Source organism: Leptodactylus fuscus, chromosome 11, assembly GCF_031893055.1.
Source record: "Leptodactylus fuscus isolate aLepFus1 chromosome 11, aLepFus1.hap2, whole genome shotgun sequence".
Classification (NCBI taxonomy): Eukaryota; Metazoa; Chordata; class Amphibia; order Anura; family Leptodactylidae; genus Leptodactylus; species Leptodactylus fuscus.
In genome coordinates, this window is record NC_134275.1 from 84,483,336 (window position 1) to 84,618,296 (window position 134,961).

Here is a 134,961-nt window from a genome sequence, read left to right on the forward strand (position 1 = left end):
CTATGGGACATAATACTGTGTGCAGGGGCCACTATGGGGGATAATACTGTGTGCAGGGGCCACTATGGGGGATAATACTGTGTGCAGGGGCCACTATGGGGTATAATACTGTGTGCAGGGGCCACTATGGGACATAATACTGTGTGCAGGGGCCACTATGGGGTATAATACTGTGTGCAGGGGCCACTATGGGACATAATACTGTGTGCAGGGGCCACTACGGGATGTTATACTGTGTGCAGGGGCCACTATGGGGCATAATACTGTGTGCAGGGGCCACTATGGGGCATAATACTGTGTGCAGGGGCCACTATGGGGCATAATACTGTGTGCAGGGGCCACTATGGGACATAATACTGTGTGCAGGGGCCACTATGGGGGATAATACTGTGTGCAGGGGCCACTATGGGGGATAATACTGTGTGCAGGAGCCACTATGGGGAATAATACTGTGTGCAGGGGCCACTATGGGACATAATACTGTGTGCAGGGGCCACTATGGGGGATAATACTGTGTGCAGGGGCCACTATGGGACATAATACTGTGTGCAGGGGCCACTATGGGGGATAATACTGTGTGCAGGGGCCACTATGGGGGATAATACTGTGTGCAGGAGCCACTATGGGGAATAATACTGTGTGCAGGAGCCACTATGGGACATAATACTGTGTGCAGGGGCCACTATGGGACATAATACTGTGTGCAGGGGCCACTATGGGGAATAATACTGTGTGCAGGAGCCACTATGGGACATAATACTGTGTGCAGGGGCCACTATGGGACATAATACTGTGTGCAGGGGCCACTATGGGGCATAATACTGTGTGCAGGGGCCACTATGGGGCATAATACTGTGTGCAGGGGCCACTATGGATCTTAATTTATGCCCCATATTATGGCCCCCTATTATGGCCATAGTGGCCCCTGCACACAGTATTATACCCCATAGTGACCCCTGCACACAGTATTATCCCCCATAGTGGCCCCTGCACACAGTATTATGTCCCATAGTGGCCCTTGCACACAGTATTATGGCCATAGTGGCCCCTGCACACAGTATTATGTCCCATAGTGGTCCCTGCACACAGTATTATGCCCCATAGTGGCCCCTGCACACAGTATTATCCCCATAGTGGCCCCTGCACACAGTATTATGCCCCATAGTGGCCCCTGCACACAGTATTATCCCCATAGTGTCCCCTGCACACAGTATTATACCCCATAGTGGCCCCTGCACACAGTATTATCCCCCATAGTGGCCCCTGCACACAGTATTATCCCCATAGTGGCCCCTGCACACAGTATTATGTCCCTTAGTGGCCCCTGCACACAGTATTATCCCCATAGTGGCCCCTGCACACAGTATTATGTCCCATAGTGACCCCTGCACACAGTATTATCCCCCATAGTGGCCCCTACACACAGTATTATATCCCATAGTGGCCCCTGCACACAGTATTATCCCCCATAGTGGCCCCTGCACACAGTATTATCCCCCATAGTGGCCCCTGCACACAGTATTATGCCCCATAGTGGCCCCTGCACACAGTATTATGCCCCATAGTGGCCCCTGCACACAGTATTACGTCCCATAGTGGCCCCTGCACACAGTATTACCCCCCATAGTGGCCCCTGCACATAGTATTATACCGCATAGTGGCCCCTGCACACAGTATTATGTCCCTTAGTGGCCCCTGCACACAGTATTATCCCCCATAGTGGCCCCTGCACACAGTATTATCCCCATAGTGGCCCCTGCACACAGTATTATCCCCCATAGTGGCCCCTGCACACAGTATTATGTCCCATAGTGGCCCCTTCACACAGTATTATGCCCCATAGTGGCCCCTGCACACAGTATTATGTCCCATAGTGGCCCCTGCACACAGTATTATGCCCCATAGTGGCCCCTGCACACAGTATTATGCCCCATAGTGGCCCCTGCACACAGTATTATGTCCCATAGTGGCCCCTTCACACAGTATTATGCCCCAGCCATTGAGGACACCCCAATGAACAATTATTATACTCTGGTATCTTTTCAGACCCCAGAGTATAATAATCGGAGACCCTGGGTCCGGGGGTGATCCAAAACCACTGTTACTTATGGTACTTACCTCTCTCTGGCCCCAGCGCAATCCCTACTGGTGTCGGCCATCTCACGGGACATACATGAGCAGGGGCTTGCGTCGTGAGGCATAAGGACACAAACCCGGGCCCACGTGACGTATGAGATGCCACCCAAGTAGGCCAGAAGCCTTCCGGAGCCAGGAGAGGTAAGTAACAGCGTTTAATATGTTCCGCATTCTGGGTCAGACAATTTCTTAGTTTATACTGTATTAATTATAGGGCATAAACTAAGATATTATACCGGAACGCTGGCAGGGATTTTTTAATTATGCCGGAATGGAATTCCGGACCAATTTAAGCACTGGATATAGACACACATGAGTATACAGGTTACAGCTCCTCGTTCTGCAAGAGAACAAGTGGGCCAAGAGACATCCACTATATGACTGCCCTTAGACACAATGTTCTAAAAAATTAGGGTTGAGGGTGATATGACAGCAGGTATGTATGGTGAGGATACTATATGGGTCATGGACCAGGAGGCCCAGGCCTTACAGGACTCCGCTCTCCATGAATTCTGCAATGAGGGGTAAGTACCACCAGAAAAGAGACAGAGTTTGGCCTGGTGGGGCCTCCTGTCCTGAGACCTGGTGATAGGACTGTCTAGCTCTGACACCATATTCAGGGTCTCCCTCACATACAAGTCGCCGCCGTATACAACACTTCATACCTTCTGGGTTTGGGCTTTTCAGGAAGTTCCTTCCGAAAGGCTTCTTCTTGTAGATGTCCCTCCAGTTGGCATTGTCTGGCAGGACAATTGCCCTCTTCTCGAGACCCCACTCCTTTTCACACAATTCCAACCAGCCCTGAGCAGTCTCTGGTTCCTTCTCCACCGGTGGAACTAGATCTACAATGTTCAGCGCGGTGTCCTTCTGTGGCTCCTGGACTGTAGGTTTAAATTTGGGAGGTATCGTCGTCTCTTTCACTTGGGGATTCTCTTGTTCCTGGAATGGTGTTGTAGGTGTCTCTAATTCTTGAGTTGTTTGTTTGGTCTTCTCTTGTTCCTGAGATGTAATTTTGGATTTCTCCAATTCCAGAGCAGTCACATTAGGCTTCTGTTGTTCCTGAGATGTCACTATAGGCTTCTCTTGATCCTGAGCAGTCACTCCGGCCTTCTCTTGTACCTGGGCTGTCACTTGAGGCTTGTTCTGTTCCTGAGCAGTCTCTGTGGGCTTCTGTTGTACCTGGGCTGTTAGTTTAGGCCTCTCTGTTTCCTGAACAGTCACTTTGGGTGAATCTTGTACTTGTGTTGTCACTTTAGACTTCTCCTGTTCCTGGGCTGTCACTTTGGATGTGTCCTGTGCCTCAGCTGCCAGTTTATGTTTCTCTTCTTCCTGAGCAGTCACTTTGGGTACCTCATGTGCTTGGGCTGTCACTTTAGGCTTTGTCTGTTCCTGAGCAGTCACTTTGGAATCTTTGGGTGTCTCCTGAACCTGGACTGTCACTATAGGCTTCTCCTGTTCCTGAGCACTTACTTTGGGTGTCTCTTGAATCTGGACTGTCCCTGAAGTCTTCTCTTGCTTCTGAGCTGTCACTTGAGGTGTCTCTTGTATCTGGAATGTCACTTTAGGCTTCGTCTGTTCCTGAGCACTCACTTTGGGTGTCTCTTGAATCTGGACTGTCCCTGAAGGCTTCTCTTGCTTCTGAGCAGTCACTTTAGGTTTCTCATGTACCTGAACTGTCACTGTAGGCTTCGTCTGTTCTTGAGCAGTCCCTTTAGGCGTCTCTTGTACCTGTGCTGTCCCTGAAGACGTCTCTTGATTCTGAGCTGTCCCTTTAGGTGTCTCTTGCATCTGGACTGTCCCTGAAGATGTCTCTTGCTTCTGAGCAGTGACTTTAGGTTTCCCTTGTGCCTGGACTGTCACTGTAGGCTTCGTCTGTTCCTGAGCAGTCACTTTGGAATCTCTGGGTGTCTCCTGAACCTGGACTGTCACTATAGGCTTCTCCTGTTCCTGAGCACTTACTTTGGGTGTCTCTTGAATCTGGACTGTCCCTGAAGGCTTCTCTTGCTTCTGAGCTGTCACTTGAGGTGTATCTTGTATCTGGAATGTCACTTTAGGCTTCGTCTGTTCCTGAGCAGTCACTTTGGGTGTCTCTTGTATCTGTGCTGTCCCTGAAGACTTCTCTTGCGTCTGAGCAGTCACTTTGGTTGTCTCTTGTACCTGGACTGCCGCTGTAGGCTTCGTCTGTTCTTCAGCAGTCACTTTGGGTGTCTCTTGTATCTGTGCTGTCCCTGAAGACTTCTCTAGCGTCTGAGCAGTCACTTTAGGTTTCTCTTGTACCTGAACTGTCACTGTAGGCTTTGTCTGTTCCTGAGCAGTCACTTTGGGTGTCTCTTGTACCTGGACTGCCGCTGTAGGCTTGGTTTGTTCCTGAGCAGTCACTTTGGGTGTCACTTGAGCCTTTCCTTCCTCGGCAGTCTCATTGCGGTCCTGTTTCTCAGCTGCTTTGGTATCTATTTGCACTTGTCTCGCCGCTCCTTGCTCCTCGGGTGTCTCTTTGTGTTTGTCCGGTTTTGCTTTGTCCTCTTCTTTCTTTTTGTGTTCTTTCTGAGTCTTTTTGTTTCTTCCCTGGTCCCGGGTCTCCTTCTGAGATGATACTTTGTGCCTGTTCTCTTTCTGGTCCACTGTCTTCAGTGTCTCTGGAGCTTCTTCTTTCGATTCTCCTCCTGCCGTGATAAGGGCCTCTGTCTTGGAATCTGCCCCCCGGCCATCTTTATTTGGGCTTCCCGCGCCCCCCTCTTGCTGCGAGCAGTCACTCATTGCTCCGGTCTCCTCTCTCTCTTCTTCCAGGTGTTTTTAAGACGCTGCTCCTCCTTCCAAGAGGGGAGACTAAGAGTGTAGGTGTGTGACACGATGAGTATGGAGAGGAGGGAGTGGCGGCACGGAAGGCAGGGCCCTTGTCAGACAAGCGTGTTATTGTTTATGGAGTCACTCCTGCGCTCCGACAACTCACGGTGACAGCTGTGACTACTCTCCGGGCTCTGGACTAGTCAATCTGGGCTCTAAGGGTATGTTCACAATATCGGCCGTCACGGGGCTGCGTTTCATGGTAGAGGATTGAGGGCTAGTCACATGACCCATAATCTGACGGTCCGTTTTCACGTTTCATCAAAATAAACACCACGTCCTATTTTTGTCCATTTTCACGGATCCCCCCCGTACACTAAAATGTAGAAGTGATCCATGAAAACGGTCGCAATGCGTAGATTTTTCATGCCCGTTATACTGAGGGAAGAACTGGGATGCGTGACCATGTGCGGCCTTAGCCCTAAGGTGGAAACCGCGTGAAGAACGCGCAGGACGCTTCTTTTATCTCTCGGCTGATAAGATCCTTCTCCGTCCCCCGTGGAGACCACAGATGAGATTTCAGGTGTTTTTGGAGCAGATTTTGAGGCAGATCTGTGACCCCTAAACAACAAGGCGGCAGATTATCAGGTCTCTGCTGTCCATGGCAACCAATCACAGCGCAGCTTTCATAGTTGTATACGGTGAGGTGTGAGCGGTATATAGTTGTATACGGTGAGGTGTGAGCGGTATATAGTTGTATACGGTGAGGTGTGAGCGGTATATAGATGTATACGGTGAGGTGTGAGCGGTATATAGCTGTATACGGTGAGGTGTGAGCGGTATATAGCTGTATACGGTGAGGTGTGAGCGGTATATAGATGTATACGGTGAGGTGTGAGCGGTATATAGATGTATACGGTGAGGTGTGAGCGGTATATAGCTGTATACGGTGAGGTGTGAGCGGTATATAGCTGTATACGGTGAGGTGTGAGCGGTATATAGCTGTATACGGTGAGGTGTGAGCGGTATATAGCTGTATACGGTGAGGTGTGAGCGGTATATAGCTGTATACGGTGAGGTGTGAGCGGTATATAGCTGTATACGGTGAGGTGTGAGCGGTATATAGCTGTATACGGTGAGGTGTGAGCGGTATATAGCTGTATACGGTGAGGTGTGAGCGGTATATAGATGTATACGGTGAGGTGTGAGCGGTATATAGCTGTATACGGTGAGGTGTGAGCGGTATATAGCTGTATACGGTGAGGTGTGAGCGGTATATAGCTGTATACGGTGAGGTGTGAGCGGTATATAGCTGTATACGGTGAGGTGTGAGCGGTATATAGATGTATACGGTGAGGTGTGAGCGGTATATAGCTGTATACGGTGAGGTGTGAGCGGTATATAGCTGTATACGGTGAGGTGTGAGCGGTATATAGCTGTATACGGTGAGGTGTGAGCGGTATATAGCTGTATACGGTGAGGTGTGAGCGGTATATAGCTGTATACGGTGAGGTGTGAGCGGTATATAGCTGTATACGGTGAGGTGTGAGCGGTATATAGCTGTATACGGTGAGGTGTGAGCGGTATATAGCTGTATACGGTGAGGTGTGAGCGGTATATAGCTGTATACAGTGAGGTGTGAGCGGTATATAGTTGTATACGGTGAGGTGTGAGCGGTATATAGATGTATACAGTGAGGTGTGAGCGGTATATAGTTGTATACGGTGAGGTGTGAGCGGTATATAGTTGTATACGGTGAGGTGTGAGCGGTATATAGTTGTATACAGTGAGGTGTGAGCGGTATATAGATGTATACAGTGAGGTGTGAGCGGTATATAGTTGTATACGGTGAGGTGTGAGCGGTATATAGTTGTATACGGTGAGGTGTGAGCGGTATATAGTTGTATACAGTGAGGTGTGAGCGGTATATAGATGTATACAGTGAGGTGTGAGCGGTATATAGTTGTATACGGTGAGGTGTGAGCGGTATATAGTTGTATACGGTGAGGTGTGAGCGGTATATAGTTGTATACGGTGAGGTGTGAGCGGTATATAGTTGTATACAGTGAGGTGTGAGCGGTATATAGTTGTATACAGTGAGGTGTGAGCGGTATATAGTTGTATACAGTGAGGTGTGAGCGGTATATAGTTGTATACAGTGAGGTGTGAGCGGTATATAGTTGTATACAGTGAGGTGTGAGCGGTATATAGTTGTATACAGTGAGGTGTGAGCGGTATATAGATGTATACAGTGAGGTGTGAGCGGTATATAGTTGTATACGGTGAGGTGTGAGCGGTATATAGTTGTATACGGTGAGGTGTGAGCGGTATATAGATGTATACAGTGAGGTGTGAGCTGTGTTTGTGTAACTGCTGTCCCCTCCCTGGTGACTCACTGACATTGTGCACTCACTGGCCGCCATCTCCCCTCCTTCCCATTGTAGTCTCTTTGGTCTCTTAGCCCTTTTAGGACACGGTGCACACACCCAGGAATCTGTATAACACAAATGATCTAGAATTATTTCCAAATTGTGAAATGTCCCTCCTGGGACTTATAGTGCTGTTCAGTAAAGACTGATAATGTATCTTAAAGGGGAACGCACCTGATTTTGTTAAAGAAGACCAGTTGCCTCTCCTGACAATTCTGGAGCACCTTTTCTTATTCTTACAGTGTTGGCCAAAAGTATCGCCCCCTGCAGTCCTGTCAGATAATCCTCGCTGTCCCCAGATAATGATTACACAGCACAGACTCTTATATAGTATATAAGTGACACAGGGTATATACAGTATAAGTATCGCCCCCTGCAGTTCTGTCAGATAATCCTCGCTGTCCCCAGATAATGATTACACAGCACAGACTCTTATATAGTATATAAGTGACACAGGGTATATACAGTATAAGTATCGCCCCCTGCAGTTCTGTCAGATAATCCTCGGTGTCCCCCAGATAATGATTACACAGCACAGACTCTTATATAGTATATAAGTGACACAGGGTATATACAGTATAAGTATCGCCCCCTGCAGTCCTGTCAGATAATCCTCGGTGTCCCCAGATAATGATTACACAGCACAGACTCTTATATAGTATATAAGTAACACAGGGTATATACAGTATAAGTATCGCCCCCTGCAGTTCTGTCAGATAATCCTCGCTGTCCCCAGATAATGATTACACAGCACAGACTCTTATATAGTATATAAGTGACACAGGGTATATACAGTATAAGTATCGCCCCCTGCAGTCCTGTCAGATAATCCTCGCTGTCCCCAGATAATGATTACACAGCACAGACTCTTATATAGTATATAAGTGACACAGGGTATATACAGTATAAGTATCGCCCCCTGCAGTCCTGTCAGATAATCCTCGCTGTCCCCCAGCTAATGATTACACAGCACAAACTCTTTGGTAATATCTTCATTTATTTTGCTTGCAGTAAAAAACACAAAAGAGAATGAAAAAAAAGTCACATCATTGATCATTTTACACAAAACTCCAGAACTGGTGCGGACAGAAGTATTGGCGCCCTCAGCCTAATACCTGGTAGCACAACCTTTAGACACAATAACTGCGCACAACCGCTTCCGCTAACCAGCAATGAGTTTCTTACAAGGCTCTGCTGGAATCTTAGACCCTTCTTCTTTGGCAAACTCCAGCCTGGCTTCTGTCTGTGGGTAAGAAGTGGGGTCTTCCTGGGTCTCCTACCATACAGTCCCTTCTCATTCAGACGCTGACGCTGGATAGTACGGGGTGACACTGTTGTACCCTCGGACTGCAGGGCAGCTTGGACTTGTTTGGATGTTAGTCGCGGTTCTTTATCCGCCATCCGCACAATCTTGCGGTGAAATCTCTCGTCAATGTTTCTTTTGCGTCCACATCTCGGGAGGTTAGCCACAGGGCCATGGGCTTTACACTTCTTACTGACACTGCGCACGGTAGACACAGGAACATTCAGGGCTTTGGAGATGGACTTGTAGCCTTGAGATTGCTCAGGCTTCCTCACAATTTTGCTTCTCAAGTCCTCAGACAGTTCTTTGGTGTTCTTTCTTTTCTCCAGGCTCAATGTGGTCACACAAGGACACAGGACAGAGGTGGAGTCAACTTTAATCCATTTCCACTGGCTGCAAGTGTGATTTAGTTATTGCCACCACCTGTTAGGTGCCTCAGGTAAGTAACAGGTGCTGCTAATTACACAAATTAGAGAAGCATCACATGATTTTTCAAACAGTGCCAATACTTTTGTCCACCCCCTTTTTATGTTTGCTGTGGAATTATATCCAATTTGGCTTTGCCAATTCTATTTGTGGTTTTCCATCGAAGACAAATTAAATGAGGAAAATACCAAAGAATCTGTGATTGCAATCATTATCTGGAAGAACACTAGGATTATCTGACAGAACTGCAGGGGCGCCAATACTTTTGGCCAACACTGTATAACTTTGTGTTGTGCCGCCCCTCTGTTATTCCTCCTGGAAATGTAATAGATTGCCAATAGAGTGTTATCACGCCCCTTGTTATACTGGGGTCTCCCTACACACTGTGGCACAATCAACACTGAAGGGAGAGAATAGAAGTGGGAAGAGATCCCCAAGTTGGTAATATATTTGTCAATTTCCAGGAGGTATAACAGAAGGATGTCATAATACTCCAGAATTGTTTTATTATGGGGAATACAAGGATTCAGTAAAAGAGGAGCGTTAAGCCGTCCATCTATCCAGTTCTAAATTTCACTCCCTTTATGTATTTGCATTCTTAAAGGGGTTTTCAAGAATTTATATATTGATGATAATGTATCCGTAGACTAGGTCATCATATGTGATTGGTGGAGGTCGGACACCTTTGAAGAAGCTGCAACGCTTCCAAGCTCCATGGTCTCTTTCCTGTTCTGATTAGGTCACGATCATCGGTCACATGGTGCAGCAGCAGCTCAGTCCCATTCAAGCGAACTGGGCTGAGCTGCAATACTGATCGCAACCACTATACAATGTAAGGCGCTATGCTTGGTATTCAGCACTCACATGAATGCTGAGGCCTCCTCAACCAGCTGGTCAGTAGGGGGGCCCAGAGAACCCCTTTAAATTCACCTTTTCCTGGGAGTTTTCTCAGCATCGCCATCTGCTGACAACAACTGGAACGTACTGAACTTAGGCAGATCCCAGAAGAGATCCTTCCCTTTTCTTACATGGGAAGTGACGAGTTCTCTGCAGACTTTGTCATCTCTGAATGGAGCCCTTTAACAATTCATCAGAATCAGGAGGCGCAGCGGCTGCAGCACGTGTCCTGGCCAGCACCGTCTCCGACCAGTCAGAACAGCCTCCCGTTTATGGCCTGTACTTTACTGCTGGAGACTCTACACCTCGTAAACTTCACATTTATGGCAGGGAATTCAGAGCGAATAATCAGTGAAGAGGAGGAGGGAAAAGAGCCGCAGATGTGGGGAAAGGAGTATTTTTACACCCACTTGTATTATTGATTTATACTATTGTACAAGTGACCATTTAAAGGGATTTCCAGATTATTGACGGCCCAGCCTTAGTATAGGGCATTAATGGCCGATCAGTGGGTGTCGGTCTATCAGCACCCCTGCTGATCAGTTCATCACAGTCGGTCTATATGCACAATGTCTGCTTTATAGCAGTTCACATTATCAGTTTCTTCCGATTCCGTTTATTTTAGTAGTGAAGATGGCTGCCGTACTGCGCCCATCTGTCTCTCGCGGTCCCCTTGAATTTAATGGATGTTTCTCTCCACCACTTTATTCACAGCAGGGGTCCCAATGGTCCAACCCCTCTGATCTGCAACCTATTCCCTAATCCCTTTAATATTTATTTAATGTCTGAGGACATGAACTGAAATTTAAAGGGGATGTCCTGTACAGGACAGGGGAAGTGTCAGATTGTTGGGGCCCGATCACCGCGTCCCCCTGGTGCCCAGGTAGTGACCAAAAGGATAAGAATCATACGAAATGTAGCAATGGCTCCTGATCCTGGGTGTCGTGTAATATGGGGGGGGGGGGCACTTTCTAAATTTGCGCATTAGTTTATGGACCCGTATTGGACTCCATTCAGACCTATTAGAGCGGAGACCTTGATGATAATCGCCCCTATTTGTTCTCTCCAGAAGTCTATGGATTGTTCCGCTCTCATCTGTGAATCACAGGGAAGATATTTTGTTATCTATTATTCTCCTTATGATAATTCTATGACACACGCCCGCGGTAAGACAGGCTGATCCGGTATGATACCGCCATCTCCTGCACGCATTCTGCCGGGCCTTTTGTCATCTCTGCCCATTATGTGATAGACGACGCTCTCTATTGATCCCTCATTCTTCGCCAGGTTCATTGTTGCAGCTTTTCTGTCTTTTGTGTCACTTTCTTGTTTCAGCGCTCTGTTACATTTAAAGGGAAAGTCCACCTTATATTACCTGGTGGGAGAGGGTAATGGAGGCAGGGGGGGCTTAAACAGGGATAACCCTGAAGCCATGATAAGGTCCCGCCTTCACATGACACCCTTTGGCACCTTGACACTACCAGACCCCCCCCCCCTCTCAGCACAGGGTCCTGGGGTGTGACAGCTGTAGGAACCACATCCAGGTACATTAAATTGGGATGAGACCCCCAGAGGCCACAGGAGCCACCTCTATGGTTTGTGTCCCCTTGTGCACCCAGAACTACAAAGCCCAGCATGCCCCTCTAGTATATAAGCAGTTACACTGGTGGCAGGAGTGACCTGTCCTGTCCTGTCCTCCTATCACTATCTAATCTTCATTGATCAGGAGCATCAGGGAGATCATCTGCTAATCCCCGGTAAATTATATTGTTTAGCCCCTGTACACACCGGAGCGTCAGGTCAGATCAGACGGATAAACCTGAAGAGTCATTGCTGCAGCTTTTCAAGAACAGATTTACTTTGCCAGGGTCAAAAATCGATTTGTCCATCCAATATTAAAGAGACCAAGTCGATAGGATATCCATGTTCTCTGTCATCAGCCAGACTGTAGAGCCGCTCACTGTAACACTCCTCAACGGGACAGGGACAATGATGGGGGTCATTCACTGTATGAGCTCTTGTGATGTCATCAGATACACCCACATGCTGGGCGTTTAACTATGGCGGCCGCCTGCTATAGCCGCCAGGTGTTTACTGTTTTACACAGTAGACAACCAGCACTAATGCCTCTGCTCGGTGCACCGCCATTTTGCCAGTGATCGCTGGTGCCTGGAGTATGTTCCAGGGCCGACGTCACGTTGGCATGACAGCCGGGAGCCTTGTAAAGGCTCCCTGGCCTGTCTGCAGTGATTTTCTCTTGCAGGCTGCTCTATGCAGCCTGCAAAAGAAATGCCGATTTTTTTTTGCAATGCATTAGCATTGTAATGTATTGCATTAGTGATCAGACCCCTAGGGGGTCTAATATATGCAGAAATTTATTTTTTTAAAAAAAGTAAAAATATATATATATATATATATATATATATATATATATATATATATATATATAAAAATTTGAATCCCCCCCACTTTCCCTAGAACACATATAAAAGTTGTTAAATACTGTGACACACATACACATTAGGTCTCCCCATGTCTGAAATCGCCGGCTCTACAAATCTATACAAATATTTTTCCTGTACAGTAAACGCCGTAGCGGGGAAAAAAAAGTCAAAAGTGCCAAAATGACATATTTTTACTGTTTTGGCTCTGATAAAAATTTGAATAAAAAGTGATCAAAGCAAAAGCAATTCCCACAAATGGTAGAACTAGAAAGTACACCCGGCCCTGCAAAAAAAGACGCCCTATGCATCCCCGTACACAGAAGTATAAAAAAGTTACGGCTGTCAGAATATGGCGACTTTTAGAAAAAAAAAAAAAATTGGCACAGTTTGGATTTTTGTTAAGGGGTTAAAATGGAAATAAAACCATAGAAATTAGGAATCCCCGGAATCGCACTGAAGCACAGAATACAGGGGACAGGTCATTGTGGCTGCACAGTGAACGTCGGAAAAATGAATCCCATAAGAAAACTGCACAAATGCTGTTTTTCTACAAATCCCCCCCCCATTCTGAATTGTTTTCCAGCTTTCCAGGACATTGTACAGAATAATTAATGGCGGCATCAGGAAGAACAATTTGTCCCGCAAAGATTAAGACCTCAATGGGCTCTGGGAGCGGAGAAATAAAAAAAAAAAAAAAGTTATGGGGTTTAGAAGGAGGGGAGTCAAAAATGAAAATAAAAAAATGCCATCGGCGGGAGGAAGGGGTTAAAAGATGAATTCTTTTATCGAGCTCTGATATGTGATATACACGTTCCCTTATACATAGGTATTATCTACGCAGTGTACATACTGTACTCATGGTATAGCCGGTGCAGGCAGCAGGTGTATTCCAGGACTATAGAGATCTGATATGTATACGGGAACATGTATATCAGATCTCCATATACTCCGTATACGTCTGCTGCCTGCACAGGACATACCATGAGTACAGTATGTACACTGCATAGATAAGACCTATGTATAAGGGAACATGTATATCACATATCAGATCTCTATATACTCCGTATACACCTGCTGCCTGCACAGGACATACCATGAGTACAGCCTGAGGTATGGCAGGTCCTGATAAGTACTGTATAGATAAGACCTAGGTATAAGGGAACATGTATATCACATATCAGATCTCTATATACCCCGTATACACCTGCTGCCTGCACAGGACATACCATGAGTACAGCCTGCGGTATGGCAGGTCCTGATAAGTACTGTATAGATAAGACCTATGTATAAGGGAACATGTATATCAGATCTCTATATACTCCGTATACACCTGCTGCCTGCACAGGACATACCATGAGTACAGCCTGAGGTATGGCAGGTCCTGATAAGTACTGTATAGATAAGACCTATGTATAAGGGAACATGTATATCAGATCTCTATATACTCCGTATACACCTGCTGCCTGCACAGGACATACCATGAGTACAGCCTGAGGTATGGCAGGTCCTGATAAGTACTGTATAGATAAGACCTATGTATAAGGGAACATGTATATCACATATCAGATCTCTATATACTCCGTATACACCTGCTGCCTGCACAGGACATACCATGAGTACAGCCTGAGGTATGGCAGGTCCTGATAAGTACTGTATAGATAAGACCTATGTATAAGGGAACATGTATATCAGATCTCTATATACTCCGTATACACCTGCTGCCTGCACAGGACATACCATGAGTACAGCCTGAGGTATGGCAGGTCCTGATAAGTACTGTATAGATAAGACCTATGTATAAGGGAACATGTATATCACATATCAGATCTCTATATACTCCGTATACACCTGCTGCCTGCACAGGACATACCATGAGTACAGCCTGCGGTATGGCAGGTCCTGATAAGTACTGTATAGATAAGACCTAGGTATAAGGGAACATGTATATCACATATCAGATCTCTATATACTCCGTATACACCTGCTGCCTGCACAGGACATACCATGAGTACAGCCTGCGGTATGGCAGGTCCTGATAAGTACTGTATAGATAAGACCTATGTATAAGGGAACATGTATATCACATAGGTCTTATCTATGCTCTGTATATATCAGACTCTGGCGTGCCACAGGTATATAGAGATCGGACATGTGATATACATAGGTCTTATCTATACTCTATATACATTGTACACTGACATACCTAGGCGGTGCTCGCGCTATATCCTGTACAGGTGGCAGGTGTATAATTAACATTACAATCCAATTAGCACAGACATTCCACAAGACGGATTTACAAGGCGCTCGTTTCCTCGGCTTCCAAGGCAATGAGTGTGCCGCACCGATCTGAACTCCTCGTCCACCGACATCCTCAGAGCCGTCACAGCCTAAGACAGGACCTTGCAGGAAACCTCCTCAAGACGTCACTCTCAAAGGCAACCGCATAGAGCGACGCCAGCAAACCGGGTTTTTGATTTGGCAAGAGGATGAAGAAGCTTGAGGATCCTTTGCTTGGGCTTCTGAGGATGCGCAGTATATAGCCCAGTATATAGTGCAGGATATTGTCACGTCAGCAGAAACTCCTAAATGGGGTAACAGGAAGATGGTGTATCCATGGCAGCCAGAGATCTGCCCCATTACACTGTTATAATTGGCTATAGGTAGATATCACTGTGGGATACGTTATACCGCAACCTCACGACATGTGCAAGAGGATGGGCTTACAGGGCGCACGGCTTTCAGAGGACGCCTGAACATATATCGTATGACACGGTCACCGTACCGCCAGTGATAACATAAAACTAGTGCTGTTATATGGCGGCAGAGGCTGCTGTGATCACAGGACCATCCTTCTACAGACAGCCTGGATTACCAGTATCAGTAATAGAGTCACCTTATTCCAGCTCCATCTTTCTCCAGTTGTGTCTGCAGCAGGGAGGGAGTAAAGCTCTTCAGTAATGGAGGTCTTCAGTAATGGAGGTCTTCAGTAATGGAGGTCTTCAGTAATGGAGGTCTTCAGTAATGGAGGTCTTCAGTAATGGAGGTCTTCAGTAATGGAGGTCTTCAGTAATGGAGGTCTTCAGTAATGGAGGTCTTCAGTAATGGAGGTCTTCAGTAATGGAGGTCTTCAGTAATGGAGGTCTTCAGTAATGGAGGTCTTCAGTAATGGAGCTCTTCAGTAATGGAGCTCTTCAGTAATGGAGCTCTTCAGTAATGGAGCTCTTCAGTAATGGAGCTCTTCAGTAATGGAGCTCTTCAGTAATGGAGCTCTTCAGTAATGGAGGTCTTCTGCTAAATCCGGCTCAGGCTGTGGTTCGTAGAAGTCACCATAAGACTAAGGCCGAGGACCCACGTAGTGTTGCAGATTTTGCCGATGCTGGAACCTGCAGCCACCACTGGAGGGAGATTACATAGAACTCAATGGGAAAAGGGTTGTAGAAATTCCTATGCTGCCTCTAGTGGAGACTGCAGGTGGTGCACGCTATACGTTACACGTTACAGCCAGGCAGGGGATTTGGAGAGCAAATAAAAATCAGCACAGACATTAGCACCTTAAACGTACGGGATACAAGTATTATAACACGTTCTGCAACCTTCTACTTTCCAAGATCCCCGCTTGCTGTCAGTGAATGGACAGATACAGTTTGCAGTATATGTAGAGGTTAAAGGGATATGTGGTCGGCGTGGATCTGACACCTGGGACCCCTGGCCGATCAGTTCAGTTCAATGCTGCAACCTCCCATCCTGTAATAATGAAGTCATGTTCATTAGTCACAGGCTACGGCAGCTGCTCAGTCCCATTCAAGTGAATGGGGCTGAGCCGCAATACCACACACAGTCCCAGCACTATGTATTGTGTTGTGTATGGTATTCAGTAACAAGGCAGTAACGCTGCGCCCTCTTCAACCAAATGATTGGTCAGATCCCCCCCATCACAACTATAGAAGGTCCACAAAACCCCTTTAGGCCGGGGCCCCACGGACCGTAAACACTGCGATTTGCCAACAGTGCAGGCAAAGTGCATGCGAATCCCATCCCCACTTTGCAGAAAAGATCGCAGTGCGGACACGCTGCGATTTGCAAAGCCATTGCGGCCTTGCAAATCGCAGCATGTCAATTATATCTACGGAAATGCAGGCGGCTTTCCCATAGATATAATGGGAAGAGAAAGTCCGCGGAGGAAAACGCTGTGAGCTTTCTCTTAAAAGCGCTGCGGAAAGAACCACAATGCATTCACGCAGCGCTTTAGTGCTGTGGATACGGCTCATGGGGCCTTAGCCTGGTCCAATCTTGTCCCGCTGCCCATTCTATTTTCAGCATATTATGCCACAAGAATCGTTCCATTCACTGACAGCAAGCAGACATGATGCAAGTTCTGCAGCACGGACACAAACGCTCTCAGGACGGCACCACAAACAAACGACACATACAAGTACCGGAGTCCGGGCACCTCCTCCGCTCCGTGACGCGATGAATGAACGCAGACCGGCCATTGTTTTCTTCCAAAAACTGTATTTGTAAAACTAGTCTTTAATCTATTCCGCTCTGTCCAAACCAAAAAGATGCAAAATACAGTTGAATTTATTTTGTACAAATTAATTGAAAAGCAGAAATCCTCTTTTTTTTTTTTTAGGTTTTTCAAGTCCCTCAATGTCACAGCATATTTCTGTCTCCAGGTCCAAAAAAAAATTGCAGGAATACTGCAAAAAAGACATACACTTTATAAATATATATTTATATATAAAACTATAACCAGTAGTCACTCATGTAAGGGTGGGGGAGGGGAGGTCCGCGGTCTGCTCTCCCGGCAGGGGGGCTACAAGTATTGCTTGCTCAGTCGGTGGCGGATTCGGATGGTCCTTGATTGTCGCATGGAGACGATGGGAATCTATGGAGTAAGGCACTATAGTAATGGACACGTCTAATGACCCCGAAAATACCAGGACACTATATAGGGGATTCTAGAGGTCGCCTATATAATCCCACCCCTCACTACACTCACAATACACAGGATCGGTTTTTCTATTGCAGCTTCTACCGCCCTTGAGTTTCCAGCTCCTATGCACATCAATGGGTCGCTGCGGTTAAAGACTACAACGTCCTCCCGTGTAGTCAGATCCTGCGGTCTCGTGACTCTCGTCATTCTGTTACCGGTTATAAAGGAGGGGTTGAGGGAAGGGGATGTGCACGAGCCCGCTGGGGAGCTGTCTACGCTAAACGGAAGGATTGTATTTCTACGTGAAGACTTTGCAAGTCATTAGGTTTTAGACGCGTTGCAAAAAAAAAAAAGTGCACAAAGCCTTTAAAGTGGGCGGGGGTGTCAGGAACCTGTCAGCAGATCCCGCACGATCCAGTATATAGGAAGAACGCGGCGGATTTGTTCTGGTCTGATGCTATTGCGTCCCCCTGATTTGTGTTAGGGCGTATTCTCACTGCTCCTGGCCTGTACAATCACATCCATAGGCTCCTCCTATTTGCCGTTTTGGTAAGCACTGGTATACATATAGTGCATTCTGCTGTGCTATTGTATACAGAAGCATCCTTGTATGTATACTGCCTATGGGTGATGTACGCAATGACACCCTACACATCATAGACTTCTGCCTATCTCCTGATATATACCCCTAACTGAGGGTAACGTGACCCGCCCCGCAGCCTGTGATGCCAATAGGGAGGTCGGCCATGTTGGCCATAGCATTTTGCACTTTTATGAAGGGCTACGGCCACACAATCTCTCCAGTATCAGGATCCCCATCATGTACATGTATCTGCTACAACCGTACGGGCCTTCACAGTCTCCATTTGCCGTCGCGCCCTGTAGTGATATCACATTGTGCATAGTGTTCTTAGGTGTCGTCTCATGGACTTCATTCCACAAAGAGGAGGAAGATGCTGAAAATCAGGATACAGATCTACAGCAGAAAAAAGGTGCTCTGTATACGTCCTATGGATGCTAAGGAGCAACTGCAACGTCATACGGTGCAACGCTGTAGATAGCTAAAGCCGGCCATACACATCAGATTAATCTTGGCTTGCCATTTCGGCAGGACCAGTCCATTATCTGATGTGTATGCTCGTGGAAAGAAGCGACGGGCATGTTGGATTTCAATAGGCCTTATCCTATTATTCACAGGGAAGATATGTGATTGCCCGAGGCACCTTCAAGACACATGCATGCTCAGTCAAGCTCAGCATGCATGTGTATGTGGGAGTCAAGAGGAATACTTAGCACTGAATGACACATTCATCAATCTAAGTGTATGGCCGACCTAGTAGGTATCAGTAAATCATGGACGTGGCTGGATGCTGGTATGTCTGGGGGCGATTAGGATACATTAGGGTGCAATTTCAGATACTTCATAGGACAGGAGCTCAAGTCTTGTAAGAATCCACCTCGACCTACTGAAGATGTCCACTGTCATGGTGTCCTACAGTCCCAAGCACATAGAAGTGAGGCAGGTTGTCACGTTCTCGGACCCCGACCTTCCTCTGCCCCTTCAGCAAAAATGCAAATGCTTAGAAATAAGTAAGTATGACCATGTGATGGGGTGAGGACATGTTCTGCTTGTAAACGCTCCCAAGTATGAGAGTCAGGGCCGTCCTACATGATTCCAGTTGTCCCCGAGCACAGTGTAGATACGTCATATTCCAGTGTTATGTCCCAGGTAATGAGTAATGGGCAGGTCCAAGTGCTTATTGGTCGTCCCAGCAGAGGACCAGATCCCCCCACGTGTTGTTCGGGATCGCTCTCCGTTTCTCACGTTCCTGTATTGTGCACGCTTACAATAAATTACCTGAGCGCTCTAAGGCTGGCGAGATGATTGGAGAGTTACCACGGACTGAGAGAAGCTGTCATGGCCTCTCAGGGAACAGAAGAGTGCAGAGAGGGGACGACGACCTTCAGGGGTGTCCGGGAGAGGCGAACGTCAGTAGTTTTTATCCAGGGACCCTGATACAATACTGAAGCGATGGCAGAGCTGCCACCATAGTGTTTTTGCTCCCTCAGATTCGGTCAGTCTTTGGTGGGCTTGGTGAAGGGACACGTGTTCCCTATGTCTGTCGCTCATCTCATGCGGTTCTGCCTCATGAGCGGTACGATGCAGGACGGAGGTCCGGCCTTGGTCAGTAAGGGATGTTTCAGCAGCTCGATAGCGGTGGCTCGTTGGCTTGGGTCTCTCACCAGAAGTCTGTCGATGAATCCTTTCAGTAAGGGAGAAATCTAAAAAAGGAGATGCCAAAAATAAAAATCACATCTATGTTTGTGAACACCGCTCATGTTATCCATCCAAAGCAATCCCAAAAAAAAGTGTTGTGACAGAGTGTTGTGGGCATGCTCTGCAACCTGTACAGGGAAGGGGAGAAAGAACAGAGCTGTTCGCAACACCCATAATCTATACTTGGCATACATCTGTGCTATGGGCCTCTAGCCTCAGACTATGACAACAGGGTGACTACGACTACAGGGTCTCCAGATCTGAAGGGTATTGGATACTGAGGACCCCCCTACAGGACAGGTCATTGATACCCGATTGGATATACCATAGAGGACCCAGTAAGAAATACCCCTTCCCCATCATCAGTGGCGCTCGAAGTCTCAGGCCTTGTACAGACGTGTATGAAGCCAAATGACAAAGTCAGCTCTGCTACATCTAAACATAATGTTGCCTAACAAGTTCTTGTTGGACCAGTTGCTGAATTTTGCAGAGTCAGCTGAGTAAATGGATTACTATGTCTGTGCGGATGTAAACATCATGTTAGTCACAGACGTGACGTCCCTGTAGCATCATGTGATCACGTGTGCAGGCACCCCGCTTCACGCCTGTAAACTGGACAGCACCTAAAGAATCATCTTACTCATGTCCTGCATAGTCTGACAAGGTATCAGCTCAATAGATAAGTGACAAGTATTTATACACATGCTGACAACAGAAGAGGAGGAGGGGTGTGAGCCATACAAAAGGATTGGGCATGTTGAAATCTATTAAAGGGATCCTATTTTTTTTAAAACACAATTTTGTCTCCCTAACATGTCGGAATAGCCTTAAGAAAGGCTATTCATCTCCTACCTTTCCTTTTCTTCTCCGTGTCGCCGTTCGCCTGCAATCCCGGTTTTTCTCGGTATGTAAATGAGTTCTCTCACAGCACTGGGGGCGGGCCCCAGCGCACAAACAGCACGGGGGCGTCCCCAATGCTGCCAGAGAGCTCTCCAGCGCCATCTCCATCTACTTCTGCAATCAGGTCTTCACCGCGTCTTCTTCCGGGGGCTTCTCCTTACTTCTAGGCCTCGGGCAAGCTGACTGCGCATGCCCGCTGTCCACAAGAAAATGTCCGCTTACAATACTGTGGAAGCGGCCATTTTTCTTGTGGCCATGGGCATGCACAGTCGGCTTGCCCGAGGCCTAGAAGTAAGAAGGCGCCACCGGAAGAAGACGCGGTGAAGACCTTGTTGCAGAAGAAGATGGAGGCGGCGCTGGAGAGCTCTCTGGCGGCATTGGGGACGCCCCCCAGTGCTGTGAGAGAGCTCACTTACATACCGAGAAAATCCGGGATTGCAAGCAAACATTGGCACGGAGAAGAAAAGGAAAGGTAGGAGATGAATAGCCTTTCTTAAGGCTATTCCGACATGTTAGGGAGAAAAAATTGTGTTTAAAAGATAGGATCCCTTTAATGCCTGATCCTGGAATTCACCCACATCTGCCAGTCAGGAGGCCTCCATGTATATCAGGCCCTGCAGGAATCGGCAGATTTGACCACGGGGGGGTTCAGACGGCCACGTAACTTTAAGCTAAATGAGTAGATATGGTATTTGTCAGTCAGGACAGAAGATAAGTGTCAGATTGCCGGGTCCGCCAAAGATCTGGAGGACGGGGGGCTGAAAATCCCTCTAAAGCCTCCCTGCGAAGGAAGTACCAGTGTGTCTGCATAAGCGGCGCTCCATTCACTTCTATGGGGCTGCCGGGACTGTAGTCTTCAGCAGCACCTGTAACGGCATAGAAGTGAATGGAGTGCCGGGCATGGAAGTGCTCTAGTCGCAAGGAGGCAGAATTTTTTGGTGCTGATTTTGACGCTGAATCCACCTCAAAATCAGCCTCCAAAAAAAAAAAAAAAAGCTTCCCAATTTGGAAATCTGATTTTGAGGTGGATTCAGCATCAAAAAACTCCATGTGCACTGACCCTCAACAGATTTTCGGCCCCCCGTCGAGTGCTGTACATCAGCCATCTCCAGCAGAACTACTGAAGATACTCGTGATGGGTTGGGGTTCCAGCAGTCACCCCCTCGCTGAATCTCCTGCTCTTACCTTTTGCACATTTTTCAGTTTGGGTGGCAGATTGTCCCTAATCATCTTCATAGCCTTTAGCGGAGGCTCATTAAAATAGGGAGGTTCTCCGTCCACCATCTCGATCACCATGATACCCAAAGACCAGATGTCCACCTGAGATAGGGAGACAAAAGACAAGGATCATAGCAGGAGGTTGCAGGAATGAACGCTCCTAACCACCGAGCCAAGAACAGCGCCTCACCTCTGGACCATAGGGTAACCTCGAGATGAGTTCTGGAGCCATCCAGTAAGGGGTTCCTACCAGGGACTTACGACGAGGGACTTCTTTGTTCACCTGGGCGCAGAAGCCGAAGTCTGAAAGCTTCACCTGCAAACAGAAGACACATTACCAGGAATGGCCGGTTTAGCGGATCTAATATGCCTGGCCAGCTCTAGACAGACGTTTGTGACATAGGTAACTTGCACTTCATGTATTAGTACAGATGATTACCCGTCCGTCGTGGGTCAGAAGGATGGAGTCGCTCTTTATATCCCGGTGGATGACTCCCTGGGCGTGCAGCACAGACAACGCCTTCAGCACAGACATACAGACGGCCGCGATCTGCTCCTCATTCATCCTGAACGCAAACGACACACAAGTCATCAGTGACAAGTCTGGAGAGAAGACTAAATGGGAACCGTCAGAGACGGCCTGATAAATGTGACCAATAATGGAGAGACAAGAAAGACGACTAGAGAATAAAAGACGGCAATGGAGGTGATGAAAAACCCGCTGAAGACGCCCAATCTGCAACGTGGGGACCGCGCGGGGTCAGCTAGGCCTTGCAAAAGGTCAACGTAGACTAAATTATATGCCATGATATGTCTTAGAACAGCACAATGGTAGAGAATCCAATGCAGAGTTTTAACCCCTTAAAAGGGGTTTTCTGGGCCCTAATGCATGTTTTATACTGATAACAAGTCATCAGAATCAGATCTGTGGGGTCTGACACCTGGACCCCACACAGATCAGCCTCTAGGCACCGGAAGGGGAGCGTGTACAGGTTGAAAGTCAAGTAATAGGGGCGAAGCTGAGGATACATCGCTCATTTCAGAATCGGGGAATGCTCAGACCTTCATTGATCTGCAAGTTTATCTGCAGAAAACCCTTCAAAATCAGGAAGGATTATTCCTTAAAGAGACTTCCCACAAGCTGTGGAAATGTTGTTGTGGAAAATGCAAAAAACCGCACTTTTTCCAATTCAACGGATTTTTGTTGTGTTTTTGCATCACCCTGTATAACACTATTCACTAAAATGAACACGGAAGTTTCTGTTTTCTGACGCTGAGAGGCGCTTCAGTGTGTATAAAACCTGCATTACCTACCTGGTGTGTGTCACAATGTCCGTCAAGGCCCCTCCTTCCAGAAACTCCATTACTACCCAGAGCTCATCGCCCACCAGGTAACTGTTGTACATCTCCACCACATTCTCGTGCTGGTAATCTCGCATGATCACCACCTGCAGGGAACAGAAAGCAAAAAGCAACCGTTTCTATCTAGCCGAGACGACACTAGAGCCGCCGATAGAGGGTACAAGGACTGGGTGCACGTAGGAAGACGACACGACGGTGCACAAGGAAGTATTTATCAGGAAGAAATCTGCACAAGATGAAGAGACTGGATGGAAAGCGATGAACGAAGTAACTGATGCAGTGACGTATATGGACCACAATGACTGTAGTGCCGTATTCCAGCACTAGAGGTCACTAGAAACTGGTTTGTCCTACACACGGGCGAACCGCAAATGATTGGTTTTGGGTTTGGGCGGCCTCATGTCCCAGATTGGTTTTTGGTACCCACTGGATTTAATTCCATATAAACAGGAAGTGACATTGTTAGATTTCTACACGCACATTGTACAAACATCAGACGGCAAACTAAAACCGCCTCGCTTTGCGTAGAACATACCACCATCTAGTAACTATTAGTGGGAGGGATAAGGAGCCGCCTGGCGACTACCGAAATGAGATCTTCAGAGCACAGATGTGATCTCCGCTCCCCCATAGGCTTCATTCTCACGTCTCTGTGGGCGCCAAAACTAGTATAGGATTGAGAAATACGAAAACACTAAATCCTTACTCAAAAGCGATAACCCTGCGCTCTCCTGATGGGAGAATCCTGAGCTAGAGACTATGGCGGAAATTTAGTAAGACTGGCGCACGGCACGGCTGAATTATCAACCCGGTCAGGAAGTGGCGCACATGTCCTATAACATTTGCACCATTTTTTTTGGCATGAATTATACAAACACCCGGGGAACACGGCAGGACACGGCGCCCGGGGAACACGGCAGGACACGGCGCCCGGGGAACACGGCAGGACACGGCGCCCGGGGAACACGGCAGGACACCTGCAAACAACCATCAAGGGTCCGGACTTACCTCATTGAAGAGCAGTTCCCTCCTCTGCTGCTTGCGGAGATCCATCTTCTTGACAGCGACCAGTTTCCCCGAAGTCTTGATGGTAGCGATGCAAACAATCCCAGTAGATCCCTCTCCAATCTTGATAAAATTATCTAGGTAGGATCTGGGGTCCCCGGGATCCACCACCATCTGCAGAGCCGCCCTAAACTGCTCATGTGACACCCGCTGCGGCTCTCTCTGTGGGGACCGAGGCTGGGGAGGAGGAGGAGGAGGTTGTGTCTGTGGTGGGCGAGAAAGCTGAGGGTCCGAGCTGTGTTGGGAGAGACCGGCTGGAGATGGTTTTTCTGGGGGTTTGGGTTTAGGATGAGGGGGCGGCGGCCGGGAACTTCCTTTGCTTGAGGAATTTTTGGGTTCGAGGGGGTTGGCCGAACGAGAATCCGGCACCTAGAGAAACAAACCACCAAATTATAATGAAAAGGAAGGAACGTACAATCTGCCGCTCAATGCCAAGAAGGTGCGGGGAAAGAGAAAGCCCAAATAATATCACTAAATATTTATTACAATTTACTGTAGCACCTATTCTCACCTGTGGAGGCGCCCCCCTGCCGGGGTCAGTGTCCGCACGGGGGTAAGTATTGAACGGTCGCCCAGCTTGTTGCGTTGGCTTCACGGCACCCTCTGCGGCAGCGTTACCCGATGTGTGGATATTGGGCCCAGAAAGTGGTCTCTTGTCGCGGGGTGACTGCGGGCTGCCCTGTCCTCCAGTGTACGCAGATTTTGGCCTTCTGTCCTCCTTTTCTCTCCGTACCACCCTATCGGCAGGCTCGCTGTAGTCCCCATCTGCCACAGGATGGTCTCTCCTTCCATCTGTTCTCTCATGAGAGCGCGTGGATCGGCTCTCCGACGTCTTGGGGTAATCTGGAGGAGGCAGCCGGTGTTTACCGCTTGGTTCCTGCCCCCGGGGTTGTTGTGGGGCTGCTCTTTGATCATCTCTTGGTCTGTCCCTTCCATGCTCAGTCCGGCTTCTCTCCGAGCCTCTGCCGCCATCTTCCCGTACTTTCCGGACACGGCCGTCGGTCACGCCATTTTCTACAGGAATCCGGTGCTCCCTTGGAGGACATGGAGGACTCTCTCTACGCAAGGAGTTAGAGCGACAGACGGACATATTCTCAAACTCATCCAGGAGCCACGTGAGCGAGCCGTCCCGCGACACCTTGTTCCCTCGCACGATCATCTGTGGTGGGGAGAAGAAAGGAATTAAAAAGAAGAAACATGGAAGATAAGAACAGAAATACGCTGGGGGTCCGGTATATCCCACCAGGGTCATCTGTATATAAAGCACTCTGCCCTTAAAGTACATGGTGGAGTTTCTTAAAGGGACACTCCCATCTTGTCAGGATAGATCATCACTTTATGACCGGTAGGAGCTCAAACTTTGGGACCCCATTTACCCGGAGATGAATAAGCGGGGGATGGGGGGGGGGGTCTCGCACAATGGACTCAGCGGGTTTAGCATCCTGCTTAGATCTCTGCCTCCCACTGAAAACAATGACAGGCAGAATCCCGCTGTGTGAACAGACCCTACACACCTCGGATCATGGAGGCCACGTTGGTTCTTTTAGCCTCTGATGTCTTATATATAAGGTGCACGGCTCCATGAACAGATTACGATCACCCTAAATAAAGCAGCCGCCCCCAGCACTCATGTGACTGCTCCTCCCCTGGTGTTGACTCTCTCGCAGAGTCTTGGCAGTCGTACCGAGCGGTCTTGTGAGTCTTCAGATCTGCAGATGCAACAACTGCTCCCAAATCATAGAGAACGAGATCGGCTAAAGGCGACTCATTTCATGGATACCGTGTTACACCGGTGCGGGGTTTAAGAAGGGAGAGGGATACTCTGTTCTATTCATTGAGCCCGTGTCCCCCTCCCCATTGCTTTTTACTGGAGAGTTCCTTTAATCTTTTCACTGCCATAGACACATGTAGTAAGTTAGGACTTTAAAAAGATTAAAATGACGGGTCCGGCTGATAAAACCTCCGAAGATCAGCGAGTTTCCAGAGTAGACGGGAGCAGTGGTTGCGAGTACTGCAGAGGTCGCTCCATAGACTCGCATAGGACAATCGCTGCAACGTTCACAACCACTGCTGTGTCATAAGTACGATGGTTAAAGGGATTCTCTCATTAAAATCACATTTTTTCGCGATCACACATAGGAATAGCCTTAAGAAAGGTGATTCTTCTCCTACCTTTAGATGTCTTCTCTGCACCGCCTTTCGGTAGAAATCCCGATTTTCGTCAGTATGCAAATGAGTTCTCTCGCAGCACTGGGCACTCCAATGCTGCAAGAGAACTCTCCAGCGCCGCCTCCATCTTCTTCAGGAACGCCCTCCGCTTGTGCCTTCTTCCAGAGCTGGGTTTTAATCTTCTAGGCCTCAGGCAGAGCCGACTGCGCATGCCCGCAGCCACAAGAAAAATGGCCGCTCACACAGTAAGCTGTGTAACCGGCCACTTTCTTGTGGCCTGTGGGCAATGTGCAGTCGGCTCTGCCCGAGGCCTAGAAGATTGAAACCCAGCTCCGGAAGAAGATGCTTGAAGAGGCCGTTCCTGAAGAAGATGGAAGCGGCGCTGGTGATTTCTCTCGCAGCATTGGAGACGCCCCCAGTGCTGCGAGAAAACTCATTTGCATACTGACAAAAAACGGGATTTCTTCCAAACGGCGGTGCGGAGAAGACATCTAAAGCTAGGAGAAGAATCACCTTTCTTAAGGCTATTCCTACGTGTGATCAAGAAAAAATGTGATTTTAATGAGAGAATCCCTTTAAGACATGTCAGATACCCTACCCTACCTGGATTCCCAATCCTAAGAGTCACACTTTGGGTTGGTTTACTTGCCTTTTGTTGCCCCCGCCCGAAGGTTGTAATACAGGACGGGTCGACCAGTGGCTTGGGCCTCTTGGCAGACTCTTCTATAAGGCTCTGCCATTGTCGCGGGAGTCCGATGAACTTCTGCTCCTGCTCGTCGAAGCCGGTGTGCACCCGATGTTCGAAGTTTGATGGGGCCGAGATCTCAATGCGCTTTTTCTTCTTGCTGAACATGGCCGCTAGCTGACCTGAGGGAGAAGCAAGTACAGGTTAGTACAGGGGTCACTCCCACCAGTCCGCCCATTACTGCCCCGGCACGGTTGGCGCGCACACACACACACACACACACACACACACACACACACACACACAACCTCTTCAGGGAGACGTGAGCACAAGACGACACAAAGAGCCGGGTCTATAATAAGGTCCACTTAGCAGGGCCCATTGTGTTGTGCGGGGGGTGCGCAGATCCCCCTCTATTGAAGCCCTAATGAGGTAGAACGATGCGCTGAGCAAAAACAAGAGCAACTTCCCACAAAGAATGGATTTCATAAAGTTTTCATGCACATGATGGAGGAAGCCGGGCCCTTTCCATGATCACTGAGGACTTGTTCACTCGAGCCGCTCCAAAAATAACCAACGTCCGAGATCAAAACTGTTTGGCCGTCGACTAATGGAAGCGCATGAGCGAGAAATGGAAGAAGTAATGTCAGCACAGCCCGGCGACGCCAAGAGAAACTCACAAACTGCGCTTAGGACTTCCTTATGTCACTGGGCATCACCGTCTAAGCGGAGCGGTTACTTACTCGGTCGTCTAAGCTCGGGCGCTCTCTTAGGTCATTCATATGCGATCGTTCGGGGTCCACCCGATTGGCCTCTTCCCTTTGTCATTGGTCTCATAGCATAGCAGAAGCGACTCAGTCCCATTCAAGTGAATGAGGCTGAGCTGCAACACCAAAGAAGGCCCCTCTGATGTATAAGCAGCGGTCAGACACCTCTGGCCATTGCTCTTATCCCTACAGAGTCTGACACGTCCCTACCGATTATACAGCGACAATGTGACAGGGATCGGACTACGCCCTGTACAGAATCCCTGGAGTTCCCCTTAAAGCAAACTCCGATTCCTCTAAGTGACAGCCGTGATGAAGCGCGTGACTTCTATCCAACCATCTAAAATACATTTTCTCCGGGAGAAATCGCATGAAAACACAATTTCGTTGATGGAATGAAATCCGAGAAGTTTGCAGATGTCATTTAGGCAGAAAATCAAGAAAGATCATCGAGCAAAAGGAACATTTGTGACAGAAAAGAGAGAAGAGGCGACGAGCACGAGACGCCATTGTCTGGAATATTTGCACAGGCTCGCAGTCACACCATGCATTTATCTCCTGCAGTCTCTGCTTATGGAGTTTCTGCCTTCAGTATTTGACCATTGGTATCTCCGTGTATGAGCTGCCAGAATCGCAACTCCAGGCAACGCAGACATGGTAGTCACAAGCCTAATGCAAGGAACGTAATGGCCATCAATTCTTCATGTACCCGAACACTGGTGCCTTATATGCCACGTATAGGAACAGGGCACATACTACCGCCTGCCTGCAAGGGACAGATACTACCGCCTCCCGGGCACAGATACTACCGCCTGCCTGCAAGGGACAGATACTACCGCCTCCCGGGCACAGATACTACCGCCTGCCTGCAAGGGACAGATACTACCGCCTCCCGGGCACAGATACTACCGCCTCCCGGGCACAGACACTACCGCCTCCCGGGCACAGACACTACCGCCTCCCGGGCACAGACACTACCGCCTCCCGGGCACAGACACTACCGCCTCCCGGGCACAGACACTACCGCCTGCCTGCAAGGGACAGATACTACCGCCTCCCGGGCACAGATACTACCGCCTGCCTGCTAGGGACAGATACTACCGCCTCCCGGGCACAGATACTACTGCCTCCCGGGCACAGATACTACCGCCTGCCTGCTAGGGACAGATACTACCGCCTCCCGGGCACAGATACTACCGCCTGCCTGCAAGGGACAGATACTACCGCCTCCCGGGCACAGATACTACCGCCTCCCGGGCACAGACACTACCGCCTCCCGGGCACAGACACTACCGCCTCCCGGGCACAGACACTACCGCCTCCCGGGCACAGACACTACCGCCTCCCGGGCACAGACACTACCGCCTCCCGGGCACAGACACTACCGCCTCCCGGGCACAGATACTACCGCCTCCCGGGCACAGATACTACCGCCTCCCGGGCACAGATACTACCGCCTCCCGGGCACAGACACTACCGCCTCCCGGGCACAGACACTACCGCCTCCCGGGCACAGACACTACCGCCTCCCGGGCACAGACACTACCGCCTCCCGGGCACAGACACTACCGCCTGCCTGCAAGGGACAGAGGCACAGATACTACCGCCTCCCGGGCACAGATACTACCGCCTCCCGGGCACAGATACTACCGCCTCCCGGGCACAGACACTACCGCCTCCCGGGCACAGACACTACCGCCTCTATATACCAAACTTCATAAGTTGTGTGGACGCTGCTTATCTTATTCCCTTTCTCAATTGAGAACACTAATATACTTTAGGGAAAATTTGGAGCTTCACTTTAAGGAGCCAATATCTCCACTTACAAGGAACTAAAGTAAAAGGTAGTAAAGAGGTCACTGCAATCCCCCGGGCAGCCCCCGCAATGAGCAGTCCCTGCAATCCCCTGGGCAGCCCCTGTATATATGTAACAGGTCTGCAGACTGGATATAGTGATCGAAGAGAACAAGCGTGACCTCTGCTGACAGCGATACCCCAATGGGTAAGCCCTGCTCTTATAACAATGCGTATAGACTTCCTAGTAACGCCGCGCACGCCGCTCGCCCACTCACCGTCACATGGCTGATACGCTCAGGTGAGACACTGGTTATTCCAGATTTCAGTCAGTCACAAAGTCACACCCCAGGCCGAGAAGGAAAGCCACAGATCAGGGAAAGCAATCCCTTGTGTGAACAGCAGCAAACTAGGTGTGAGGAAATGGTGGGGTGCACAATTACTGTATACGGCACTTTATACTAAAGGCGGCCATATACAGCAGCCAAACTGGATGGCCATCTAATGTGTATGTCCCAACTGATGTTGCATGTTGAAACTCAATGGAAATAATCTGCCACCAGAAGAGAAGACACGCACCCTCGGCTGCGCCCCACAGACATGGGCTGTATACAGGCAGAGGGCACAGCTTTTGCTAACTTTATGACAATATACATTCCATAGGTTACCAAGGCCCTGAGGGAAGAGGATCAGACTACATAGGATAGTTGTGGTCTGTTATCATGGAGACGTATAGTCTGCATAGGAGCTATAGAAATATAGATCCAAAGCTAGAGCGCCGCTCGGTGGTTACAGCAGGCACTGACACTTACAGGGGTTGTCCAGGATCTGAAGACCTGATCAGTCGGGGTCTGACAGCCAAACTGATCCACTGGTGCACCCGAGAGAAGCCATATACTAAATATACGGCCACAAGTGAATAAGAGTGGGGCTGCAGTTCCAGGAGTCACCACTATTGTATGGAGCGCTGTACACTATACCGGCCTTCCAGTCCATACAGTGTAGAGGTGGTCCCTGGAACTGCAGCCCCACCTCCATTCACTTGAATAGGAACAGGGCCGCTTCTGGCCGTATATGGCTGCTAGCGGCCATATTAGCAAATCGGTTCAGGTATTGCACCCCAAATGCGCCAAAACTTACATAAAAATATCCCGGAGGTAGGGGACCAGTATGTCCGACCCCTTTAGCCTATTTGGCAGTGGACGGCTCCCTAGTACAGAGCTGTATGGCCGCCGCCGGCATCTGTGCAGAATCCAACCAATAATTCCAGTAAAGGGAAGCCGTGTATATAATGCACACATTAGCGGCCCCATGCAGGAAGCGTGTGTGTGCGTGTGTGTACACGGCCCTACTGACACGACTATGGTCACTTTCTGATGCAATGCATTAAGTCATCTTGCTGTGTGGTAATGTAATGGCGATGTTGGGAAACTTTATCCTACGTGTAAAGCGTCTACCTAGCGATGAGCGGCGTTATACAGGAGAATATAATCTGTACTCACATCTATGCCGGAGCGATTCTCCGCACACCGCAGGAGAAGGAAAACATGGCAGCGTGTGGCGCATTGTGAGGAAGGGCGTGAGCAGCGGGATCCCTGCCATGGTGAAGGAGCTGAGAGGGAATTGTTAGACATGCCATTATACTAATATTATAGTCTAATAGAACGACATGAAACAAATCCTCCGAGGCCGGCATACGTGGGAGATTCGCCACCGCTCTGTGCAATGCAAAATGGTGCTAAAGTATAATATAATAGAAGACAACAACTACCACCATCTAGTACTACTCACAGTATATACTTTATCATTAGTCTGTACCCCTCCTCACAGTGTCACAGGGGCAGTAGTAAAAGTTTTGTTGCCGCTTATCGCACCAGGATTGAACATTAACCATTACAGGTGATAACGTAGATCTGGTCACAGGGCCAGAAACCCCTCCTGCCTGGGCCGTATACAGTATATAGCTGCTACACACAATATAATGCTCTGGAATCAGAGAATAAGGTGCATGTTAGGAAGCTGCGCCCCACCTCATTGTACCCCGGAGGCCCCCGCGCTGCCAAGTGGAATGAACATGCGGCTTTGCACTTTGCAGGGTTAATCGGTCACGGAGCGAGAACTCCCACTTTCCCTCCGCAGCGCCCCGGTGCCTCCGACTGCTCCCCTCCTAATTAGTAACTCATTAACCCAGAAGGAGGCCAGTCATGCAGAACGCACAACCCTGTACACTCAGTACGCAGGGAACCGCCATCCTCAGGGGCTGTTCACACACACAAGATTCGGAGAGGAAATGTGTTTAGCTGAAAATCAGATCCTTATGAATAAATGGGATTCCGCCTGCAAATAATAGCGAACCTCCGATCTATATATAGTTATTTATGTGTGTGTATATATATATATATATATATATATATATATATATATATATATATATATATTCTCACAGACATATGTGTATATATACACACACACACTATATATATATATATATATATATATATATATATATATATATATATATATATATATACACACACACACGTGTATACACTTGTCACACATTAATAATTCAGGTGAATATAAAGAAACAGAATAGATCTTATTAATGACCAATGCTTCCTTCTCCACTTATCAGGCCCCTCTTCTCCTCCTCCTTCCCTTATCACCAGTATCCAGCCTGACACACACACAAAAGACATTTCTTATATAGAAGTCTATGGAGAGGAGGAGGAAGCGGCTGCCAGAGAAGACACACTCCAATACACCACAAAATAACTTTTCTGACACTAACATATCTTGCAAAATAAACGAACAAAATGAGAAAATACTTTATATCAATTAAGTAGCCGGCAGCCGCCTCCTCCATAGACTTCTGTGTGCAGCTGGACATGGCACTATTAGGGTAAGTTCAGACAGGAATTTTTGGTCCGGAACCTGAGGGTTCTGGACTAAAAACCGGGTAGCTGCAACTGAAAGTCGGTGCACTGAACCGGCATTCAGATGCGCACTCCGCTCCGGATTAGGATAGGCCTAGACGGGAGGTGGGAGTGTCTTCAGGCAAAATCGCGAGGCGACTCCACCTGAAGAAACGGCTCCCGGAAAAAGCTCTTGAGCGGTCCCATTGATTTAAATTAGAATCCCTAAAATGTTGCCCTCCTCTGTCCCCGCTCCCAGATTTCCCCACATTGGTCCAAGCTCCATCCACATGTTACAGGACACATCTGGTGACGGCTCAGACAGTTTTATGTTTATGTAATGACAGTCACCTCTATTACAGAAGTGTCTGACCCCTGTATAAGCAATGCCGCCCCTGCTACCTCCTGTGTCACCCCCTCTACCTCATAGATTGTAAGCTCTTGCGAGCAGGGCCCTCAGTCCCATTGTGTGAAATGACTTTCTTTGTGATGTATCTTTCTGTCTGTATCTGAACCCTACAAATTGTACAGTGCTGCAGAATATGTTGGCGCTATAGAAATATTACTATTAGAGTTGGTGCAGCGTTGCGGCGTCCCTCACATACATCGCCTGTGACTTCCCGGGGTCTTCCCTTAGGCCACTGATTGGTGTCAGCAGTCACATGTGGTGAGGACTTCACCAGGACAAGCCCCAGGGGGCGCTGTGGGACCAGTCAGTGGCCTGGACCACTGGAGCACCAGGGACAGGCAAGCATGGGGATTTTTTATTTTTTTTTAATTCGGCGCCTTCAAGAAAAAAAAAAAAAAAAAAAAACTTTCCAGGACAACCCCTTTAATGTCTTGTTCTCTGGTTCTCCTTAGGGAGAGAGTCTTACAAGCAATGCTCTCTGGGAAAAGTATGCAAATTAGATTTCCTGTACAAATAAATAAAGAAACGCTCTCTCTGGCGCCATCTATAGGCAGCTACTTGTAAGGCGCTATACACACTAATTAATGGGGCTGGTCACATTCGCAATTTCTTGACAGCACGCAGAGTGACAGAAATAACGCCATGGCCATATAGAGCACAATGAACGCCGCTTATCTCCACCATCCAGATAAATAAGACGACACTTCAGAGACTTCGCCGCTATTTGAGGTTCTGCGCACAAAAACATCCAAAAGACCAGATTAGACCAAGACTGAAGAGCGCGCACAAGGGATTCACCGGCCGCAGGGCAGGCGAGGACACGGCTATCTCTTAGATACGTATTCTGAGGACTTGGCTTTCCTCCTGCCATAAAGGCTCCATTACAAACATGGCTTCTCCCCACCCTGGGTCACCCTGCAAACCCCCCGCCTGTAAATCTGAGGTTCACGTATTTATTCGGTTACATAAAGAAAATAGAAAGTGTTTCAATACGAGAGAACAGAGCGGTGCGGCTTCCTTCCTGAGGGGCGAGCCAGAGGCCAAACATGAGCTCAGCAGGATACACGGAGGCCGCTATATACCGCAGAGCCCTGGACATCACGTCTGTATCCGAGCCCACGGTACATAACCTGACATATCAACCACATCCATAATAATGCAAGGACAGGCGCAGGGTCAGTATCTGATATAGAACCATTGGTGTCCGCTGTGTCACAGATGCTGCACTAAATCCGTCTCATTACTGGGGTGTTCAGAGACGTACTGATCGCCTCCTCTTAGGACAAGTCATCATTGTGTGATCAGCGGGGGTACAACACAAAGGACCCCCACAGATCAGCTGCTTTGGGTGAATGCTGTGGTCTTTTCACTGAATACCCAGAACAGCGCCTTATATACTGCAGTGGTTGTGCCTGGTATTGCAGCTCAGTCTCGTTCACTTGAATGGGACTGATCTGCTGTACCATGTGACATTACAGCAGGAGTCCTTGGTGTCGGATCCCCATCAATCATATATGGATGACCTATCCTAAGGACAGGGGATGAAAATGCAAGTCCCTGAATACTGAGCTCCTTGTTGGCTGCAGGGGGCGCCATTTTCAGGATCGATATGAACAGGATATGCAGACGTCTGCACATCACTGCCTCAACTCAACACCTTATTCTTCTCTACAGATTTTGGGAAGACATACACAGAGAATTTACCCACAATGCCCCTTGTGTCACCAAAGATGGCTGTACTACCCTAGTTCACGTTGCGACCCTGAGAAAGCTGCGACGGCTAGTCACAAAAAAAGAAAAATTCCAGCGGTGCCCTTGTTGCAGCGCCCTCAGGGTTACAATGTGCCGCCATTCATTTACATTAGTCACGCAAATAGAGTCACTGCGTAGCCCAGGTCTTAGTTGTGCAGTGTTTGGGTGCCGGACTCCGATATGCCCCGGGGTAACACCTCCATATTTGCCTGGTTCCCCCCTATACTCCATAAGAACTATTGCAAACTACCGATGTGCTGTGACCCCTTCACTCCTTACAAAGTACAGCACCATGGGCTGTATAGTGGTTGTGTCTGGTATTGCAGCTCAGCTCCAATCATTTGGCTGGGACAGAGTGGAAGCGTGGCCATGTGACCAATGGATGTGACATTACTGACCTGAGAGGTCACAATCCTGGCATCCCATAAAATGGGGCCGAGTGCCTTGTTCCCATAGTACAGCAGTATAAGGTTGTGTTCTGGTCTTATGAACTACACTACAGCTGTGTCGGGCGATACAAGTCACACAGTGCTATTCGCTTCCAGCGACTCCCCACCCCCCTCCTTATTTGTTGTTCAGCTCAGCTGTGCAGGACTCCATTCATTCCTATGAGATGCAGCGGTGTAGTATTCAGGTTGTAGTAGCTACAAGTCTTCTCTCCATCATTAATAATACAGAGGGGTGAAGGAGAACTCGCTGTGCACATTAATAATTTGCTGGATCCTTGCAAAAGAACAAGACGACGTCCTCTCTACAAAGATCCATCGCCAAAAATACACCTTTGCAGGTGCACATGGTGCGGAGCAGCGATAGGTGCGGCCTCCATCTTTACTAATACATGCCAAGCAACAGAGCTAAATAAAGTGGGGGAGTCATGTCTGAGGCTCTATAGCCACCATGGGACGGTTCATACAGTTGTGGCACAAGGAGCGGAGCAATATGGCGGCCCTGGAGATAGCTGAACAGGAATATTTCGGAGGTGCAGTCATGTCCCCCTTCTGTCATAAGTCCTTGGACCTAAACACCAGGTGACATGAGAGAGTTGACCCTTGTGAAGGGGCTGCAATAAAATGTCCCCATATTGTGCCACTAGAGAAGACATGTCAGTCTATCGGACCCTAAAAAGGAAGGTAAAATACCCCTCAGGACACGAGAGACCTCCTCAGGTATTAGGGGGTCTCTGGACTGTCTCTATAGCTAGCCCCCGGCCCGGCCTCACATGTAGCCCCAGCAGAGGCTGTCATAATACTACAGAAGATCCCTACACATGACGGACACTACCCCATATAACAATGGGTGAGGCACAGTCACACCAATGTCCCAGGCAGGGCACCTCAGGCCGTCACCAGCAGTAAAGGACTCACCCTTGGCATCGCTTTGGGCTCCGGACACCATAGAGACCCAGGAGGAGAGGACTCTTGCTGCGGGAGACGATTCCTGGAGCTGTTTGATGGGAAGTTTCAGGCCCTCGCACTGTCCCAGCCAGTTTCGTGACGTGATAGATCAGCTCCTCCCCGGCCCATGGGAGGAGGGAGGAGGAGAAGAAAAGACAAGAGGATCCCAGGAGTGGTCAGGAGCCCAAGACACAGGGCTGCAAACCTGGAGGAGACTGCAAGGTCTGCTAATCCTCAGAGCTAGGGAGGGCAGACACATCCACACACAGCTACAAAGACACTCAACACTTGGGAATTTATTCTGCAGGTTCCCCAGCGAGATATCAATGGACAGGAGGTCCTGCTGTATGTAGTGTCCTAGCGTCACCCTTGTCCATGTCACTGCAGCTTCAAGGGGCATCTCCATGCCAGATATTTAGGACCGCTTTACTCTGTCACACACCCCTCAGCACCCCCGACCCTGTCATGGATGTGCAGCGCTCACCATTCCCCCCACATACACGGCTGCGCCTATCTAATGGCGTAACCTGTGGCCACAAATATTGGACAAGCGTGGCGTTCTCATTTTATTGCGTGGTGGTGGTTGCGACAGCCGCAGAGTACAGGCCAATGTTCGGAGCAGTCTGTATTCCGCAGTATTTGCTAACACAAACACTTTCTGGCAGAGACGTTTCACACAGACTTCTAGAAATACAGGCGGAGCGAGTTTTGGATGGCACAAGAGACAGCGAGAGGTGGTGGCAGGGGTTAATGTAGAGGCGTGTTACACATATGTTAATGTCTATCGGCTTTCACTACTCTCACTCACACAAAGGATTAAAGAGAATTACAAGCAGCAGGACCCCGAGGGCAGCGCCGTGACCCGGCTCATCTGACCGGCCTGTAAACAGAGTCACAAGCGAGCGCGTCCTGGTATCACATCAGAGTCCAGCACACACAACCAGCAAACAAGGAGTTAAAACGGAAGAGAAAACCGCTTCAATCTGAACAAGGAGCCAAATCGTGAGAGTATTCTGCTGCTGGCACCAATCCGGGGGTCCTCCAAGAATATTGGACCCCTGTGATATACACCAAGGGTTAGAATAGGTTAACTATTTCCATCCCGGAAATAATTAAAGGGGGATAAAAAAAAAAAAAAAGTTACCGTAGTCGAATACCTCACACAGGGGGTTAAAAGAGGCAGAATGGTTGGCAGTAATGCTTCATTCCTCCTGCGGAGGCGCTGCACGAAAACTAAACACTCATGCTAGATTCCTGTACAGAAGGTTTATGTTGTAAACGGCCATCACACACACCCATTTTTTTTTTTGGTGGCCCCATACACACAACTATGCATTATCCCAGGTCATTGCAGGGGCCCGCGGGTACACGTCCTATTTCTGTCTGTTTTGGAGGCACAGACAGCACGCAAATATCCATGTGCCATTTTCCCACACGATCATGGGATGGATCAATCCTCAGACAGAACAGCCAGGCACTGTCAGAGGCAAAAATAATGGCACCCCTGTGGTGATGACAGTCAGGAAATACAGACAGGTCTGGGGACAATTCTCTCATGTCTATGGCCTGACCAGACACCATGGCAGGGGGATGTGATGATCTGCAGATGAAAAGCAGGAGATCATTTTATGACCAAGAGGTCAAAAGTCTTGACCCCCACATGACTGCGGTCTCTTAAAGAAGAAAGACTGAAGAACATGGCCAATGTGAGCGCAGCTCTGGAGGGAACTGCCATTTATTACAAGCCCCAAGTCCTCTATATCTTCTACCAGTATAAAATATGCAAAACTGAAAAGCTGCCAAATATGGAAAAGCTGGATTTCCTAGACTGAATGTGGTCTGGACACCATGACACCCTGCTACACAGTCCCCAATACTGTAGGAGTCCCTCCATTGTATATAGAATAGAATAAACGAGCTGCAAGAGGCCGAGACTACTCCAACCATCATAGATACAAGGCCGGGACTACTCCAACCATCATAGATACAAGGAGACAGGGACTACTCCAACCATCATAGATACAAGGAGACAGGGACTACTCCAACCATCATAGATACAAGGAGACAGGGACTACTCCAACCATCATAGATACAAGGCAGGGACTACTCCAACCATCATAGATACAAGGCAGGGACTACTCCAACCATCATAGATACAAGGAGGCCGGGACTACTCCAACCATCATAGATACAAGGAGGCCGGGACTACTCCAACCATCATAGATACAAGGAGGCCGGGACTACTCCAACCATCATAGATACAAGGAGACAGGGACTACTCCAACCATCATAGATACAAGGAGACAGGGACTACTCCAACCATCATAGATACAAGGAGGCAGGGACTACTCCAACCATCATAGATACAAGGCCGGGACTACTCCAACCATCATAGATACAAGGCGGGGACTACTCCAACCATCATAGATACAAGGAGGCAGGGACTACTCCAACCATCATAGATACAAGGAGGCAGGGACTACTCCAACCATCATAGATACAAGGCAGGGACTACTCCAACCATCATAGATACAAGGCAGGGACTACTCCAACCATCATAGATACAAGGCAGGGACTACTCCAACCATCATAGATACAAGGAGACAGGGACTACTCCAACCATCATAGATACAAGGAGACAGGGACTACTCCAACCATCATAGATACAAGGAGACAGGGACTACTCCAACCATCATAGATACAAGGAGACAGGGACTACTCCAACCATCATAGATACAAGGCAGGGACTACTCCAACCATCATAGATACAAGGAGACAGGGACTACTCCAACCATCATAGATACAAGGAGACAGGGACTACTCCAACCATCATAGATACAAGGCAGGGACTACTCCAACCATCATAGATACAAGGCAGGGACTACTCCAACCATCATAGATACAAGGAGGCAGGGACTACTCCAACCATCATAGATACAAGGCAGGGACTACTCCAACCATCATAGATACAAGGAGGCCGGGACTACTCCAACCATCATAGATACAAGGAGGCAGGGACTACTCCAACCATCATAGATACAAGGCCGGGACTACTCCAACCATCATAGATACAAGGAGACAGGGACTACTCCAACCATCATAGATACAAGGAGGCAGGGACTACTCCAACCATCATAGATACAAGGCAGGGACTACTCCAACCATCATAGATACAAGGCAGGGACTACTCCAACCATCACAGATACAAGGAGACAGGGACTACTCCAACCATCACAGATACAAGGAGGCCGGGACTACTCCAACCATCATAGATACAAGGAGGCAGGGACTACTCCAACCATCACAGATACAAGGCAGGGACTACTCCAACCATCACAGATACAAGGAGGCAGGGACTACTCCAACCATCATAGATACAAGGAGGCAGGGACTACTCCGACCATCATAGATACAAGGCAGGGACTACTCCAACCATCATAGATACAAGGCAGGGACTACTCCAACCATCATAGATACAAGGAGGCCGGGACTACTCCAACCATCATAGATACAAGGAGACAGGGACTACTCCAACCATCATAGATACAAGGAGGCAGGGACTACTCCAACCATCATAGATACAAGGCAGGGACTACTCCAACCATCATAGATACAAGGCAGGGACTACTCCAACCATCATAGATACAAGGAGACAGGGACTACTCCAACCATCATAGATACAAGGAGACAGGGACTACTCCAACCATCATAGATACAAGGAGACAGGGACTACTCCAACCATCATAGATACAAGGAGACAGGGACTACTCCAACCATCATAGATACAAGGCAGGGACTACTCCAACCATCATAGATACAAGGAGACAGGGACTACTCCAACCATCATAGATACAAGGCAGGGACTACTCCAACCATCATAGATACAAGGAGACAGGGACTACTCCAACCATCATAGATACAAGGCAGGGACTACTCCAACCATCATAGATACAAGGCAGGGACTACTCCAACCATCATAGATACAAGGAGGCAGGGACTACTCCAACCATCATAGATACAAGGCAGGGACTACTCCAACCATCATAGATACAAGGAGGCCGGGACTACTCCAACCATCATAGATACAAGGAGGCAGGGACTACTCCAACCATCATAGATACAAGGCCGGGACTACTCCAACCATCATAGATACAAGGAGACAGGGACTACTCCAACCATCATAGATACAAGGAGGCAGGGACTACTCCAACCATCATAGATACAAGGAGGCAGGGACTACTCCAACCATCATAGATACAAGGCAGGGACTACTCCAACCATCATAGATACAAGGCAGGGACTACTCCAACCATCATAGATACAAGGAGGCCGGGACTACTCCAACCATCATAGATACAAGGCAGGGACTACTCCAACCATCATAGATACAAGGCAGGGACTACTCCAACCATCACAGATACAAGGAGGCCGGGACTACTCCAACCATCATAGATACAAGGAGGCAGGGACTACTCCGACCATCATAGATACAAGGCAGGGACTACTCCAACCATCATAGATACAAGGCCGGGACTACTCCAACCATCATAGATACAAGGAGGCAGGGACTACTCCAACCATCATAGATACAAGGAGGCCGGGACTACTCCAACCATCATAGATACAAGGAGGCAGGGACTACTCCAACCATCATAGATACAAGGAGGCAGGGACTACTCCAACCATCATAGATACAAGGCAGGGACTACTCCAACCATCATAGATACAAGGAGGCAGGGACTACTCCAACCATCATAGATACAAGGAGGCAGGGACTACTCCAACCATCATAGATACAAGGAGGCAGGGACTACTCCAACCATCATAGATACAAGGAGGCAGGGACTACTCCAACCATCATAGATACAAGGCAGGGACTACTCCAACCATCACAGATACAAGGAGGCCGGGACTACTCCAACCATCATAGATACAAGGAGGCAGGGACTACTCCGACCATCATAGATACAAGGAGACAGGGACTACTCCAACCATCATAGATACAAGGCAGGGACTACTCCAACCATCATAGATACAAGGCAGGGACTACTCCAACCATCATAGATACAAGGCCGGGACTACTCCAACCATCATAGATACAAGGCAGGGACTACTCCAACCATCATAGATACAAGGCGGGGACTACTCCAACCATCATAGATACAAGGCAGGGACTACTCCAACCATCATAGATACAAGGCAGGGACTACTCCAACCATCATAGATACAAGGCAGGGACTACTCCAACCATCATAGATACAAGGAGACAGGGACTACTCCAACCATCATAGATACAAGGAGGCAGGGACTACTCCAACCATCATAGATACAAGGAGACAGGGACTACTCCGACCATCATAGATACAAGGCAGGGACTACTCCAACCATCACAGATACAAGGAGGCAGGGACTACTCCGACCATCATAGATACAAGGAGACAGGGACTACTCCGACCATCATAGATACAAGGCAGGGACTACTCCAACCATCACAGATACAAGGAGGCCGGGACTACTCCAACCATCATAGATACAAGGAGGCAGGGACTACTCCGACCATCATAGATACAAGGAGACAGGGACTACTCCAACCATCATAGATACAAGGCAGGGACTACTCCAACCATCATAGATACAAGGCAGGGACTACTCCAACCATCATAGATACAAGGCCGGGACTACTCCAACCATCATAGATACAAGGCAGGGACTACTCCAACCATCATAGATACAAGGCGGGGACTACTCCAACCATCATAGATACAAGGCAGGGACTACTCCAACCATCATAGATACAAGGCAGGGACTACTCCAACCATCATAGATACAAGGCAGGGACTACTCCAACCATCATAGATACAAGGAGACAGGGACTACTCCAACCATCATAGATACAAGGAGGCAGGGACTACTCCAACCATCATAGATACAAGGAGACAGGGACTACTCCAACCATCATAGATACAAGGAGGCAGGGACTACTCCAACCATCATAGATACAAGGCAGGGACTACTCCAACCATCATAGATACAAGGAGGCAGGGACTACTCCAACCATCATAGATACAAGGCAGGGACTACTCCGACCATCATAGATACAAGGCAGGGACTACTCCGACCATCATAGATACAAGGAGGCCGGGACTACTCCAACCATCATAGATACAAGGAGACAGGGACTACTCCAACCATCATAGATACAAGGCGGGGACTACTCCAACCATCATAGATACAAGGAGACAGGGACTACTCCAACCATCATAGATACAAGGAGACAGGGACTACTCCAACCATCATAGATACAAGGCGGGGACTACTCCAACCATCATAGATACAAGGAGGCGGGGACTACTCCAACCATCATAGATACAAGGAGGCAGGGACTACTCCAACCATCATAGATACAAGGAGACAGGGACTACTCCAACCATCATAGATACAAGGCGGGGACTACTCCAACCATCATAGATACAAGGCAGGGACTACTCCAACCATCATAGATACAAGGAGACAGGGACTACTCCAACCATCATAGATACAAGGCAGGGACTACTCCAACCATCATAGATACAAGGAGGCAGGGACTACTCCAACCATCATAGATACAAGGCAGGGACTACTCCAACCATCATAGATACAAGGAGGCCGGGACTACTCCAACCATCACAGATACAAGGAGGCAGGGACTACTCCAACCATCATAGATACAAGGCAGGGACTACTCCAACCATCATAGATACAAGGAGACAGGGACTACTCCAACCATCATAGATACAAGGCAGGGACTACTCCAACCATCATAGATACAAGGCAGGGACTACTCCAACCATCATAGATACAAGGCAGGGACTACTCCAACCATCATAGATACAAGGAGGCAGGGACTACTCCAACCATCATAGATACAAGGCCGGGACTACTCCAACCATCATAGATACAAGGCAGGGACTACTCCAACCATCATAGATACAAGGAGGCCGGGACTACTCCAACCATCACAGATACAAGGAGGCAGGGACTACTCCAACCATCATAGATACAAGGCAGGGACTACTCCAACCATCATAGATACAAGGAGACAGGGACTACTCCAACCATCATAGATACAAGGCAGGGACTACTCCAACCATCATAGATACAAGGCGGGGACTACTCCAACCATCATAGATACAAGGAGGCAGGGACTACTCCAACCATCATAGATACAAGGCCGGGACTACTCCAACCATCATAGATACAAGGCCGGGACTACTCCAACCATCATAGATACAAGGAGGCAGGGACTACTCCAACCATCATAGATACAAGGAGGCAGGGACTACTCCAACCATCATAGATACAAGGAGACAGGGACTACTCCAACCATCATAGATACAAGGAGGCAGGGACTACTCCAACCATCATAGATACAAGGCAGGGACTACTCCAACCATCATAGATACAAGGAGGCAGGGACTACTCCAACCATCATAGATACAAGGCAGGGACTACTCCAACCATCATAGATACAAGGCCGGGACTACTCCAACCATCATAGATACAAGGAGACAGGGACTACTCCAACCATCATAGATACAAGGCAGGGACTACTCCAACCATCATAGATACAAGGAGGCAGGGACTACTCCAACCATCATAGATACAAGGCAGGGACTACTCCAACCATCATAGATACAAGGAGACAGGGACTACTCCAACCATCATAGATACAAGGCAGGGACTACTCCAACCATCATAGATACAAGGCAGGGACTACTCCAACCATCATAGATACAAGGCAGGGACTACTCCAACCATCATAGATACAAGGGAGACAGGGGACTACTCCAACCATCATAGATACAAGGAGGCCGGGACTACTCCAACCATCATAGATACAAGGAGACAGGGGACTACTCCAACCATCATAGATACAAGGAGGCCGGGACTACTCCAACCATCATAGATACAAGGCAGGGACTACTCCAACCATCATAGATACAAGGAGGCCGGGACTACTCCAACCATCATAGATACAAGGAGGCCGGGACTACTCCAACCATCATAGATACAAGGAGGCGGGACTACTCCAACCATCATAGATACAAGGCAGGGACTACTCCAACCATCATAGATACAAGGAGACAGGGACTACTCCAACCATCATAGATACAAGGAGGCCGGGACTACTCCAACCATCATAGATACAAGGCAGGGACTACTCCAACCATCATAGATACAAGGAGGCAGGGACTACTCCAACCATCATAGATACAAGGCAGGACTACTCCAACCATCATAGATACAAGGAGGCAGGGACTACTCCAACCATCATAGATACAAGGCGGGGACTACTCCAACCATCATAGATACAAGGCAGGGGACTACTCCAACCATCATAGATACAAGGAGGCAGGGGACTACTCCAACCATCATAGATACAAGGCAGGGACTACTCCAACCATCATAGATACAAGAGCAGGGACTACTCCAACCATCATAGATACAAGGAGACAGGGACTACTCCAACCATCATAGATACAGGAGGCAGGGACTACTCCAACCATCATAGATACAAGGAGACAGGACTACTCCAACCATCATAGATACAAAGGCGGGGACTACTCCCAACCATCATAGATACAAGGAGGCAGGGACTACTCCAACCATCATAGATACAAGGAGACAGGGACTACTCCAACCATCATAGATACAAGGCAGGGACTACTCCAACCATCATAGATACAAGGAGGCAGGGACTACTCCAACCATCATAGATACAAGGAGGAAGGGACTACTCCAACCATCATAGATACAAGGAGGCAGGGGACTACTCCAACCATCATAGATACAAGGAGACAGGGACTACTCCAACCATCATAGATACAAGGAGGCCGGGACTACTCCAACCATCATAGATACAAGGAGCAGGGACTACTCCAACCATCATAGATACAAGGAGACAGGGACTACTCCAACCATCATAGATACAAGGAGACAGGGACTACTCCAACCATCATAGATACAAGGAGACAGGGACTACTCCAACCATCATAGATACAAGGCAGGGACTACTCCAACCATCATAGATACAAGGAGGCAGGGACTACTCCAACCATCATAGATACAAGGAGGACAGGGACTACTCCAACCATCATAGATACAAGGAGACAGGGACTACTCCAACCATCATAGATACAAGGCAGGGACTACTCCAACCATCATAGATACAAGGAGGCAGGGACTACTCCAACCATCATAGATACAAGAGCAGGACTACTCCAACCATCATAGATACAAGGAAGGCAGGGACTACTCAACCATCATAGATACAAGAGGCAGGGACTACTCCAACCATCATAGATACAAGGCAGGGGACTACTCCAACCATCATAGATACAAGGAGGACAGGGACTACTCCAACCATCATAGATACAAGAGGCAGGGACTACTCCAACCATCATAGATACAAGGAGGCAGGGACTACTCCAACCATCATAGATACAAGGCAGGGACTACTCCAACCATCATAGATACAAGGCAGGGACTACTCCAACCATCATAGATACAAGGAGGCAGGGACTACTCCAACCATCATAGATACAAGGAGGCAGGGACTACTCCAACCATCATAGATACAAGGAGGCAGGGACTACTCCAACCATCATAGATACAAGGCAGGGACTACTCCAACCATCATAGATACAAGGGCAGGGACTACTCCAACCATCATAGATACAAGGCAGGGACTACTCCAACCATCATAGATACAAGGAGCAGGGACTACTCCAACCATCATAGATACAAGGAGGCAGGGGACTACTCCAACCATCATAGATACAAGGAGGCAGGGACTACTCCAACCATCATAGATACAAGGCAGGACTACTCCAACCATCATAGATACAAGGCAGGGACTACTTCCAACCATCATAGATACAAGGAGACAGGGACTACTCCAACCATCATAGATACAAGGCAGGGACTACTCCAACCATCATAGATACAAGGAGGCAGGGACTACTCCAACCATCATAGATACAAGGGCAGGGACTACTCCAACCATCATAGATACAAGGAGGACAGGGACTACTCCAACCACATAGATACAGAGGCAGGACTACTCCAACCATCATAGATACAAGGGCAGGGACTACTCCAACATCATAGATACAAGGGAGGCAGGGACTACTCCAACCATCATAGATACAAGGAGGCGGGACTACTCCAACCATCATAGATACAAGGAGACAGGGACTACTCCAACCATCATAGATACAAGGAGGCGGGGACTACTCCCAACCATCATAGATACAAGGAGGCAGGACTACTCCAACCATCATAGATACAAGGAGACAGGGACTACTCCAACCATCATAGATACAAGGCAGGGACTACTCCAACCATCATAGATACAAGGAGACAGGGACTACTCCAACCATCATAGATACAAGGAGGCCGGGACTACTCCAACCATCATAGATACAAGGCAGGGACCTACTCCAACCATCATAGATACAAGGAGACAGGGACTACTCCAACCATCATAGATACAAGGAGGCCGGGACTACTCCAACCATCATAGATACAAGGAGACAGGGACTACTCCAACCATCATAGATACAAGGAGGCCGGGACTACTCCAACCATCATAGATACAAGGCAGGGACTACTCCAACCATCATAGATACAAGGAGGCCGGGACTACTCCAACCATCATAGATACAAGGAGGCCGGGACTACTCCAACCATCATAGATACAAGGAGGCCGGGACTACTCCAACCATCATAGATACAAGGAGGCAGGGACTACTCCAACCATCATAGATACAAGGCAGGGACTACTCCAACCATCATAGATACAAGGAGGACAGGGACTACTCCAACCATCATAGATACAAGGCAGGGACTACTCCAACCATCATAGATACAAGGAGGCCGGGACTACTCCAACCATCATAGATACAAGAGCGGGGACTACTCCAACCATCATAGATACAAGGCAGGGACTACTCCAACCATCATAGATACAAGGAGGCAGGGGACTACTCCAACCATCATAGATACAAGGAGACAGGGACTACTCCAACCATCATAGATACAAGGAGGGCCGGGACTACTCCAACCATCATAGATACAAGGAGACAGGGACTACTCCAACCATCATAGATACAAGGGCGGGGACTACTCCAACCATCATAGATACAAGGAGGCAGGGGACTACTCCAACCATCATAGATACAAGGCAGGGACTACTCCAACCATCATAGATACAAGGAGGCCGGGACTACTCCAACCATCATAGATACAAGGAGCAGGGACTACTCCAACCATCATAGATACAAGGAGACAGGGACTACTCCAACCATCATAGATACAAGGAGGCCGGGACTACTCCAACCATCATAGATACAAGGAGGCAGGGACTACTCCAACCATCATAGATACAAGGAGACAGGGACTACTCCAACCATCATAGATACAAGGAGGCCGGGACTACTCCAACCATCATAGATACAAGGAGGCAGGGACTACTCCAACCATCATAGATACAAGGAGACAGGGGACTACTCCAACCATCATAGATACAAGGCAGGGACTACTCCAACCATCATAGATACAAGGAGACAGGGGACTACTCCAACCATCATAGATACAAGGGCAGGGACTACTCCAACCATCATAGATACAAGGAGGCCGGGACTACTCCAACCATCATAGATACAAGGAGACAGGGACTACTCCAACCATCATAGATACAAGGCAGGGACTACTCCAACCATCATAGATACAAGGAGACAGGGACTACTCCAACCATCATAGATACAAGGCAGGGACTACTCCAACCATCATAGATACAAGGAGGCCGGGACTACTCCAACCATCATAGATACAAGGAGACAGGGACTACTCCAACCATCATAGATACAAGCGGGGACTACTCCAACCATCATAGATACAAGGAGACAGGGACTACTCCAACCATCATAGATACAAGGCAGGGACTACTCCAACCATCATAGATACAAGGAGGCGGGACTACTCCAACCATCATAGATACAAGGCAGGGACTACTCCAACCATCATAGATACAAGGCGGGGACTACTCCAACCATCATAGATACAAGGAGGCAGGGACTACTCCAACCATCATAGATACAAGGCAGGAACTACTCCAACCATCATAGATACAAGGAGGCAGGGACTACTCCAACCATCATAGATACAAGGCAGGGACTACTCCAACCATCATAGATACAAGGCAGGGACTACTCCAACCATCATAGATACAAGGCAGGGACTACTCCAACCATCATAGATACAAGGAGGCAGGGACTACTCCAACCATCATAGATACAAGGAGGCAGGGACTCCGGTCATGTTCTATAGGTGCCCTATGACATCTTGTATGGCCCTGTATACGGTCTTGTGCTTAGGACTCGGTCGGTGTTATCTGTATCCTGACAATTTCCTGCAATGTAATGGTGGATTTGATATCCCACTATCTGACCCCCCCAGGCAGTGTTGTGTGTGTGTGTGTGTGTCTGTCCAGGGCGCCCGTGGCCGGGCACAAACAACACACCCAGAGTTTGCCCCGTGCACATGGCTTAGATACCCTGCATACTACATGTCAATGTACTGATTCTCAAGCCGTGCTTGGGGTGAAGGGGTTACTGACAAGGGGGATGGGGCAGCTATGTGTGGAATGTAGAAGGAGACACGGAGACCATCTCCAGGCGCCCCCCTGATTCTCCAGACACAGGCCTGGCTCTTCTGCTTAACAGGCGCATTATTAAAGTAACATGACCTGGACAAATGGCTATTCAGGTTGTAGCCCGGCTGATGGCCATCCTTTATGTAATAACCACCATGTGTGACATGAAAGGGCCCCGTCCTTCCTGGAAAGCTCCTTTGTCACTGTGCATTATGTCGTACCGTGGTCAGGTCCACAACACAATAAGAGTGTCCCAGCCTTGCACGTGGCGCTCTACCCGTTCCAAGATGTTGCCTACACTTGTTATCCAAGACAGCTGCAATACACAAGAAGTACTAGAGGGAAGGAGACATGTGCTGGGGGAAGGAAGGCCCGAGAAAGCTTCACAATCCATATAATGCAGAGCGTAGGAGCGACGGGTGCAAATGATCAGCATCCAGGAATGAAACCTGGACCGGATCCAACGCACCCGCCGCCCCCACACTGCACAGCCGCTGTCCTCGGCCTGCACAGGAATCCTCCGGCTGCTCCAGGAGGGCCCATAGACTGCACCATTATATACAGACAATGCATTAAAGTATCGGAATTGCAGTCATTTTCTGCTCATCCTGATCTTCCTGGTTCATGAACAGGATTGCAGTGAAGAGCACACAGAGTACTAGGCCTCAGTGGTATCCAGCATCAGACCATTGAGGCCAGTGCTTGGCTGCTGCAATCAGATGGGGTATATATGGCTACATCACTGGTATATAGAGGGACACAAAGTATATCAGGACTACTCCTTGGTGTTGGGGCTGGTGCAGACATAGCACCCGGTCAGTATTCTGCTGTTGTCTTCCAGGTTCTCCCTTGTACGGATACAATACGCCCATCAGAGCGAGGCCTTAGGGCGACAGATTCTTCCCCTAAAGTCTGAATCACATCAGAACACCCCGTGTGATTCATGAGCTGCAGCACATCGCGCTACATCGTCTCTGCTTTGTGCTCCGTCTATCCGGGTAATTACAAGGGTTACACAAAACATCTGAGACATAGGACAGGGTTTAGACTACCATAAATCTAACTTAATATAAACTCCCCTAGAAGGGGCATGCTTGGAGTTGTAGTTCCACCCTGACAGGAGACATGTAGCGTGCTGCAGCCTTCTGTATAAGGCGGTCCCCGGCAAACATGACAGTGCAGGTAGTGACAGGTGTGGGTGAGGATGCACTTGTTCCTCCTGCAGGTCACAGCGTGCCCTATAGGGAAGGTGGATGGCGGAGCATCATTACACCTGTCTCAGCCTGTCACTCACAGGCTCTAGCTGTATGTGGACAGTAGGGGGCGTCAGAGAGCATCCATAACATTACATAACTGACAGCTGTAAATCCTCCACACCACTCCAGACTACACCAGGAAACCACTTAGGCAGCAAAATCCACATAACAATCCTTAAATATGAAAGCCCCGCTCATTGTCCTTTCTGCCATACCACACCCAGTCCTTAAACCACCCACCAAGTGCCCAGCGGAGCTGCCACACCTAAGTCCCACCAGAGACTGTTGCTTTAACCCTTCTACGTCCAGGGTCAATCAGTCACTGGGCAGGATAGGAATGTCCATAAGGATTAGAGGACTCGCCCGCCTGGGATAGAGGTGCAGCAGAATGTAGTGTAACGTGGGAGAGGGGTTACAGCGCAGTCCAGCCCAGCACCTGTTCACACACGCAGGTTATTATTCTTTCATGAAATATTAAACATTCATATTTATGCTGGATCTTCTAGCTGGCCATTCCCCTGGTCATTTGCACCTATCAGTGCGGTATAATGTACATGTCAGGATGGTGCAGGACAGTACGGCATAGTCTACTACACGATAAAAGACCCCTAAGGAGGCGTCTGAGGTCCTATATACGTCATCATCATCATCATATGTATTCATGTCAGACTCTATACGTGATGGAAGCACAGACAGCTATGTAGCAGAGTTGCTTTGGTCAGGGGTTTGTCCCTAGACTGAGCATGCTCAGTGCTGCTCCATCCACACTATATGGGGCTGGCATAGAGAAGCTGAGGATAGATGTGGGCTGTCAGCTTCTCTCTGGCCGCTCCATAGACTATCAATAGGGTGACCGTACGCAGAAGAGACGTGACCCCTAATCTATAATTATCACCTAGTCTGTGTAAAGGTGATCCGTTTCAGTTTTTGGACAACCACAAAGTAACAGCGCCACTCTGACCACAGGCTGTGTCTGGTATTACGGAGTGGCTTGAGAAAAGAACGGGAAATCTATAGGAAGCCTGAACAATTCTTCCTGCTAAATCCACTCCTGGTCATATAATAATAATAATAATGCAGTGTCTCCACAACGAGCGCCCGCGGCCTTAAACGTGGTCTCCAGGAAGCCTTTATACATTTGCTTCCTCTGGGGTTTTAAAGATTCTGTACCTAGAGGGTCCGGCAGGTTCCAACCCTGGATAACATGCCCCTCCCCCAGGTACCACCGCCTCTGGTCTCTCCCGTGTGTACCATATAGCGACCTGGACTATGGCGGCTCCCTATAAACAAAGGACAGGGGTTGGGTCCAGGGTCCAATCACTTTACCTGCAACCAACTCGGACCCCTAGGTACAGCTTCTACAGAACACCAGAGGAAGTCCAAAAAGTCTCCCTGGAGAAGCAGTTTAAGGGGGGCAAAATTCCCTAAAATGCAGACATGTGCATGACACCCTTAGTAAGAGAAACAGTCAGTAAGCAGGAAAGCAAAAAGCAAAATCCACCTGCAGCATCTCGTGCACTGGGATCTAGTCGGGACATCGGAGACGGAGACCACATATTATGTGGGGAGAAGCTGCGACGTTCAGGTATTGTCACAGGGGAGTCTAATAAAGCACTTACCATAGGACGGGGGCGCCGGCCACACAAGTGTAGTATACAGTCATGTAATATAATATATAGCCCGCTCGTCGGCTGCTCAGCATTGTGGGTCATACACAATAGTTATTGGGTGACATTGTAGAATATCATTAAGGTAATAGCGGCAATCATCTGCGGATTATCTCATTTCCGTCGCCTCCTCTCCCATCATTGTGCCGCTAATAGTCTGTATTATGTCATTATTAGACAATGCAGATCGCTCTCTCCAATGACGGAATACAGGCTGCCATAAGCAGTGGTTATATATCCAGTACTAGCCCCAGAGGGGCGGCTATAGGGGATTTTTTTTTATCCCCCCCCCCCCCTCTAGTCCCTCCCCTTTATCACCTGGATAGAAGAGACAATAAGAAATAATATTAATAAATCTTAACCCTTATGTAGCCCCCCCCCCCCCCCCCGTATACTTGGCTCAATGTCACAGCACAAAAAGAGAAAGGTCCCAGCACAACCCCCCAGGTCTGACACCCATCACAAGTCACACTGATAAAGGCCACAAATATCCCATCACCTCCCAATTAGGAAGTGTCAGCGCACATGTGGAATCGCTGCAAGCACCGCTCTATTAAAGGGATTGGCCTGTTCTTTTTATATCCTCAGGATAGGTCATTTGTGGGGGTCCAACACGCAGCACCCCTAGTGATCAGCTGTTTGAAGGGGCCACAGTGGTCATACAAGTGAATGGGACAAGTCTGTAATGACACTGCAGGGCCGCCATGAAACAGATGGGGTGCGATGCGTGAGCCCTGTGACCCCTTCACACAGCTGATTAGCAAATCTTTTATCAATGACATATATAGAAGTGAGCAACTCCTTTAAGACAGGGGTACAAAAGACCCCCATTGTGTAAACAGAGGAAGACCCCCACTGATCAGATTAGGTAGACAGGGGATAAGTTATCTTTGACCTGTGCACAGACCTATAGGGGGCGGTATTATATATAGTGACCTGTGTACAGACCTATAGGGGGCAGTATTATATATAGTGACCTGCACACAGACCTATAGGGGGCGGTATTATAGTAGTGACCTGCACACAGACCTATAGGGGGCGGTATATAGTAGTGACCTGTGCACAGACCTATAGGGGGCGGTATTATAGTAGTGACCTGCACACAGACCTATAGGGGGCAGTATTATATATAGTGACCTGCACACAGACCTATAGGGGGCGGTATTATATATAGTGACCTGCACACAGACCTATAGGGGGCAGTATTATATATAGTGACCTGCACACAGACCTATAGGGGGCGGTATTATAGTAGTGACCTGCACACAGACCTATAGGGGGCGGTATATAGTAGTGACCTGTGCACAGACCTATAGGGGGCGGTATTATAATAGTGACCTGTGCACAGACCTATAGGGGGCAGTATTATATATAGTGACCTGCACACAGACCTATAGGGGGCGGTATTATAGTAGTGACCTGTGCACAGACCTATAGGGGGCGGTATTATAGTAGTGACCTGCACACAGACCTATAGGGGGCAGTATTATATATAGTGACCTGCACACAGACCTATAGGGGGCGGTATTATAGTAGTGACCTGCACACAGACCTATAGGGGGCGGTATATAGTAGTGACCTGTGCACAGACCTATAGGGGGCGGTATTATAGTAGTGACCTGCACACAGACCTATAGGGGGCGGTATTATAATAGTGACTTGTCCACAGACCTATAGGGGGCGGTATTACAGTAGTGACCTGCACACAGACCTATAGGGGGCGGTATTACAGTAGTGACCTGTGCACAGACCTATAGGGGGCGGTATTATAGTAGTGACCTGTGCACAGACCTATAGGGGGCGGTATTATAATAGTGAATTGTCCACAGACCTATAGGGGGCGGTATATAGTAGTGACCTGTGCACAGACCTATAGGGGGCGGTATTATAGTAGTGACCTGCACACAGACCTATAGGGGGCGGTATTATAGTAGTGACCTGCACACAGACCTATAGGGGGCGGTATATAGTAGTGACCTGTGCACAGACCTATAGGGGGCGGTATTATAGTAGTGACCTGCACACAGACCTATAGGGGGCGGTATTATAATAGTGACTTGTCCACAGACCTATAGGGGGCGGTATTACAGTAGTGACCTGTGCACAGACCTATAGGGGGCGGTATTACAGTAGTGACCTGTGCACAGACCTATAGGGGGCGGTATTACAGTAGTGACCTGTGCACAGACCTATAGGGGGCGGTATTACAGTAGTGACCTGTGCACAGACCTATAGGGGGCGGTATTACAGTAGTGACCTGTGCACAGACCTATAGGGGGCGGTATTATAGTAGTGACCTGTGCACAGACCTATAGGGGGCGGTATTATAGTAGTGACCTGTGCACAGACCTATAGGGGGCGGTATTATAATAGTGACCTGTGCACAGACCTATAGGGGGCGGTATTACAGTAGTGACCTGTGCACAGACCTATAGGGGGCGGTATTATAGTAGTGACCTGTGCACAGACCTATAGGGGGCGGTATTATAGTAGTGACCTGTGCACAGACCTATAGGGGGCGGTATTACAGTAGTGACCTGTGCACAGACCTATAGGGGGCGGTATTATAATAGTGACTTGTCCACAGACCTATAGGGGGCGGTATTACAGTAGTGACATTACAATGTAATAATACATTTTATTTCTATAGCGCCAACATATTCTGCAGCGCTGTACAATTTGCAGGGGCGATATTGCTTATACAGAGGTCAGACACTTCTGTAATAGAGGTGACTGTCATTACACAAACATAAGACTTTATGAGCCGTCACCAGTCGTGTCCTGTAACATGTGGATGGAGCCTGGACCTATGCAGTTAGCAATGTACTGGGGAATACATTTAAAGTGACAACTTTTCTGTCAAAAAAAAGTGCAGAGCAGTTGTCGCTCCCCCTCCCCCACTTCTCACACACAGTGCACCACTCCACAGGGGGCGCCACTGAGCACAGGACAGAGTCAGCGCTTGTGACCAGACGTGTAATAAATAAAGGTAATACAAGTCTTCACAGTCTCATGTAATACCCCATAGCGCCTTATACCGGCTCAGGGACCGTTTTATCCCACTGTCATAACATCCAACAACTCCTTCAGCACACAACTTCAATCACATCGGGCGATTAACATCGTACGCCGCACAAAATACACAAACACTGTGTCAATAATGGAAAATGCGCCAATTCATGCTCCACCGGTGGCCACAAAGTACTTTCCACCCCGTCCCCCGCCATCTGTGTCCTCACCTGAAGCCCAGGCTTATCCTCTCCTCACTGTCCTCCGGCCCCGGCCGCCATGTTGTCCTGCGAGCTTCAACATCCGGGGACTCCTGACGCCCACAGAGCCGGCTGCCCAGCAACGCCGTACGCCGTAAGCGGCCCCGCCTACAGGATGAGGAAGCGCGCGTGGATTGGTCGGGAGGGCTGTCACTCTGCGGATTGGAGCTCAGTGATTGGGTGGACGAGACAAGTGTCAGTCAAGTGGATGGCGCTTGCTGATTGGCGGAGGCAGGATTCGTATCTCGCACATTGCGGTGTTGGTGTCGGCCGGAGGAGGCCGGGAGTGTGCGGGGCGGGGCGGGGCGGGGCGGGGCGGGGCGAGCTGTCAGTACCGCTGTGCTATAGACTGTGACAGGACCTGGCCTGGAAATACACGGAAGAATAAGCTCTGCTTGCTGTCAGGGAATGGAGACTTTTTTTTTTAAATCAACAAAACTTTATTAAAGAATCAAAGAAAGGACATAAGACATCAAAACCTAGCTGGCCTCTCAGGGCCCCAAACAGACAAGGTGGAGACATGTTTAAGACACTGTTCATACTGGTGCATGACACTCAGTACCCCTTACAAAGCTCTGAGGCGTTACATTGGTTCGTCACGTGACCTATTTGTAGCTCAGTCCCATTCAAGTGTGTGAATGGGGCTGAGCAGACAAGTAACTCGCCTGAAACATCCAGCAAGCTTTCAAATAAGAGGGGGAGAGTTCCCAGAAGAGTGGGCAACTCTCCCAAACCCAGTAGAAAGCTCCGGGGCCTCTACATATCTGCCGGTCTCATCCGTAGAAAGGGTACGGCCAGCACAATTCGCGTCCACAACACACAAGGGATGATCTACCTGAAGATGACTCTGCGTGCACTCTTACGCCCCAAAGCAAGCTTGTAATGGAGCCCGCACTTACCATGTGAGTTGGTACCAACACCTGGGTTTCCCAACTGTTCAGGGCTGGAAGCAGATAGCGCCGTTCTCTGTGTAGTGGCCGTGCGCAGTTACTGCAGCTCAGTTCCAATTAGGGCTGAGCGATTAATAGGTAAATAACAAAACCATCCCAAATAACTGATGTGACCTGCAGTTTCACATGTCCAAATCGGAGCTGCAATAATTATATTGTGGGATCTGTTCAGACTCCGGGGTATAGTGAGCAGAGGTCCAGGGGAGGTGAAAAAACATTACAAACATTGTTACTCACCTCTCCTGGGCTCTGGCGCATCTCCCCAGGACTTCTGCCCCATGTCAGGGCCTGTGATTAGACCTCCGCGGCTCACGTGGTATCATGACGCCTAGACGCAAGTGTCACAACATTACGTAACTGCTGAGGCCCAATCACAAGACTCAGTAGTCCCTGACAACAAGGAGTCGTGCTGGAGCCCGGGAGAGCTGGGTAATACTGTTTGATCACCTCCTCTGGACCTCCACTCATTAATCACGATTTTGATTGAGGTCCTTATAGCCCAGCCCTAGATCCTATACAAGTGAATGGAGGACGAGCCGCAGTAAGTCAGCGCGGCCACTAGACAAGTGAAAATCACATCAAAAACTGCGACTGTTATGTGTGAATAAGCCCTACAGGGCCTCGCACCTGTATAATTTGTTGATGGATTTGCAGCTTCTAAATCTGAGCAATAAACCTGCTCATTCACAGACACCAAGCATAAGGTATATCATTGTATGGAGTTATCCAAAAACATCATTGCAGAGATTTGCAGGATCCAATCCCAGATCCAAGTATGTGGGGTATTGCAAATATTCAGGGACCTCATTCCTGCTCTAGATTTAGCCATCTGTACAGCAGCGTATGGGGTGGATGGAAAAAACAACCTGTATCTGGAAATCATATGCATGGAGCGTTGCAGTGAGGCCCCACGTTGCAAAAATGCAGCTTTTTTGGTTGCAGATGTTGTTGGCTATAAAAGTATTGGGAAATATACCTGTATAGGAAGTTCTTATAGTTCTCCCTTCTGCTAAATCCACCCCAGGCTTTGGCTCAAAACACTGCAGCAAAATCTGCAACAAAAAAAGCTGCGTTTCTGCAACGTGGTTTCCCACAGACTATAATGCGTCCTGATTCTGAATCTCCCATTAATATAACATAGAATGACCGCCTCGTGCACAGACACTTCTCCTCTAGGAGCGGAGACTCTACGACCCCACCAGTGCAGCAAAAACCTTCTTATGATGTGTAAAGTGCTGCAGAATATATTACCGCTATGTCATAAGTTATATCACATGTATAGATCAGTGCCGGCGACATCACAAAGTCGGAAAATAGTGGAAATAAATACATTTATTTATTATTTCTTTAATAATGACAATTCTGCACAGTTTTGGGGTGCCGACAGTCAGATCATTTATGACAAAGGACCCCTTTAAGAAAAAAAAATCAAGCTGAATTTGGTTTTACACGGATGGCGCACGTTGTAAGGCCAATGGTCTTCTTACATAAAGCTCCGCACGGGGCTCATTCAATGTTCTGCGCAGCAACGACTTATCCGATCCAACAGAGGTAAAGACAAATGAGATGACATACAAGAAACCGAGTAGTGCAATGGTTAAGGAAGCCATGTTGTAGTCCCACATTATAAAGCAAGTACTACCGTAGCAGCAGGGACGACCCATGGTCTGTACACGATGACGTTATCTCCGATGGGTCTCAGCTCTCAAGAAACAATGTGATTATTTTGCAATCTTATTATTATTATTATTATAACCTAACACCGGCCATGGAGAAGCAGCGCAACGTACAGCAGTGAACCTCTGTCAATGTAGCTGCGTGCACCCCAATGGCGGTCACCCAGACGGGAAGGCACGTGCTAAGCAAAGCATGTAAGATACCATAGAGAGTTATAAGAAGAGAACTACACCTAGATGCTACAATGTAATACAGACTAGACTGTCCATGTGGAGTTACCGCAAGTGTCACCGGACCTGATATAAGGCTATGACATGACATCGGTGATGAATATCCATCATCTGTGAAGAAGTCGTAATACACAACATAAGCAGCTCCATGTGTACAAGTACCTACAGCATATCCATAGTCTTCAGTGTTTTGGGATCACTCAGTGCAGGTTATACATGTATCAAGCAGCAGAATCAAAGGCATCACTCCTGAGATATGTAAGGAAGGCCGTCATTCTGGAATCCAGCAGCCAAGACGTCATCTAGATAAACAGACTCGAGCATTCACCGCTTGTCCTTAACCAGCCAGATCTCATCCACTATCTTCCCATCCTTAAGAAAACACAAGACGCATTTCAGAATCTGTGATTCAACTTCCTTCCTTATAAGAAAAACATTCTCTTACCGTACGGTCTATACAGTCTCTGTGATGGCCTATTTGTATATGGCTACAAATGATATACCCTCTGCGTTATGATGATAGAACCAATGGACCATGTTATGTGTACGGCGGATGTCGGAGGATTTCACAATTTGTCATCCTTTTGTTATCAAAAGATACAGGCCGCCTCTGATAGTGTCTGACAGCAGCCAAGCCAAGGGTGCATGTGTATCAGCGCGTACAAAGCAAATCCCATTCATTTCAGTGGGAGCCAACATATGTGCACTCCCCATTGAAGTGAATGGGCTGCTATTTTCCCTATTGGTTTCAATGTGATACACGCGTATGCCGGCTCCCATTGAAATGAATGGGATCTGCTTTGTACGCATTGATTCTGAACGTGCTTTACGTTCAGAATCAGCTCAGCGTATACTTAGTGTGAATGCACCCTTAAGACTTCTCCGAGCCATTTTTAGCAGCAACATAAAGGAAAACAAGGTGTCATCCAAATGTCACGACCGTCCTCTGACTCTCCAGTATGTGCAATATGTCAGTCATAAGATACAGTCAGAGCTAAAGCCTCGTGCTGCGGTGTATATACAGTCACATGGACTCACCCGGTCATCGGACACCTGCTGGATGTGTATGTGAGTCTTGTTCGCTATGTGGATACGTGTATAGCCGTAATCTGCTATCCTTACTGCGCTCCATTCCCGATGTAGTGGAAAGAAAGGATCCAACCTCTCCCGACATCCCTGGCACAAAAAAATATAAAAATGGACATATATTTATAGGGACTGGAGCAGGGCTGTAAATGGAGGGGGTGAAGAGGGTGTGTGTATACAGGGGCACAGAAACCATAGTAAATCGAGGGGTGCAGAGGGTGTGAGTGTATCAGGGCACAGAAACCATAGTAAATCGAGGGGTGCAGAGGGTGTGAGTGTATCGGGGCACAGAAACCATAGTAAATCGAGGGGGTGCAGAGGGTGTGGGTATACAGGGGCACAGAAACCATAGTAAATTGAGGGGTGCAGAGGGTGTGAGTGTAACGGGGCACAGAAACCATAGTAAATTGAGGGGGTGCAGAGGGTGTGTATATACAGGGGCACAGAAACCATAGTAAATCGAGGGGTGCAGAGGGTGTGAGTGTATCGGGGCACAGAAACCATAGTAAATCGAGGGGTGCAGAGGGTGTGAGTGTATCGGGGCACAGAAACCATAGTAAATCAAGGGGGTGCAGAGGGTGTGGGTATACAGGGGCACAGAAACCATAGTAAATTGAGGGGTGCAGAGGGTGTGAGTGTAACGGGGCACAGAAACCATAGTAAATTGAGGGGGTGCAGAGGGTGTGTATATACAGGGGCACAGAAACCATAGTAAATCGAGGGGTGCAGAGGGTGTGAGTGTATCGGGGCACAGAAACCATAGTAAATCGAGGGGTGCAGAGGGTGTGAGTGTATCGGGGCACAGAAACCATAGTAAATCGAGGGGTGCAGAGGGTGTGAGTGTATCGGGGCACAGAAACCATAGTAAATCGAGGGGGTGCAGAGGGTGTGGGTATACAGGGGCACAGAAACCATAGTAAATTGAGGGGTGCAGAGGGTGTGAGTGTAACGGGGCACAGAAACCATAGTAAATTGAGGGGGTGCAGAGGGTGTGGGTATACAGGGGCACAGAAACCATAGTAAATCGAGGGGTGCAGAGGGTGTGGGTATACAGGGGCACAGAAACCATAGTAAATTGAGGGGTGCAGAGGGTGTGAGTGTAACGGGGCACAGAAACCATAGTAAATTGAGGGGGTGCAGAGGGTGTGTGTATACAGGGGCACAGAAACCATAGTAAATCGAGGGGTGCAGAGGGTGTGAGTGTATCGGGGCACAGAAACCATAGTAAATTGAGGGGGTGCAGAGGGTGTGAGTGTATCGGGGCACAGAAACCATAGTAAATCGAGGGGTGCAGAGGGTGTGAGTGTATCGGGGCACAGAAACCATAGTAAATCGAGGGGTGCAGAGGGTGTGAGTGTATCGGGGCACAGAAACCATAGTAAATCGAGGGGTGCAGAGGGTGTGAGTGTATCGGGGCACAGAAACCATAGTAAATCGAGGGGTGCAGAGGGTGTGAGTGTATCGGGGCACAGAAACCATAGTAAATTGAGGGGGTGCAGAGGGTGTGGGTATACAGGGGCACAGAAACCATAGTAAATTGAGGGGTGCAGAGGGTGTGAGTGTAACGGGGCACAGAAACCATAGTAAATCGAGGGGGTGCAGAGGGTGTGGATATACAGGGGCACAGAAACCATAGTAAATTGAGGGGGTGCAGAGGGTGTGGGTATACAGGGGCACAGAAACCATAGTAAATCGAGGGGTGCAGAGGGTGTGAGTGTAACGGGGCACAGAAACCATAGTAAATTGAGGGGGTGCAGAGGGTGTGAGTGTATCGGGGCACAGAAACCATAGTAAATTGAGGGGGTGCAGAGGGTGTGGGTATACAGGGGCACAGAAACCATAGTAAATTGAGGGGTGCAGAGGGTGTGAGTGTATCGGGGCACAGAAACCATAGTAAATCGAGGGGTGCAGAGGGTGTGAGTGTATCGGGGCACAGAAACCATAGTAAATCGAGGGGTGCAGAGGGTGTGAGTGTATCGGGGCACAGAAACCATAGTAAATCAAGGGGGTGCAGAGGGTGTGGGTATACAGGGGCACAGAAACCATAGTAAATTGAGGGGTGCAGAGGGTGTGAGTGTAACAGGGCACAGAAACCATAGTAAATTGAGGGGGTGCAGAGGGTGTGGGTATACAGGGGCACAGAAACCATAGTAAATCGAGGGGTGCAGAGGGTGTGGGTATACAGGGGCACAGAAACCATAGTAAATTGAGGGGTGCAGAGGGTGTGAGTGTAACGGGGCACAGAAACCATAGTAAATTGAGGGGGTGCAGAGGGTGTGTGTATACAGGGGCACAGAAACCATAGTAAATCGAGGGGTGCAGAGGGTGTGAGTGTATCGGGGCACAGAAACCATAGTAAATCGAGGGGTGCAGAGGGTGTGAGTGTATCGGGGCACAGAAACCATAGTAAATCGAGGGGTGCAGAGGGTGTGAGTGTATCGGGGCACAGAAACCATAGTAAATCGAGGGGTGCAGAGGGTGTGAGTGTATCGGGGCACAGAAACCATAGTAAATCGAGGGGTGCAGAGGGTGTGAGTGTATCGGGGCACAGAAACCATAGTAAATCAAGGGGGTGCAGAGGGTGTGGGTATACAGGGGCACAGAAACCATAGTAAATTGAGGGGTGCAGAGGGTGTGAGTGTAACGGGGCACAGAAACCATAGTAAATTGAGGGGGTGCAGAGGGTGTGGATATACAGGGGCACAGAAACCATAGTAAATTGAGGGGGTGCAGAGGGTGTGGGTATACAGGGGCACAGAAACCATAGTAAATTGAGGGGGTGCAGAGGGTGTGGGTATACAGGGGCACAGAAACCATAGTAAATTGAGGGGGTGCAGAGGGTGTGTGTATACAGGGGCACAGAAACCATAGTAAATCGAGGGGTGCAGAGGGTGTGAGTGTATCGGGGCACAGAAACCATAGTAAATTGAGGGGGTGCAGAGGGTGTGAGTGTATCGGGGCACAGAAACCATAGTAAATTGAGGGGGTGCAGAGGGTGTGTGTATACAGGGGCACAGAAACCATAGTAAATCGAGGGGTGCAGAGGGTGTGAGTGTATCGGGGCACAGAAACCATAGTAAATTGAGGGGTGCAGAGGGTGTGAGTGTATCGGGGCACAGAAACCATAGTAAATCGAGGGGTGCAGAGGGTGTGAGTGTATCGGGGCACAGAAACCATAGTAAATCGAGGGGGTGCAGAGGGTGTGAGTGTAACGGGGCACAGAAACCATAGTAAATCGAGGGGGTGCAGAGGGTGTGAGTGTATCGGGGCACAGAAACCATAGTAAATTGAGGGGGTGCAGAGGGTGTGGGTATACAGGGGCACAGAAACCATAGTAAATTGAGGGGGTGCAGAGGGTGTGGGTATACAGGGGCACAGAAACCATAGTAAATCGAGGGGTGCAGAGGGTGTGAGTGTAACGGGGCACAGAAACCATAGTAAATCGAGGGGGTGCAGAGGGTGTGAGTGTATCGGGGCACAGAAACCATAGTAAATTGAGGGGGTGCAGAGGGTGTGGGTATACAGGGGCACAGAAACCATAGTAAATTGAGGGGTGCAGAGGGTGTGAGTGTAACGGGGCACAGAAACCATAGTAAATTGAGGGGGTGCAGAGGGTGTGTGTATACAGGGGCACAGAAACCATAGTAAATCGAGGGGTGCAGAGGGTGTGAGTGTATCGGGGCACAGAAACCATAGTAAATCGAGGGGTGCAGAGGGTGTGAGTGTATCGGGGCACAGAAACCATAGTAAATCGAGGGGGTGCAGAGGGTGTGGGTATACAGGGGCACAGAAACCATAGTAAATTGAGGGGGTGCAGAGGGTGTGGGTATACAGGGGCACAGAAACCATAGTAAATTGAGGGGGTGCAGAGGGTGTGAGTGTAACGGGGCACAGAAACCATAGTAAATTGAGGGGGTGCAGAGGGTGTGAGTGTATCGGGGCACAGAAACCATAGTAAATCGAGGGGGTGCAGAGGGTGTGGGTATACAGGGGCACAGAAACCATAGTAAATCGAGGGGTGCAGAGGGTGTGAGTGTAACGGGGCACAGAAACCATAGTAAATTGAGGGGGTGCAGAGGGTGTGAGTGTATCGGGGCACAGAAACCATAGTAAATCGAGGGGGTGCAGAGGGTGTGGGTATACAGGGGCACAGAAACCATAGTAAATCGAGGGGTGCAGAGGGTGTGGGTATACAGGGGCACAGAAACCATAGTAAATTGAGGGGGTGCAGAGGGTGTGAGTGTAACGGGGCACAGAAACCATAGTAAATCGAGGGGGTGCAGAGGGTGTGGGTATACAGGGGCACAGAAACCATAGTAAATTGAGGGGGTGCAGAGGGTGTGAGTGTATCGGGGCACAGAAACCATAGTAAATCGAGGGGGTGCAGAGGGTGTGGGTATACAGGGGCACAGAAACCATAGTAAATTGAGGGGGTGCAGAGGGTGTGAGTGTATCGGGGCACAGAAACCATAGTAAATTGAGGGGTGCAGAGGGTGTGAGTGTATCGGGGCACAGAAACCATAGTAAATCGAGGGGGTGCAGAGGGTGTGAGTGTATCGGGGCACAGAAACCATAGTAAATTGAGGGGGTGCAGAGGGTGTGGGTATACAGGGGCACAGAAACCATAGTAAATTGAGGGGTGCAGAGGGTGTGGGTATACAGGGGCACAGAAACCATAGTAAATTGAGGGGTGCAGAGGGTGTGAGTGTAACGGGGCACAGAAACCATAGTAAATTGAGGGGGTGCAGAGGGTGTGGGTATACAGGGGCACAGAAACCATAGTAAATTGAGGGGGTGCAGAGGGTGTGGGTATACAGGGGCACAGAAACCATAGTAAATTGAGGGGGTGCAGAGGGTGTGGGTATACAGGGGCACAGAAACCATAGTAAATTGAGGGGGTGCAGAGGGTGTGGGTATACAGGGGCACAGAAACCATAGTAAATTGAGGGGGTGCAGAGGGTGTGGGTATACAGGGGCACAGAAACCATAGTAACCCAAGGGTGGAACCCAAGGGTGCGTCATATATAAAGTAAGTGATGAGCACTCCCCGGGGGAACCCCTTTAAATGATACAACTGTACACCACTAGGGGGAGTACACTGCATATGATTCATTTAATAGTAATATACAATATACTAATAGTATTCTATAATATGCACCAGAGCTCCTCCTAGTGTTGACTGTAAACAGCTATAAGGTAGAACAGAGAGTCTCTCAGCATGGCTTGAACTGTCCTAAGGGGATATTGTCACTCCTTAGGGAGACACCACCATGTAAGTGTGTGGAGTCTTATTAATCCATAGACGCTCCACTGAGAGATTATGGGAAGAATATGCAAATCTGTCTTCCATGATGTAAATAGGAAGACAGTGCCTCAGTCATGCAGCCCACTAGGGGGCGCTCCCTTTAACATCATGCCCGACCTTCCCAGAGGCCTTTGCTGCAATGACATGGGATTAAGTCAGTCTTCTCTACGCCGGGCTGAAGAGATCCAAATAGATCGAAACAGCTGTCCTCGGCTGAGAGACTGTACTTGGTAAAATCCCACATCATTGCAGCAAAAACTTTTGGGAAGGTCGGGTATGATATTAAAGGGAGCGCCCCCTAGTGGGCTGCATGACTGAGGCTCTGTCTTTCTATTTACATCATGGGAGACAGATTTGCATATTCTTCCCTTGAACTGTCCTAGTCTTACACATCTGACTGGCCGCCATGTAATATTATATACTTGTCGCTCTGACACCGAGCTCCAGACCCTCAGCAGTATCAGAGACTTAAAGAATGTGACCCCATTCCCCGCACCCCTGGATTTTGTGGTATAACCCCTATAACAATACTATTGGTAGACTCCCATACCCGTCCTCACCCCAGCACGTGACTTACCGCAGATCCTGTAGTTATGTGAACAGGAGCCGCTGGATTTGTATACGGGGCCTGGGGGGATCCTTTATAAACCTGCAACGAGCGGAGGTCGGGATAAGGAATCTTTACACAGCTGAACAAACAGCACCGGCTCTTGGTAGTCATTACCGTCTGATGGGGTCTAACAAGGGTCAGCTCTACAAACACCAACTCAGAAAAGATTTCTCATGTACTAAAGTGGTGACGATGTGACAGTACAAAGAGTCCTGATAATGCAACACTCGGGGGGGAGACACAAATATCGGGGGTCCGTACAGGCTCAGCGGCGATTACCTTCTAATCTCAAGATAAATACGATCTATGTTCCTGAGCTGACGTCACCGAAACTGGTGGTGATGTCATCACAGCTTATCAATGTATATGATCTGACGTCACTTGTGATGTCATCACAGCTTATCAGACTCTTATGATATCACTGTCTATGATCTGATGTCACTTGTGATGTCATCACAGCTTATCTGTCAGACATCACCAGTGTCACAACCCACACATGTCCGCCCTTGGTGGCCTCTATATGGCTTACTTTATGATACCTGATGGTAAGTAGCGACCTCACCACTCCGACTACCTCATATCTGGCATCGCACCAAGCGACTGAATCTGAGGCCGGCGTGTTCCTGCTGGGCCTTATCACCAGCTGCACTGAGCCTGAGAAATCGCCGCCATTATCTGCGCCATTATCTGCACTTGCTGATATTGACTCTGCGTGTGTATATAGGAACAAGATCAACTAAACAGTTCACCCTGGTCAGTCACATGTCCTGCGTGTTCTCGTCCGCCATGACTACACCTCCGGGTCTCCTGGGCGCCATCTTGCAGTGCCTTGTATCCCTGAATACACCAGGATGTGCGGTTACTCACCGTGTTGTTGTATACCGGCCACATCCGCTCGTAGGAATGCTCATGTGCCCAGATCTCCAGGTCTACCCCTATAACACATGTAGGTAAATCAGTATATAACGGGATTAGCGAGTTATTTCATAGATTTAGTCTTATTTTTGCATGAGCTGGACACGGATAACAACATATGATAACACCTAGAAGGCATTGCCATTGTATTACTTAAAATACTGAAATATTTTCTGATTGCAGATTTTTTTATTTTATTTTTTGTCTATGCTTATGGAGTCGGCCATCTTGCCTGAGCTTTTTCTCTGCTCTGTTATCAGATTTAGTGATCTGCTTTACGTAGACATCAATAGTCAGGAGTCTGTGGATGAGAATTCTGGAGATGGAGATGGAGGAGATGGAAGTGTTATCTTCTATTGTGATATAAATGAGGCGGCTGCACAAAGAAAACCCAGACAGAATTGGCAAGTGTAAGCCTATTATTAGGCTTAATAGCCAGAGTGAATATTGCCAAAATTACTAGGATTAAGCCTTAGTATAGGCCATATATACCTAATTAGTGGTGGGCTGACAGACGCCCCTGTACTATATCCCATCCCATACACCAGGGGTGGGGAACCTTCGGCTCTCCAGCTGCTGTGAAACTACAACATCATTCAAGATGCATGCTGGGAGTTGTAGTCTTGCAACAGCTGGAGAACCGTACGTTCCCTACCCCTGCCATACACTATACAGGGCCAGAAGCTGAAAGCTCTATCCCCTGTATAGCATCCGAGCACCTACACTGCAGCATGCCTCCCAATGACTACAATGAGTGCTGAGCTGCAGTGATGGCCATAGTCTCAGGATGGGCCATAAAAAGCCCCAAACAACCCCTTTAAATGTTCTCATCAGCATAGCCGCAGCAATCAGCTGATCGTACTAGGGGAAGATCAAGCTGACTACGCATTCCCCCCACAGCGGCCACTATAGGAGAAATGCAGTACTGCACGGTGAGAATTCATTGCCTCATTCTATTCAGAATTACTGTATTACTATACCATATTTATAGAACAAGTCCTCTAAGGGATACTGTCCGCCAGGTAGTCCAGTTCTTGTCTGCAAAAAGTAGGGAGTAATACGTTAGCAAATAAATTAAAGGGATCCATGGGAGACATCAATCATTTTCATCATCAAAGAAGATCTGGAGGAGAAGAACAAATGATCAAAAAGAGAGGGTCATACCCAGCACAATGCAGTGGTCTGGTGAAGAATTGGGTGGGAAACGTATGACAATGGAGGACTGAAGGGGAGGAACCAAGAGCGAGGAGAGGTGAATATTAATTAATATTGGCCATTACCTATTAGAATAAACCAACAGGTAATGGCCAATTAAAAAAAAAAAATTGCTGGTCTGTATGTGCTCAATAAATGGCCCCCCAATCTCTGGTCCGGTGTGCGACCTGCGTATAGGACGTCCTTACCGTGCTGTTGCGTTTAACACAATCATCCCTGTCGAAGTTAGTGCAGTACATGGGACGGTGAGCCATGGTGATGATCCACGGCCGCTCAGTACGACTCGCCCGGCTTGTGGCCTCCTGTAGAAGAGAAATAAGAATAGTGGCCATAAATGGTACGAGCTGCAATACCACACATGGCCACTAAACAATGTATGGCGCTGTGCCTCTGACCGAGAGTGCAGAGACCCCCTCGATCAGCCGATCAATAGGATGGCCATCGATCTGATATCAATGGCCTACGCCAAGGATAAACCATTAACCTGGAAACGCTCTCAAAGATCATATTAACTATTAAAGGACAAAAAAACCTAAGCTCTGACCTGAAGATCTTTCTGCAGCCATTCATATTGCTTTGCCACCAGCTCTTGGCCGTACTTCAGGTAGAAATACACCTCGGTGGAGAAAGAGATGATGTGAGCAGGTCCGAGGTCCCAGCTGGTAACACAACCACACATGAATATTTAATGCCCCTCCATGTATTTCTGCTGTGGCACAACAATTGTCAGCTCACCTGTACCACAGGCCTTCGGTATCTCCTGGCATGGAAAACCGGTTTCGGTAATTGGAGAAGTTGCTAAAACGCAGAAGAGGAGACAGGAGATGTAATAATGGAGTAATGCTTCCGAAAACGGACCACAGATGTCGCTTTAGAGCATTAGGATCTCCAAGTGCCTGTATGGCCATTCTGTCTCCCTACAGCCACCACTTGAGGGCGCTATATAATCATAAAACAGTATGCAATAAGCTCCGGAGCTCCCTCTAGTGGTGACTCAGAACGATATCATTTACCTCTATGTCTATGCAGGGGATAGATCTGACCCTGATGAAAATATATTAAGGAATGAATCAGCGAAGACCTGAACAAGAAAGTGTTAACACGTGGGCAGAAGAAATCACCAGTATCATTACTGGCATATGGTAAATGGGGGCCCCAAGACAGATTTAGCGTCAGGGCCCCAGAGCTTCACGTTCCACCTCTGGTAATGTGTTACAACTCACTATGCTTCTTCGTGGTTTCCGGGACACGTCATGTAGGGGACATACGCCGCCACGGACTCGATCTGACGCATGAACTCATCGCCCACTTGGGCGTCATCCTAGAAAGAAGAGAAGACGAGGCTGAAGTCTGTCTATATCTAATATTTCCCGCAGCAGAGGGTTTGCTACAATTGTATCCTGACAACCCCTGTAAGGTATCAGCAGCCCGCTTCTACCTCTTGTCCTGATAGTTTGCTACAATGTATCAGTATAGGCAATATGTATCACCCTGGAGTCTATACAAATTATCTATGGGGCTGAGGTGCAACACCGGACACAACCTAGAGGGGACGTACGTTTCCCAATCTTATACAACCTTTCGTATCATATTGAGTTTGCATCTGTCTTTAGGGCTGGAGCTAATAATGAGTCCGAAGTGTTAGCAGGACATAAGGGTCATTTACCTCATCCATATCATAGGCAAAGTCACCTGCAAAACATAGACAAAAAGACAACTAAGTGCTAGAAACTGAGCGTCGCCCCTACCCATGTCCTTCATAGTCTACGGCAGGGGTCAGCAACCTTCGGCGGTCTAGCTGTGGTGCAACTACAACTCCCAGCATGCTCCATTCACTTTCATGGGAGTTCCAAGACCAGCAGAGTGAGTATGCATGCTGGGAGTTGTACCGGCTGTATTATACAGTATGAGGCTAGGGTCACACCTGCACTGGGCAATCCCCGGCGGACCCAAACAATGCAGAGCCCGTCTGCTAAAGCAGCGGTTACCCATGGCCCCCCGCGGACCCCATAGACTGTAAGATATTTGTGCAATTGCATTTCTCTTGCCAGCCTTACTGTAATGTCATGCACAGAATACAATATCATTGCAGAACAGACGCCGGCTCCTCCGCTGCCACCTCCAGCTTGTTTGCTGCTACAGAGAAGCCATAGGAATTCTGACAACTCTACAGGTGCCCTATGGATCTCTGACAACACAACGGCCAGGAGGGACTGGTTACGGAGAACACTCATCATATCTGAATCCCAGAGAACATCGCAGGACTTACCAACATGGAGTATAGCATCATACATTTCCATCTGCGTTTCCTTCTGGAGCCGCGATAAGGACTGAGCATTTTCGTTTCCCATATCCCCATAGACGGCCAAGCGTGGCCCCCATGACGAGCCAACCTGCAGTGCCCGGAAGAAGAACTGAGGGCTCCAGCCGAGAGAACTGCCGCAGTGATAAACTGAGGGACAAGAATGGTGAGCGTGAGAGGGGCGCGTGCAATTGTACGTAAGCTGGGCTCTGATATCTAATGGTGTCCGGGGTAGTCTAAAATCCATCTGCTGTCCTATTAGAGGCTCAGGCTGCTGCTCCGGCCCGCCACTATCCTTTATACTGCAGCTCTGCTTTTTCAGATAGGCTGCTGGGTATAAGCACAAGCCCACCCAAAGCGGAACAGAAAGTCAGTGTATGGAGTAAAATCTGCCAGTGATTATAATCCACAAATCACCAATGGGAATAAGAAGGTTATGAGAGGGTTGTCAGAGGTTTACTGAGATAAATGGGCCTCTATAAGGGGATGTGTCCTGGAGAGTCACTTTAATTCTCGCTTGGATAGATGAGCACTCCGTAGTCGGGTGATGGATATATGGCATGGTATACAGCGTATGGTAGTTGTATATATAGCACACGTATGACCTTCACATGTTTCTAGGCTGTAAACTACACCCATGGATGACTCCAATATGGACACTGTGAAATACAGAAGCTTTATATGATGGTGGAGATGACTTTATTGTGACAGATACCAGTTATATTATACTGGTTACTTCACATGGCGGAACCAAACTCCTACCCGTCCAGCAAAATCCTCATGCTCATGTGTCACAGGTGTACACTCACCGGCCACTTTATTAGGTACACCTGTCCAACTGCTCGTTAACACTTAATTTCTAATCAGCCAATCACATTGCGGCAACTCAGTGCATTTAGGCATGTAGACATGGTCAAGACAATCTCCTGCAGTTCAAACCGAGCATCAGTATGGGGAAGAAAGGTGATTTGAGTGCCTTTGAACGTGGCATGGTTGTTGGTGCCAGAAGGGCTGGTCTGAGTATTTCAGAAACTGCTGATCTACTGGGATTTTCACGCACAACCATCTCTAGGGTTTACAGAGAATGGTCCGAAAAAGAAAAAACATCCAGTGAGCGGCAGTTCTGTGGGCAGAAATGCGTTGTTGATGCCAGAGGTCAGAGGAGAATGGCCAGATCGGTTCGAGCTGATAGAAAGGCAACAGTGACTCAAATAGCCACCCGTTACAGCCAAGGTAGCCAGAAGAGCATCTCTGAACGCCGCACAGTACGTCCAACTTTGAGGCTACAGATGGGCTACAGCAGCAGAAGACCACACCGGGTGCCACTCCTTTCAGCTAAGAACAGGAAACTGAGGCTACAATTTGCACAAGCTCATCGAAATTGGACAATTGAAGATTGGAAAAACGTTGCCTGGTCTGATGAGTCTCGATGTCTGCTGCGACATTCGGATGGTAGGGTCAGAATTTGGCGTCAACAACATGAAAGCATGGATCCATCCTGCCTTGTATCGGTAACGGTTCAGGCTGGTGGTGGTGGTGTCATGGTGTGGGGAATATTTTCTTGGCACTCTTTGGGCCCCTTGGTACCAATTGAGCATCGTTGCAACGCCAAAGCCTACCTGAGTATTGTTGCTGACCATGTCCATCCCTTTATGACCACAATGTCCCCAACATCTGATGGCTACTTTCAGCAGGATAATGCAATGCCATGTCATAAAGCTGGAATCATCTCAGACTGGTTTCTTGAACATGACAATGAGTTCACTGTACTCCAATGGCCTCCACAGTCACCAGATCTCAATCCAATAGAGGAGCATCTTTGGGATGTGGTGGAACGGGAGATTCGCATCATGGATGTGCAGCCGACAAATCTGCGACTGCAACTGTGTGATGCCATCATGTCAATATGGACCAAAATCTCTGAGGAATGCTTCCAGCACCTTGTTGTATCTATGCCACGAAGAATTGAGGCAGTTCTGAAGGCAAAAGGGGGTCCAACCCGTTACTAGCACGGTGTACCTAATAAAGTGGCCGGTGAGTGTAGACTTTGGTTGCATTATAGCGCCACCTTCAGCATAAGTAATGTCAGTGAATCTTGTCGTGACTTTGGCAAATTACCTCTAACACTCAAATGGATGAGCCAGCTCTGCTAAGAGAGACCTTTTATTACTCAAGTGGATAACCCGGGTATGGCAAAGTGGGACCTGTCGTACTAAAATGGATGGGCTGGGTCCATCAAAGTGGGAGCAGATAACACTGAAATGGATGGACCAAGCTTTCCAGATCTGATAATATTTAAGTGGATGTGACAGGTCAGCCAGATTGGGACTTGCTAATAGTGAAATAGATGGACTGGCCCCAACAGAAGGGGACTTGCTAATGCTCAAATGGATGGACCTGGTCTGCCAAGGTGGGACCTGCTAATACTTCAATGGATGGACCTGGTCTGCCAAGATGGGACCTACTAATACTTCAATGGATGGACCTGGTCTGCCAAGATGGGACCTACTAATACTTCAATGGATGGACCTGGTCTGCCAAGGTGGGACCTGCTAATACCTCAATGGATGGACTTGGTCTGCCAAGGTGGCACCTACTAATACTTCAATGGCTGGACCTGGTCTGCCAAGATGGGACCTACTAATACTCAAATGGATGGACCTCATCTGCCAAGATGGGACCTACTAATACTTCAATGGATGGACCTGGTCTGCAAAGACAAGACCTGCTAATACCTCAATGGATGGACCTGGTCTGCCAAGATGGGACCTACTAATACTTCAATGGATGGACCTGGTCTGCTAAGGTGTGACTTGTTAATATGCAAATGGTGGACCTGTTCTGTCAAGATGGGACCTACTAATACTTCAATGGATGGACCTGGTCTGCAAAGACAAGACCTGCTAATACTCAAATGGATGTTCCCCATAGTGGGCCATTCTAGTATTCCAAAAAATTGTGAGTGAGCTCCGCTGAGACCCCTATAGATTGGTTGGTAGAAGTAACTAGGTAGCAGAAAGTCCATAAGACATATAAGTGGTGTATGTAGAGCACTAGAGTCACAATTTCCCGGTGCCGGGCACTCATGTCCCATACCAACGTGCCAAACACAGAAGGGCTGGTGGTGACCAAACGTCTAAGGTGAATGACCAAACAACAGATGTGACTACTGACGTTGAAGGACTTGTAGGTCAAAGCCATAATGAACCTACAATGTGCCTGAGACTTGTAATATCTAAGATTGCCTTGAATTAAAAAAAAATCCTGTACACTTGGAGATCCCGCTATGACTAACATCTGGCTGAGGAGATTCTGCACAATAAAAAATTCTGCCAGACCAAGCTTAGAGCAAAAATGAATACCATAAAAAGATTACAGATTAGGAGAGGCGAGGAGGAAGCGCGGGGAGAACAGCTTGTCTTGCTCAGTTTAAGCCTCAAACACTAAAGTCTATAATCCCGAGTGCAGATGTTGCAGAGCTGAATACGCGTCTTCAGTAGATGACTAGGTAGTAGGTTTTGGCCACTTGTCTTACCATATTTCTGGCCAGGATTCAGGTTCTCCAGAGTCACCCGATGGATGAACATCTTTCTTTGTTTTGGTCCTCCATCCACAAAGAGGTTGGCATTGCCATAAGCAGTGAGGTTGTAGGAAGGGCGGCCCGGCAGAGGGCTGTACTCTACCACAGACGGGGTCCAGGTGAAGGTGGTCCATGTCACCGTCATAGTTGCTGGGTGACCTGATTGAAAGATACATGAAATAAAACTGACATATACCTTTTGCTAAACCCTACTCCTCTGTTCGGGATCCTGGACAGTGAATATAAAGAGAGTCTCTCGCTCAGGAGGACCCGACCCATCCCGACCTTCCGTACACAGACAGCCCATTGATTTGGTCACTGTGTAATGCATCATTTCCCCACTGGTGGTGCTGCAGGGAAACTGCACACTTACTGCCGGCCTGATCAAGGGGTCGTGGTCATTGTGCGAGTAGTGTGACCTCTTCACTGTATAAAAAAAAGATGGCGTGAGATGTAGAAAATGAAGGGATCACAAGAGACACGATCCCTTTAAAGGGATCCTATCATTAAAACTGAATTTTTTCTGCCTACCACGTAGGGATAGCCTTAAGAAAGACTATCCTTCTCCTACCTTTAGATGTCTTCTCCGCACCCCCATTCGGTATATAATCCAGGTTTTTGTCGGTATGCAAATGAGTTATCTCACAGCACTGGGGGCGGTCCCCAGCGCTCAAACAGCACTGGGGGCGTCTCCAATGCTGCAAGAGAACTCTCCAGCGACGCCTCCATCTTCTTCAGGAACGAGTCTTCTTCCAGTAGTGGCTTCAAACTTGTAGGCCTCAGGCCTAGGGCAAAGCCAACTGTGCATGCCCGTCAGCCACAAGAAAATGGCCGCTTACACAGTATTGTAAGCGCCATTTTCTTGTGGCCGGCGGGCATGCGCAGTCAGCTGCCTGGTCTAGAAGTTTGAAGCCACCGCCAGAAGAAGATGCGAAGAAGACCCATTCCTGAAGAAGATGGAGGCGCCGCTGGAGAGTTCTCTCACAGCATTGGGGATGCCCAGTGCTGTTTGTCGCTGGGGACTGCCCCCAGTGCTGTGAGAGAACTCATTTGCATACCAACAAAAACTGGATTATATACCGAACGGCGGCGCGGAGAAGTCATCTAAAGGTAGGAGAAGGATAGCCTTTTTTAAGGCTATACCTACGTGGTAGGCAGAAAAAATTCAGTTTTAATGATGGGATCCCTTTAAACAGCTGATCATAGGGGTCCCTGGTGTTGGGTCCCCATTGATCTCTGCTGAGGATGGGTCATCAATAAAAAAGAACTTGGCGCCTGCCAGTCTTGATCTCCCTCGTAGCAGAGTAAGAAGCCCCCCATGTACCAGACCCCCAAATCTAAGCAAGTCAGGAGCCTGTATATAGTGTGTGTCAGGGTCACACCCCTCCGCCGCAGCCTGATGGGGTTTAGCATGCACCAAATTTGCAACTTTTCCCATACATTTTATGGTAGAAGTGGATGTTAAATGAACAATACTCCCCCCCCCCCATCTAGAATGCAGCACTGTTCATTATGTGGGTGCCACTTACCTGTATATGAGAGGTGCACCTGCTCGGGTTGGTACCAGCTGACGCTGACACCGCTCGCAGACACGATGAGCACACACAGGGGTAGAACAGACGTCCACATCCTGCCAGATAGATAATATATAGCATTATAGTACGAGTATACAACGTATAGGACTCTAGGCAGTGTCCCTCTAAACTGGAAAGAGTTAAAACCTACACCTACACATGATAACAGCGCACCTAATAGCAGATAGAGCCGTAATTATAGGTCACGGATACCCCGATGACTCCATCACATTGCCATATAGTGCCTATAGGGTGTCCACTATAATAGGACTATAGGAACACATCGGGTGACATGCCATGCATAGATGCCTATGGGATTGTGGGAGGACGAGTCCAGGAAAATCAATAATAAAAGTGGGGAAAGTGCCAGACATGGAATAGTTAATGTTAAAGCTGTATACACGTAATATACGTCTGGGGGGGGGGGGGGGATGGTGAGTATTGCTCTGTAAGCAAAGTCAACCATACATGTTCACTTATATAGGGAACCCCCACCAGTCAGCAATGTATTCTCTATACTATGGATACATATTGGTTGTGGCATATTCCACTGCAGATAAGGGGGTGCCAGATATTTTGGTGCCACTCTTCTCCCTTTTTCTGACATGTCTAAAATTTGTATTCCCCATAAAATATCCCATAAAGTTCAGTTGACACGCTGCAAACAATCCACTACCAAAATTCAGGCGCCTATCTGCCTGGTCAACCTAGCCTAAGACTCTACATCATGGCGTTCCTCTGTTATTCCTCCAGTAAATGTATGAATTCACAATTGTGTGTTATCATTGCCCCCTACACCGTCTCCCCCACCCCATCAGTCTGTATGGAAACACCTCCACCAGTCAACGTCTTCAGAATTTTGTAGGAGGAGTAACAGAGGAACGTCACAGAATTCAAGAAAAATATTCTCCAGAATTGTTCTCTTACGGGGAATACAAGTAGTTACTAAAACAGATATGTCAGGAGGGGCGATGGGTCCTTCTAGAACGTCTCTGCTGTCCGCCCCTTGTCCGGGGATAGTCTGCTGTGTATGGGGACACACTGGACTGCTGACAAATATCTGAGCTGTATCTAAGCCAAGTGCAGCGTCCCCGTTACTTCCATTTCCATTTGCACCTGTTGCTTTCTTTGGGTTCTAGAAGGAAACCATGACACAGACAACCGAAAACAGACAGACATAGATGGGGAAACAAGTTCCCGGCATTGTGTTACAATCAGGTGCAACCACATGAAAGGGAACCTACGCCAGCTATATGTGAATGCCCCATGAGGATCATCTACAGAATTCCCCGTATATGTTGAGGTCCACCACTACTAGGGTCACATTGGCCGCAGGGCTTCCGGTACGTGCGCCTGACACTAATAATCTAATGTTATTGGAACACGACTGTCCTTCAGTGCAGATATAACCTATAGACCAGTGTAGGAGCGGTATATAAGAGGTTAATTCTATATACAGACACCTGATATAAGGAGAACCTACAACCTACCTGAGGAATCCTTCTATACGTCTTCTATTAGCTGGGGTATAGGTCAGTAAACACACAAGTAAATCTGCTGGAGATGAGTCTTTGAGAAGCCGGAAACAAAACAAAAGGGTTGTCTTACAAGGAACATCCTGAACGAAACACGACCGCCCTCTAGTGTGCAAAGCTAGCAAGTCACGAAGAACCGACCGTACAGGCTAGGACAGGTAGTAGTAATTGTAATAGAAGATAACCCGACCACAACACTCATGGCTGGTTATCAGGAGGACACTACATGTATGAGAAGATAACCCGACCACAATAAGGACATCATGGCTGGGTATCAGGAGGACACTGCATGTATGAGAAGATAACCCGACCACAATAAGGACATCATGGCTGGTTATCAGGAGGGGACACTACATGTATGAGAAGATAACCTGACCACAATAAGGACATCATGGCTGGTTATCAGGAGGGGACACTACATGTATGAGAAGATAACCCGACCACAATAAGGACATCATGGCTGGTTATCAGGAGGACACTACATGTATGAGAAGATAACCTGACCACAATAAGGACATCATGGCTGGTTATCAGGAGGACACTACATGTATGAGAAGGTAACCTGACCACAATAAGGACATCATGGCTGGTTATCAGGAGGACACTACATGTATGAGAAGATAACCTGACCACAATAAGGACATCATGGCTGGTTATCAGGAGGACACTACATGTATGAGAAGATAACCTGACCACAATAAGGACATCATGGCTGGTTATCAGGAGGACACTACATGTATGAGAAGATAACCTGACCACAATAAGGACATCATGGCTGGTTATCAGGAGGACACTACATGTATGAGAAGATAACCTGACCACAATAAGGACATCATGGCTGGTTATCAGGAGAGGACACTACATGCATGAGAAGATAACCTGACCACAATAAGGACATCATGGCTGGTTATCAGGAGGACACTACATGTATGAGAAGATAACCTGACCACAATAAGGACATCATGGCTGGTTATCAGGAGGACACTACATGTATGAGAAGATAACCCGACCACAATAAGGACATCATGGCTGGTTATCAGGAGGGGACACTACATGTATGAGAAGATAACCCGACCACAATAAGGACATCATGGCTGGTTATCAGGAGGACACTACATGTATGAGAAGATAACCTGACCACAATAAGGACATCATGGCTGGTTATCAGGAGGGGACACTACATGTATGAGAAGATAACCCGACCACAATAAGGACATCATGGCTGGTTATCAGGAGGACACTACATGTATGAGAAGATAACCCGACCACAATAAGGACATCATGGCTGGTTATCAGGAGGGGACACTACATGTATGAGAAGATAACCTGACCACAATAAGGACATCATGGCTGGTTATCAGGAGGGGACACTACATGTATGAGAAGATAACCCGACCACAATAAGGACATCATGGCTGGTTATCAGGAGGACACTACATGTATGAGAAGATAACCCGACCACAATAAGGACATCATGGCTGGTTATCAGGAGGGGACACTACATGTATGAGAAGATAACCTGACCACAATAAGGACATCATGGCTGGTTATCAGGAGGACACTACATGTATGAGAAGATAACCTGACCACAATAAGGACATCATGGCTGGTTATCAGGAGGACACTACATGTATGAGAAGATAACCTGACCACAATAAGGACATCATGGCTGGTTATCAGGAGGACACTACATGTACGAGAAGATAACCTGACCACAATAAGGACATCATGGCTGGTTATCAGGAGGAGACACTACATGTATGAGAAGATAACCTGACCACAATAAGGACATCATGGCTGGTTATCAGGAGGACACTACATGTATGAGAAGATAACCTGACCACAATAAGGACATCATGGCTGGTTATCAGGGGGACACTACATGTATGAGAAGATAACCTGACCACAATAAGGACATCATGGCTGGTTATCAGGAGGACACTACATGTATGAGAAGATAACCTGACCACAATAAGGACATCATGGCTGGTTATCAGGAGGACACTACATGTATGAGAAGATAACCTGACCACAATAAGGACATCATGGCTGATTCGGATACTATTATAAGCTCTAGTTTCAAATACCTCGCTCCATAGGAATAACTGGAAGCAGCCGAATAGCAAGGGGTTAAGCGCCGGCCGCTCCCATTCATTCCTATGGAGCGAGGTATTATAGTATTCGCTCATCTCTAATGGCTGACTATTCATGATAACAGATTAGAAGCTTTCGGGATCTCTGGGATCTCTTCCTCAGGTGTAGATATCCCCAGAGCTTGTAATCCGTCATCACTATGTGTTAGCCATTACAAAAAGAGATATGAACTACTGAAGACTCTCAAGTTCTTTATTTCTTTATATTTCCTATCCACCGGCTAACCCGGTATATACTTTCTCCCCATCTTTTACACCAGGGGTAGGGAACGTACGGCTCTCCAGCTGTTGCAAAACTACAAATCCCAGCATGCATACTGGCTCTGCTGTTCTTGGAACTCCCATGGAAGTGAATGGAGCATGCTGGGAGTTGTAGTTTCACAGCAGCTGGAGAGCCGAAGGTTCCCTACCCCTGTCTCACACTCTGTAATAAACTACAACTCCCACAATTCCCTGACTTCCTGTATCCTTTGTCCCGCCCTACTCGGGGGCGGAGCTACATCACATCAGCATCAAAACATGTTTGTGAGGTCAGAGGTCACCCTGTCGTCCTGCCTGATGCTCCTGACTGGACATTGTTCATACTTGCAGGTAACGCCTTCCCTCAGGCGGTGTATATGGTGCGGGGTTGTTTATTTTCGGTTCTTCTCCTCATATTATACTATATTCTATGTGTGATGCGTCAGTGACAGGCGCCGTTACCATGCCAGACACTTGGAGACTTCTCCTTAGTAAATTGGACGTGATGTTTTTGTAAATAAAGTTTTATCGTTGTCCATCAGCGGCCCCTAGAAACCACAGTCCTTATACGTTGCGATATGAGGAGGCGTGTTGACCTGTCGGGCAATGCATGAATTTGTACACGCTTATTCACATGTAGCGTGCTGCAGCCTGCGCAGTAATCGACGTCTGTAAGGTCGTCCCTTAGTTTAACCCCTTGAGGACCCATTACCCTCCTTCATTTCTTCCTCCTCTCCTGATGTTATAACTAGTGATGAGCGAGTCATATTCGAGCGAATACCTCGCCGCCATAGGAATGCGTGTAAGCGGCCGAACACCAAGGGGTTAAACGCAGCAAATATTCAATGCACTTACACGCATTCCTATGGCGGCGAGGTATTCGCTCGAATACGACTCGCTCATCACTAGTGATAACTTTTCTTATTTTTCCACCATCCATGACGCTCTTTGAGGGCTTATTCTTCGCAGGACAACTTCCGTTTTTTAATGGCACCGCCGTTGCCGCCCATAGTGTACGACGTGAGCATCAGATATCCGGGTGGTGTTCGGTTTGTCCAGTAAGCCTGTATTCACATCTACCCTCGCTGACCATTCACTGGCGGACCCCATTATAGTCTAGGGGTTCAGGTTTTCGGGTCCAAGAAATGAAACCCAAGCGTGGGTCTGAACCGAGCGTAAATCACCCGGCCTTAGGCAGCACCGTCCCATCACAGTCTATAGGATCACGTTGCGGTACATTACAGTTTGTACCGCAGCACAGCTCACGGCATATAAACATTACCAGGAGCGGTGCCGTCTTGGTAAAGCTGATCTGTGGGGGTCCCGGCTGTCAGACCCTCGCTGATCTAATGTATCTGTCCTAAGGTTAAGCCATAAGACATTGTGGCGCGGGGGGTGGTGACATAAACCCTATTGGCACCTGTTTTTCCCATAGATAATATGGTAACGGCGCTTTCCAGGAGCTGAATATTGATGATCGGTCCTTGGGAGAGGTCATCGGTCTGACCCCCGGGACCTCCAGTGATCAGGTGACCAGTGATGTCACATTTATTCATCACATGACCTATATGCAACTCAGTCCTATTCAAGTGAAAGGATCTGAGCTGCAGTACCAAGCACAACCATTACACAATGTGTGGCGCTGTGTTTGGTATTCAGGGTACAAGTGTTTCTAAGTGTTTGTGGCTAAGGCCCCATGCAGCGCTCCGCAGCACCAAGGCGTTCCGTTTTTCTCCTGCAATGCTTTCTGCCTCCATTATACGTATAGAAAAATTGCTGGCGTTTCCATAGGTATAACTGACATGCCGCGATTTCCAAAACCGCATTGGTTTCAGAAATCGCAACGTGTCTGCTGCGTGTATTATGTGTGTTCACTACAATCCCATCCGCTATAAAAGGAACTGTAAAATGCCAAACCGCGCCGCGCAGGGCTCCGGCCTAAAAGTGGGTTCCTGTGAAGTTTTCCGCAGACTGTCCAGAATTAGACACCTTATTGATATTTGACCGCCATCTAGTTGTGCGGTCATCTGGCTGGCATCTTATGGGGCATCCCTGGTTGTTACGGGGTATCAGTGGCGGGCGTGCTGACGGTGGTGTGGCCGCGCCAGTCCACAAGATTTCAGAACACTCAGTTTATTTTGGAGATGAAGATCAGTCAGTAACACTACAAAGGCCTCTATGTCATACACTGACAGGAGGAGTAACAGAGGGACACAACAATGGGAACATGGAAATCACCCCGACCATGTAGTAAGTAGGTTCTTTTTTTGGTGTGCCCGTCTGCACCTGTCCCCACCCCCCCTCCTCCCCTTTATGACCGCCATCTGCAGATTTCCCAGTCTAGCTCGCAGCCCTTACAGAAAACAAGTTTGACAAGGAAATAAGTCTGTGACTGCGGGTCTGCCGCCCTCCGAGAGCCGGCCGTCCACCCACAAGTGAGCGCCTGATCTTCTGGAGATACTGCCGGATAAAACGTTATATTTACAGGTAAGGTCGCCACCTATGTCTGGGACACCCTGATCCTTAAAGCGGACCCTTCAGATGTCCCCAGAGGATCACAGTCCTTCAGGGTTTGCAGCCAGCGATTCGTCAGCAGCTGAACAATGGAGATTTCCTACTTCTGGAGCTCCGGAAATCACATGTAGAAGGTCACACGCCCCTCCATGTGCGGTCACCACATCAGATGCAGAAACCCGAAAAAGTATCATCTGAGTCCACAGGTGAAACAAGAGACAAGAGTGTGGCTGGGCTATATATGGGGCATGTGTGACTGACATTGTGTGATGGGGTCATCGCTACCGGCCTCGTGTGATGGGGTCATCTCTACCGGCCTCATGTGATGGGGTCATCTCTGCCGCTCTCTAGTGATGGGGTCATCTCTGCCGCTCTCTAGTGATGGGGTCATCTCTGCCGCTCTCTAGTGATGGGGTCATCTCTGCCGCTCTCTAGTGATGGGGTCATCTCTGCCGACCTGGTGTGATGGAGTCATCTCTGCTGCCCTCTAGTGATGGGGTCATCTCTGCCCGCTTCTTGTGATGGGGTCATCTCTGCCCGCTTCTTGTTATGGTATCATCTCTGCCCGCTTCTTGTGATGGGGTCATCTCTGCCCGCTTCTTGTGATGGGGTCATCTTCCCGCTTCTTGTGATGGTGTCACCTCTGCCCGCTTCTTGTGATGGGGTCATCTCTTCCCGCTTCTTGTGATGGGGTCATCTTCCCGCTTCTTGTGATGGGGTCATCTTCCCGCTTCTTGTGATGGGGTCATCTCTGCTGGTCTCATGTGATGGTGTCATCTCTGCCCGCTTCTTGTGATGGGGTCATCTCTGCTGGTCTCATGTGATGGTGTCATCTCTGCCCGCTTCTTGTGATGGGGTCATCTCTGCTGGTCTCATGTGATGGTGTCATCTCTGCCCGCTTCTTGTGATGGGGTCATCTCTGCCCGCTTCTTGTGATGGGGTCATCTCTGCCCGCTTCTTGTTATGGTATCATCTCTGCCCGCTTCTTGTGATGGGCTCATCTCTGCCCGCTTCTTGTGATGGGGTCATCTCTGCCCGCTTCTTGTTATGGTATCATCTCTGCCCGCTTCTTGTGATGGGCTCATCTCTGCCCGCTTCTTGTGATGGGGTCATCTCTTCCCGCTTCTTGTGATGGGGTCATCTCTGCCCGCTTCTTGTGATGGGGTCATCTCTGCCCGCTTCTTGTGATGGGGTCATCTCTGCCCGCTTCTTGTGATGGGGTCATCTCTGCTGGTCTCATGTGATGGTGTCATCTCTGCCCGCTTCTTGTGATGGGGTCATCTCTGCTGGTCTCATGTGATGGTGTCATCTCTGCCCGCTCCTTGTGATGGGGTCATCTCTGCCCGCTTCTTGTGATGGGGTCATCTCTGCCCGCTTCTTGTTATGGTATCATCTCTGCCCGCTTCTTGTGATGGGCTCATCTCTGCCCGCTTCTTGTGATGGGGTCATCTCTTCCCACTTCTTGTGATGGGGTCATCTCTGCCCGCTTCTTGTGATGGGGTCATCTCTGCCCGCTTCTTGTGATGGGGTCATCTCTGCCCGCTTCTTGTGATGGGGTCATCTTCCCGCTTCTTGTGATGGGGTCATCTCTGCCACTCTCTGGTGATGGTGTCATCTCTTCCCGCTTCTTGTGATGGGGTCATCTCTTCCCGCTTCTTGTGATGGGGTCATCTCTGCCCGCTTCTTGTGATGGGGTCATCTCTTCCCACTTCTTGTGATGGGGTGTTCTCTTCCCGCTTCTTTTGATGGGGTCATCTCTTCCCGCTTCTTGTGATGGGGTCATCTCTGCCACTCTCTAGTGATGGGGTCATCTCTGCCCGCTTCTTGTGATGGAGTCATCTCTGCCCGCTTCTTGTGATGGGGTGTTCTCTTCCCGCTTCTTGTGATGGAGTCATCTCTGTCCGCTTCTTGTGATGGGGTCATCTCTGTCCGCTTCTTGTGATGGAGTCATCTCTGCCCGCTTCTTGTGATGGGGTCATCTCTGCCCGCTTCTTGTGATGGAGTCATCTCTGTCCGCTTCTTGTGATGGAGTCATCTCTGCCCGCTTCTTGTGATGGGGTCATCTCTGTCCGCTTCTTGTGATGGAGTCATCTCTGCCCGCTTCTTGTGATGGGGTCATCTCTGTCCGCTTCTTGTGATGGAGTCATCTCTGTCCGCTTCTTGTGATGGAGTCATCTCTGTCCGCTTCTTGTGATGGGGTCATCTCTGTCCGCTTCTTGTGATGGAGTCATCTCTGCCCGCTTCTTGTGATGGAGTCATCTCTGCCCGCTTCTTGTGATGGGGTCATCTCTGCCCGCTTCTTGTGATGGGGTCATCTCTGTCCGCTTCTTGTGATGGAGTCATCTCTGCCCGCTTCTTGTGATGGGGTCATCTCTGGCTAGTTGTGATCCCTCCTACAGACGGTATTGCCTTAAATTAAGTCTGCTCAAAAATAAGCAATGGCCCACATGTTCTCTGGTTCAGTACTGACCTTCTTTTTTTCCCTCTTTCTCTTGTAGACTCTGATAACTTTAGGATGGGTCAGCGCGGCTCCCAGATGTTACCCCCATCGAGCCTTACAGCGGCCCAGGAGTTCTCGCCAAGACCCCATGTAAAGTTTTTTATGAACTTGGAGCCTTTCCCAGACGAGATTCTCCTCTTCATCCTCAGTTTTGTCCCAGCCCGCGACCTGATCCTCCGCTGTAGACTTGTGAGCTGGCGCTGGAAACGTCTGGTCGACTCTCCCTCTCCATGGAGGATCAAGTGTGAACGAGAACATAGGAGAAACGTCCTGTTTGCTGCAGAAATGTGTCCTGACTTCTCCTGGCAGAGAGTTTGCCTAAAGGATCCTTTTTCACGAAACCTGCTGCGTAATCCATGCGGCGCAGGTGAGGGGTGAGGTACAGCAGCTCCAGGTCATTTGAGTGACCGGGACAGAACTAATGGTGGTACCAGGCACAGTCACTGACTGTAGTGGCGAGTTTAGATACTGCCGGGCTGTCCCACTGAAGTATACAGGACATTGCTGCAGGATCTATAACTCGCCATTATCGTTTGTGCGTGAGTGAGCAGTGTGGCCCCTGAAATATGCGTCGGTAATCCGTTCAGGGGAGTTTGCATGGGGACCCCCGGAATGGACTAAAGAACACATTTGCAGGCGGTGTGCAGTAAAAGCACACGGATCCCCCTAGACTATAATGGGGTCCGTGTGCTTGCCGTGAGATCTCCGCAGGGAACATGCCGACAGGAAAAAGTAGTTCACTATCTACTTTCCTGTCCATATGACTTCGCAGCAAGCACATGGACCCCATTATAGTCTATGGGGTCGGTATGCTTTCACTGCACACTGCTTTCAGATGCGTTCGGTAGTCCCATGCAGACTCCCTGAACAGAATACCAAAAGCAGATGTGAAGCAAGGGTAAGCAATACCGAGAGCCACGCCATCTCCATACAGCTAAGAAAAGGCCATGAATACTAGAACCTACCTTACATAAGGTGGCGCTAGAGCAAGTTTCCACTAAATGGGAATGTTCTATAAGCCGGATTGTATGTTTTCTTCAGAAAAGCTGAATCACTGGAGCGTTGTAAATGGAGGGGATGGATGGAGAGTGGAAGACAACCATTCAATGTTAGAAGTTGCCGAGATCCAGACCTGCTTCGTCTCCTCGTTCCAGTAAGTGCCCTGCTGTCCTCCTCCTGCCCGTTCTGCGACTTACCTTACTAACCCTATACCTCTCCCTACAGATGGTGTAAGAAGAGCCAGGTCATAGACCTTGTACAGGAAGGACTGTGGGAACATGTCCTGGACGTCCACCAACCTGTCATCTGCATATCTGACTGGTGGGTTGTTCTATTGGCTTTGTATACCGAAGTATAAAATGCTATTATTAAAGGGAATGTCTGCCATGAACAATCCCTTTTATTAGAAGGATCCCCCTGACAATCGGCTGATCACTTGTGCACCAAGCAGTTGGTTTTATTCTTGGGGAAACCAGCAATTGTGCAATATCTTTACAGCACCTCTGCAGGGGAAATGAAGTATTACACAGTTCTCATTGACATCATTGATCTGTCGGGTCCTCCAGAGCAGGAGAACTTCTTTGCAGCTACTCTTTCATCTCAATAACAAATAAAGGTCTTGAACGTGGACCCATTACTATAGATAAGGTTAAAGGGGTTGTCCAGGCAAAACTAGACAACCCCTTTAACTTTTAAATCAGCCTGGGGCAGTGAAAAAACGCATACTCACCGGTCCCCGATGCTCCAGTCTCCTCCCGTTGCGTCCTGGTTTTTCTGCTCCGTCGGCGTCTCCTGAGATCCGCTGAAGCCACAGATTGGCCTTAGCAGCCACTTGAGTGATGAGACCAATCAGTGACCTCAGGAAGAGACCTGTGATATTACAGGCCTGTCACTGATTGGCCTCAGCGGTCACGTGACTACTGTGGCCAATCAGTGAAACCTGGGAAGAAATTTGGGAGAAGCCACCAGGGCAGAAAAACCGGGAGGACACCGGAGCACCAGGGACGGGTGAGTATGCATTTTTTAAAAAAAATTTCCGTGTCCCTGGCTGATTTAGAAGTTAAAGGGTTGTTCATTTTGTGCCGGGACATCCCCTTTAAGGCCAGGTTCACGCCTGTGGCTGTATTCCGTTTGGGGTTTCCGTCCCCTGACCCACTTAAAAAATGCATTTTTCAGGCGGAAACCCAGTGGTCTCTGTTATTATCTATGGGGTCCGTGGGTAACCTCTTTTTAATCACATTACATTTCCGTTCTTCGGGGATCAAGCAGTCCCAAAAAACAGAAATCCCAGGCGCAGGTGTGAACGTAGCGTTACAGAACCAGAAAGATTACTTTTAAGGCCACGTTCACATCTGTTGCACTGTCGCAGAAAGTCAGCAGGGCAAAATATCCTCATTCTTTCCTTTACTAGTTTATCGTCACGCAGGGCAGATCCTCTGTGCGGCCATCTTTTAGTAATGTCTGTGACTTGCGGATAAGATCCCTGATCCCTGTGAATGAGGAGCCGATGTATGGAATGGGGCACTGCGGCTGGAATGAAGGGCGCCAGGTGAGTATACTAGCTATAGATAAGTGTGTGGGGGGGGGTAGATTATTATTTTTAGGGTCTAGGTTGGAGGATCTCTTTACATGGGTTTACAGAGACTTCATAGGTCATCTATATCAGATCGGTGGGGTCCGGATCTTAGCACACTGACTGATCAGCTGGCCCCGGGGTGAGTACTTCTTTACTTCTCATTCACAGGTCACTGGGTGCAGGTCTGTCCCATTCATATAGATGGGACTGAGCTGTAATAACAAGCATCTATAATGATGTGAGTCGGGGTCAGTAGACCCCCCGGTCAGGCTGGATCTTGTGGTCATAGTACAGATGCTGAAATCCATCACATTACAACCTTGTGGATGAGGCCTATAGCGATATAGATATATAATGGCCTGAATCATCTCTTGTAGGTTCGCCGGTCGGAATGACTGCGGCTGTGTCTATCAAATAAAAGTTCAGCTTTTGGCTGCCGATAAGAAATCTGTAATAAAGGAGTTTTCTCGGGCCCCCGAGCCCATCCCCCAGTGGAACGACACATGTTATCACCAGGTACGATACAGTCACATCCTATACATTGACACCTGCTGAGAATTTGGGCATCACAAGCTGCTCGTGTAGATGACGCCGAGGCCGACTCCTTGCTTCACTGTTCAGGTGGCTTTGATGGTGTATTTAGGTCGGGGGGGAATGGTCAGAACAAAGATCTTTTTCTATATGATGCCCAACCTCATCCCTGGGACTTGTTACCATCCTAGAGAACAGGTTGTCGGTGGTTTGGGGACCTGATTCCTTAGGAGGGGTTCCCTTTAAGCTCAGTATCCCATAGTGCAGCCCCATCTTCTCCCTGCTGGGTCCTCCTTATATCTGGAGACTTGTCCAGTGACTTGTGATTCTCCGTCCTCAGGTTTATTATGAATTCCGTAACTACAGCCCCGGAGTCCGATATGTGAACTTCACTCACAGAGGAAAAGACACGCAATTCTGGAAAGGCTGGTACGGCGCTCGGATCTCCAACTCCTCGGTCACTGTGAAGTGTGAACACCTGGAGCCGTGTAGATGAGACCCCCGATAGACTGCCGGGAGATGGCGGAGCATTAAAGACTAAGGCCTCGGGCTCAGTGTACTATGTCTGCTCTATAACCACACAGACATTTCTATGATACGTGTATATACATATATATTATTCCAAAGAAAGAAGCAGCGCTGCGTACATGGAAAGTCAAGTTGAGGTCATGTCCACGTTACTGCAAGGATGGAATGAACTCCTTGACTTGTAATCTGATGTAACAGCATCGGGACAGAGATTATATACAATGTGCCAAATACATACACTGTCTACCAATAAGTATTTGGACCCCTGCGGTAGAAAAATAAAATTTCTTCCTATCCAGTAGTTGGTAGAGCCCGCAGACACTTCCTTACAGATGGGATTGATGGGCACAATACTCCCGGATACCCGGTGACACTCCTGGTGTATGGGAGCCATCAGTTGGGTGCGGTTTCTCTGGCCAGCACTCGTCAGTCTCTTTCTCCCGGTTTCAGGGGTCTGCCGACTCGGGGTGCACGTTCCGACAATCACCGTTAACCTTCCACTTTGTAGCCCATTGTGGATTTTGGGTAATTCGGTTTGCTTGCTATGTCCCTTAACCCCTTAAAGACACGGCCCAGAAGTGCGTTAAGTTTCGGGCCTCTATTTTTCAAAACTGACATGTGTCACTTTAAATGGCAATAACTTTGAGACGCTATAACTTATACAAGTGATTTTGAGATTGTTTTCTCGTAACACATTGTACTTCATGTTAGAGGTACTAATCAATATTTTTGTATTTATTTATAAAAAAAAAAAAGGAAATTTGATGGAAATTTGGAAAAAAATTGCAATTTTCAAAATGTGAAATTCTCTGCTTTTCAGGCAGATAGTCATACCATCCAAATACATGAATATATATTATCTCCCATATCTCTGCTTTATATCGCCATCATCTTTTGATTGTCTTTTAATTTATTTTGGATGTTACGAGGCTTACAAGTGTAACAGCGATTTTCCAGATTTACAAGAAAATTCCCCAAACTAATTTTTTAGGGACCACTTCAGTTCTGAAAGGAATTGTAAAGGCCTATATAATAGAAACCCCCCCCAAAATCACCCCATTTTCAAAACTGCACCCCTCAAATTATTCAAAATAGCATTTGGGGTGTTTGTTAACCCTTTAAGTATTTCATAAGAATAAAAATAATATGGAGGTGAAATTTAGACATTTTCATTTTTTTCACTAGTAAATTCATTTAGACCTAAAATTATCACATTCACAAAGGGTTAAAGGAGAAAATGCATCTGACAGTTTGTTATGCAATTTCTCCCGTGCACAGAAATACCCCACATGTGGGTGTAAACTGATTTTTGGGCAGACGGCAGCACATGGAAAGGAAGGAGCGACACTGGGTGTGAACAGCAGATTTTACTGGAATAGTTTTAATGCGCCATGTCTCATTTGCAGAGCTCCTACAGTACCAAAACAATGGAACCCTCCCAAAAGTGACAGCATTTTAGAAACTACACCCCTCACAGAATTCATCAAGGGGTATACTGAGTATTTTGACCCTACAGCTGTTTCACAGATTTTACTAACATTGGAATGTGTAAATGAAAAATGATTAAAATTTCACTTTATCCCCAAAGTTTTCATTTTCACAAGGGGTTAAAGTAGAAAAAGCCTCCCCCCCCCAGTTTGTTAAAAAATTTCTCCTGAACAATACCCCATATGTGGCCATAATCTGCTGTATGGGAACATGGCGGGGCTCAGAATGGAAAGAGCGCCATTTGGCTTTGGAAGGTAGATTTTGCTGGAATATTTTTCAGGTGCCATGTCGCATTTGCAGAGCCCCTAGAGTACCAATACAGTGGAAACTGCCTAAAAGTGACCCCTTTTTGGAAACTACACCCCTCATAGAATTGATCTAGGGGTAGAGTGAGCATTTTGGCCTCACAGCTGATTCACAGATTTTATTAACATTGGGACGTAATACCATCAATACACTGGAAACCCCTCAAAAGTGACCCCATTTTAGAAACTACACCCGTCAAGGAATGTATCAAGGGGTATTATGATTTTGAGACTAAAAATGCTTCCCAAAAATTGAAAATTTTAATTTGTAAAGAAACATGACATTTTGTTGCCCAATACATTGCACCCACTTTGTGTTGTCAGAGACCTGCACTCCTAAAACTATTAAGTGGGCCATCCTGAGGGGCAAAAAATTATATATGTGGGTATAAACTGCTGCTTGGGCACACAGCAGGGCTCAGAAGGGAAGGAGCACTGCACTTTTTAGCTTTTGGGGTACAGATTTAGAGGGACTTTCTGGGTGCCATGTTGTTTTGCAGAGCCCTGAAGGTGCCAGTAAACTGGAATTCCCCAAGGAGTGACCAAATTTTGTAGGGGCAATTTTAGGGTCTCTGCAAAAGGGTCATGGCATCCAAAAACCAAACCGCCTAAGTCTGCGCTCCAAAAACCAAATAAGCCTTCTTTCCTTCTGTGTCCGGCTGTGCCCTTGTGAAGGTAGACCATGTCCATTCTTATTTTTATACATGCTTTATACTGCTTAAGAAATTATATTTTTCTTTGTGCAACGTTTATACATTAAGATGGCACCTGTATCCAGTACCGCACCCAGAGGCTGACGCACATGATCGTCATGTGGTTTACAAGAAAGACAGTATCATTTTCTGGGAACTCGAAAGCTAAAAGATGTTGAAGTTTAAGAGCCAATGACTGATCGCCAGTGTATTCGGATACAAGACGTATATGCTTACAGCCTGCCTTTTTCTTATCTTTCTTGCATTCCTGTATAAAAACTGTAACTTCCTCAATAAACCTCAGTTCTGTGTGAATAGGCATCACGCTCATTGCATGGACTGAGATTGAAACTGCATCAATGTCAGTGTTTATCTTTGTCAGCGCGCACATGCATGATTGATTTGGAGCAGGTGACTGACCACTGTAAGTGACCCGTATTCTGACGGGGGTTCTCCCTCAACACCCTAATATCAGTATATACCACATATGACATTACGTCCGTTATCCCGGGTACACCAGTGTCATACATGTGTCATACATGGGGCATAATCTGCAGTTCGGGCACACAGCAGGACACAGAAGGGAAGGAGCGCGATGCCGCTTTTGGAGCACAGATTCAGATGTTTGGTATCTGGATGCCATGTCATGTTTGTAGAGCCTGTAAGGTACCAGAAAAGTGGATTCCCCAAAGGAGTGACCCCAGTTTGAAAACTGCACCCCTCAAAGAATTTATCAGGGGGTGTAGTGAGTATTAGTATCCCAGACATGACTGCACAGCGGATGGGGGTGCCGGGGGGTCGGGAATCACCGCGAAACCCTTAGTTCGCGGTGGTCATGATTGACCATCGCAATCAAAGGGTTAAAACCTCCGATCAGTAAAAGCACCGACAGGAGCTTATGGAAAAGGGTGAGAGCTGTCGGTAACAGCTCTCACCTGCTAGTGAGCGGGCGGAATCACCATGACATAGTATTATTTCATGGTGCGCTAAGTACCTAGCGCCCATGACGTAGTATTAAGGGGTTAAGGAATCCACCCTTTCTGTTGTACCCCTTTCTCGAAATCAGACAACTCTGGACTTCATGGCATGTTGCACGCGACTAATGCCAATGCTGTTTCCTACACGATATTTAATAGCAGAAGGCGTGACGTACATCACGATAGGTTAGGTTACTGTCACCAGACCCAGTATATCACCCCAGTCCTGCAGATAGATAGGTTACTGTCACCAGAACCAGCATATCACCCCAGCCCTGCAGATAGATAGGTTACTGTCACCAGAACCAGCATATCACCCCAGCCCTGCAGATAGATAGGTTACTGTCACCAGAACCAGCATATCACCCCAGCCCTGCAGATAGATAGGTTACTGTCACCAGAACCAGCATATCACCCCAGCCCTGCAGATAGATAGGTTACTGTCACCAGAACCAGCATATCACCCCAGCCCTGCAGATAGATAGGTTACTGTCACCAGACCCAGCATATCACCCCAGCCCTGCAGATAGATAGGTTACTGTCACCAGAACCAGTATATCACCCCAGCCCTGCAGATAGATAGGTTACTGTCACCAGAACCAGCATATCACCCCAGCCCTGCAGATAGATAGGTTACTGTCACCAGAACCAGTATATCACCCCAGCCCTGCAGATAGATAGGTTACTGTCACCAGAACCAGCATATCACCCCAGCCCTGCAGATAGATAGGTTACTGTCACCATACCCAGCATATCACCCCAGCCCTGCAGATAGATAGGTTGCTGTCACCAGACCCAGCATATCACCCCAGCCCTGCAGATAGATAGGTTACTGTCACCAGAACCAGCATATCACCCCAGCCCTGCAGATAGATAGGTTACTGTCACCAGACCCAGCATATCACCCCAGCCCTGCAGATAGATAGGTTACTGTCACCAGACCCAGCATATCACCCCAGTCCTGCAGATAGATAGGTTACTGTCACCAGACCCTAGCATATCACCCCAACCCTGCAGATAGATAGGTTACTGTCACCAGACCCAGCATATCACCCCAACCCTGCAGATAGATAGGTTACTGTCACTAGACCCAGCATATCACCCCAGTCCTGCAGATAGATAGGTTACTGTCACCAGACCCAGTATATCACCCCAGCCCTGCAGATAGATAGGTTACTGTCACCAGACCCTAGCATATCACCCCAACCCTGCAGATAGATAGGTTACTGTCACCAGACCCAGCATATCACCCCAACCCTGCAGATAGATAGGTTACTGTCACTAGACCCAGCATATCACCCCAGTCCTGCAGATAGATAGGTTACTGTCACCAGACCCAGCATATCACCCCAACCCTGCAGATAGATAGGTTACTGTCACTAGACCCAGCATATCACCCCAGTCCTGCAGATAGATAGGTTACTGTCACCAGACCCAGCATATCACCCCAGTCCTGCAGATAGATAGGTTACTGTCACCAGAACCAGCATATCACCCCAGCCCTGCAGATAGATAGGTTACTGTCACTAGACCCAGTATATCACCCCAGCCCTGCAGATAGATAGGTTACTGACACCAGAACCAGCATATCACCCCAGCCCTGCAGATAGATAGGTTACTGTCACCAGAACCAGCATATCACCCCAGCCCTGCAGATAGATAGGTTACTGTCACCAGACCCAGCATATCACCCCAGCTCTGCAGATAGATAGGATACTGTCACCAGAACCAGCATATCCCCCAGCCCTGCAGATAGATAGGTTACTGTCACCAGAACCAGCATATCACCCCAGCCCTGCAGATAGATAGGTTACTGTCACCAGAACCAGCATATCACCCCAGCCCTGCAGATAGATAGGTTACTGTCACCAGAAGTAGTACACTCACCGGCCACTTTATTAGGTACACCTGTCCAACTGCTCGTTAACACTTAATTTCTAATCAGCCAATCACATGGTGGCAACTCAGTGCATTTAGGCATGTAGACATGGTCAAGACAATCTCCTGCAGTTCAAACCGAGCATCAGTATGGGGAAGAAAGGTGATTTGAGTGCCTTTGAACGTGGCATGGTTGTTGGTGCCAGAAGGGCTGGTCTGAGTATTTCAGAAACTGCTGATCTACTGGGATTTTCACGCACAACCATCTCTAGGGTTTACAGAGAATGGTCCGAAAAAGAAAAAACATCCAGTGAGCGGCAGTTCTGTGGGCGGAAATGCGTTGTTGATGCCAGAGGTCAGAGGAGAATGGCCAGACTGGTTCGAGCTGATAGAAAGGCAACAGTGACTCAAATAGCCACCCGTTACAACCAAGGTAGCCAGAAGAGCATCTCTGAACGCCGCACAGTACGTCCAACTTTGAGGCTACAGATGGGCTACAGCAGCAGAAGACCACACCGGGTGCCACTCCTTTCAGCTAAGAACAGGAAACTGAGGCTACAATTTGCACAAGCTCATCGAAATTGGACAATTGAAGATTGGAAAAACGTTGCCTGGTCTGATGAGTCTCGATTTCTGCTGCGACATTCGGATGGTAGGGTCAGAATTTGGCGTCAACAACATGAAAGCATGGATCCATCCTGCCTTGTATCGGTAACGGTTCAGGCTGGTGGTGGTGGTGTCATGGTGTGGGGAATATTTTCTTGGCACTCTTTGGGCCCCTTGGTACCAATTGAGCATCGTTGCAACGCCAAAGCCTACCTGAGTATTGTTGCTGAGCATGTCCATCCCTTTATGACCACAATGTACCCAACATCTGATGGCTACTTTCAGCAGGATAATGCAATGCCATGTCATAAAGCTGGAATCATCTCAGACTGGTTTCTTGAACATGACAATGAGTTCACTGTACTCCAATGGCCTCCACAGTCACCAGATCTCAATCCAATAGAGGAGCATCTTTGGGATGTGGTGGAACGGGAGATTCGCATCATGGATGTGCAGCCGACAAATCTGCGACTGCAACTGTGTGATGCCATCATGTCAATATGGACCAAAATCTCTGAGGAATGCTTCCAGCACCTTGTTGTATCTATGCCACGAAGAATTGAGGCAGTTCTGAAGGCAAAAGGGGGTCCAACCCGTTACTAGCATGGTGTACCTAATAAAGTGGCCGGTGAGTGTATATCACCCCAGTCCTGCAGATAGATAGGTTAGTGTCACCAGAAGTAGTATATCACCCCAGCCCTGCAGATAGATAGGTTAGTGAATGGCTCCTTGGCAGTGAAATTGCTTCAGGGCTGATTCCTTCTTGTAGAAAGCGACCAGGAAAATCCTATTGTCAGACATAGCCACAGGGGAAGAAAGTTCAGAAGACATCAGCTGAAAAAAGGGTCAAATAAAAGTACCTGAGTCAATAGAGAATACCAGGGCAGTGACTGCAGAGCACATGATGTGAGCAGTACTATTACTGGATACAGGGGTATAGTATAGCGCAGCACACTGCAGCAGTGCTATCACTTTCACTTTCAGTAGCAGACATTGACCGGAGCTACTCCCTAGGTTCTTCTCCCTCTGGATTGGGATCCTTGTGATCTGAGCCATCCTCACCTCACGATTCTGAAGATCCAACAGCGGCGGACATACAGACAACCCTGCAGAATAAGGTTAGTAGCAGACTGGTGTGTACTGGTGTAGGACTTACCTGTGCAGTTGTGTCATCAGTAGAGATGGTTGAACCGTTTTGTTATGAGCCGGGTTTGATCCGAATATCCAGGGTCGGGATCGGTAAGTGACGCCGCGGGCCCCACAAGCACTATCATTATATGTATAATGATCAGAGCCCAGGGATAGGTAAGAAACATAAAAAACACTGTTACTTACCTCTCCACGATCCGGGCAGGCTTCAGGGGCCACTAAGGGACATAATACTATGTGCAAGGGCCACTATGGGGGATAATACTGTGTGCAGGGGCCACTATGGGGGTAATACTGTGTGCAGGGGCCACTATGGGACATAATACTGTGTGCAGGGGCCACTATGGGGGATAATACTGTGTGCAGGGGCTACTATGGGGGATAATACTGTGTGCTGGGGCCACTATGGGGCATAATACTGTGTGCAGGGGCTACTATGGGGGATAATACTGTGTGCAGGGGCCACTATGGGGCATAATACTGTGTGCAGGGGCCACTATGGGACATAATACTGTGTGCAGGGGCCACTATGGGACATAATACTGTGTGCAGGGGCCACTATGGGGGATAATACTGTGTACAGGGGCCACTATGGGGCATAATAGAGCGCACAGGATTGTGGAGGAGGGGGTTGGTCGAGGTGTTCGGTGTCGGTCGGGGGGGGGGGGCATGTCAAAAGTTCGTCACGGGGCCCCGCCATTCCTAGTTACGCCACTGGTTCCCTACATAAGTACTCATGTACAATCCCACATCCCTCCACTCACTACCTAGGTATGGATGAGATCGTACATGCAGGTGCCAGAGGCTGAGAGAATGGAGCGTAGAGGAGCGATCCTTGGGAATGAAGTAGAGAGGCTGCTGTGACGGGGAGTTAGGGCTACAGCAGTGACACGTGTTGGGGGTTGCTCTAGGAAGACAGATACACAATAAGAGTGCGTTCACATCTGTGTCATGTCATACATTTTTCCGGTCCATTATAGGGCCAGAAGAATGAATTAAACATTGAATCGGCTCTGTCAAATGACAAACAACGGATCCAGAGGCCGGCATCTTGTGATGGGCTCATCTCTGACCGGCATCTTGTGATGGGATAATCTCTGGCCTACATCTAGTGATTGGATCATCCTTGGCTGGTATCTTGTGATGGGATCATCCTTGGTTGGCATCTATTGATGAGGTTACCTCTTTCCAACATCTTACCATGGGATCCTCTTTGGCTGTCCGCTTGTGATGAGGTCACTTCTGGCCGGCATCTTGTGATGGGATTGTCTCTGGCCGGCATCTTATAATGAGACCAACTCTGGCTGGCATCTTATCATGCCAGCATTTGTGGTCAGTTGTCGGCCCACCTATGGATACTGTCAACTAAAATTAAGTGTGCCTTGCAGTGGGCCAAATGTTCTTGTCCTGCTTCATTATCACCTGGTTTATGTCCTTTTTTCCGTCTTTTCTAGGCTTTGATAACTTTAAGATGGGTCAAGGTGGCTCCAAGCAATCCTCATACAAATTTTTTATGAACTTGGAGCCTTTCCCAGATGAGATTCTGCTCATGATCCTCAGCTTTGTCCCAGCGCGCGACCTGATCCTCCACTGTAGACTCGTGAACAAGCGCTTAAAGCATCTGGTCGACCTTCCCTCCCCATGGAGGATAAAGTGTGAACGAGAACATTGGAGAGAAATTATTTTCGCTGCAGAAATGTGTCCTGACATCTGGCAGAGAGCTTGCCTAAAGAAGCCATTTTCACGGAACCTGCTGCGTAATCCATGTGGCAAAGGTGAGGGGGTTGTACTGATCTATGTTGGGCTACTACTGGGATAGTAATGACCTGTCATTGTATTGACCCCTTCGTCAAGTCCAATCCCTCATTATTAAAGGTATTTGACCTAATAAAGGGTTTTTCCAGGGCTTTAGTACTGATGACCCATCCAGCCATCAGTAATAGGTTGGTGTGGGTCTGACTCCCAGTACCCCCGTGGTCGGCTGTTTGGAGTGGTCATGGTGCTTGGTTGAGCGCTGAGGCCTCTGGTTCACTTGAGTATTACGCCTACTGGTACTTGGTTATGGCTGCTGTAGAATACAGGTCGTATAAGCCGGATTTTATGTTCTCTTCAGAAAATCTAAATCACTGGAGCCTTGTGAATGGAGGGGATGGATGGGCGGTGGAGAACAACCATTCCTTATTAGAAGGTGCGGAGAGCCAGACCTGCTTCGTGTCCTCATTCCAGTAAGTGACCAGATGTCCTTCTAATCAGGGGCCTAACTAGAAAAGACCAGGCCCCAAAGAAAACTTTGACTGGGGCCCCCATGCAGTATACTCTCCCCTTTACAGGCCCCCAAATAGTACGTGCCCCCTTTACAGACCCCAGTAAACACTCACTTTACAAGCCAAAATACACTAAGTAACCCCATTACAGGCCTGCACACAATGAGCACTCCCTTTACAGGCCCCCATACAGTAAGTACATCCCTATAAAGTACAGGCCCCCACACAATATGCTGCCCCCCCACAATACACTACCCCCAATACAGGTCCCCACACAATATACTACCCCCCTCCCCCCTTACAGGCCTCCGCACAATATACTGCCCCTCATACAGGTCCACACACAATATACTACCCTCCCCCCCCTTTACAGGCTTCCACACAATACACTGCCCCTCGTACAGGTCCCCACACAATATACTGCCCCTCATACAGGTCCCCACACAATATACTGCCCCTCATACAGGTCCCCACACAATACACTGCCCCTCGTACAGGTCCCCACACAATATACTGCCCCTCATACAGGTCCCCACACAATATACTGCCCCTTGTACAGGTCCCCACACAATATACTTCCCCCTAATTTAAGTCCCCACACAATATGCACGCCCCCCTCCCCATTCCATACAATCCCCCACGGTGACACATTCAGGATTACTCCAGCAGGTAACAGTCTATATTCACTTACCTTTCCCGGCTCCTCTGCTTCGGCTTTGGCCTCTTACTGCCTACTGCGCCCCAACGTGAAGAGAGTCAGGATACAATGTTGGGACATATTGTGCAGCGCCCCCTGGAGATTGGAGTCAAAGCAGAGGAGGCTGTGGGCAGTATCGGGGATGGGTAATGGGCTTAATCCAGTAGGTAACAGCCTATTAAAAATGAAAAGAGCAACAGGGGGGCTGCGAACGTCGCGAACACCATGAGAAGCGTCACTGTCAGTTCTGTAACTAACCTGACTAACCCTATACTTCTCTCTACAGATGGTGCACGAAAAGCCAGATCATAGACCTTGTACACGAAGGACTGTCGGAGCGTTTCCTGGACACCCACCAGCCTGTCATCTGCATATCTGACTGGTGGGTGGCAAATATACTCCTGTCTCCTTAAAGGGGTCCTCTGGGACTATGATAGTGATGACTTAATAGGATATCTATGTGAGATTGGTGGGGACCAACACCAGTGATATCTCAAAATCTATGGGGGCTACAGACATGATACAAGACCAAGATGGCGTCTCATCCCCCATGGCTACAGAGTTAGAGCCGTTTAATGTCACCGAAAATGTCCTGCTTGGGGTGAACTGTAATGTACTTACCTCAAGCCCCAAGTCCGGCTCGTTCAGAACTGCTGGGGGGTTAGACAGTTCCATCTTGGCCATTATACAACATAGAACATTGGGTTTGGTGTCATATGTAAGAGGAGATTTAGTTGCACATTAAAAGACATCATGACTGCGGCCTGAATCGTTCCTTGTAGACTGCGGCTGTGTCTATACAATAAAAGTCAAGCTTTTGGCTGCCGATAAGAAATCCGTAATAAAGGAGTTTTCTTGGGCCCCCGATCCCATCCCCCAGTGGACGGACTCATGTTATCACCAGGTACGATACAGTCACATCCTATACAGTGACACCTGCTGAGAATCTGGTCAACCAAAACTTGTCCCCATCACGAGCTGCTTCCAGCGGTGTCTGGTTGGTGGACAGTGTAGATGACGCTGAGGCCGGTGCACTGTGCATGTGCCAGATGTGGCTTGTGAGGCATCAGGTCAAACCGGGAGGTGGGAATGGTCAGTGTGACTTCTCTGGAGAACACGCCACCCTTACGACTCTGTATAACCTACCAGTGAGTAGAAGAACATCACGGAGAGCGGGGCACCATCTTGGGTAATAGAGTGCTGGTGGTTTGGGGTCCTCATCCCTTTGACTATAAGGGATGAAGGGTCATCTGGGTCATCCTCTATGCGCCGTCCTCCTTATATCTGTAGACTTGTCCAGTGACTTGTGATTCTCCGTCCTCAGGTTTATTATGAATTCCGTAACTACGGCCCCGGAGTCCGATATGTGAAGTTCACTCATGGAGGAAAAGACACGCAATTCTGGAAAGGCTGGTACGGCGCTCGGATCTCCAACTCATCGGTCACTGTGAAGTGTGAAAAACTTGACGCCTAAAGATAAAACCTCTAATTCACTGCCTGGAAATGGCCGATCACTAATGGAGTTATCTGAGGACTAAATTTTAGTTATTTCTGGGCCGGGTTCTGTCTGTGCTGTACGTTGGGTATCAAGGTTGGTTTCAGTCATACGAGTGGATCCAGCACTTGACACCCAAGTCGCTCTGCCACCTCCTCCGACCTCCCCGCACTCACCTGTACTATGGCCAGCGCCGAATACTCCAGGTAATACCAGTGACCATGGGAGAGAGGAGGCGGACTGACAGGTTCTGGTTCTGATCACATGACCCTACATCGAAACCAGCCAGAATCCCAATGTGCCGCACTGACAGAACCCGGCCCCAAAATAGGTCAAATTTTGTCCCCATACAACCCCTATAATGACTACTCCTTATTCTCCTACGTCTGCTCTATAGCCCTATATAACTGTGTATAATAATTACCGTATACATAATAGATATTCAGTGTGTATATATATATATATATACACATACTGTACACACTCGTATGTATCTTAATATGTATGTGAATTGTACAAAATAAAAATACCCCCCCCCCCCCCCCGGGTAATGGATGTATGATTAATAAATGATTCTTCCATTTATTTCTGTATGGACATCTTATAACATCAAAGTAAGTGAAAACTCCCAGCAGAATAGTGAGCGCAGCTCTGGAGTATAATACAGGATAAGTAATGTAATGTATGTACACAGTGACTGTACCAGCAGAATAGTGAGCGCAGCTCTGGAGTATAATACAGGATAAGTAATGTAATGTATGTACACAGTGACTGTACCAGCAGAATAGTGAGCGCAGCTCTGGAGTATAATACAGGATAAGTAATGTAATGTATGTACACAGTGACTGCACCAGCAGAATAGTGAGCGCAGCTCTGGAGTATAATACAGGATAAGTAATGTAATGTATGTACACAGTGACTGCACCAGCAGAATAGTGAGCGCAGCTCTGGCGTATAATACAGGATAAGTAATGTAATGTATGTACACAGTGACTGCACCAGCAGAATAGTGAGCGCAGCTCTGGAGTATAATACAGGATAAGTAATGTAATGTATGTACACAGTGACTGTACCAGCAGAATAGTGAGCGCAGCTCTGGAGTATAATACAGGATAAGTAATGTAATGTATGTACACAGTGACTGCACCAGCAGAATAGTGAGCGCAGCTCTGGAGTATAATACAGGATAAGTAATGTAATGTATGTACACAGTGACTGCACCAGCAGAATAGTGAGCGCAGCTCTGGAGTATAATACAGGATAAGTAATGTAATGTATGTACACAGTGACTGCACCAGCAGAATAGTGAGCGCAGCTCTGGAGTATAATACAGGATAAGTAATGTAATGTATGTACACAGTGACTGTACCAGCAGAATAGTGAGCGCAGCTCTGGAGTATAATACAGGATAAGTAATGTAATGTATGTACACAGTGACTGCACCAGCAGAATAGTGAGCGCAGCTCTGGAGTATAATACAGGATAAGTAATGTAATGTATGTACACAGTGACTGCACCAGCAGAATAGTGAGCGCAGCTCTGGCGTATAATACAGGATAAGTAATGTAATGTATGTACACAGTGACTGTACCAGCAGAATAGTGAGCGCAGCTCTGGGGTATAATACAGGATAAGTAATGTAATGTATGTACACAGTGACTGTACCAGCAGAATAGTGAGCGCAGCTCTGGGGTATAATACAGGATAAGTAATGTAATGTATGTACACAGTGACTGTACCAGCAGAATAGTGAGCGCAGCTCTGGAGTATAATACAGGATAAGTAATGTAATGTATGTACACAGTGACTGTACCAGCAGAATAGTGAGCGCAGCTCTGGCGTATAATACAGGATAAGTAATGTAATGTATGTACACAGTGACTGTACCAGCAGAATAGTGAGCGCAGCTCTGGAGTATAATACAGGATAAGGGCTCGTTCACATCTGCGTTGTAGGGTCCTTATTGCAGGTTTCCGTTTCCTGCATAAAACAGATGCAGGAGACGGAAGCCTGCAGGAGACTTTCTCACCCATTCATTTGAATGGGTGAGAAAGCTGTCCGGCCGTGCGCGGCAGTGAGCGTTTTGCGCTCTCCGCCGCGAAACCGGGTTTTATAATCCGGACACAGAGTCGGACATGCAGTACTCTGTGTCCGGATAAAAAAATCCGGTTTCGCGGCGGAGAGCCTAAAACGCTCACCGCCGCGCACGGCCGGACCCAGTCTATGGTTTCCGTCTTCTGCCATGCAGAAGACGGAAACCATAGTACGGAGACCCTGAACGCAGGTGTGTACCCAGCGTAAGTAATGTAATGTATGTACACAGTGACTGTACTAGCAGAATAGTGAGCGCAGCTCTGGAGTATAATACAGGATAAGTAATGTAATGTATGTACACAGTGACTGCACCAGCAGAATAGTGAGCGCAGCTCTGGAGTATAATACAGGATAAGTAATGTAATGTATGTACACAGTGACTGTACCAGCAGAATAGTGAGCGCAGCTCTGGAGTATAATACAGGATAAGTAATGTAATGTATGTACACAGTGACTGCACCAGCAGAATAGTGAGCGCAGCTCTGGAGTATAATACCGGATAAGTAATGTAATGTATGTACACAGTGACTGCACCAGCAGAATAGTGAGCGCAGCTCTGGAGTATAATACAGGATAAGTAATGTAATGTATGTACACAGTGACTGTACCAGCAGAATAGTGAGCGCAGCTCTGGAGTATAATACAGGATAAGTAATGTAATGTATGTACACAGTGACTGTACCAGCAGAATAGTGAGCGCAGCTCTGGAGTATAATACAGGATAAGTAACGTAATGTATGTATACAGTGACTGTACCAGCAGAATAGTGAGCGCAGCTCTGGAGTATAATACAGGATAAGTAATGTATGTACACAGTGACTGCACCAGCAGAATAGTGAGCGCAGCTCTGGAGTATAATACAGGATAAGTAATGTATGTACACAGTGACTGTACCAGCAGAATAGTGAGCGCAGCTCTGGAGTATAATACAGGATAAGTAACGTAATGTATGTACACAGTGACTGTACCAGCAGAATAGTGAGCGCAGCTCTGGCGTATAATACAGGATAAGTAACGTAATGTATGTACACAGTGACTGCACCAGCAGAATAGTGAGCGCAGCTCTGGAGTATAATACAGGATAAGTAACGTAATGTATGTACACAGTGACTGCACCAGCAGAATAGTGAGGGCAGCTCTGGAGTATAATACAGGATAAGTAACGTAATGTATGTACACAGTGACTGCACCAGCAGAATAGTGAGCGCAGCTCTGGAGTATAATACAGGATAAGTAACGTAATGTATGTACACAGTGACTGCACCAGCAGAATAGTGAGCGCAGCTCTGGAGTATAATACAGGATAAGTAACGTAATGTATGTACACAGTGACTGCACCAGCAGAATAGTGAGCGCAGCTCTGGAGTATAATACAGGATAAGTAACGTAATGTATGTACACAGTGACTGCACCAGCAGAATAGTGAGCGCAGCTCTGGAGTATAATACAGGATAAGTAACGTAATGTATGTACACAGTGACTGCACCAGCAGAATAGTGAGCGCAGCTCTGGAGTATAATACAGGATAAGTAACGTAATGTATGTACACAGTGACTGCACCAGCAGAATAGTGAGCGCAGCTCTGGAGTATAATACAGGATAAGTAACGTAATGTATGTACACAGTGACTGCACCAGCAGAATAGTGAGCGCAGCTCTGGAGTATAATACAGGATAAGTAATGTATGTACACAGTGACTGCACCAGCAGAATAGTGAGCGCAGCTCTGGAGTATAATACAGGATAAGTAATGTATGTACACAGTGACTGCACCAGCAGAATAGTGAGCGCAGCTCTGGAGTATAATACAGATGTAACTAGGTAAACTCAATCCGTCCCCATGCAGTCCTCACCTCAGACCACTTTGACATGGTCATAATTTATAAACTGAAACACAGAAGAGGACGACTCTTTCCACTATATTTTTGGACAGGTTCTACTTCTGGTTTTGGGTTAGAATACTGAAAGTGACCTTATTCATATATTTCCAGGAGGAATAACAGAGGAATGACAATATGCAGAGGTCTGAGACAGAATTATTATTTCATGTACAATACAAACATTTACTGAAACCAGTCAGGGGAGGTTTTTTTCATCAATACTTTTATATGAAAAAAAAACAAAACATGAAAATTATCTGCAGCACAAATCCCATATTCAGGCAGTATAATGCGGTACGTACGTCCTCTACTGATGAGATCAGTGACCCCCATATATAGATGGAGCCATCTGTGGGATGTGGTCAATTATTAACTCCATCATTTCCAGGACACTGGGGCTTAGAGGGAACTAATATTATAGGTTGCGGATACCATGATGATCCAATCACGCTGCCATATAGGGCCTGACTGGTCTCCGCCACGCTCTGCCCGCTTCTGCGAGTATTGAGCTTGGTGCATAGCCAACAATATGGCGGATCTTCTGCTCAAAAAAAAATTCCATGTGCCACATTTACACCCGATCTCCGCCAGTTGGGATCATAAATTCACCAATATCTTCCTCATACAGATCTTTTCTGGACCATTGTAAATTCAAACCAGACCCAATGGACAGCCGTGGCCCAAAATTTAAAAAGTGAAAACAATTTTGGTTTTCTGCACCAATGTTCTTAGATCCTTTAGTCAGATGTTTCTATGGTATCTAAGATGGAGAAGTAGAGAAGAGGTGAGGCCACCATGAGTCTTGTGTCAGGCCAACAGTGAAGCCTCCTGAGAACATCCACGTGTCTCCACATCCAGGGCCGTGGGCTTAGTCACAATTTTACTACATTTTTTTTCTAAGAACATGGTCATAATAAAGAATGGGATCCAAGAGAAACTTCTCCCAACCATCTAGGAGACATCCGGTGAGGGACAAGACTTTTCCACCATGATGGACCCCATGGCACATTGACATCTTGCAAACTCCCCAGACTCCCATTGAGAACCCGAGGTCAATCCTCAAAAAAATGGGTAGATGAACAAAAAGACAGAACTTGTGATAGGTAAGATTTTCTGTCACCAGACGCTGATCTCCAGCATGGCGGGGAGGGGTGCAAAAACCTGGAAGGAAAAATAAGGGTTAATAAAAACTGGAAATATGGAGGCTTTACAAAGACTTGGTGGATTTGTCATGGGAAATCTAAAAACATATGAAATGCTTGGACTTCAGGAACTGCAGAAACCTCCGATTCAAAAGATCCAAAAAATGGTGAAGCTGCAAACTGAGATATTGGTCTCAAAACTCTAGGCCATGACTGTCCAATGTTTTAGGCTGGAGGTTCCTAAAGATCATGACGGTCATGTGACTGGTCAATCCCCTTGTATTAGTGAAGCACATGCACTGATTGGCTGGCTAGTAGCGCCTCCCTATACCGTGGTGCAGGACCACTGCAGCAGCTCTGACTACTTACCTTCACTTCTCAGGGGCAGACATTGACCAGGGCCGCTCCCATGTTTGAGCCCCCTCTGGAGTTGGATCCTTGTGATCTATGAAATCTTCACCTTCTCTGCAATCTCACCTGGAGAACCAAGAAGGGCGTCACCCCCAACAGGCTGAGAGAACAAGGTGAGTACTAGAGGGGTGTATACGGGAGCAGCACCTACCTGTATACTCATGTCCTCAAGATATCTGCACAGGATCAGTCCAGTGCTTATGTAAGGGGTGCAGGTGGATATATAGAGTGTGTATATAAGGGACTATAGGTGTATATAGAGAGAGGGAGTGCGGATGTGTATATAGAGTGTGGATATATAAGGGAGTGCGGATGTGTGTATATATAGAGTGTGTATATAAGGGAGTGTGGGTGTGTATATAGAGTGTGGCTATAAGGGAGTATAGGTGTATAAATAGAGTGTGGCTATAAGGGAGTATAGGTGTATATAGAGAGAGGGAGTGTGGGTGTATATATAGAGTGTGGCTATAAGGGAGTATAGGTGTATATAGAGAGAGGGAGTGTGGGTGTATATATAGAGTGTGGATATAAGGGAGTATAGGTGTATATATAGAGTGTGGCTATAAGGGAGTATAGGTGTATATAGAGAGAGGGAGTGTGGGTGTATATATAGAGTGTGGATATAAGGGAGTATAGGTGTATATATAGAGTGTGGCTATAAGGGAGTATAGGTGTATATAGAGAGAGGGAGTGTGGGTGTATATATAGAGTGTGGATATAAGGGAGTATAGGTGTATATATAGAGGGAGTGCGGATGTGTATATAGAGTGTGTATATAAGGGAGTGCAGGTGTGTATATATAGCGTGTGGATATAAAGGGGGGTGTGGCTGTGTATATATGGAGGGAGAGCGGATGTGTATATAAGGGAGTGCAGGTGTGTATATATATATATATATGGAGTGTGTATATAAGGGAGTGCAGGTGTGTATATATATGGAGTGTGTATATAAGGGAGTGCAGGTGTGTATATATATGGAGTGTGTATATAAGGGAGTATAGGTGTGTATATATAGTGGGAGTGCAGGTATATGTCTAAGGAGTGTGGGTGTATATATGAGGAAGTGTGGATATGTATAAGGGATACATATGGATACATATTTTTTTGGATATATATGTGTAAGGGAGTATGGGTATATATAATATTAGTGTGGGTGTATGTATAGAGTGCATATATAAAGGGGTGTAGGTGTATATATAAATAAAGGGGATGTGGGTATATATATATATATATATATATATATATATATATATATATATATATATATATATATGAGTTATATATAAGAAGTGTGGATATCGTTATATATTAGTGCGGGTATGTACTATAAATATATATATATATGTGTGTTTGTGTATATAGATATATATTATATATTTACTTCCTGCTACCACCATTTTATATTTTTTAATTTGCGTTTTCCTCTCACCTTACAAAAACCATTGTGTGTGTGTGTGTGTGTGTGTGTGTGTATATATATATATATATATATATATATATATATATATATATATATATATATATATATAATTTATTTATGTCCTGTTTCCCTGAAAATAAGACACCTCCCCCCTTCACCTCCTGGACCACCTACAGCCGGCAGTCATGCCTGTGCTCCGCTAAGGAAGTGCCGACATGACTGCCAATAGTTCCCCGCTCCAGCCGCTGCATAAGACATCCCGTGAAAATAAGACAGGTCATATATTCCGGAAGAGAAGTTAATAAGACACTGTCTTATTTTCGGGTAAACAGGGTGTATGTGTGTGTGTGTATATATATATATATATATATATATATATATATATTTATGTATCTGAAATTTCCCCACTGTGGGACTATTAATTAGGGCTCTTTCACACGTGAACAAAGGGGTGGATTTTGACAGCAGATTTCGCTTCAAAATCCGCCCCTTTACAATGGTGGTCTATGCAGACCGCCGGGCTTCTTTTTTCCACTAGCGGCGGGCGAGAAAAGAAGCGACATGTCCTATCTTCAGGCGTAAACCGCGGCGCGCTGGACCGCGGCTTCCGCCTAGCAGCAGCACCCTCCTATGTTGGCTCATTCATTTGAGCCGACATAGGAGGGGAAAGCCGCGACCACGTCTCTCTCTGTCAAAACCCGCGCGGACCCCACAACGTGTGAACTAGCCCTTAAATGATTATCTTATATTTATATATAAATTTTATTTCTGTGTGTTTGTGTTTCCAGAGCCATATTGGGGCTTATATGTCTTTTTGCAGGACAAGCTATACTTCATAATGGTTCCATTTATTATTCTGATGTAGTGGAAAGCTGGGGGGAAAACGTTCAGAATGGGGTGGAATAGAAACGAGAAGAAGACGACACTGGGTCTGTGCCATAGCTTTGTGTATTTTCGGTGCTCGCTGACTTGTTACCGCCGGGCTCTAGGTTGTAGATTCGGATGATTTTTGTCATGTTATGGTTTTTCAGCCCGTGTGCAGACTCCACATCCCCCCAACCGGTAACCAGCTGCAAATATCCATCATGGCCAATCTGCGGTAGGGACTAATATGATGGAACAGGTCGGAGGACATGGTGGTGGTAGCTGTGGTAATATGGCAGGACATATCGGGGCTCAGTGGTGGTCGCTGTGGCAATATGGCAGGCCGTAATAGGATGGACCAGGCCGCAGCACGTCCGGCTGACTGGTGACCGCTGTGGTAACATGACCGTTCAATTTGTTCCTTTGTCAGACAAAATGGCCACTAATCAGCCATTTTGTCTGACACGAATCTAATGGGCAAACAAAACTATCCGGTCTCTATCCAGACCTCATATAGGGCAAAGGCCGGATTGGTCAGCCAGCTGGATCGAAAGACATTGACATCCATGTATTATGATCGGGCGCAGCCATGTCGGAGGGGAACTACACCAGCCCTATGTGGACGCCCCCGCACATTACTATTCTGTGGGTCTCCGACATATTTCATATATGTTGATAGATTTGTCCGCCGCTATTCGGGCCTCGGGTGAGGACGTCCGGACATTTACCACTAGTCTTATTTCTCTGAATGTTATTGGCCTAGGATTGTCAGTCAGTGTAGCTATAACCTATAGCCCGGTGTAGGAGTGGTATATAAGAGGTTAACACCGAATTATAGACCTAGACAACCTACCTGACAAGTCCTTGTAGTAGAGCCAAGGAGGGTTAGGTCCGTAAATTCAGAAAACAAAACAACGTGGCTCTTACAAGGAGCGTCCTGAGCGAAACGCAACCGCCCTCTGGTCTGCAAAAGTCTAGCAAAACCAACCATACGATCTAGGAAGACGGATACTCAGTAAGGGCGTGTTCACATCTGCATCATGTCAGCCATTCCTCTGGTCCAGAAATATGAATTAACCGATAAAACCGATCCCAAGGGACCTCAATGGCTGTAATTTGGGCTTGCGTATTGTGATGGCGGTCATCTGTGAGCGGCGCCTTGCAATGGCGGTCATCTATGGGCGGTTGTTGGCCCATCTATGGATACTGTCACCTAGAATTAAGTGCATTGTGCAGAGGCCCAAATTTTGTCGTTTCGGTTAATTTTTCGCCTGGTTTACATCCATTTTTCCTTCTCTTGTAGGCTTTGATAACTTTAAGATGGGCCAAGGTGACTCCAAGGAGTCCATAAATTGTACAAACCGTCTGGACCTGGAGTCTTTCCCAGATGAGATTCTCCTCATGGTCCTCAGCTTTGTCCCAGAACGCGACCTGATCCTCAACGGTAGACTTGTGAACAAGCGCGTAAAACATCTGATCGACTCTCCGTCTGTATGGAGGATAAAGTGTGAACGGGAGAATTGGAAAGAGATTCTCTTAGCTGCGGAGTTATGTCCTAAGATCTGGCAGATTGCTTGCGTGAGGAAGCCATTTTCACGGAACCTGCTGCGTAATCCATGCGGTACAGGTGAGGGGGTTGTATTTTCAGGTTACCCTTCAAAGTAATGGCCTGACCTCACGTGATGCCATCGGAATGGACCAGGTTTGCTTTGTCTTTTTATATTTCGGGTGTTGCTTTGACCCCTTCATCAGGTCCAATTAACAAATCCACCATATTTAGAGGGATTTGACTTAATAAAAGGGGTTTTCGAGGACTTTAATACGGATGAGCTATGGAGCCATCAGATCAGTAAGCGTCCCCCATGGTCAGCTGTGTGATCAGATCAGATGTGGTTCCAGGCAGATACTACAGAATGCCTTTCAGACAGTTGACTGGTGGGGGCGCTGATACCCCCACTGATCTGATAGCTTAAAGGGGTTTTCCAGGTTCATCAATTGATGCCCTATCCTTCTTCTATTATCATAACCTGCCGTATCCTATAAGACTTCTCCCGAGCTGCACCACTTCTCTGGAATGCTCTACCCCAGACAATCAGATGAACTCCCAATTTCTACAACTTCAAGTTGTAGAAATTGTAGTCGGATCTTGTTGCACCAATGATTTTCCTTTTTCCAAGCTTCGCATAGCCAGCCTTGTTTGTGACACTCCTTCTCCTCTGGTGACCAGTGTTGAATGCTCAGCTGAACACTACGTTTTTGGGGTTCACCATTTGCAGTCTATTATATATAACAGTGTTACTCGCCTCTCCTGAGCTCCTGTGCATCCTCTTTGGACATCTTCTGGCCTCCTGAATGACGTCAGATGCTTGTGTCTTATGGATGTATGGTCCACGTGAGCCTTGAGGCCCAGATGTCAGTGTCTGACTACGTTCAGGAGGCCACAAGGTGTCCTGAGGATGTACGGGAGCCCAGGGAATGTGAATAACATGTTGGTTATATTTGCTCACCGCTCCTGGGCCTCAGCTTATTATACTCTGAGGAGACTGGCGCTGGTTGACTCCAAAGGGACAAGGAGACTTAACCAGACATTACACATCTTAACCCTTAAGTCCTATCATGGTGTCCATCATACACCACTATCACACACACATCATTATGATAGACACCAAGATAGTACTCGAGGGTTATAGGAGACTTGGAGCGTCCATCCTAGCGGGACCAGGCTGCTTTATGGCGCTGTACACATTTTTGGTTATGGCCGCTGTAGACCACATGTTGTATAAACCCAATTTTATATTTTCCTTAGAAGGTCTGGCTCACTGGAACGTTGTCAATGGAGGGGATGGATGGAGAGTGGAGCCCAACTTTGCAGTTGTAAAGGGTGCGGCGAGTCAGACCTCCTTCGTCACCTCATTCCTGTAAGTGCCCAGCTGTCCTTCTACTGCCGGCTCCATAACTTACCTGACTAACCCTATACTATATATACTATATACTACAGATGGTGCATGAAGAGCCAGATTGTAGACCTTATAGGGGAAGGACTGACGGAGCATTTCCTGGACGCCCACCAGCCCTATATCTGCATTTCTGATTGGTGGGTCGGTAAGATACTGAGGTCTACCAGGACTGTAATACTGATGACTTCATAGGCCATCTATATCAGATCGATGGGAGTCCGACACCTGGCACACCGGCTGATCAGCTTTAAAGAGGCAGCAGCATCCATTAGTCACTTGGCCTGTTTTCAGTACAGTCATTCAAATGAATGGGGCTGAACTACAATACGAAGCACGGCCGCTATAGTGTGTACGGCGTTGTGCTTGGTACGCCGTGAAGGGGCCGCAGCAATCGTCTGAACTCTGCAACGTCTGCAAATACCTGATAGGTGGGGACGCTGGGTATCTGACCCCCAACTATCTGATATAGGTGACCCCTAGACATATATATATATATATATATATATATATATATATATATATATATATATATATATATATATATATATATAAAATTATAGTCATTGTATAGTGGTAAGAACAGTAAGGTGTCATTCGGGTATATGCTACAGAGCGGATACATTTATCTGGCCGTGGATATAAAGACTTCTTATGCAGGGTCTAGATATGGCGGGTGCAGAATCAGCAACTACTACCAGGTGGTGAAACCTGAGAGGGGGCCATAGGACTCTCCACAACATAAGACAACACCATTGGGCTGGGAATAGTGGGTTTGGTGTCATAGAAAAGATGAGATTCCCATATCTCATATGGAACCATGATGCGGTTTTATTTGTTACATCAGAGACATCAGCTACAAAGAGTCAGGATTGGCCGCTGTTCCCAGTCCAATACACAGTCTCCTCATTCATGTGACACCCAACCCAATGTTCTACGTTTTATAATGGCTGAGGTATCTGAAGTCCATCGCCCCCTCCCCCACACACACTCTAAGAGTATAGAAGGGACAGAAGTGGAGTTTAGCACAAAGTTTCATAGAAAGGAGTGAAATTCCATTAACAAATTATAATCTTAATGTCACAAATAACCAGAAAATCAAAAGTTTGTGAATTGTTCCTTGTAGGTACGCCGGACGACAAGACTGCGGCTGTGCCTATGAATTGAAAGTTCAGCTCTTGGCTGTCAATAAACAAACTGCATTACAGGCCATTTCTATCGCCCCCGATCCCATCCCCCAGTGGAACAACATGCAATATCACCAGGTATGATACAGTCACATCATGTGCAGTGAAATCTGCTGAGAATTTGGTCACGCTGGTTGGTAAGAACATCACCAGATTCCCGCTGTGGTGGAGAGATGTCGCCGAGGCCGGTGCCCCTGCTTCACCATACAAGTGTCAGATGTGTCGTGCGGGGCATCCGGTCCAGTTAGGAGGGGGGACGGCCAAGCGTGACTTCTCTGGAGAACGCTCCACCCTTACGACTCCTTACTCTTAGTTCTTTTTTCTGTGTGACTCCCAACTTGCCAGTAAGAACATCACGGAGAGGTTGGTACCATCTTGGGTGTTGGTGGTTTGGGGCCCTTTAAATACCGTCCAAAGATCAACCTGGCGCTTACTGGGGCTGCGTCACCTGGAGAACCCCTTCTTCTTCTCTGACCACTGCTGGTCCTTTCTGTGAGCTCCTTCTTATATCTTCTTGTAGACTTGTCCAGTGACTTGTGATTCTCCGTCCTCAGGTTTATTATGAATTCCGAAACTACAGCCCCGGAGTCCGATATGTGAAGTTCGCTCACAAAGGAAAAAACACGCAATTCTGGAAAGGCTGGTACGGCGCTCGGATCTCCAACTCCTCGGTCACTGTGGAGTGTGACGACTTTGATGATTAAGGATGAGTCTGACCCTAAGTCACAGCCTGGAGCTCGGCCATCACTAAGTCCGGGGGACTATATTTTTACGTATTTCTGGGCCAGGTTCTGTCGATGCTGCACGTTGGGTTTCTGGCTGGTTTCGATGTCGGGTGACATGACCAGAACCTGAGTCAGTCCGCCTCTTCTCCCCTGTTCATTGGTATTACCTGTAGTATATAATATTTATATCCTGTGTCTACATATACAACGACTATAATATTTATATGGTGTGTATAGACATATAATCTATGTGCAAAATAAAAATATAAACCACATGTTTGCGCCCACACGGCTGACGACCTTTGGCTAAGGCAACATGCAGACAACTGAGTGTTTTGTCCGATGTCCCGTTCCAGTAAATACAGGTATGTCTCCATATTATTTCAGTAATTCCATTCATAGCGACCTCTTATATTTTCCAGATTCATTGCACACGGAGCGATCTAGCTCCAGCCTTTCATGTCGGTAAATGTTGAGGCTTATGGCTTACACTAGGTTCACACCAGCGTTCGGGTTTCTGGTCTTCGGGTCTGTTGTGGGACCAGAAAAATGGAAACCCTATCCACTTACAAAGCAGAAACCCGCGGACCCCATAGACTATAATTGCAGGACTCTTCTCTCTGCCTATTGTAATCAGAATGGAGGACTGAGTCCCCGAACACTAGAGTGAACCTAGCAATAGAGCTAATGAAAAGCCAATGGTTACTATCTCAGAATGTTAGAATATTGTAGACTCCTGGGGTCTCTTGCTATGGTTTTCTAAGCCTTTACCTGGTCCCTCAGTCTGGTTCAGTGGGCTGCACCATCATGGGGAAGACTCCTGACCTGATAGTTGGCCAGTAGACAATTCACTGACACCTGCCATAGGGCTAACCGCAACCTTCAAAGGCTTGTCAGAAAAAGGCCATTGAAAAATTCAGGGGAGATCCACAAGGGATGGAGTCAGGGCTTCAAGAACCACCACCACCCAGACGTATCCAGGACTTGGGCTACGAGTGTCACATTCCTTGTGTCCGGCCACTCGTGACCCAGAAATACGTCAAAAGCGTCTTACCTGGGCTAAGAGAACATGGACCGGACTGATGCTCGAGGGTCCAACGTCCTGTTTTCAGCTGAATGTAAATTTTTGCCTATTGTTTGGAAGGTCCTTGAGTTTGGAGGAGAACTAGAGAGGACACAATCCAAGGCGCTTCATGTCCAGGGTGAAGTTTCCACAGTACGTGATGGTTTGGGGAGCCATGTCATCTGCTGGGGTCGGTCCATTGTGTTATTTCCAGTCCAAAGTCAGCGCAGGAAATTCTAGATCGCTTCATGTTCCCTCTGCTGATTAGATATATGGAGATGCCGGCAGGACTTGGCCCCTGTCCAAGTTATGTCCCTGCAGCGCGGCCAGGGATTTCTCACTGTTTCTTTTGTTAAGGACCAGTTCACATCTGCATTCCGTATTTTGTTCGGGGAGTCTGCTTGGGGACATGAGCAGTGAGCAATGAAACCATACGGACCCCATAGACTGTAATGGGGTCCGTGTGTTTTGCACGCAGTCTGCATGAATCTTGTGGAGACGATAGTCGTCCATCCATCTCCTCTCTCTATCCATGGTTGAGTCCTGCGCTGTATAAAACTACAACTCCCACAATCCCCGGACTTCCTGCACAATAACCCTCGTCCTCCTTCCCCTCCTATAATCAGGGCGATGCTACACGACATTGGCTGGGACTTTCTTGTGAAGTCTGTAGAAGTCGGGTGCAGCCAAAGGTCAGAGGTCGTGATGTGCCGCGTTTATATCCTAATCCGTGCAGATGGCGGTGCGCTGTGTATTGTGTCACGTCGTGTCTGATAACATATTATATGTGTGATGTGTTGTCGTATCATACATCAGGAGAAATTTTTGTGACGTGATGTTTTTGCAAATAAAACTTTGCAATGTCCATCAGATACCCCCAGACCACGCCCCTTTAATGGCCGCCGTAGTCACCGCAGTGATCCTTGTACGATGCAATATATTGATCCGTGTTTATAGTACTAGAGATACGGGAAACCGCGTGCTATGATCTGAGCGTGTGATGTCGTCATAGAGTGTCGGCCATTATTTTCAGCCTGTAAAGAAGTGACCTGACTAGGTCACCTAAGGCCGCCATCTTGTCATGGGGACATCTGTGGCCAGTGGCGGCCGTGAAATGGCCCCAATATATTTCTGGCTCACTTGGTATTTAGGATTTTCTCTTCTCTTGTAGACTTTGATAACTATAAGATGGGCCAATGTGACTCGCAGACGTTACCGCCATCAAGGTGTTGGGCGGCCCAGACGTTCGCAAGCACGTTCCTGCGCTCTTTATTTTTCCCCCGATGTGGAGAATTTCTTGTGGACCTGGAGACCTTCCCAGACGAGATTCTCTTCTTGATATTCAGTTTTGTCCCAGAGCAAGACCTGATCCTCGGCTGTCGACTCGTGAGCCGGCGCTGGAAACGTCTGGTCGACTCTCCCTTTCCATGGAGGATCAGGTGTGAACGAGAACATAGGAAGGAGATTGTCTTCCTTGCAGAATTGTGTCCTGACTTCTCCTGGCAGAGGGTTTGTATAAAGACGCCATTCTCACGAAACCTGCTGCGGAATCCATGTGGCAAAGGTGAGGGGGTTGTAGTGATCTATAGGGGATTACTTAAAGGGATTCTACCATTAAACTACTTTTTTTTCTAATTACCACGTCGGAATAGCCTTAAGAAAGGCTATTCGTCTCCTACCTTTAGACATGGTCTCCGCCGCACCGTTCCATAGAAATACCGGTTTTAACCGGTATGCAAAAGAGCTCTCCGCAGCAATGAGGGCGGCCCCAGCGCTGAAAGGCCGTTGAGCGCATCCCCATTGCTGCCCAGAGCTCTTTCCTGCGCCGCCTCCTTCTTCTGCAGCAACTCCGCCTCTTCTGGCTTCTCTTGCTCTTGTAGTTCTATATAGGACCATAGAGAGGCCACCCCAAAATGGCCGCCGGCCGGCTCCTGTATTGAACTGCAAGAGCGGCTACCAAAAAATGGCCACGGACCGGCCGGGCCCGCCCTCATTGCTGCAGAGAGCTCTTTTGCATACCGGTTTAACGGTATTTCTACGGAACGGCGCGTCTAAAGGTAGGAGACGAATAGCCTTTCTTAAGGCTATTCCGACGTGTTCATTAGAAAAAAAGGTAGTTTAATGGTAGAATCCCTTTAACGGGATCACGACATGATCGGGCCATGGAGGAAGTTGAGATTTCGCAGTCTGGGGCCTCCGCCTAAGGGGGACTTTAATACTGATGACCTATCCTATGGGATCCCAGCACCCCCCTGATCAGCTGTTTGATGTGGCCACTGACTTGTATTGGTTTGCACATCTATAAGGCGGCTCGGTCTGTCTCCCGGAGAGTCCGTCATAGCTGGACCGCAGATTGCTTTATGGCACTGGCAATGTATTAGACATTCTCGGTTATAGAAGACGAATTTTATATTTTCTCCAGAAAAGCTGAATCACTGGAGCTTTAGACATGGAGGCGATGAATGGTGTGTGAATGAGGAGCGTTTGGGTACAGAAGATGGCGAGGCCCAGACCTGCTTCGTCCCCTCCTCCTCCTACTGGTAAGTGCCCGGCCGTCCTCCCACCCGTCAGCTCCACAACTTAATTTATTAACCCTATATTCTCTCTATAGGAACAGCAAAAAGAGCCAGCTGATCGACCTCGTAGGGGAAGGACTGTGGGAACATGTCCTGGACGTCCACCAGCCGGCCATCTGCATAGCTGACTGGTGGGTTATTATATATTAAAGCCTTAATCCCTATTATTAGAAGGATTCCCTGACGACAATAATCTGCTGCCAAGCAATGTGTAGAGAATCCAGCGAGTGCGCAATATCTCTACAGCACCTCTGCAGGGGAAAGTATTACACCCTTCTCATTGACTTCTAGAGCAGGAGACCTTCTTAGCAGCTACTCTTTTATCCAGACTCTCTAAAGTCAAGTGGGTGGAGTCAGGTAGGAGCAGACAAGGGGGTGTGGCTCCAATCACCTTGACTAGTCCTACCTGACACCACCCCCTTGACATTAGGGAGTCTAGGTAACATATCAGATACTGACACTAGCAGCAATGATTGCTTGGGGACGGTATGGGGGGGGGAGAAAAAATTTCAACTGCACCAGAATCAATAAAACCGCAGCTATTGGAGAATGGAAAGAGCTGGAGGTGGTGAAGGGTCGTCTTCAAGAGTTATTCTAGATATACATGGTTTACAGAGACTAGCATTGATGACTTCATAGGTCATCTATATCAGGTCAGTGGGGATCTGGATCCCAGCACACTGACTGATCAGCTGGCGCTTGGATGAGCACTGCTTTACTTCTCATTCACTGGTCACAGGGTGCAGTTCTGTCCTATTCAAATGATGGGACTGAGCTGTAATACCAAGCACAGCCACTGTATAATGTAGGGCGCTGTGTGTGGTAAGTAGTGAAGAGGACACAATATACTTCTGAACGCTTCGAACAGCTGATCGGGTGTTGGGCCTCAGACCCCCAATAGTGTAATATTGATGACCTATCCTGAGCACATCAAAGACCTGGAGCCAAAACCAGGAGTGGATTGAGGAGAAGTAGAAGAAGAACTTCCCTTATCTTTTCCAATCCTCTTGCAGCCAATCTTGGCTTTGGCTCAAAAAACCGCAGCAAAATTTGCAAAATTCCCCGCATGTATATCGTCAACACTAAAAACCATAACTACAATGGCCTGAATCATCTCTTGTAGGTTCATCGGAGGACGCGACTGTGACTATGAAGTGACAGCGGAGCTCTTGGCTGCCGATATGAAAACCATAATGAAGAAATTTTCTGGGGGCCCCAATAACTTTTCCCACAGCCTGTATAATCATTACCACCAGGTACGAGACAGTCACATCATACACAGCGAAACCTGCAGAGAATTTGGGCAAGTAAAAATAGTTGTCGGGCTGGTTCGGTCGATCATCACGAGGCGCCCCCGGTGGTGACTTGTGTAGATGACGCCGAGGCTCCTTAGTTTCCAGCCACGGTCTAACCACAGAGAGACGCCAATGCAGCGGTATTGTATTGTGGCTTTCCGCTGCTGCTTAGGACTCATCAGAAGGGAGTTTCGAGCTGCAGAATTTGCAACTGAATCGGCTGCAGAGCTTACGGCAAAGATGGAGCAGGATCTGGATTTTTTTGGATTTTTCAGTTGCAAATCCAGGTCAAATTCTTGTGTGTGAACATGCCCTATAAGGCCTCTGATTGGTCTTAGTGGTCGCCTGAGCCCTTGGGCTTCCATGATCCTCCCTTCTTACAGGTCCCCTTTAGGCTGAGGCCCCACATTGCGGAAATGCAACTTCTTTTGTTGCAGATTTGCTGCATTATTTTGAACCAAAGGCAAGAATGGCTACAAACGGAATGGGAAATATCTAGGAAGTTCTTCCGCTTCTCCCTTCTGCTCAATCCTCTTCGGCTTTGGCTCAAAAAACCGCTACAAAATCTGCAACAAAAAAAGCTGCAATTCCGCAAGTCGAATGTCCAATAGTGCAGCCCCATCTTCTCCCTGCTGGGTCCTCTCCTTATATCTGGAGACTTGTCCAGTGACTTGTGATTCTCCGTCCTCAGGTTTATTATGAATTCCAGAACTACGGCCCCGGAGTCCGATATGTGAACTTCACTCACGGTGGAGGGGGATGGAAACATTGGGAGACTCCTCGTATCCTCAACTCATCGGTCAAAGTGAAGTGTGAGAACCTGAAGCCGTGTAGATGAGACCCCCGATAGACTGCCGGGAGGTGGCCGAGCACTGAAGACTCCGTGTACTAGGGCTGCTCTGTAACCACAAGGACAATCCTATAAGTGTGTCTGTATACATATATACTGTATATATATATATAGTGGCGGTGTGACTGCAGAGTGGAAGAGAAGAGTCTGAGAAAGTTGGGTGTTTCATTTGGATCTGCAGACCAATGTGCTGAAAATGAAGGTTAGTTATTAGCCAAGTGGGAGGGGCTCTATAAGTGATGTGTTAACCCTTCCTATAATGCTCATTACCTGGGGTAGACCGGCTGGGCCAAGGCTTGTGGGAGCCAGAACCACATGAGATGGTAAGAACCGCCATGTTTGTGGGGATATTGGGTAGGTGGCCCGGGGTCTTGTAGTCACCAGGCGGCCCAGGATTTATTTGTGTGCTGTCACTTATATGTTGTGAATAGAGAATAATAAAGCTGGTTATTGTCAGTTCTGAATCCATGGGCTTGGAGGGAGAAGGTTTGGAACCAACCATCTTGACGGAGATCCCGAGAGCTAAAATGACCCCCGAGATGTCAATGTATATTAGATATATGTTATATACACACACATAATATATACACATACATATAATATATATACATAATATAACATATACACAAGATAATATACACCCACCCACATAATACACACATCCACATAATATAATACACCCACATAATATAATACACACACCCACATAATATAATATATATACACACACACATAATATAATATATACTCACCTACATAATATAATATATATACACACACACATAATACAATACACACACACACATAATATAATACAATACACACCCACACATAATACAATACAATACACACATAATACACACACATAATATACACACATAATATACACACATAATATAATACACACCCACACACATAATATAATACACACCCACATAATATAATACACACACACACATAATACAATACACACACACCCACATAATATAATACACACACACACATAATATAATACACACATCCACATAATATAATAAGATAAGATAATCCTTTAATAGTCCCACCTTGGGGAAATTTCAGAATACACACACCCACATAATATAATACACACACACACAATATAATACTCACCCACATAATATAATACACACACACACAATATAATACACACACACACAATATAATACACACACACACATAATATAATACACACACACACACATAATATAATACACACACACATAATATAATACACACACACACACAATATAATACACACACACATAATATAACACACACACACATAATACACACACAAATACACACACACATAATACAATACACACACACCCACATAATATAATACACACATAATATAATACACACATCCACATAATACACACACAATATAATACTCACCCACATAATATAATACTCACCCACATAATATAATACTCACCCACATAATATAATACACACCCACATAATATAATACACACACACTATTTCAAAGCCGGCTGCAAGACTTTGCATAAATTACCACAAGGATAGAAACAACTCCTTGTGATCCACTATAAGATGTAACGTCAGCGGGACGGAGGAATATACTGATTTGATCACCACATAGTGAATACAGAGTTCCAGTTCCCAGCAGAATCTTTCACAATCAGTGACAAAGTGCAACCTGCAAAATATCTTATCACAAGTGTGTACAGTGCCCAATAAAACTTATCAACCAAAACAAATCCACATCTATAATAGCCAATAACCCGAGCTCCACGTGTCAGTGTAATACGTCATATAAAGATCAGAATGAAAAGATCCAATAAAGAAGGAACCGAGGCCGGAACAACAAGAAATAACAAGATCAATGGTAACTAAACCCAGACTGCTGCAGAACCTCATCGTACCAGCGTCCTATACAATCAAGTGCATGTGACACATATGGCACAGGAACAAGAAACAGAGTGCTGGTCTGTCCCACTCAACTCACAGGCGATGGTAAGATTGTACAAAGGATAAGACGGCACATAACATGCACAGTGACCAACAGAATAGTGAGCGCAGCTCTGGCGTATAATACAGGATAAGCAATGTAATGTATGTACACAGTGACTGTACCAGCAGAATAGTGAGCGCAGCTCTGGAGTATAATACAGGATAAGTAATGTAATGTATGTACACAGTGACTGCACCAGCAGAATAGTGAGCGCAGCTCTGGGGTATAATACAGAATAAGTAATGTAATGTATGTACACAGTGACCAACAGAATAGTGAGCGCAGCTCTGGCGTATAATACAGGATAAGCAATGTAATGTATGTACACAGTGACTGTACCAGCAGAATAGTGAGCGCAGCTCTGGAGTATAATACAGGATAAGTAATGTAATGTATGTACACAGTGACTGCACCAGCAGAATAGTGAGCGCAGCTCTGGGGTATAATACAGAATAAGTAATGTAATGTATGTACACAGTGACTGTACCAGCAGAATAGTGAGTGCAGCTCTGGAGTATAATACAGGATAAGTAATGTAATGTATGTACACAGTGACTGTACCAGCAGAATAGTGAGCGCAGCTCTGGGGTATAATACAGGATAAGTTATGTAATGTATGTACACAGTGACTGCACCAGCAGAATAGTGAGTGCAGCTCTGGAGTATAATACAGGATAAGTAATGTAATGTATGTACACAGTGACTGTACCAGCAGAATAGTGAGCGCAGCTCTGGAGTATAATACAGGATAAGTAATGTAATGTATGTACACAGTGACTGTACCAGCAGAATAGTGAGTGCAGCTCTGGAGTATAATACAGGATAAGTAATGTAATGTATGTACACAGTGACTGTACCAGCAGAATAGTGAGCGCAGCTCTGGAGTATAATACAGGATAAGTAATGTAATGTATGTACACAGTGACTGCACCAGCAGAATAGTGAGCGCAGCTCTGGAGTATAATACAGGATAAGTAATGTAATGTATGTACACAGTGACTGCACCAGCAGAATAGTGAGCGCAGCTCTGGAGTATAATACAGGATAAGTAATGTAATGTATGTACACAGTGACTGTACCAGCAGAATAGTGAGCGCAGCTCTGGAGTATAATACAGGATAAGTAATGTAATGTATGTACACAGTGACTGCACCAGCAGAATAGTGAGCGCAGCTCTGGAGTATATAATACAGGATAAGTAATGTAATGTATGTACACAGTGACTGCACCAGCAGAATAGTGAGCGCAGCTCTGGAGTATAATACAGGATAAGTAATGTAATGTATGTACACAGTGACTGTACCAGCAGAATAGTGAGGGCAGCTCTGGAGTATAAAACAGGATAAGTAATGTAATGTATGTACACAGTGACTGTACCAGCAGAATAGTGAGCGCAGCTCTGGAGTATAATACAGGATAAGTAATGTAATGTATGTACACAGTGACTGTACCAGCAGAATAGTGAGCGCAGCTCTGGGGTATAATACAGGATAAGTAATGTAATGTATGTACACAGTGACTGCACCAGCAGAATAGTGAGCGCAGCTCTGGGGTATAATACAGGATAAGTAATGTAATGTATGTACACAGTGACTGTACCAGCAGAATAGTGAGCGCAGCTCTGGGGTATAATACAGGATAAGTAATGTAATGTATGTACACAGTGACTGCACCAGCAGAATAGTGAGCGCAGCTCTGGAGTATAATACAGGATAAGTAATGTAATGTATGTACACAGTGACTGCACCAGCAGAATAGTGAGCGCAGCTCTGGAGTATAAGACAGGATAAGTAATGTAATGTATGTACACAGTGACTGTACCAGCAGAATAGTGAGCGCAGCTCTGGAGTATAATACAGGATGTAACTCAGGATCAGTATACAAAGGAACAGTTTACTTTAATGGCAAATATGAGACACCAAAAACCCTTCATCACTTGGAACCACGATTGAGTCTTCTTGCAAATCTCCTTGTTATATTAACCCTTGCATGGTCTGGCTATGTTCAGCCTCCACAGTGTACAGTTTTCTGGCTGTAGTAGCGCACAGAGGCCATGACAGCTCCTCACAGGGTGTCACCATTACTTCTTCTTCACATGGGCACAGTCATATTTTCCACGGACTATCTTTAGTTTGACCCCCGGCAGGTCCTGTGTGCGGCCTCCCTCCACCAGGACAATGTTGTGTTCCTGCAGATTGTGTCCCTCTCCTGGTATAAAGCACACCACCTCCTTGCCATTGCTGAGCCGTACACGGGCACACTTGCGGTTGGCAGAGTTGGGTTTTTTGGGCTTACGGATCATGGTCTTCAAAACTACACCCTTAAGCTGAGGGTTACCGGCCAGGGGGCCCAGCTTAGTGGGTTCTTTCTTGGGTCGGCCTGCTCGGTGCATCTGGTTCAGTGTGGCCATGCTACGAGAGTCCATGAGCGGGGGGACGGTAGTACGGAAAAGTGACGAACCTAAAGAAAGAGAACAGACAGGAAGGCCACTCTGAGAAAACACTTCCAACATTCCCTCATATTAGAACTTCGTGAAGAACAAAAAACCTTGTGGTATAATGTGAGAAAACTTCTGACACATCTGTTGTCCTACAACTGGGTCGCCCGGATCGCTCAGTAACGGGGAATCTGGTGCAGGGTTACCGGTTAGGGAGCCATCGCTGCTTTCAGCTGGATGTGCGAAAGCTGTCAGTATAGCCCGCGCGGTACGCATGACCTACACAGACTATACAGAGTGTGACCTCTGCACCAGCGCCCGCAGTGAGGAGAGAGAAGACGCCCGGCAGCCCTTCAGGTAAGTATATTTCTGTATGTGTACTGTCTGGGGAGGGGGCTACTGTGGAATATTTCATGCTGTGTGGGGAGGGGGCTACTGTGGAGTATACAGGTATAATTCTTTGGGGGGCCATGGCAGGGCCGATTGTACTTTTGTGTGGGGGCCACTGCGGGGCAGATTGTACTGTCTGTGGGGCAGATTGTACTGTCTGTGGGGCAGATTGTAGTGTGTACAGACCTTTCAGTACAATCTCTGTAAAGCCCCATTCACACGTCTGTAATTTGTGGATCCAAAGAGTTTTTAGGGTTAATTTACTATGTTGGCACTCCGTGATAATTTATTGGGTTTTGGGTTACAGTTTGGGCACTTGGTCTCAAAAAGGTTCGCCATCACTGCCATAGGGTCTACAATGAAGTCTATATGCCAAGGGGTCTGGAGCCAAGGCCAAATTCCAGAGGATCTGGAGCGGGGCTGGGAAGCCTCGACCCAAAACCAAAGAGAATGCTAGAATGATTTTAGGCCACTCCTCTATTCACATGCCACGCCTCTACTTCTGTCCCACACCGGGCCCCTGACTTTTGGACATGGCCGCTGTATAGACGCAGCGCTGAGCAGCCCACTAGTGGCTTCTGGGGCCCCGGAGGCTTCTAGAGGAGATGATCTGTGCGGGTTTCAGGGGTCATCGATATGAAAATTTGATTTGGGGCCGGACGACCCCTGCGACTATCACAGTCACATCTAATAGGCTCAGGTATCTATAGTGTCAGACATGGCGAAATCAACCTACCCCATCTCCAAGGCAAGGAGACAAAGCTCCGGACTGCTGCAATGGACATCTTGGGTCAGACCGACATCACCTGCAAGAGAGACAACGTTCTGTACGGTAAAGCAACTACTGGGCAGCGATGAAGGGTCGGCATCTCGAGGTCTGTGTTGTGGCCACAAATCCCGGCCGGTCCAGAGGTCGGCACATGACATACAGGTCTGCGACACGCTAAGGTCCGGCCATTGGACCCCCAGCGGGATCAGGATTTATGACTGTGTGACAAGGTCTTACCAATTATTGTAGGCACCTTGGGATGACCGGAGTAATATGGGGGCACCCCGCACACCGTCCACTATACTCAGACCACGGACCCGACCCATAAATATGTGGTAAATGGCGGAACAGAGATCCTTCCAGACGCTTTGTTGTAGGATTATCAGATTAGCCAATAATCAGGGATTTTATCCCAATTACAATGAATGGAGAATATTTAGGCCACGCCCCTTTCACAGTATTAGCACATAATGGCCGAACCTCGCGAGGGTTTGTTTTGGGACCGGATCTGCTCTTATACTCGGAGGTTGAAGAGATCAGACTATGATAAGTGTTGGCCCAGGGGAGTTATCAAACATAACAAACTGTGTTACTCACCTCTCCTGGGCTCTGGCGCGACTCCCTCTTCGGCGCTTCTGACTAATGCTAGCGACCACAAAGCCTGTGATTGGGCCTCATCGGGTCACATGACATATAGATGAAAGCATGACCCATGTGATCCTGTGACAGCAGGCAGTCGTGCAGGAGCCCAGGAGAGGTGAGTACCACTGTTTAGGTCTTCTCCTATTATATTTTGGATTCTCTTCAGATCCCACAGTGTAACAGCAGTTTTGGTTTGACCGTCTTCGGCCTTAACGAAACCGCCAGGTGACCCAGCACACGCTCATACGGTAAAAGGGGCGTGGCCTAAATCATAATTGAGGTATAATGCGGTAAGGTAAAGTCTCCATTTTGCCTCCATGATGTCATAATCCGTTGTGGTCAATGAACAACAGATGGAAACGTGACCTCTGTATACGCTATATACTCTCCTGAGACCTGGGGGAGGGGAAATAACAACCAGCTATTACTCACCTCTCCTTGGTATCCAGCGGTCCCCGGCATCATCTTCTGGCCCCTGGATGACGTCAGGTGCCCCCGGGGTCAATCACAGACCTAAGCAGTGATATGTCATCCAGGGGATGGAAGGGGCCAAAAGAGGATTCCAGGGGACAGCAGGATATGGGAGAAGGTGAGTAGAAGGGTTTGTTATTCTTCTGCACCTCCCTGCACTTGGGGTAAGTCCTCAGCCCCATCCCTGCACCCTCACACCCAGCTCCCTAGGGTTACAACATATATCGTCCGTGCATTTAGTGGCTGAACTTGGAAATATTCAAACTCAGTCCTAAAAGATGGCGAATAGACCAGAGGGGGCCAAGGAGAACCACAAGTCCCAGCAGCGCCTGCAAAACCCCGCACTCACCTTCAGCCGCATGTGCAGTCACTTCCAGGTCATGCAGGGGCGTGTACTCTGTTGTGTCACCGCCCCCTAGCTTGTGATTGGTCCATTCCCCTGCCTGCGGTTGATTCCAGTGTTTTCATTGGTCAGCTCTAATGACAGCGGCTCATGATTGGTCGCTTCTGTTACAGTGGCCTAGTCCTGTCTTATGATTGGTCCGTTCCAGAGTCCTGCTGCGTCCTTGGGGTTTCTGATTGGTCGGGTGACCTAATCCTGCTCCGTGATTGGACAGCTCAGTTTACGATTGGTAAAGATGGCGGCCCGCATGCTGCTGAGGTTCTGTGGCCGGTCTATGTGCCGGGGGTTGTCAGGGACGCGGGCTCTGAGCACCGGGGAGGCGGCGCCCCCCAGCCGGCTGTATGAGCATGTGAAGGAAGGTTACTGTAGCCGGCCCCAGCTGGACATGGAGACCCTGAGCCGGGATATAGAGGCTGCGGAGCGGGAACTGGCGGAGAGGAGACCGGGCAGACCCCAGGAGGGAGAACTGCGGGCCCTGGTGAGAGGAGAGGCCGGGGGGGGGAAACTCATTACCACCCCCTAGTGCTGGAGATGGAGATGACAGTGCAGTACCGGGAGGGAACAGCAGGGGGCGCTGCCGCCTATGGATAGAGAAGGGCGGACTTGAAGGGACCAAATACCCCGAGCATCAGATTACAGGCGGACTAGAGACCAGGTCTGACCAGTCACTGCTGCAGTTTGTTACAATGTATCAGTGCAGCCAAAAGGGAAAAAAAAAAAAATCAGCTTTTTATTTCGTTGCAACATCGCTGCGTTACATGGGAAGGGCAGGAAAGAGAATCGCTCTCAGGAGACCGGTCAGACCTTGTTCACTTCTGTGTTCGGAGCCTCCGCAGCAGAATCCGTCTAAACTTACTGACCGACAACACCTGAATCCTGCCGGACCCCCCACTGCAGTCACAGGGGACCCCCGGGAGCCGCTTAATGTAATATCCATATATATATAATAGTGCAAAGCGGATGTGAAGAACCTTACAGGGGTGCCCCGGCTCCAAATGGGTGTTACATCCTGATGATACAGGAGAAGTCATCACTATGTGGTCTGGAGATGTCTGACAACCTCACCCCGCACAGATCAGCTCTTGTATTAACCTCCAGGTGTCAGAGGCTGCTGGTGGACAGGCGGGTCTGCAATTTCCCAAACCCCAGACGGAGCCGCTGCATCAGACTTATCACTTGTATAGTAGCGGCGGGGCACGTGAAACTGTAAACTGATACATTGTAACAAACCGTCAGCTCAGTGAGCAGGATGAAGGTTCCGATAAACCCCAGTTGTCAGTAATGTAACTATAACCCCCAGTTGTCAGTAATGCAGCTATAACCCCCCAGTTGTCAGTAATGTAACTATAACCCCCCAGTTGTCAGTAATGCAGCTATAACCCCCCAGTTGTCAGTAATGTAACTATAACCCCCCAGTTGTCAGTAATGCAGCTATAACCCCCCAGTTGTCAGTAATGTAACTATAACACCCCCCCCCCCAGTTGTCAGTAATGCAGCTATAACCCCCCAGTTGTCAGTAATGTAACTATAACACCCCCCCCCCCAGTTGTCAGTAATGCAGCTATAACCCCCCAGTTGTCAGTAATGTAACTATAACCCCCCAGTTGTCAGTAATGCAGCTATAACCCCCCAGTTGTCAGTAATGTAACTATTACCCCCCAGTTGTCAGTAATGCAGCTATAACCCCCCAGTTGTCAGTAATGTAACTATAACCCCCCAGTTGTCAGTAATGCAGCTATAACCCCCCAGTTGTCAGTAATGTAACTATAACCCCCCCCCCCAGTTGTCAGTAATGCAGCTATAAAACCTCAGTTGTCAGTAAGATAACCTCAGCTTTGTCTGTTGTCACAGGTGAAAATCTGGGAAGAGCTGCAGACGTTAAGGCGAGAAATCGTCAGCTTGGAGGAGCAGAAGTCACAAGTGGCCAATGAAGTCAAGGAAATGACTGTGAGTATCCTCTAGACCAGGGGTCGGCAACCTTCAGCACTCCAGCTGTTGTAAAACTACAACTCCCAGCATGCATACTGGCTCTGCTGTTCTTGGACCTCCCATGGAAGTGAGTGGAGCATGCTGGGAGTTGTAGTTTCACAGCAGCTGGAGCCGAAGGTCACAGTAGATATTTAGCAGGATAAGGTGGCAAATGACTGATCCCTGGGATCTCGCACAAACAATAAGACAGGGCCCGACCCCCCACTCAGAGTCTATAGGGCTGATGGACCACATATTACTCGGCTCCTATAGATTTAGCATAGTAGTCACAGCAGATTAGCCAAAAGCTGAATTGTCATTAACCCGCTCAGAGAGAAATAAATCCCGTCCACACACTGCAAAAAAAACAAAAAAAAATCGTCAGTGCAAATTGTCTTAGATGCAGATTTCGCCACCGATTAGCTATTTATCCTCTGCCCCGTGTATATAGGATACAGATTCCTTGTGACATAACCCCTTTAACCCCTTGTGCAGTCAGGTGTGGTGGTCTTGAGCGGCTCCCACACAGGGTCTGTGGAGTAGTATGGCGAATGGGGGGGGGGGGGTAACGGAGATGGGAGACCGCAGGCTGTTGGGACCCTCGTGATCTCCGGCTGATTTCCTAATTCTGCTCCTTTTTCCCCCCAGCTGTCCCGCGATCGGCAGGAGCTGCAGTCTGTAAGTATCTCCCCGGGTCACGTTATGTTAAACTAGTGGCAAAGGGACAGGAATGGCGACAGCAGAAGGGGGCGGGGCTTAAAGGGGGGTTCTGGCCCCAAATTGATTTTTCATACTAGTGAGCGGTCCACACGATAGGTCCCCAGTATGTGATCTGTTGAGGTCTGACGCCCGGACCCCACACAGATCAGCTATTGTAACATATATAGTCTCTTTTTAGTGCAATATGGGACCGGACAGGGTGAAAGCTCCCACATTCTGATATTGTGCTGGGACTTGTGGTCCCCACCGCTGTAGTGACATCTCCCCCCATATTACCGTTCATGGGAATTGTGATTTAGATCCCCAGGTATGTGACAATCAGAAACCAAGGAAAGGAGATCCGTCAGCAGCTGAACTCCCTCTACCGGCAAGAGAGCGACCTGGAGGAATCTTTCTACATCCGCGCCCTGAAATTACCTAATAGAACGTATCCAGGCAGTGTGAGTGGTCAAAAATACTCCTGGGTAGTCTAAGGCCCAAATATTACCAAAATGTGCATTCTCTCTTCCCAACACAGCGCCCCCTTGTCCTCAGGATGTGTCTGGTATTACAGCTCAGCTCCATTGACTTGCATACTGCAGTACCAGACACGGCCACGGACCAGAGCGGCGCTGTTTCTGGCTTCTCCATATTTGTAGCTCATTGTAGTTTCTCTTCATCTGCAGCCGGTCGGGGATGAAAGTAACGCTCAGGTGCTGGAGGTTGTCGGAGAGAAACCTGGTAAGTCTATGGTGTGCGCGGGGCTGATCCACAGGAGGCTTAAAGTCTTCTAGTCATGAAGTGGTTAAAAAAAAAAAGCACTAAAAATACCCTGAAAACCTGCAAAGCGAGTGACGCAGGGAGATGCAATTGTTAGTAGGAGGATCAAGAAAGCCCAGGCTCCTCCTCACAGACTATTGTGTTGGTCACGTGACCCTGCCACTGCTTGGACCTATTCAGATGAATGGGGCTGAGCTGCAGTACCAAGCGTGACCACTATACAAGGTGCGGCGCTGTGCACTTGTCCAAATACTGCAGTCAGCTGATCGGGGGGCGTCAGGTGTTGGACCCCACAATCTGATCTTGATCATCCTCCTTCTCGCCCCCTATCTGCCACTTTGTGGGGGCCAATAGCGCCATCTATTTAATCTAAGAGAGGCCCCGGTAGAGTCCTAGTATACAGAGCGCCATCCTGTGACCTACTATATACATTAACCCATTGTTTTCTGTTTCCAGAGTTTGACTTTAAAGTTCGGGGTCACCTGGAGATCGGCGAGCATCTGGATATCATCAGGCAGAGGTACGGTTGCGGTTCGTGCAGCGTCCCGGTCCCTCCAGTCCTCTCCCACCGCCGCTGCTATAGGACGTCAGAATTGTAGATCGCATGTCGGGAGTCTCCCATAATGTGCTGTGACCTGAGGCACTTTCCAGCCCCAGCTCCTGTATATGGGATCACGTGTGTGAGGACGTGATGGCGGCTTTATATTCCGCTTCAGGCCCCATTACAGATAATTAGGTGCGGGGCGAGGACGTGGCCTCCGGGTAAAGCTTTGTGCTGTCACCTGTAAGGGCCGGGCGCTCGATGGCGACGTGTCTGACATATGTTGTGTCTTATTCCTCCAGACGTCTCTCCCACATCTCCGGGAACCGCTGTTATTACCTGCGCGGAGCCGGCGCCATGTTGGAGCAGGCGCTGGTGAATTTTGCAATCGCTAAACTTGTGAAAAAGGTAAAGAGGAGAGCTGACCATTAAGGGGGCGGACCTGCGGGTGTCCTTTAAGAACCTCTTAGTATGTGATCTGTAGGGTTCCAGCACTGGGCCCCCCTGCAGAACAGCTGTATGATGAGGCCGTGGCAGCTCTGCCAATCCATCGGTCACGTTCAATGAGGATGCAATACCAAGCTCAGCCACTACAGTATGTGTGGTGCTGTGCTGGGTGTACCGTGACATGGCTGCTACAACCTCTTCATCCTGCTGATCTGTGGAGGTCTCCGGCATTGGTGTCCCATCCTAAGGATGAGTCAACAATAGGTAAGGACCGGAGGACCCCTTTAAACACGATTCTCCTTGTCCAGACGTCTCACTGTGAGTTCTATGCACATTGCAGCTTCTTAAAGGGGTTTTGCACTCAATGAGTTAACCATATCCGCTACTTTGTAATCTGCTTAGTGTTCCGGATCTCCCCCATCCGTTTGCGGTCAGTGACTGCGGCCCCTCCTGTATTAGCCCCAGTACATGTCACTGCTGTGCTGGTTATTTGTTACAATGTGTCAGCCTGGATTCCACGCCGGACTGCTCACATTGGATTATCTAGTCTGGATACGTTGTATTTGGTTCGTACAGGTCTCCATTCACTGACAGAAAGCGGAGATACGGAAACGGATAATAAGATGAAACGCATCAGTGTTGTCGGGTCACTGGCGCTGCATTACCGGACGCGGCCTATGGACAGGTGTGGCGCTGTTTCTGGAGGGCGGCCCCTTTAATGGCTTCTTTCTTCTCTGCAGGGGTTTATTCCGCTCTCGGTGCCGGACATGTTGCGAGGAGCCGTGTTTGTGAGTCCGCTTCTGTAGCTATGGGGGAGGGGTGGAGAGGGGCAGATTCTGGGGCAGTATTTCCGGGCCTGGGGCTATTGTTATACTTCATGCCCAAGTCCCGGCGATAGGTGAAGTGACCAGAGGGAGAGGGGCTCTTGTAGAGTTCCATTAAAGGGGCACTCGGGAGTTGTAATGTTACCTTTTACTAACCCGGATTCTGTTTCTTGGGTTTTTGGGCTCTGACTTCTGGTCACGTGATCAGAACTAGGGCACTCTGGGCACATCACATGGCACTGCCATCATATAACCCCCCCCTTATGGAGATTGACCACCTGTTAGTACTGAGAAGAGCCCACCCAGCTCCTATCTCCCCTCTGCTGCGGAGTAATTGGGGTCGGAGTTGCCCTTTAGTGATTTGGTTTGTACCCGTCTGCGCCTGCCTGACCTCTACCCTTACCCATGTCCCAGGAAGGTTGTGGCATGCAGCCCACCGCCCACAGCTCGCAGGTCTACAGCCTGGATCCATCTGCACACCCCGACCTGCACCTAGCGGGCACCTCAGAAGTTGGAATCGGAGGTAACTACAAGATATGGAAATGTCCTTTTAAGGGACTTGATGACCTGTCCTTCCTTATGTATCGATCAAGGGGGGGTTCTGACACTTGAGGGTATTGCAGCTCTGACCATTCACTTGAATGGGACTGAGCTGCTGTTGGATCATGTGACCAATGCAAGCACAAGGGGTTGCAGCCTCTTCCAATAGGTGATGGGCCGGGGTCCCTGGTGGTGACCCCCATAATGATATGTGGATGACCTAAGGGCAGTCCTAGATACTGTGCTGAGATACACCGTGCCCGGGGCCCTTGCTGGTAGCCGCCCTTAACCCTTTAGGTGGGATTTGGTTGATGCGTTCCTGATGTCACATTTGTCCCCGTCTCCCGTTTTAGGCTACTTTATGGATCACGCCGTACAATTGTCCGATCTCCCCATCAGGTGAGTTATTTTCCTCTGGGGTCTGGAGCGCCCCCTACAGGTGACAGCTGGTAATGTCGCCTTCTCCGCCCCATCGTCGCGTGATCCCATTCCTTCCTTCTGTTTTTGTGCAGGACTGTTTGCCGCAGCACTTGTTACCGAGCAGAGACCGACACGGGCCGGGAGACCTGGGGTCTGTACCGAGTGCACCACTTTACCAAGGTGACGGGCTTTTCGGGGGTGTTTTGGGCCTCCGTTCTACCTCCGTAGCGGCGGTCGCCTGATTGATGCCCCTTTTACAGGTGGAGATGTTTGGCGTCACGGCCAATGAGAGCGGCGAGGAGAGTCAGGAGCTGCTGCAGGAATTCCTGGACCTGCAGAAGGAGATTTTCTCCGATTTGGGATTGCACTTTCAGTAAGTAGAGGGTCGATCCTTCCGAGAGGGTCTTCAGGGTGGGGAGGGGTCTTAGGTCTGGTTACATATAGAGTAGGGTCACCAATCATATGAGACAACCAGACATCGTCCATTCAACCCACTGACTTGTACAAGAGCTCAATGTAGATTTGCTAGGGCTGCACAATGGGATGTCTTACATGACCGTTGTAGATGTGAATAAGTCCTCATTAAAGGGATTGTCCAGGTCTTGCTTTCCTGCAATGATGACGAGTTGTACGTCCATGTGATAGTCATCGGATGGAGTTCTGTTCCCCACAAGGGGCTTTGGTGAGAACTGTTGTCCTGTAGGGGTCTCGGACTTCTATTGATCTGATATTGATGACCTATCCTAAGGAAAACCCCTTTAATATACAGCCCAAATACTAAGGCATAAAACTGCCCCTACATGTCTGGACACCGGTCTGTTAATGCCTCTGGGGGCAAATGTCTTGGTAGAGAAGGATCAGCCATGTTGGATTCCAGGCCGTCCAATCCTTTGCTCTTGCATGAAATTCATCAGTGCCGGTGGAGTCTGACGGCAACTTATTCCCCTCTCTCCATTGTATGTCGGAGAATTTATTACCAGCATTTCTACAATACAAAACATTGGAGCAAGTGCAAAATTAGCAGCGTCCCATTCCTTGCAGGTGATATAAGATACTGGCATCCTCTGCGCCCTGCCCGCTCCATAGACCCAGCACACACTGCACCTGTTCTGCTGATGTTATGATCATATATGGCAGTTTCAATATTCCAATGTTCAGAGCAGGGTCTGAGGGGTCGGAGCATGTTATAGGGACTCTTTGGTGTCCCTGCTCCGACCCCTCAGGCCCTGCATTACACATTGCACAGATTATCGGCTTATTCCACAATGTTCCTTTAAATGGCCCCAACATGGATCTATCTCTCCCTTTAAGGCCATTGTTATACAGACTGGTTACTAATGCACACGCAGCTGTAGGCGGACATGACTTATTTCCTGATGATGTCTCCATCTTGCAGTGTTTTGGAAATGCCAAGTGAGGAACTTGGGCTCCCCGCCTACAGGAAATGTGACATGGAGGCCTGGATGCCGGGACGGGGGAAGTACGGGGAGGTGAATATCCCAGAATATCGATCACCTATATGGTATCGCAGTATATGGTCTGGTCAGTCTGTTCTTGTAGTACCACAGTCTGACCAGAAGATGGCGCTCTGACGTCCTCGCCTGTATTCACATATTATTCTACTCCATCATTTATTACTTTGATCGTCTTCTTAAGATTTCCAGCGCATCAAACTGCACCGATTTCCAGAGCCGGCGGCTGAACATCAAGTACCAGAGACCGGATGGAGATCTGCGCCATGTGCACACCGTGAGTTTATTACAGTGACCTCACAGAGCTGTCCGTGCCCAATACGTCCAGTACATTGTCTGCTCCGTGTTGTAATCTGCAACTGGGATTGCATTTCTGATTCCTCCCCCCAATATTGGCTGATAAAAGGATCAGATTATCCTTTTTATCTTGAGGATATAACCTGCAAGCTGTGGAGTCTGCAGCTTCCTCCTCCCCCCTCCCATTTAATACACATGTACACTTGTCCAAGCCGAGCATGCATGTGTATGGGGGGGATCAGGTGAGAGCTCCTGTGCGGCTGACTGCTATCAGTGCTGTCGGGGTCATCCATGGTCATGTCATTGTTGCAGCCAGATATTAGTCGCCGTGGTCATCCGGACAGAACAAGGCTCGGCCATGGAGGTTCTTCTCTGGTGCAGATTCCTTTTTACTGTCCTAACGTTAGACCGGGCAGATAGACATCAGTTTTATCTCTTTATATTTCCAGATTAATGGCACCGCCTGCGCCGTCCCGCGCCTGATCATCGCCATTCTGGAGTCTAACCAGTTAAAGGTGAGTTTTGTGCAATCGCCTCTTTCTCTCCTGGACTTGTACATTTACTACTTTTTGCTTAAAGGGCTTGTACAGAAGTAGAATAACATGGCTGACTCCTTCCATGGAGGTTGTGCAGGCGCAGTATATGGTACATACAGACCCACCCAAGGGTATAACTCACGAGGAAGCCGAGTGTGTGGCCCCAGGAGGCGTAGGAGGTTCATAAGGAGTCTGTTCTGAATATGCAGAGACTAGTACTATAAACTATACACTATATATGAGGGGCTCCGTTCAGATTTTGGGGCCCAGGAGCTTCATGTTATGCCTGTGCACCCACCAATTCATGGTTACCTCTGCATTCATCTGATCAGGCCCCAGCTTCAGACTTCCCGATTTGCTCTGTGCTTCAGTAGTCTGAGATTCTCCCCCTGCCCTTGGATTGACCAGAGAAGGGATCCATCTTATGTCAGTGTCTGACATGGGTGCAGTCCTGCAGATTGTCCTCTTACCTCCTTATAGAGATCTGTTGTGACATGTTCTCCAACCTATGAGAAGGGAAGGATTGCGTTTCTCATCCTGGGATTCCCCGGAGCTTGTGTCTCATGCTGAGCGCTGATGCCTGTCGTGCTGATACTTGTGCTCCTCTCCTCGTCCACATCCCCTTCAGTAATCTGCTGCTGTATTCTCTCTTGTATTTGGATCCTGTAGGATGGCCGAGTACGTGTTCCCGAGGTCCTACAGCCGTTCATGGGCACTGACATCATCGATAAACCTTCATACACTCCACAGATATACATTGGACCAAACCAGAAAAAGAAGCCGAACCAGAAGCTGTGACCTTGTGCCTGCACAGGGAAGACGGAGGTTGAGGTCCATAGTTATGTATTATTATATTTTATAAATAAATTATAAGTCATGTCCTCGTCGTGTCGTCTCAACCACTGAAGCAAGTGCATCTGTATTGGTTCCCCCAGAAGTGATCTCAGTCCTGCTCTGTACCTATAACCACCTCTAGGGGGAGCTCCTCGCATACAGATGTATACAACTCCCATTGCATTAAAAGCTGTATAAACATGTTCACAACTATAGCTCCCCCTATAGGTAGCTGCATGCAAGTGGATCTTACATTCATAGACTGTAATGGGGTCCATGTGGTTTCTGCTCGGTTTCCGTCCAAAAAGGGCAAAAAATGCAAAGAGGGGAACGGAATCCCTGAACATAGGGCAAGCACTGGTGTGTACCTGGCATTAGCTTGGTTAACTTGACATGCAGGGTCTGGGTCTCATTATGGTTTGGTGAATGTGGCTTAGAGGGGAGGTCTTATCAGATCTGATCATCACCAGGGGTCTCCATCCCACCAGCAAGCTGCTAATTCTACACAGAGATGTTATGGTCACCGACAGACTTGTGTTTGCAGGGTGCAGCCAATCTGAGGAGGCAGAAGTGCAGGGGGAGGGAGAGAGGAGCGGCCTGAGCCAATGGTCAGCCGGGGGGGTGTCTCTGACTACATCACGTCTCCTGTAGCTCGGCTGTAGTCACAGATCACAGCTCAGCCTGGATGTCGCGGAGTCTAAAAGCAGAACCTATACAGCAGGTGACATAGGAACCTGTAAGAACCTCTTTATTGGGTGTCTGGGCTGTTTAGAGCCTGTTCACCATGTGTCTACCCTCATGTAGCCTCTGCCCTAACACCTTCTAATAGCTAGGTCATTGACACAACCATCCTGCTTCCCTCAGTCCAATGTTGTGCCCCCCAAAACTGGGTAAAATGTCTTTGAGTACGTCCTAGCAGTCACTGATCTCTCACCTAGAGGTAAACTACCCAAAAGTAGCCTCTCAGAGCCTTTTTATAGGGCTGTGGGGGAAGTGCTCTTTCGCCCTCTTGTGGCCAGACGTGGTATTTAATTAGACCCCATCTGCGACAATGCAACACTGCTCCCTTGTTGTGCTATTTTGTCAGGGTGTGTGCCTGTTACATTTATGTCATGTGTAGGGATCACAATATACAAACATCGCCCCCTACAGCGAGACCCTGCACTCCATGTCTGGCCTTTGTGGATGGGATAGATGTAATGGCTCGTGCGGGTGCACAAGGCCTGACCCCGGTACATGCCATTTTGCTTGATATCTTGTGGTTTTGTTGCATAATAAATAGGCAGCGCCGCCCTCGGAGTCTTCGCCAGTCCTATACTGGAGGGCGCAGAGCACTAATATGGCGTGCAGAGTGCTGGCTCCGGGCTTGTTTCCATACCCATCCAGGTGGCAGGCAGGGGCCCCTGCAGCAAGCAATTTACTAACAAAGGCGAGGACAATGGAGAGGAGGACACCTGCCAGGGATCTGCCGGGAACAATAGTCAGAGGCGGATGGAACGGCGACTATTTATAC

General features: G+C 47.9%; 8 protein-coding genes across 11 annotated transcripts in view; 4 read left to right on the plus strand and 4 right to left on the minus strand.

Moving 5' to 3' along the window:
* Positions 1 to 4,894, minus strand: part of LOC142185186 (uncharacterized) — an 11,392-nt gene extending 6,498 nt beyond the window's left edge. Inside the window, exon 1 of the mRNA XM_075260463.1 lies at positions 2,802 to 4,894. Coding sequence (XP_075116564.1) covers positions 2,802 to 4,893 — 2,092 coding nt within the window. The 5' untranslated portion in view covers position 4,894. The remainder of the gene's footprint in view (positions 1 to 2,801) is intronic.
* A 12,017-nt stretch (positions 4,895 to 16,911) lies between these two features.
* Positions 16,912 to 54,996, minus strand: PAK4 (p21 (RAC1) activated kinase 4). 3 transcript variants are annotated; one of them, XM_075259982.1, is made up of 9 exons: positions 54,920 to 54,996; positions 26,997 to 27,214; positions 24,690 to 25,337; positions 24,122 to 24,547; positions 23,066 to 23,199; positions 22,191 to 22,317; positions 21,942 to 22,067; positions 21,719 to 21,853; positions 16,912 to 19,638 (listed from the first exon to the last, which is right to left on the minus strand). In XM_075259982.1, the coding sequence occupies exons 2-9, from the start codon at positions 27,198 to 27,200 to the stop codon at positions 19,483 to 19,485; spliced, it is 1,956 nt and encodes a 651-aa protein (XP_075116083.1). In that variant the 5' UTR covers positions 27,201 to 27,214; positions 54,920 to 54,996; the 3' UTR covers positions 16,912 to 19,482. The 3 variants fall into 3 exon arrangements, with proteins under 3 accessions (XP_075116083.1, XP_075116082.1, XP_075116084.1); XM_075259981.1 differs by lacking the exon at positions 54,920 to 54,996 and adding an exon at positions 36,034 to 36,149; XM_075259983.1 differs by lacking the exons at positions 26,997 to 27,214; positions 54,920 to 54,996 and adding an exon at positions 25,693 to 25,732.
* Positions 54,997 to 57,216: 2,220 nt separating this feature from the next.
* ACP7 (acid phosphatase 7, tartrate resistant (putative)) lies at positions 57,217 to 75,989 on the minus strand. The gene is made up of 14 exons (XM_075258809.1): positions 75,884 to 75,989; positions 74,349 to 74,449; positions 72,775 to 72,978; positions 69,207 to 69,389; positions 68,604 to 68,629; positions 68,161 to 68,258; positions 67,673 to 67,735; positions 67,482 to 67,596; positions 67,126 to 67,239; positions 66,703 to 66,760; positions 65,675 to 65,742; positions 64,775 to 64,846; positions 58,845 to 58,982; positions 57,217 to 58,178 (listed from the first exon to the last, which is right to left on the minus strand). Exons 2-14 carry the CDS (start codon positions 74,446 to 74,448, stop codon positions 58,131 to 58,133), a joined length of 1,287 nt encoding a protein of 428 aa, XP_075114910.1. The 5' UTR covers position 74,449; positions 75,884 to 75,989; the 3' UTR covers positions 57,217 to 58,130.
* Positions 75,990 to 78,589: 2,600 nt separating this feature from the next.
* FBXO27 (F-box protein 27) lies at positions 78,590 to 98,914 on the plus strand. 2 transcript variants are annotated; one of them, XM_075260470.1, is made up of 6 exons: positions 78,590 to 78,672; positions 83,334 to 83,702; positions 84,377 to 84,488; positions 84,560 to 84,655; positions 86,288 to 86,426; positions 98,350 to 98,914. In XM_075260470.1, the coding sequence occupies exons 2-6, from the start codon at positions 83,351 to 83,353 to the stop codon at positions 98,497 to 98,499; spliced, it is 849 nt and encodes a 282-aa protein (XP_075116571.1). In that variant the 5' UTR covers positions 78,590 to 78,672; positions 83,334 to 83,350; the 3' UTR covers positions 98,500 to 98,914. The 2 variants fall into 2 exon arrangements, with proteins under 2 accessions (XP_075116571.1, XP_075116570.1); XM_075260469.1 differs by lacking the exon at positions 98,350 to 98,914 and adding an exon at positions 86,782 to 89,749.
* Positions 98,915 to 103,844: 4,930 nt separating this feature from the next.
* Positions 103,845 to 111,174, plus strand: LOC142184718 (F-box only protein 27-like). The gene is made up of 6 exons (XM_075259770.1): positions 103,845 to 103,890; positions 107,633 to 107,956; positions 109,136 to 109,247; positions 109,328 to 109,423; positions 110,410 to 110,548; positions 111,025 to 111,174. The coding sequence occupies exons 1-6, from the start codon at positions 103,845 to 103,847 to the stop codon at positions 111,172 to 111,174; spliced, it is 867 nt and encodes a 288-aa protein (XP_075115871.1).
* Positions 111,175 to 112,879: 1,705 nt separating this feature from the next.
* LOC142184223 (F-box only protein 27-like) lies at positions 112,880 to 117,419 on the plus strand. The gene is made up of 6 exons (XM_075258982.1): positions 112,880 to 112,950; positions 113,430 to 113,822; positions 114,681 to 114,798; positions 114,870 to 114,965; positions 115,958 to 116,090; positions 116,821 to 117,419. The coding sequence occupies exons 2-6, from the start codon at positions 113,447 to 113,449 to the stop codon at positions 116,965 to 116,967; spliced, it is 870 nt and encodes a 289-aa protein (XP_075115083.1). The 5' UTR covers positions 112,880 to 112,950; positions 113,430 to 113,446; the 3' UTR covers positions 116,968 to 117,419.
* Positions 117,420 to 120,877: 3,458 nt separating this feature from the next.
* MRPS12 (mitochondrial ribosomal protein S12) lies at positions 120,878 to 124,101 on the minus strand. Its single transcript, XM_075260479.1, has 3 exons — positions 124,037 to 124,101; positions 122,542 to 122,611; positions 120,878 to 121,438 (listed from the first exon to the last, which is right to left on the minus strand). Exons 2-3 carry the CDS (start codon positions 122,588 to 122,590, stop codon positions 121,059 to 121,061), a joined length of 429 nt encoding a protein of 142 aa, XP_075116580.1. The 5' UTR covers positions 122,591 to 122,611; positions 124,037 to 124,101; the 3' UTR covers positions 120,878 to 121,058.
* A 224-nt stretch (positions 124,102 to 124,325) lies between these two features.
* SARS2 (seryl-tRNA synthetase 2, mitochondrial) lies at positions 124,326 to 133,433 on the plus strand. The gene is made up of 16 exons (XM_075260298.1): positions 124,326 to 124,568; positions 125,942 to 126,037; positions 126,707 to 126,736; positions 127,078 to 127,218; positions 127,444 to 127,498; positions 127,994 to 128,057; positions 128,381 to 128,486; positions 129,266 to 129,313; positions 129,764 to 129,872; positions 130,243 to 130,288; positions 130,402 to 130,489; positions 130,570 to 130,682; positions 131,706 to 131,799; positions 131,966 to 132,058; positions 132,528 to 132,593; positions 133,284 to 133,433. Exons 1-16 carry the CDS (start codon positions 124,326 to 124,328, stop codon positions 133,410 to 133,412), a joined length of 1,521 nt encoding a protein of 506 aa, XP_075116399.1. The 3' UTR covers positions 133,413 to 133,433.
* Positions 133,434 to 134,961: the final 1,528 nt, after the last annotated feature.

Coding starts and splice junctions, on each gene's coding strand:
- PAK4 (XM_075259981.1), bottom strand. CDS start 36,064: ATGGTGTCCGGAGCCCAAAGCGATGCCAAGG. Junction 23,200..24,121: donor GGGAACTGCTCTTCAATGAG/GTAAGTCCGGAC, acceptor TGTTCCCTGCAG/GTGGTGATCATGCGAGATTA. Junction 22,318..23,065: donor GACATTGTGACACACACCAG/GTAGGTAATGCA, acceptor GTTTGCGTTCAG/GATGAATGAGGAGCAGATCG.
- ACP7 (XM_075258809.1), bottom strand. CDS start 74,448: ATGTGGACGTCTGTTCTACCCCTGTGTGTGCTCATCGTGTCTGCGAGC. Junction 66,761..67,125: donor GTGTTAAACGCAACAGCACG/GTAAGGACGTCC, acceptor TACTTTTTGCAG/ACAAGAACTGGACTACCTGG. Junction 58,983..64,774: donor ACATAACTACAGGATCTGCG/GTAAGTCACGTG, acceptor TTTTTGTGCCAG/GGATGTCGGGAGAGGTTGGA.
- FBXO27 (XM_075260469.1), top strand. CDS start 83,351: ATGGGTCAGCGCGGCTCCCAGATGTTACCCCCATCGAGCCTTACAGCG. Junction 84,489..84,559: donor TGCTTCGTCTCCTCGTTCCA/GTAAGTGCCCTG, acceptor CTCTCCCTACAG/ATGGTGTAAGAAGAGCCAGG. Junction 84,656..86,287: donor GTCATCTGCATATCTGACTG/GTGGGTTGTTCT, acceptor CATCTCTTGTAG/GTTCGCCGGTCGGAATGACT.
- LOC142184718 (XM_075259770.1), top strand. CDS start 103,845: ATGACTGTCCAATGTTTTAGGCTGGAGGTTCCTAAAGATCATGACG. Junction 107,957..109,135: donor GCGTAATCCATGCGGTACAG/GTGAGGGGGTTG, acceptor TATTTTCCTTAG/AAGGTCTGGCTCACTGGAAC. Junction 109,424..110,409: donor TATATCTGCATTTCTGATTG/GTGGGTCGGTAA, acceptor TGTTCCTTGTAG/GTACGCCGGACGACAAGACT.
- LOC142184223 (XM_075258982.1), top strand. CDS start 113,447: ATGGGCCAATGTGACTCGCAGACGTTACCGCCATCAAGGTGTTGGGCG. Junction 114,966..115,957: donor GCCATCTGCATAGCTGACTG/GTGGGTTATTAT, acceptor CATCTCTTGTAG/GTTCATCGGAGGACGCGACT. Junction 116,091..116,820: donor TGTATAATCATTACCACCAG/GTACGAGACAGT, acceptor CTCCGTCCTCAG/GTTTATTATGAATTCCAGAA.
- MRPS12 (XM_075260479.1), bottom strand. CDS start 122,590: ATGTCCATTGCAGCAGTCCGGAGCTTTGTCTCCTTGCCTTGGAGATGG. Junction 121,439..122,541: donor CTCCTTGCCTTGGAGATGGG/GTAGGTTGATTT, acceptor CTCTTTCTTTAG/GTTCGTCACTTTTCCGTACT.
- SARS2 (XM_075260298.1), top strand. CDS start 124,326: ATGGCGGCCCGCATGCTGCTGAGGTTCTGTGGCCGGTCTATGTGCCGG. Junction 126,038..126,706: donor ATGAAGTCAAGGAAATGACT/GTGAGTATCCTC, acceptor TTTTCCCCCCAG/CTGTCCCGCGATCGGCAGGA. Junction 132,059..132,527: donor ATCTGCGCCATGTGCACACC/GTGAGTTTATTA, acceptor TTATATTTCCAG/ATTAATGGCACCGCCTGCGC.